A 144,179-nucleotide genomic window follows, 5' to 3' on the forward strand; every position below is an offset into this window, starting at 1 on the left:
TTTTTGGCTCGTCTTAAAATATTAGAAATTAATACATTTATGCCGCTGACCCTATGCGACGCATCCTTAATTTATGTATAGCAAATGAAAAAGTTTGTACGCTGTTGTCTGCTTGGTACCAAAAGATTCTGTAATCAATGTATTATTAAAATGTATAATCGATGAATTTTTGGCTCGTCTTAAAATATTAGAAATTGATACTTTTTTGACGCGGACCCTGTGCGACGCATCCTAATTTTATGTTTATCGTATTAAAAAATTTGTACGCTGGTGTCTGCATGGTACCAAAAGATTCTGTAATCAATGTATTATTAAAATGTATAATCGATGAATTTTTGGCTCGTCTTAAAATATTCGAAATTCATACTTTTTTGACGCGGACCCTGTGCGACGCATCTTTATTTTATGTTTATCGTATTAAAAAATTTGTACGCTGGTGTCTGCATGGTACCAAAAGATTCTGTAATCAATGTACTATTAAAATGTATAATCGATGAATTTTTGGCTCGTCTTAAAATATTAGAAATTAATATATTTATGCCGCTGACCCTATGCGACGCATCCTTAATTTATGTATAGCAAATGAAAAAGTTTGTACGCTGTTGTCTGCTTGGTACCAAAAGATTCTGTAATCAATGTACTATTAAAATGTATAATCGATGAATTTTTGGCTCGTCTTAAAATATTAGAAATTAATACATTTATGCCGCTGACCCTATGCGACGCATCCTTAATTTATGTATTGCAAATGAAAAAGTTTGTACGCTGTTGTCTGCTTAGTACCAAAAGATTCTGTAATCAATGTATTATTAAAATGTATAATCGATGAATTTTTGGCTCGTCTTAAAATATTCGAAATTGATACTTTTTTGACGCGGACCCTGTGCGACGCATCTTTATTTTATGTTTATCGTATTAAAATATTTGTACGCTGGTGTCTGCATTGTACCAAAAGATTCTGTAATAAATGTATTATTAAAATGTATAATCGATGAATTTTTGGCTCGTCATAAAATATTAGAAATCGATACTTTTTTACCGCTGACTCTATGCGACGCAACATTATTTTATGTATATCAAGTTAAAAAATTAGTACGCTGGTGTCTGTTTGGTACTAAATGATTCTATAATCAATGTACTATTACAATGTATAATCGATGAATTTTTGGCTCGTCTTAAAATATTAGAAATCGATACTTTTTTGACGCGGACCATGTGCGACGCAACCTTAATTTATGTATAGCAAATGAAAAAGTTTGTACGCTGTTGTCTGCTTGGTACCAAAAGATTCTGTAATCAATATATTATTAAAATGTATAATCGATGAATTTTTGGCTCGTCTTAAAATATTAGAAATTCATACTTTTTTGACGCGGACCCTGTGCGACGCATCTTTATTTTATGTTTAACGTAATAAAAAATTTGTACCCTGGTGTCTGCATGGTACCAAAAGATTCTGTAATAAATGTATTATTAAAATGTATAATCGATGAATTTTTGGCTCGTCTTAAAATATTAGAAATTGATATTTTTTTGACGCGGACCCTGTGCGACGCATCCTTATTAAATGTTTATCGTATTAAAAAATTTGTACGCTGGTGTCTGCTTGGTAACAAATAGTTCTGTAATCAGTGTATTATTTAAATGTATAATCGATGAATTTTTGGCTAGTCTTAAAATAGTAGAAATTGTTACTTTTTTGACAAGGAACCTGTGCGACGCAACCTTATTTTATGTTTATCGTATTAAAAAATTTGTACGCTGGTGTCTGCATGGTACCAAAAGATTCTGTAATCAATGTACTATTAAAATGTATAATCGATGAATTTTTGGCTCGTCTTAAAATATTAGAAATTAATACATTTATGCCGCTGACCCTATGCGACGCATCCTTAATTTATGTATAGCAAATGAAAAAGGTTGTACGCTGTTGTCTGCTTGGTACCAAAAGATTCTGTAATCAATGTACTATTAAAATGTATAATCGATGAATTTTTGGCTCGTCTTAAAATATTAGAAATTAATACATTTATGCCGCAGACTCTATGCGACGCATCCTTAATTTATGTATAGCAAATGAAAAAGTTTGTACGCTGTTGTCTGCTTGGTACCAAAAGATTCTGTAATCAATGTATTATTAAAATGTATAATCGATGAATTTTTGGCTCGTCTTAAAATATTAGAAATTGATACTTTTTTGACGCGGATCCTGTGCGACGCATCCTAATTTTATGTTTATCGTATTAAAAAATTTGTACGCTGATGTCTGCATGGTACCAAAAGATTCTGTAATCAATGTATTATTAAAATGTATAATCGATGAATTTTTGGCTCGTCTTAAAATATTAGAAATTGATACTTTTTTGACGCGGACCCTGTGCGACGCATATTTATTTTATGTTTATCGTATTAAAAAATTTGTACGCTGGTGTCTGCATTGTACCAAAAGATTCTGTAATCAATGTACTATTAAAATGTATAATCGATGAATTTTTGGCTAGTCTTAAAATATTAGAAATCGATACTTTTTTACCGCTGACCCTGTGCGACGCATCCTTATTTTATGCTTATCATATTAAAAAATTTGTACGCTGGTGTCTGCATGGTACCAAAAGATTCTGTAATCAATGTATTATTAAAATGTATAATCGATGAATTTTTGGCACGTCTTAAAATATTAGAAATTGATACTTTTTTGACGCGGACCCTGTGCGACGCATCTTTATTTTATGTTTAACGTATTAAAAAATTTGTACGCTGGTCTCTGCATTGTACCAAAAGATTCTGTAATCAATGTACTATTAAAATGTTTAATCGATGTATTTTTGGCTCGTCTTAAAATATTAGAAATCGATACTTTTTTACCGCTGACCCTATGCGACGCAACATTATTTTATGTATATCAAGTTAAAAAATTTGTACGCTGGTGTCTGTTTGGTACCAAATGCTTCTATAATCAATGTACTATTACAATGTACAATCGATGAATTTTTGGCTCGTCTTAAAATATTAGAAATCGATACTTTTTTGACGCGGACCCTGTGCGACGCATCCTTATTTTATGTTTATCGTATTAAAAAATTTGTACGCTGGTGTCTGCATGGTACCAAAAGATTCTGTAATCAATGTACTATTAAAATGTATAATCGATGAATTTTTGGCTCGTCTTAAAATATTAGAAATCGATATTTTTTTACCGCTGACCCTATGCGACGCAACATTATTTTATGTATATCAAGTTAAAAAATTTGTACGCTGGTGTCTGTTTGGTACCAAATGATTCTATAATCAATGTACTATTAAAATGTATAATCGATGTATTTTTGGCTCGTCTTAAAATATTAGAAATCGATACTTTATTAACGCGGAACCTGTGCGACGCATCCTTATTTTATGTTTATCGTATTAAAAAATTTGTACGCTGGTGTCTGCATGGTACCAAAAGATTCTGTAATAAAAGTATTATTAAAATGTATAATCGATGAATTTTTGGCTCGTTTTAAAATATTAGAAATTGATACTTTTTTGACGCGGACCCTGTGCGACGCATCCTTATTTTATGTTTATCGTATTAAAAAATTTGTACGCTGGTGTCTGCATGGTACCAAAAGATTCTGTAATCAATGTATTACTAAAATGTATAATCGATGAATTTTTGGCTCGTCTTAAAATATTAGAAATTGATACTTTTTTGACGCGGACCCTGTGCGACGCATCCTAATTTTATGTTTATCGTATTAAAAAATTTGTACGCTGGTGTCTGCATGGTACCAAAAGATTCTGTAATCAATGTACTATTAAAATGTATAATCGATGAATTTTTGGCTCGTCTTAAAATATTAGAAATTAATACATTTATGCCGCTGACCCTATGCGACGCATCCTTAATTTATGTATAGCAAATGAAAAAGTTTGTACGCTGTTGTCTGCTTGGTACCAAAAGATTCTGTAATCAATGTATTATTAAAATGTATAATCGATGAATTTTTGGCTCGTTTTAAAATATTAGAAATTGATACTTTTTTGACGCGGACCCTGTGCGACGCATCTTTATTTTATGTTTAAAGTAATAAAAAATTTGTACCCTGGTGTCTGCATGGTACCAAAAGATTCTGTAATAAATGTATTATTAAAATGTATAATCGATGAATTTTTGGCTCGTCTTAAAATATTAGAAATTGTTATTTTTTTGACGCGGACCCTGTGCGACGCATCCTTATTAAATGTTTATCGTATTAAAAAATTTGTACGCTGGTGTCTGCTTGGTAACAAATAATTCTGTAATCAGTGTACTATTTAAATGTATAATCGATGAATTTTTGGCTCGTCTTAAAATATTAGAAATTGATACTTTTTTGACGCGGACCCTGTGCGACGCATCCTAATTTTATGTTTATCGTATTAAAAAATTTGTACGCTGGTGTCTGCATGGTACCAAAAGATTCTGTAATCAATGTACTATTAAAATGTATAATCGATGAATTTTTGGCTCGTCTTAAAATATTAGAAATCGATACTTTTTTGAAGCGGAACCTGTGCGACGCATCCTTATTTTATGTTTATCGTATTAAAAAATTTGTACGCTGGTGTCTGCATGGTACCAAAAGATTCTGTAATAAATGTATTATTAAAATGTATAATCGATGAATTTTTGGCTCGTCATAAAATATTAGAAATCGATACTTTTTTACCGCTGACTCTATGCGACGCAACATTATTTTATGTATATCAAGTTAAAAAATTAGTACGCTGGTGTCTGTTTGGTACCAAATGATTCTATAATCAATGTACTATTACAATGTATAATCGATGAATTTTTGGCTCGTCTTAAAATATTAGAAATCGATACTTTTTTGACGCGGACCATGTGCGACGCAACCTTAATTTATGTATAGCAAATGAAAAAGTTTGTACGCTGTTGTCTGCTTGGTACCAAAATATTCTGTAATCAATGTATTATTAAAATGTATAATCGATGAATTTTTGGCTCGTCTTAAAATATTAGAAATTGATACTTTTTTGACGCGGACCCTGTGCGACGCATCCTAATTTTATGTTTATCGTATTAAAAAATTTGTACGCTGGTGTCTGCATGGTACCAAAAGATTCTGTAATCAATGTACTATTAAAATGTATAATCGATGAATTTTTGGCTCGTCTTAAAATATTAGAAATCGATACTTTTTTACCGCTGACCCAATGCGACGCAACATTATTTTATGTATATCAAGTTAAAAAATTTGTACGCTGGTGTCTGTTTGGTACCAAATGATTCTATAATCAATGTACTATTAAAATGTATAATCGATGAATTTTTGGCTCGTCTTAAAATATTAGAAATTGATACTTTTTTGACGCGGACCCTGTGCGACGCATACTTATTTTATGTTTATCGTATTAAAAAATTTGTACGCTGGTGTCTGCATGGTACCAAAAGATTCTGTAATAAAAGTATTATTAAAATGTATAATCGATGAATTTTTGGCTCGTCTTAAAATATTAGAAATTAATACTTTTTTTACGCGGACCCTGTGCGACGCATATTTATTTTATGTTTATCGTATTAAAAAATTTGTACGCTGGTGTCTGCATTGTACCAAAAGATTCTGTAATCAATGTACTATTAAAATGTATAATCGATGTATTTTTGGCTCGTCTTAAAATATTAGAAATCGATACTTTTTTGACGCGGACCCTGTGCGACGCAACATTATTTTATCTATATCAAGTTAAAAAATTTGTACGCTGGTCTCTGCATTGTACCAAAAGATTCTGTAATCAATGTACTATGAAAATGTATAATCGATGTATTTTTGGCTCGTCTTAAAATATTAGAAATTAATACATTTATGCCGCTGACCCTATGCGACGCATCCTTAATTTATGTATAGCAAATGAAAAAGTTTGTACTCTGTTGTCTGCTTGGTACCAAAAGATTCTGTAATAAATGTATTATTAAAATGTATAATCGATGAATTTTTGGCTCGTCTTTGAATATTAGAAATCGATACTTTTTTACCGCTGACCCTGTGCGACGCATCCTTTTTTTATGTTTATCGTATTAAAAAATTTGTACGCTGGTGTCTGCATTGTACCAAAAGATTCTGTAATCAATGTACTATTAAAATGTATAATCGATGTATTTTTGGCTCGTCTTAAAATATTAGAAATCGATACTTTTTTGACGCGGAACCTGTGCGACGCATCCTTATTTTATGTTTATCGTATTAAAAAATTTGTACGCTGGTGTCTGCATGGTACCAAAAGATTCTGTAATAAAAGTATTATTAAAATGTATAATCGATGAATTTTTGGCTCGTTTTAAAATATTAGAAATTGATACTTTTTTGACGCGGACCCTGTGCGACGCATCCTTATTTTATGTTTATCGTATTAAAAAATTTGTACGCTGGTGTCTGCATGGTACCAAAAGATTCTGTAATCAATGTATTACTAAAATGTATAATCGATGAATTTTTGGCTCGTCTTAAAATATTAGAAATTGATACTTTTTTGACGCGGACCCTGTGCGACGCATCCTAATTTTATGTTTATCGTATTAAAAAATTTGTACGCTGGTGTCTGCATGGTACCAAAAGATTCTGTAATCAATGTACTATTAAAATGTATAATCGATGAATTTTTGGCTCGTCTTAAAATATTAGAAATCGATACTTTTTTGAAGCGGACCCTGTGCGACGCATCCTTATTTTATGTTTATCGTATTAAAAAATTTGTACGCTGGTGTCTGCATGGTACCAAAAGATTCTGTAATAAATGTATTATTAAAATGTATAATCGATGAATTTTTGGCTCGTCATAAAATATTAGAAATCGATACTTTTTTACCGCTGACTCTATGCGACGCAACATTATTTTATGTATATCAAGTTAAAAAATTAGTACGCTGGTGTCTGTTTGGTACCAAATGATTCTATAATCAATGTACTATTACAATGTATAATCGATGAATTTTTGGCTCGTCTTAAAATATTAGAAATCGATACTTTTTTGACGCGGACCATGTGCGACGCAACCTTAATTTATGTATAGCAAATGAAAAAGTTTGTACGCTGTTGTCTGCTTGGTACCAAAAGATTCTGTAATCAATGTATTATTAAAATGTATAATCGATGAATTTTTGGCTCGTCTTAAAATAGTAGAAATTGTTACTTTTTTGACAAGGAACCTGTGCGACGCAACCTTATTTTATGTTTATCGTATTAAAAAATTTGTACGCTGGTGTCTGCATGGTACCAAAAGATTCTGTAATAAATGTACTATTAAAATGTATAATCGATGAATTTTTGGCTCGTCTTAAAATATTAGAAATTAATACATTTATGCCGCTGACCCTATGCGACGCATCCTTAATTTATGTATAGCAAATGAAAAAGTTTGTACGCTGTTGTCTGCTTGGTACCAAAAGATTCTGTAATCAATGTACTATTAAAATGTATAATCGATGACTTTTTGGCTCGTCTTAAAATATTAGAAATTAATACATTTATGCCGCTGACCCTATGCGACGCATCCTTAATTTATGTATAGCAAATGAAAAAGGTTGTACGCTGTTGTCTGCTTGGTACCAAAAGATTCTGTAATCAATGTATTATTAAAATGTATAATCGATGAATTTTTGGCTCGTCTTAAAATATTCGAAATTGATACTTTTTTGACGCGGACCCTGTGCGACGCATCTTTATTTTATGTTTATCGTATTAAAAAATTTGTACGCTGGTGTCTGCATTGTACCAAAAGATTCTGTAATCAATGTACTATTAAAATGTATAATCGATGAATTTTTGGCTCGTCTTAAAATATTAGAAATCGATACTTTTTTACCGCTGACCCTATGCGACGCAACATTATTTTATGTATATCAAGTTAAAAAATTTGTACGCTGGTCTCTGCATTGTAACAAAAGATTCTGTAATCAATGTACTATTAAAATGTATAATCGATGAATTTTTGGCTCGTCTTAAAATATTAGAAATTAATACATTTATGCCGCTGACCCTATGCGACGCATCCTTAATTTATGTATAGCAAATGAAAAAGGTTGTACGCTGTTGTCTGCTTGGTACCAAAAGATTCTGTAATCAATGTATTATTAAAATGTATAATCGATGAATTTTTGGCTCGTCTTAAAATATTCGAAATTGATACTTTTTTGACGCGGACCCTGTGCGACGCATCTTTATTTTATGTTTATCGTATTAAAAAATTTGTACGCTGGTGTCTGCATTGTACCAAAAGATTCTGTAATCAATGTACTATTAAAATGTATAATCGATGAATTTTTGGCTCGTCTTAAAATATTAGAAATCGATACTTTTTTACCGCTGACCCTATGCGACGCAACATTATTTTATGTATATCAAGTTAAAAAATTTGTACGCTGGTCTCTGCATTGTAACAAAAGATTCTGTAATCAATGTACTATTAAAATGTATAATCGATGAATTTTTGGCTCGTCTTAAAATATTAGAAATTAATACATTTATGCCGCTGACCCTATGCGACGCATCCTTAATTTATGTATAGCAAATGAAAAAGTTTGTACGCTGTTGTCTGCTTGGTACCAAAAGATTCTGTAATCAATGTATTATTAAAATGTATAATCGATGAATTTTTGGCTCGTCTTAAAATATTAGAAATTGATACTTTTTTGACGCGGACCCTGTGCGACGCATCCTAATTTTATGTTTATCGTATTAAAAAATTTGTACGCTGGTGTCTGCATGGTACCAAAAGATTCTGTAATCAATGTATTATTAAAATGTATAATCGATGAATTTTTGGCTCGTCTTAAAATATTCGAAATTGATACTTTTTTGACGCGGACCCTGTGCGACGCATCTTTATTTTATGTTTATCGTATTAAAAAATTTGTACGCTGGTGTCTGCATGGTACCAAAAGATTCTGTAATCAATGTACTATTAAAATGTATAATCGATGAATTTTTGGCTCGTCTTAAAATATTAGAAATTAATACATTTATGCCGCTGACCCTATGCGACGCATCCTTAATTTATGTATAGCAAATGAAAAAGTTTGTACGCTGTTGTCTGCTTGGTACCAAAAGATTCTGTAATCAATGTATTATTAAAATGTATAATCGATGAATTTTTGGCTCGTCTTAAAATATTAGAAATTGATACTTTTTTGACGCGGACCCTGTGCGACGCATCCTAATTTTATGTTTATCGTATTAAAAAATTTGTACGCTGGTGTCTGCATGGTACCAAAAGATTCTGTAATCAATGTATTATTAAAATGTATAATCGATGAATTTTTGGCTCGTCTTAAAATATTCGCAATTGATACTTTTTTGACGCGGACCCTGTGCGACGCATCTTTATTTTATGTTTATCGTATTAAAAAATTTTTGTACGCTGGTGTCTGCAATGTACCAAAAGATTCTGTAATCAATGTACTATTAAAATGTATAATCGATGAATTTTTGGCTCGTCTTAAAATATTAGAAATCGATACTTTTTTACCGCTGACCCAATGCGACGCAACATTATTTTATGTATATCAAGTTAAAAAATTTGTACGCTGGTGTCTGTTTGGTACCAAATGATTCTATAATCAATGTACTATTAAAATGTATAATCGATGAATTTTTGGCTCGTCTTAAAATATTAGAAATTGATACTTTTTTGACGCGGACCCTGTGCGACGCATACTTATTTTATGTTTATCGTATTAAAAAATTTGTACGCTGGTGTCTGCATGGTACCAAAAGATTCTGTAATTAAAGTATTATTAAAATATATAATCGATGAATTTTTGGCTCATCTTAAAATATTAGAAATTAATACTTTTTTTACGCGGACCCTGTGCGACGCATATTTATTTTATGTTTATCGTATTAAAAAATTTGTACGCTGGTGTCTGCATTGTACCAAAAGATTCTGTAATCAATGTACTATTAAAATGTATAATCGATGTATTTTTGGCTCGTCTTAAAATATTAGAAATCGATACTTTTTTGACGCGGACCCTGTGCGACGCAACATTATTTTATCTATATCAAGTTAAAAAATTTGTACGCTGGTCTCTGCATTGTACCAAAAGATTCTGTAATCAATGTACTATGAAAATGTATAATCGATGTATTTTTGGCTCGTCTTAAAATATTAGAAATTAATACATTTATGCCGCTGACCCTATGCGACGCATCCTTAATTTATGTATAGCAAATGAAAAAGTTTGTACTCTGTTGTCTGCTTGGTACCAAAAGATTCTGTAATAAATGTATTATTAAAATGTATAATCGATGAATTTTTGGCTCGTCTTTGAATATTAGAAATCGATACTTTTTTACCGCTGACCCTGTGCGACGCATCCTTATTTTATGTTTATCGTATTAAAAAATTTGTACGCTGGTGTCTGCATGGTACCAAAAGATTCTGTAATCAATGTACTATTAAAATGTATAATCGATGAATTTTTGGCTCGTCTTAAAATATTAGAAATCGATACTTTTTTACCGCTGACCCTATGCCACGCAACATCATTTTATGTATATCAAGTTAAAAAATTTGTACGCTGGTGTCTGTTTGGTACCAAATGATTCTATAATCAATGTACTATTACAATGTATAATCGATGAATTTTTGGCTCGTCTTAAAATATTAGAAATCGATACTTTTTTGACGCGGACCCTGTGCGACGCAACTTTATTTTATGTTTATCGTATTAAAAAATTTGTACGCTGGTGTCTGTTTGGTACCAAATGATTCTATAATCAATGTACTATTAAAATGTATAATCGATGAATTTTTGGCTCGTCTTAAAATATTAGAAATCGATACTTTTTTGACGCGGACCCTGTGCGACGCATCTTTATTTTATGTTTATCGTATTAAAAAATTTGTACGCTGGTGTCTGCATGGTACCAAAAGATTCTGTAATAAAAGTATTATTAAAATGTATAATCGATGAATTTTTGGCTCGTTTTAAAATATTAGAAATTGATACTTTTTTGACGCGGACCCTGTGCGACGCATCCTTATTTTATGTTTATCGTATTAAAAAATTTGTACGCTGGTGTCTGCATGGTACCAAAAGATTCTGTAATCAATGTATTACTAAAATGTATAATCGATGAATTTTTGGCTCGTCTTAAAATATTAGAAATTGATACTTTTTTGACGCGGACCCTGTGCGACGCATCCTAATTTTATGTTTATCGTATTAAAAAATTTGTACGCTGGTGTCTGCATGGTACCAAAAGATTCTGTAATCAATGTACTATTAAAATGTATAATCGATGAATTTTTGGCTCGTCTTAAAATATTAGAAATCGATACTTTTTTGAAGCGGACCCTGTGCGACGCATCCTTATTTTATGTTTATCGTATTAAAAAATTTGTACGCTGGTGTCTGCATGGTACCAAAAGATTCTGTAATAAATGTATTATTAAAATGTATAATCGATGAATTTTTGGCTCGTCATAAAATATTAGAAATCGATACTTTTTTACCGCTGACTCTATGCGACGCAACATTATTTTATGTATATCAAGTTAAAAAATTAGTACGCTGGTGTCTGTTTGGTACCAAATGATTCTATAATCAATGTACTATTACAATGTATAATCGATGAATTTTTGGCTCGTCTTAAAATATTAGAAATCGATACTTTTTTGACGCGGACCATGTGCGACGCAACCTTAATTTATGTATAGCAAATGAAAAAGTTTGTACGCTGTTGTCTGCTTGGTACCAAAAGATTCTGTAATCAATGTATTATTAAAATGTATAATCGATGAATTTTTGGCTCGTCTTAAAATAGTAGAAATTGTTACTTTTTTGACAAGGAACCTGTGCGACGCAACCTTATTTTATGTTTATCGTATTAAAAAATTTGTACGCTGGTGTCTGCATGGTACCAAAAGATTCTGTAATCAATGTACTATTAAAATGTATAATCGATGAATTTTTGGCTCGTCTTAAAATATTAGAAATTAATACATTTATGCCGCTGACCCTATGCGACGCATCCTTAATTTATGTATAGCAAATGAAAAAGTTTGTACGCTGTTGTCTGCTTGGTACCAAAAGATTCTGTAATCAATGTACTATTAAAATGTATAATCGATGACTTTTTGGCTCGTCTTAAAATATTAGAAATTAATACATTTATGCCGCTGACCCTATGCGACGCATCCTTAATTTATGTATAGCAAATGAAAAAGGTTGTACGCTGTTGTCTGCTTGGTACCAAAAGATTCTGTAATCAATGTATTATTAAAATGTATAATCGATGAATTTTTGGCTCGTCTTAAAATATTCGAAATTGATACTTTTTTGACGCGGACCCTGTGCGACGCATCTTTATTTTATGTTTATCGTATTAAAAAATTTGTACGCTGGTGTCTGCATTGTACCAAAAGATTCTGTAATCAATGTACTATTAAAATGTATAATCGATGAATTTTTGGCTCGTCTTAAAATATTAGAAATCGATACTTTTTTACCGCTGACCCTATGCGACGCAACATTATTTTATGTATATCAAGTTAAAAAATTTGTACGCTGGTCTCTGCATTGTAACAAAAGATTCTGTAATCAATGTACTATTAAAATGTATAATCGATGAATTTTTGGCTCGTCTTAAAATATTAGAAATTAATACATTTATGCCGCTGACCCTATGCGACGCATCCTTAATTTATGTATAGCAAATGAAAAAGGTTGTACGCTGTTGTCTGCTTGGTACCAAAAGATTCTGTAATCAATGTATTATTAAAATGTATAATCGATGAATTTTTGGCTCGTCTTAAAATATTCGAAATTGATACTTTTTTGACGCGGACCCTGTGCGACGCATCTTTATTTTATGTTTATCGTATTAAAAAATTTGTACGCTGGTGTCTGCATTGTACCAAAAGATTCTGTAATCAATGTACTATTAAAATGTATAATCGATGAATTTTTGGCTCGTCTTAAAATATTAGAAATCGATACTTTTTTACCGCTGACCCTATGCGACGCAACATTATTTTATGTATATCAAGTTAAAAAATTTGTACGCTGGTCTCTGCATTGTAACAAAAGATTCTGTAATCAATGTACTATTAAAATGTATAATCGATGAATTTTTGGCTCGTCTTAAAATATTAGAAATTAATACATTTATGCCGCTGACCCTATGCGACGCATCCTTAATTTATGTATAGCAAATGAAAAAGTTTGTACGCTGTTGTCTGCTTGGTACCAAAAGATTCTGTAATCAATGTATTATTAAAATGTATAATCGATGAATTTTTGGCTCGTCTTAAAATATTAGAAATTGATACTTTTTTGACGCGGACCCTGTGCGACGCATCCTAATTTTATGTTTATCGTATTAAAAAATTTGTACGCTGGTGTCTGCATGGTACCAAAAGATTCTGTAATCAATGTATTATTAAAATGTATAATCGATGAATTTTTGGCTCGTCTTAAAATATTCGAAATTGATACTTTTTTGACGCGGACCCTGTGCGACGCATCTTTATTTTATGTTTATCGTATTAAAAAATTTGTACGCTGGTGTCTGCATGGTACCAAAAGATTCTGTAATCAATGTACTATTAAAATGTATAATCGATGAATTTTTGGCTCGTCTTAAAATATTAGAAATTAATACATTTATGCCGCTGACCCTATGCGACGCATCCTTAATTTATGTATAGCAAATGAAAAAGTTTGTACGCTGTTGTCTGCTTGGTACCAAAAGATTCTGTAATCAATGTATTATTAAAATGTATAATCGATGAATTTTTGGCTCGTCTTAAAATATTAGAAATTGATACTTTTTTGACGCGGACCCTGTGCGACGCATCCTAATTTTATGTTTATCGTATTAAAAAATTTGTACGCTGGTGTCTGCATGGTACCAAAAGATTCTGTAATCAATGTATTATTAAAATGTATAATCGATGAATTTTTGGCTCGTCTTAAAATATTCGCAATTGATACTTTTTTGACGCGGACCCTGTGCGACGCATCTTTATTTTATGTTTATCGTATTAAAAAATTTTTGTACGCTGGTGTCTGCAATGTACCAAAAGATTCTGTAATCAATGTACTATTAAAATGTATAATCGATGAATTTTTGGCTCGTCTTAAAATATTAGAAATCGATACTTTTTTACCGCTGACCCAATGCGACGCAACATTATTTTATGTATATCAAGTTAAAAAATTTGTACGCTGGTGTCTGTTTGGTACCAAATGATTCTATAATCAATGTACTATTAAAATGTATAATCGATGAATTTTTGGCTCGTCTTAAAATATTAGAAATTGATACTTTTTTGACGCGGACCCTGTGCGACGCATACTTATTTTATGTTTATCGTATTAAAAAATTTGTACGCTGGTGTCTGCATGGTACCAAAAGATTCTGTAATTAAAGTATTATTAAAATATATAATCGATGAATTTTTGGCTCATCTTAAAATATTAGAAATTAATACTTTTTTTACGCGGACCCTGTGCGACGCATATTTATTTTATGTTTATCGTATTAAAAAATTTGTACGCTGGTGTCTGCATTGTACCAAAAGATTCTGTAATCAATGTACTATTAAAATGTATAATCGATGTATTTTTGGCTCGTCTTAAAATATTAGAAATCGATACTTTTTTGACGCGGACCCTGTGCGACGCAACATTATTTTATCTATATCAAGTTAAAAAATTTGTACGCTGGTCTCTGCATTGTACCAAAAGATTCTGTAATCAATGTACTATGAAAATGTATAATCGATGTATTTTTGGCTCGTCTTAAAATATTAGAAATTAATACATTTATGCCGCTGACCCTATGCGACGCATCCTTAATTTATGTATAGCAAATGAAAAAGTTTGTACTCTGTTGTCTGCTTGGTACCAAAAGATTCTGTAATAAATGTATTATTAAAATGTATAATCGATGAATTTTTGGCTCGTCTTTGAATATTAGAAATCGATACTTTTTTACCGCTGACCCTGTGCGACGCATCCTTATTTTATGTTTATCGTATTAAAAAATTTGTACGCTGGTGTCTGCATGGTACCAAAAGATTCTGTAATCAATGTACTATTAAAATGTATAATCGATGAATTTTTGGCTCGTCTTAAAATATTAGAAATCGATACTTTTTTACCGCTGACCCTATGCCACGCAACATCATTTTATGTATATCAAGTTAAAAAATTTGTACGCTGGTGTCTGTTTGGTACCAAATGATTCTATAATCAATGTACTATTACAATGTATAATCGATGAATTTTTGGCTCGTCTTAAAATATTAGAAATCGATACTTTTTTGACGCGGACCCTGTGCGACGCAACTTTATTTTATGTTTATCGTATTAAAAAATTTGTACGCTGGTGTCTGTTTGGTACCAAATGATTCTATAATCAATGTACTATTAAAATGTATAATCGATGAATTTTTGGCTCGTCTTAAAATATTAGAAATCGATACTTTTTTGACGCGGACCCTGTGCGACGCATCTTTATTTTATGTTTATCGTATTAAAAAATTTGTACGCTGGTGTCTGCATTGTACCAAAAGATTCTGTAATCAATGTACTATTTAAATGTATAATCGATGAATTTTTGGCTCGTCTTAAAATATTCGAAATTGATACTTTTTTGACGCGGACCCTGTGCGACGCATCTTTATTTTATGTTTATCGTATTAAAAAATTTGTACTCTGGTGTCTGCATTGTACCAAAAGATTCTGTAATCAATGTACTATTAAAATGTATAATCGATGAATTTTTGGCTCGTCTTAAACTATTAGAAATCGATATTTTTTTACCGCTGACCCTATGCGACGCAACATTATTTTATGTATATCAAGTTAAAAAATTTGTACGCTGGTGTCTGTTTGGTACCAAATGATTCTATAATCAATGTACTATTAAAATGTATAATCGATGTATTTTTGGCTCGTCTTAAAATATTAGAAATTAATACATTTATGCCGCTGACCCTATGCGACGCATCCTTAATTTATGTATAGCAAATGAAAAAGTTTGTACGCTGTTGTCTGCTTGGTACCAAAAGATTCTGTAATCAATGTATTATTAAAATGTATAATCGATGAATTTTTGGCTCGTCTTAAAATATTAGAAATTGATACTTTTTTGACGCGGACCCTGTGCGACGCATCCTAATTTTATGTTTATCGTATTAAAAAATTTGTACGCTGGTGTCTGCATGGTACCAAAAGATTCTGTAATCAATGTATTATTAAAATGTATAATCGATGAATTTTTGGCTCGTCTTAAAATATTCGAAATTCATACTTTTTTGACGCGGACCCTGTGCGACGCATCTTTATTTTATGTTTATCGTATTAAAAAATTTGTACGCTGGTGTCTGCATGGTACCAAAAGATTCTGTAATCAATGTACTATTAAAATGTATAATCGATGAATTTTTGGCTCGTCTTAAAATATTAGAAATTAATATATTTATGCCGCTGACCCTATGCGACGCATCCTTAATTTATGTATAGCAAATGAAAAAGTTTGTACGCTGTTGTCTGCTTGGTACCAAAAGATTCTGTAATCAATGTACTATTAAAATGTATAATCGATGAATTTTTGGCTCGTCTTAAAATATTAGAAATTAATACATTTATGCCGCTGACCCTATGCGACGCATCCTTAATTTATGTATAGCAAATGAAAAAGTTTGTACGCTGTTGTCTGCTTGGTACCAAAAGATTCTGTAATCAATGTATTATTAAAATGTATAATCGATGAATTTTTGGCTCGTCTTAAAATATTCGAAATTGATACTTTTTTGACGCGGACCCTGTGCGACGCATCTTTATTTTATGTTTATCGTATTAAAATATTTGTACGCTGGTGTCTGCATTGTACCAAAAGATTCTGTAATCAATGTACTATTAAAATGTATAATCGATGAATTTTTGGCTCGTCTTAAAATATTAGAAATCGATATTTTTTTACCGCTGACCCTTTGCGACGCAACATTATTTTATGTATATCAAGTTAAAAAATTTGTACGCTGGTGTCTGTTTGGTACCAAATGATTCTATAATCAATGTACTATTAAAATGTATAATCGATGTATTTTTGGCTCGTCTTAAAATATTAGAAATCGATACTTTTTTGACGCGGACCCTGTGCGACGCATCCTTTTTTTATGTTTATCGTATTAAAAAATTTGTACGCTGGTGTCTGCATGGTACCAAAAGATTCTGTAATAAAAGTATTATTAAAATGTATAATCGATGAATTTTTGGCTCGTCTTAAAATATTAGAAATCGATACTTTTTTACCGCTGACCCTATGCGACGCAACATTATTTTATGTATATCAAGTTAAAAAATTTGTACGCTGGTGTCTGTTTGGTACCAAATGATTCTATAATCAATGTATTATTAAAATGTATAATCGATGTATTTTTGGCTCGTCTTAAAATATTGAAAATTAAAATGTTTATACCGCGGACCCCATGCGGCTCACAATTATATTACGTGTATTATACCAAAAAGTTTGTACGCTGGTATGCTGATGGTACCATCATAATGTGCATATAATGTAGTGTTGAAATATATGAAAGATTAATGTTTGGCTCGTTTTAAAATATTGAAAATTAAAATTTTTACGTCGCTGGCCCCATTCGGCGCACAATAATATTACATGTACTAGGGTGGATCAATAAGTACCCGTGTTTGAAGACAAGGTGGTATTGCTGAGGGAAGTTCGCATTATCATCGTGTATTAACTTCTTTCAAACGACGCCATACCAAATTTCAGACTGATTCATAGATTAGTTTTGATTTGACAGCCATTTGTATTAAACGTGTTTGGTGTTTTTCGATACAATGGAAAAAGAGCAATATCGATCCGTATTCGCTTTTTATTTTTGAATGGAAAAACGACGAAGCTAGTAGTTATGGAAACCTGTTAATGAATAAAGTATCCCCTTAGACACTTATAATCATACGCTTGGTTAGCATTGCATCTATATGTAAGGATAATAACAAGCTACAACGAAGCAGATAAGACACCAGTAATAGATGCGATATCTGAACTATCGTGAAACTTCCGCACTTAATTCATTAAAATTAAATATTATGCAAGGCGTTAGCAGTTATCCGATTGTTAGGAAGTACTGTGTATGTCTTTTTGTTAAAGCAAATATATTTCCTCTGACTTTGCCATGATATTCGAGCCGTAATATACAAGCGAACATCTATTTATTACTGAAGTGAATTAACAGTATGAGATCATATCTTTCAACATAATAATGGAATATTATGGTTTTTGTTTGTATTAATTAATAAAATATTAAAAATGTTTTTAAATGAAATATTAATCATTATTTGTTTATATGGAATTGACATAATTTTGAATTGTATTGCAAATTTCTTACTTTAGTTATTAAAGAAGGTTTTCATTTTAATTTTTTACAAAAGTAACTAAATGTGTATGTTTTTGTAAATATTTAAAAAATTGAAGTTTGCTAAATATATGTAAAGATAAATTCAAAATTAGAAATTAAAAAATTTTATATTATTAAACAAAATTAAATGCAAACAAAGAGATCAATTTTTAAAATTTTAAACAGAACCGCGATGTTTGACTTTTTATTTGTATATTTTTAATAATATTTATGAAGATATAAAAAAAAGTTTTACTTACATTTATATATGTATATAGATTATAATTGTGAATTTTTGATCGTTAATTAATTTTAATTTTATACAATATAAATAGCGATGCTGCTAAATAAATATCGATCTATGTATGTATTAAAAATATTATATAATCAATTTTATACTAAACATTTTGAACTTTTAAGATAACTGACTCATTGTAGATTAGAACATATCAGCAAACGTTAATTTTATCGATAGATAGAAATGTATCGTAAGAAGCTCACATTTTACTTGTACGTAAAGATATTTATTTTTACAAGATAAATGCAACTCCAACAACATTACAAAGCACGACATTTGAATATTTGAAATAGAAAATAAATCTAAAAAAATGTTCTATTATTTTTCTATTTGTAACAATAATGATTTTTAATTCTAATAATAATTGTTAATAAATTATATTTTATAATTTTGATTTACTAAATAAAAGAAAAATATAAATAGTATATTTTTTATTAAATAGAATTTGCCATTAATAAATTAAAATATTGCAATTTAAAATTAAATGTATATCTATATTTTTATTTTACAAACTCTTTTATTTCTTCTATTTTATAAATTGTTTCTACTTATAGAATTTATGCGGGGCTATTCAAAAATGTGTTGTCAATTGAATATGATGATATGACAAAATAAATGCGAGGGCCTATATTTATAAACTTATTGTCGTACATTTTTTACCTTCACAGAGAATTTACGACTTCCCTCAAATCATCGGTTGCCTATGCTGTAATTCGTTGTAAAGCGCAATTAATTGTCATAAATTATTAAAAAGTTTCTAATTATATTTAATTATACAGTCGAACCTCGCTAATTCGAAAACCTCTATAAATCGAAACAATGTTCGTTTACCTTGAGAAAACCTCTATATATAAGTCGACAAAAAATATGAAATTAACTCGAAGTTTTTGGAGCGACATTTGACCTCTGTAATTCGAATTTTCGAAAACGAAGCTTCTGTAATTTGAATTTTCATAAACAAAGACTCTGTAATTCGAATTTTCAAAGACAAAGCCTCTGTAATTTGAAACAAACTGTTAATGTTTTGCATATTAAAAATGTTTGTTTGAACTTATCTGACATTATATACATTGTAAAAAATATCCTTAAATTTAATGTACTTTTAAAGTACATTTGCGATTATTTTTATAGATTAATTTTATATTGTAACTAAATAAACGAAATAGCTAAATCTCTATAATTCGAACTTTTTATACACCTCTGTAATTTAAAAAACTCTATAATTCAAAATCTATACAATTCGAAAAATTGTTTTCTTTCCTTCAATTTCAAATTAGCGAAGTTCGACTGTATTTAATTGTATCACATTTAATTTGTGCAACAAAATATTTAGCATTGGTAAAATCTTGACTTTATATTAACTTATTTTCTGTTCAAAAAGTAATCGTATTAATCATTAACAACTTTTATTAATGCAGAAATAAATTATCTCAAAAATATAGTTATTAAAAATTATTATACATTAAAAGACTATTTTTGATAATAAATATCGTTACCTGTAAGTTGTTTTCTCTTAACTGTGCACAGAATTGAATTGAATCAGTATATTCCATTGGAGATGTCATATGAAACACGTTCTTTATTAACTCGCCGACATTATTGTTTTGTTTTTATGCACTTATTAATATTATCCATTGTCGCAAATAGGAAAATAACAGCGTATTAATAAAAATTACGAAGAAGGAGCTTGTTTTTTTCAATATCCGAATGCTGTAAACACATGTTGGTAATGGTCTAGAACATATGGAGGACGAAAATATCCGTTGAAACTTCAGGTTGAATACATGTAATATCATAGCATTAATTTTTGTTGTACAGAATATTTTGGGTAACTAACGAGGCATTAAGCAGTGCATCAAAGAAATATTATATTGCAGGAAATGGCAGTTGAAGACGAAGTGGTGCAATCAATAGCGCATGAATTATTTATATGCTAGCGTTTAATTCCTCATGGTAATTAATAGTATCTAATCTTCCATGATTGTGGGAAATAAAGGTGAAATACGTGCGAGATATGGCACGCATAAATTTTTCGATAATTGCAATAAGTAGCCACATTGTTGTCGATCCACTTCTTGCTTCTCTACTACTCTGTAATGTTTATAATTTTATAATAGCAACATAGGCACATAGATCGCTATTATATTTATTGTTCTGTTTAATTATAAACTTAAAGTACTATTTAAATGTAGAACTGTAAATATTAAACTGTTCCATATATTAATTTATTGTTCATGTATAGTAACTTTGAAAAGTGTTTGAAAGATCGAGGATAAACGATTAATGATTTTTGTAGTAATAATTAAAATAATTGAAGAAAATATAATTATTACGAATTTTCACATTCTTTGGTAAATGATAATTATTATAAATTTTGTAATTTATTATGCATTTTATTTTAACATCTCTTATCTTTTTCTTCTATTTTATAGTTTTCCTTATCTACAAGACTTATGCGGCAATCACTACTCTTAGCGTCATAAAATATGACAAGACCGTGGTTACAAACTGCGAATATACATAATATAAATCTTGTGAAGTAATACATAAAAGTGTGTCCCAAGTAAGTACAAAAAATTGAAGAGAATATTCCTTGGCTTAATTTATGAAGAAAAGATATTCTATAAACACATATGTTCTCTAAGCATCAGTTTCGTTTTCAAAATACAAAATGTCAAAGTTGTGAAAAAATTATGAAAACCTATTATACTTTATATGAAAAACTATTATACCTTTTCTTCATTAAATAAGCCAAGGAATCTCTCCTTCAATTTTTTGTATTTATTTAGAAAGCATCCTGTATATTTTTAATTAAAAAAAAGTTTCTCACATTAGCATAATATTCTAGAGTAAGAGCGGGTAATAAACCACCCATAGATATTAAAAATGGTCGCTGACTTTTTTGAAGCATTATGAAAATGTCATTCTTCATTTTCTGCGTTTTACCAATCCATGACGTACCATATATTGACCAAGAAAGTCGCGTACTCTATAAATAAAACAGATCACAAATTATATTTTATTTTTTTATGTAATAAAATTATACGAGGTGTTCTATTTATTTGTACATTACAAATATCGTAAAAACTAAATATTGTAGAAATAAAATGTGTTAAAGAAAATTTATATGATTTCGAAGAAAAAATAGTTGATAATCTTGACTAAAAGAGAAAAATAATTGATAATTTTAATTAAGGTCATTTTTCAAAATTATTTAAAGATTTATATAATTTTTGAAATAAAACTATTCCATATTATATATATTACATATTGATACCTCGCATGAGTTATAAGGGTAAAATGTCCAAAAGAGAAAATAGTTCACAAGATATTTTAAAATTATGTCAAATTAGAGTATACAAATCATGCTTGCTTATATCATGCAGACTTATAGTTATTATTATTTTTTTTGTATTATACACATACATATATTTATGATTATATATAATTAAATTATAGTAAAACACATTTATATTTTTTTTAACTTACTTTATTTTATTTATGTTTTTAATCAAGTGTTGCATTTTATTATTTCTAACGGAAATAGTTTTAAGCTTAAGAACCCAAAATTGAAGAAATATAAAAAAAATTTGAAAATGTTAAATGTTAATATAGCTGAATATGATTATATAATAACATAACAGATGTGTGTTTATAAGATTTTTATTATAATTGTTTATTATTTAGTTAAAGAGCTTACGACTTCTTTTAAATCATCGGCTGTCCATGCTGTGATAAACAATCGTTGTAAAGCGCCTACTGCCATAGATATAAATTGAGGAATCAGAATACTAGATTGTAACTGCGTTTTCAAAATTAAAAGTTCTTAAATTATAAGTCTTAATACTTATATGCACTTATAGTTATATTATATCATAAAATGCTTACATATAATAAAGGAAAACCACCGCTAATTACAGTAAAGGCCATCGTGAAATTAGTTTTAAAAAGTATATATTTAATAGTTTGCTGTGTTTTTGTAGTAAATCTGTTCATATAAAGAAATGAGCAAATTAAAAAAAATAAAGTCACTATTATTATATTATTATAAAGTTACTAAATTTATGAAAAGTAGTAATAAAAAAGAAAATATGTGTAATGGCACATATGTAAAAGATTATTTTTTATTCACATATTTATTGGATAAAAGATAAAATTGGAGACTAAATTAATTCAAAATTTGCTTTAAAATTTGACTTATATAAAATAAAAATTTTAACACTAATTAAACTTTTTTAAATAACATTATTAGATATAATAAAACGCTTTCGGAATTTCCGAACCTGACAAAAAGTCATTTTTTGTCGACCAGTGTAATCGGTACACTATTCTGTAATGTTTTGAAAAATGTAAATATATTATTTCTATCTTACTTTATTATTTCCTGATGTTTCCTGATAGACGATATGACATGAGCTTCATCAGTAGCGTGCTCTATTTCAAATGCCAACATTTCCAATCTAGATGCTGAATAGAAAAAGAAAACGGCAATCATAATATCCGCATTAATAGACAAAGTAACGTGCATGCATGCAAAAATTTGTATGATGTAGACAATAAACTTTCGTAACAATGGTTCCGTCGAGAACGGATATCATACGCTTGAAGGAAAATCCTGAGGTGTAAATAAAGGAGCACAGAGGACAGCAATCCCTGCCATAGCGAAGGATATTGCAACAGTTGTTAAAAATGTAGCGTAACGATCTGTATACTTTTGCAAGATAACTCTTTCGCGATCCTTCGAAAACTTTATAAATTCTTCGATGTTTACCACTAGATTCTAGAACATATTGGAAACCATTTATATTTATAGTTCAATAGAAAAAGTTAAAAATAATTTATTTTTGAATGTATTGTTAACTTTTGCTGGTAGACCCTGGGTCATTTGGTCTCATTATTCTGTGCATAAAAATATTAATGTAAGATTACCAAAAACAGAATGTTTGATATTTTGTATTTTATGTCAAAATACTGTAAAAAATTTCAAAGATTATAATTCAAAAAGTATTGAATAAATAAATACTTTATTATAGTGTTTTAAAAGCTCTTGAGATAAAACTACATATAAGGATATGCAATAAAAAATGGGGGTTCCCATTTAAAAATTTCAAGGTGATCTTTACGTGATCTTGACAACGTTGTTCAATGTCAAATTGATATTACTATGTAATGCACACACGCACGCACACGCACCACATATATTTCTTAAATTAAATATGCACCCATAAATTAAAATATACACACACAAATGCATATGTGTTGTTATGAAATTATTGCATAGTATAAACCGATTGTAATAAATAAGAATAACAAATCCAAAAATAAAGAATTTGTTGTAAAATAATTTATTTATATATATACATATAATTATAATTAAAATTTACTGAAATATGTATATATATGTATATAAGATTTTTTCAATATTTTTATAATTACAAAACAATACATATATAAATAAAATTCTATTAAAAATAAAATAAAATAAAATTTTAAATTTTAATTTTTATAAATTAACAATCTAAGACATTTAATCAAAGAATCATGCGTAAAATTTTCAACTTTATTGCATTAAATTGCATTATAATCTACATGTATTCATTAGAAATATAATTGCATTTGTAAAATCTTCACTTTATATAAGTTTGTTCTTTAATTCGAAATTAATTATATTAATTACAATTACTAGCAATTTTAATTAGCTCAAAATAAATTATTGAAAAATAGTTATTAAATATTATTAGCATACATATGAAAGAATATTATCGATAAATATTACCTGTAACTGTCTTCTTTTAACTGTGCACAAAAATGAAGTGAGAATAGCTTCCGTAAAACATGTCAAATGTGATACGTTCTTCATTAACTCGCCGACATCATTGTTTCGATTTTTGTATGCACTTATTAACATTCCTATCCACGTCAATGCGAATATGAAGATACAAACGTAGTAATAAAAATTACGAAGAAGAAGCTTATTTTTTTCAATATCCGGATGCGGCGGCCACGTGTTGGTAATAGTCCCCAATACTCGGAGGAGGTAAAATATCTGTTGAAACTTCAGGTGAATAAATGCCATAACGTGTCATTGATTGCTATCTAGAATATTCTCAGTAACTACGAGGCATTAAGCAGCGCATCGCAGAAATATAGGAAAGGAAAGATAGAGTAGTTGGGGGCGAAATGGTGCAATCAATAGCGCATTAATTATTTGTCGGCTAGCGTTTGATCTCTCATGATAATTAGTATCTAACTAGTATATTTTCCTATGATCATGAGAAATAAAGTTGAAATACGTGCGATATATGGCACGCATAAACCCCTCGATAATTAAGATAAATATCTATACTGTTGTTGATCAGCTATTTGCTTTTACTACTCTATAAACTTCATAATTTTATAATTTTATAATACGCATAGATTGCTATTTCATTTATTGCTCCGATTATTAACTTATAGCACTATTTAAATGTAAAACCACAAAATTAGAAAATTGTTCTTAATTTATTTTGATATAGTAGCGACGCTGCAAGTGTTATAAGAAATATTTAATGATTTTGATAATTGAAATAATACGAGGAAATATAAGTAAAATAAGAAACATGTGCATGCATGCACGCAAAGTGCGTAATTAATCTTGGTAGAAGTGACTAAGCGTTTCCATGGCAGTGATCACATTTCACTCTAGAATTTAGCATGAAACGCTAATAAGCATTATCTGTGAGATTGTCATGTTTTGTTCTCAGTTTGCAAATGAAAAAAATTTCGACAGTACCGCATGGCGCAAGTGTGTACCGAAACAGAAGATCTGTCAAATTTAGACCTGCGTTTATTCAACTTTATAGTGAATGCCACGCCTTTTATATTGGCGCAAGAGTGATTCAGATGTGGAGCGTTCCAAATTTTTAGAATAAGGCTTGGGCGTGGCACTCTTATGTGACGCTGACAAATGTTGTGGAACCAGTAAGGCAATTTCTATATTTTAAAAATTTGGATTTATCAATAAATTAAAGAAAAATAAATAAAATAGTATGCTATTAAATATATATATATATATATATATATATATATTAGTTACCACTAATAAAACAAAGTAATTTAAAATCTAAATAAATATATCTAATGTATATCTATACTTTTATTTTAACAACTCTCTTTTCTTTCTTTTATTTTACAGTTTTCTTTATTTGTTGGACTTATTCAGCAATCATTACTCTCATCGCCATAAAATATGACAAGACCTTGGTTACAAACTGTGAACATATGCAAGTATTACGCCACAAATATAAAAGTAATAATATATATTTTTAATAAAAAAAAGTTTCTCACATTGGCATAATATTCTAGAGTAAGGGCGGGTAATAAATTACCCATAGATATCAATAGTGGTTGTTGACTTTTTTGAAGCATTATGAAAATATCACTCTTCATTTTTTGCGTTTTACCAATCCATGACGTACCATATACCGACCAAGAAAGTCGCGTACTCTATAAATAAAAAAACAGATCACAAATTATATTTTATGTAATAAAATTATACAAGGTGTTCTATTTATTTGCACATTACAAATATCGTAAAAACTAAATATTGTAGAAAAATATTTATTTGATTGTGAGGAAAAATAGATAATCTTGATTATAGTTGATAACTTTAATTATTTTTCAAAATTATTTAAAAGTTGTCCTAGTCTTTTAAATGGAACCACCTCAATTTTTTTTTATATAAATCGATATCTAGCAATTTTTTGCATAAAAAGTTATAAGGATAAAATGACTATAACTTAAAATACAATAGTTTACGAGATATTTTATAGTTTATGTATAATCTACTATAAGAAAAGTCGTGTGTACCGTGAAGTGCTCCAAGTCGAATATATCGCACGTATTGATGCCGTTTTTCCGCGTATGTGATTGGCTCTCTGTCGATTTACGTTGTGTGTTAAATTCGTAGCATCGAAAGACTGTCATCGCGAGAGTTAGCAGTTAGCAGATTGACAGTTAGTCCAAAATAAAATTTAATAAACTAATATGTTTTAATTAATATGTTATAATACTATAAATTTGTTTAATATTTTTGACATTCGGGTTGTGCGATATATTCCTAGCATGGAGAGGCTGTCATCCCGAGAATTAGCAGTTAGCAGTTTGACTGTTAGTCCAAAATAAAATTAAATAAAATAATAATATGTTTTAAATAATATGTTATAATACTTTAAACTTGATTAATATATTCGCGGAAAAGAGGCAACAATATTTGCGAGAATCAACTTAATATGTCTTTTTAAAATAGAACTAGAACAACATAAGCGCGCGCTACGCCATTCCTCGATTTTTATATAAAAAAGAATGATGTTTTTAAATAAAGTTTGTTTAAACTTGTCTAATATTTTTTGACAGAAATCAGATGATTATAGCATTACATTACTAATTAAATTTTAAAATCAAAATATGTTATAAAAATTAAAATAATAATTTTATAAATAATATGTTATAATGCTTTATCTGCAATTAATATATTTGACAGAAATCAGCTGATAGCTGTCATAAACATTAATCGAGTTTAAGGAAATATAATATACATTATTTAAACCATATTATTATTTTAAATGTTATAACATATATTCATATTTTAAAAATAATTACCAAATTAACGTTTTAATCAGCTGATTTCTGTAATAATACTAAAAGCTTGTAGGCTGGTATGCTGATAGTACCATCATAATGTGCACACAATGTACAGTTAAAATATATGAAAGATTAATTTTTCGCGCGTTTTAAAATATAGAATATTAAAAATTTTAAATCGCTGATCCCATACGGCGCACAATTATATTACGTATATTAAATCAAAAAATTTGTAGGCTGGTATGCTGAAGGTACCAATATAATGTACAGACAATGTACAGTTGAAATATATATACGATTAATAATTGGCTCGTTTTAAAATATTGAAAATTATAATTTTTAAACCGCTGACCCCTTATGGCGCGGATTTATTTTACGTATAATAGATCAAAAAGTTTGTAGGCTGGTAAGTTGATGATACCAATATAATGTGCAAACAATATACTGTTGAACAATATATACAATTAATTTTTGGCTCGTTTTAAAATATTGAAAATAAAAACTTTTAAGCCGCGATTCCCATACGGCGCACAATTACATTACGTATATTATATCAAAAAGTTTGTAGGCTGGTATTCTGATGGTACCTTGATAATGTGTAGACAATGTACTGTTGAAATATATATAAGATTAATTTTTGGCTCGTTTTAAAATATTGAAAATTAAAACTTTTAAGCCGCTGACCCCATAAGGCGCGAATTTATTTACGTATAATGGTTCAAAAATTTGTACGCTGGTATGCTTATGGTTCCATCATAATGTGCATATAATGTACTGTTAAAATATATAAAAGATTAATTTTTGGCTCGTTCTAAAATATTGAAAATTAAAACATTTAAGTCGCGATTCCCATACGGCGTACAATTATATTACGTATATTACATCAAAAAGTTTGTAGGCAGGTATTCTGATGGTACCTTCATAATGTGTCGACAATGTACTGTTAAAATATATGAAAGAATAATTTTTGGTGCGTTTTAAAATATTGAAAATTAATACTTTTAAACCGCGATTCCCATACGGCGCACAATTATATTACGTATATTACATCAAAAAGTTTGTAGGCTGGTATTCTAATGATACCTTCATAATGTATAGACAATGTACTGTTAAAGTATATGAAAGAATAATTATGGCTCGTTTTAAAATATTGAAAATTAAAACTTTTATGCTGTGATTCCCATACGGCGCACTATTATTTTACGTGTATTATACCAAAAAGTTTGTACGCTGGTATGCTGATGGTACCAACATAATGTACATATAATGTACTGTTGAAATATATATAAGATTAATTTTTGGCTCGTTTTAAAATATTGAAAATTAAAACTTTTAAGCCGCTGACCCCATAAGGCGCGGATTTATTTTACGTATAATGGTTCAAAAATATGTACGCTGGTATGCTGATGGTATCAACATAATATGCATATAATGTACTGTTAAAATATATAAAAGATTAATTTTTGGCTCGTTCTAAAATATTGAAAATTAAAACTTTTAAGTCGCGATTCCCATACGGCGCACAATTTTATTACGTATATTATATCAAAAAGTTTGTAGGCTGGTATTCTGATGGTACCTTCATAATGTGTAGACTATGTACTGTTAAAATATATGAAAGAATAATTTTTGGCGCGTTTTAAAATATTGAAAATTAAAATGTTTATACCGCGGACCCCATGCGGCTCACAATTATATTACGTGTATTATACCAAAAAGTTTGTACGCTGGTATGCTGATGGTACCATCATAATGTGCATATAATGTAGTGTGGAAATATATGAAAGATTAATGTTTGGCTCGTTTGAAAATATTGAAAATTAAAATTTTTACGTCGCTGGCCCCATTCGGCGCACAATAATATTACGTGTATTATACCAAAAAGTTTGTACGCTGGTATGCTGATGGTACCTTCATAATGTGTAGACAATGTACTGTTGAAATATATATAAGATTAATTTTTGGCTCGTTTTAAAATATTGAAAATCAAAACTTTTAAGCCGCTGACCCCATAAGGCGCGGATTTATTTTACGTATAATGGTTCAAAAATATGTACGCTGGTATGCTGATGGTACCAACATAATGTGCATATAATGTACTGTTAAAATATATAAAAGATTAATTTTTGGCTCGTTCTAAAATATTGAAAATTAAAACTTTTAAGTCGCGATTCCCATACGGCGCACAATTTTATTACGTATATTATATCAAAAAGTTTGTAGGCTGGTATTCTGATGGTACCTTCATAATGTGTAGACTATGTACTGTTAAAATATATGAAAGAATAATTTTTGGCGCGTTTTAAAATATTGAAAATTAAAATGTTTATACCGCGGACCCCATGCGGCTCACAATTATATTACGTGTATTATACCAAAAAGTTTGTACGCTGGTATGCTGATGGTACCATCATAATTTGCATATAATGTAGTGTTGAAATATATGAAAGATTAATGTTTGGCTCGTTTTAAAATATTGAAAATTAAAATTTTTACGTCACTGGCCCCATTCGGCGCACAATAATATTACGTGTATTATACCAAAAAGTTTGTACGCTGGTATGCTGATGGTACCTTCATAATGTGTAGACAATGTACTGTTAAAATATATGAAAGAATAATTTTTGGCACGTTTTAAAATATTGAAAATTAACATTTTTACGTCGCTGGCCCCATTCGGCGCACAATAATATTACGTGTATTATATCAAAAAGTTTGTACGCTGGTATGCTGATGGTACCATCAATATGTGCATATAATGTAGTGTTGAAATATATAAAAGATTAATTTTTGGCTCGTTTTGAAATATTAAAAATTAAAATGTTTAAACCGTGGACCCTATACGGCGCTGATTCATTTTACGTATAATGGATCAAAAAGTTTGTACGCTAGTATACTTATGGTACTAAAATAATCTGCAAACAATACACTGTTGAAATATATAAATGATTAATTTTTGGCTCTATTTTAAATATTAAAAATCTATACTTTTTTGCTGGGAACCCATTAGAACTCAGATTCATATTATGTGTATTAAATGAAAAAATTTGTAGGCTCGAATCTATTTTGTACAGAAATAATCTGCATATAATGTGCTATTAAAAAAAACTGTTATATAATTTTTGGCTTTCTTTAAAATATTAAAAATCGATACTTTATTAACGCTAAGTTTATATAACGAAGAATTATACTATGTGTATTTAACGAAAAAATTTGTACGCTCGAATTTGTTTGGTATAAAAGTAATCTGTATGAAATGTACTACTAAAAAGAACAATCGATTAATTTTTGGCTCTTATTAAAATATTAATAATCGATACTTTATAATCGCGGATTCTATATAAAGCAGAATTATATTATGTGTATTAAACGAAAAAATTTGTACGCTCGAATCTGTTTGGTATAAGAGAAATCTGCATAAAATGTACTATTAAAAAAAACATTCAATTAATTATTGGCTTTTCTTAGAATATTCAAAATCGATACTATATAACCGCGGACCTTATATAAAGCAGAATTGTATTATGTGTATTAAACAAAAAAATTTGTACGCTCGAATCTATTTGGTATAAGAGAAATCTGCATAAAATGTACTATTAAAAAAAACATTCGATTAATTTTTGGGTTTTTTTAGAATATTCCAAATCGATACTTTATAACCGCGGACCTTATATAAAGCAGAATTTTATTATGTGTATTAAACGAAAAAATGTGTAAGCTCGAATATATTTGGTATAAAAGTAATCTGCATAAAATGTACTATTAAAAAAAAACAAGTGATGAATTTTTGTCTCTTATTAAAATATTAAAAATCTATACTTTATTGCCGCGGATCTATAAAACTCAGACTTATATTATGTGTATTATATAAAAAAAACTTGTACGCTCGAATCTGTTTGGTATAAAAGTAATCTGCATACAATGTACTATTAACAAAAAACGAGCGATGAATTTTCTTCTTTTTTTAGTATATTTAGAGATGAAACTTTGTAGCCACGAACCCTAGACTAGGGTTAGCAGACTTATATTATGTATATTATATAAAATAATTTGCATGCTCGTATTTATTTAATATAAAGAACCAATATAATTTATCGCTTGTTTTTTTCAATAGTACGTTGTTTGCAGATTATTTTTATACCAAATAGATACAAGCGTGCAAATTCTTTTATTTGATATACATAATAAAAGTTATCGCCATATAGGATCCGCTGCTACAAAGTATCAATTTTTGATATTCGAAGAATAGCCAAAAATTTTATTGCTTGTATATTTCGATAGTACATTGTATTATATATATAAAAGTTTTCTGCAAACAATGAAATATATTATTCGAGTTTTAAGTAGTTAACATATTATTTGTGATATTATTTATAACATTTTTAATTTTTATAACATATTTTTATTTTAAAATTTAATTAGCAAATTAACGCTTTAATTATTTGATTTCTGTCAAAAAATGTTAATCAAATTTAAACAAACTTTATATAAAAATATCATTTTTATAATATCGTTCTTTTTAATATAAAATTGAAGAATGGCGCGCGCGTAGCACGCGCTTGTGTTGTTCTAGTTATGTAAAATTAGAATATATCAATTCCTGATTGCTTATATCATATAGACTTACAGTTATTATTATTTTTTAGTGTATTATATAATATATACATATATTTATAATATTATAATATTAAATAATTATATACATACAATTTTGTTTTATATTTCTTTGGCTTATTTTATTTTATTTTATTTTTTTTTAATCAAATGTTGTTGCATTTTATTATTTCTAATGTAACAGATGTAATTTTAAGCTTAAGTACAAAAATTAAAGAAATATAAAAAATTTTTTTACTACTGAATATGAATGTCATCTAAATATGTCACATAATGATAAAATAGATATGTGCTTATAAGAGTTTTATTATAATTATTTATTATCTTGTTAGAGAACTTACGACTTCCCTCAAATCATCTGCTGTCCATGCTGTGATAAATAGTCGTTGTAAAGCAGCCACTACTATAGATATAAATTGAGGAATCAGAATACTAGATTGTACCTGCGTTTCCAAAATTAAAAACTCATAAATTGTAAATCTTAATATTTGCGCACTTATTTACATTTATATTATGTCAGAAAATGCTTACATATAATATAGGAAAACCACCGCTGATTACTGTAAATCCCATCGTGAAATTAGTTTTAAAAAGTATATGTTGAAGAGTCTGCTGTGCTTTTGAAGTAAATCTGTTCATATAAAGAAATTAGCAAATTTAAAAATAAAGTCATTATTATGTATTATTAAAATTATTAAATTTATGAAAAGTAGTAATAAAAAAGGAAATATGTGTAATGACACATGTGTAAAAGATTTTCGTTTATTCACATATTTTTATGTTTGGATGAAAAATAAAATTGCAGACTAAAATAATTCTAAAAATTTACTTTAAATTAAATACTTAAAATAAAAGTTTTCAACACTAACTAAACATTTTTAAATTTATTCATTTGCTCCCTTTCTACAAGTGTGTTTGAAATTACATTAAAATTAGAATTTTTGCGTTCGCAAAATTTTTTTGTTAGTTCTTGTATAGAATATACAAAACCTATAAGATTTTGCAAATAAACTTATTGAGAATCGATTTTCTTAACTATACTCTTTTTTTATTCTTTCTTTTTTAGTACTGTTTTTATAAATATTGATATAAATATCTCGAAATATTATTCTTTTAATGTATAATTGTCAGTTTTAGAGCATCCAAATAAATAAATTGGGACAATTTTGATAAAAGAATTTTGTCCTATATATTTTTTTAAAATAACATTATTATAGATATAGACAATTTTTCGGTAAATATAACATAATGCAGTTTAATAAACTAATGAAACCATACTGACAAACAAGTGAACAATATTACCTTACATGTGCATACAAATAACACGACGCCTCAAAAATTGTGTTATATTAAAATGTAAATAGAAATAAACATGCTATTACAATACTCTTTAAACTTTGTAAACATTAAATATAACATTGCAACATATTATAATTAAATCAATGTATATATACATATATATATATTTTATATCTATAAATATATATTTATAAATTTTTCTGATATTTGTTATTATTACACGCATAAAATTATATTATAAATACATAAAAAATTCATAGTTTTTTGATTTCAAATAAAATTAAAATATATAATCTTATACAATAAATAGCTGTTTAATAAATTAAAAATGTATGCGTATTAAATTAAGCTTTACTTTTTCTTGCTCCTCGCAATAGACAAAAAAATTATTTATCATAAATATATGGCAGCTACGCATATATTTACGTATGTATGTACTGATTATTTAAACTTCTTCAAGTAAAACGGTAGTATACTATTCTGTATTGTTTTGAAAGGAAATATTATTTCTATCTTACTCTATTATTTCCTGATGTTTCTTGATAGTCGATACGATATGAGCTTCATTAGTAGCGTGCTCTATTTCAAATGCCAACATCTCCAATCTGGATGCTGAATAGAAAAAGAAAACGGCAATCATAATGTCCGTATTAATACAGAAAGCAGTGTGCAGGCATACAAAAATATGTATGACGTAGATAATAAACTTTTGTAACAATGGTTCCGTTGAGAACGGATACCATGCGTTCAAAGGAAAATCTTGATGTGTAAATAAAGGGGCACAAATGACAGTAATTCCTGCTATACTGAAGGATATTGCAACAGTTGTTATAAATGTAGCGTAACGATCTATATACTTTTGCAGGATAATTTTTTCGCGATCGTTCGAGAACTTCATAAATTCCTCCATGTTTACCACCAGATTCTAAGGCACATTAGAAATGATTTGTAATATAGTTCAATAAAAGAAGTTTAAAATAATTATTTTTTAAAGGTATTTGTTAGCTTTCGTTGGCAAATTCCTCGGGTCATTTATATGATCCATATCTTAAAAATGTTTTACAAAACTCATGCTATAGTTGAAATAAATATTTTATATTTATTTTATATATATTATACAAAGATTTCAATATTTGTGTATTTTTATAATACTTTCTTTATATTGTCATTAAAAGTAAAATATTTTAAAAAATTTATAATCCATTATAAAATATTAATTTATAATATGTACAAAAGAAATTATTTTATATTTTATTATAAGTCAAAATATACCTACACATACAGCCCCGCCTCTCTCTCTGACGACGTTTATTACTTGGGAATAAATACTCGATTTTGATCTCAGACTTGTATTATATTACAATTTTGTTGTGGGTAAATTATGTATGTATAACGTATATAAGTATATATACATACATTTAATTAAATTGTTCTTTAATCTCTATAGTTTTTTTATTACTTTAATCATTATTACTTATTATTAAAATTGCGAATATATATGCATATATATATATATACATATATATATATATATATATATAGATGTTAATTTTTAAAGTTTTCACCCTGTTTATTTTGTGAACAATATTTTCGCAAAAATTTGTCGTTCACAAAATAAATAGGATGGAAACTTTTAAAATGTACATTCTGTATTTATCTTATGTAAATTAAAATATAAACCCACAAACACATACTGTGCAATATTATGAAATTATTGCACAGTATAAACCGATTGTATTATAATAAACAAATCTAATAATAAGGAATTTGTTGTAAAACTATTTAATTATAGTTATATATAATTATAATTCAAATTTATTATAATATAACATTTTTTCAACATTTTTATAATTATATTTTTAAAGCGACACATATAGTAATAAAATTATATAAATAAAAATTCTATTAAAAATAAAATAAAATTTAATTTAAATATTACTTTTTATAAATTGCTTCAAAATATTTAATTAATAATTTTTTCTACGTATAATTTTCAATTTTATTGCATTAAACTGCATTACATTCTATTTTATAAAAATATAATTACCATTTGTAAAGCTTTCATTTCATATAAGCTTGTTCTTTTAATTAATCTTATTAATTACTAACAATTTTAATTAGCGCAAAATAAATTATTAAAAATTATTAGCATCGAAAAATAATTATTAAAAATTATTAGCATACATAAAGAAGAATATTATTGATAAATATCATTACCTGTAACTGTTTTCTCTTAACTGTGCACAGAATTGAATTGATAATAGCTTCCATAAAAGCTGTTAAATGAGATACGTCTTTCATTAACTCGCCGACATCATTGTTTTTATTCTTGTAAGTATGTATCAACATTCCTATCCACGTCAATATGTATATGAAGATAGAAACGTAGTAATAAAAATTACGAAGAAGAAGTTTATTTTTTCCAATATCCGGATGCGGCGGCCATGTGTTAGTAATGGTTCCAAACACTCGGAGGAGGTAAAATATCTGTTGAAACTTCAGGTGAATACATGCCATATCGTGGTATCAATTTTTATTGTATAGAATATTCTAGGTAACTACAAGACACACAATAAGCAACGCATCACAGAATTGCAGGAAAAGATAGGGCAGTTGGAGGCGAAATAGTACAATCAATAGCGCATTAATTATTTGTCGGCTAGCGTTTGATCTTTCATGGTAATTACTAGTATCTACTCTCACGATCGTGGAAAATAAAGTTGAAGTACGTGCGATATATGGCACGCATCTCCTCGATAATTATAGTAAGTATCTATACTGTTGTTGAGATCAGCCTTTTGCTTCTACTACTCTATAATTTTTATAATTTTATAGTACGTAGATTGTATAGTACGAGGTTGAGAGAGAAGTACGATAGATTTTATAGTACGTGTAGACTATTTCATTTAGTGCTCCGATTGATTACTAATTTAAAGCACCTTTTGAATGTAGAACTGCAAAATTAGTTGTAGTAAATTGTTCTATATTTTGCTTTATTGTTGATATAGCAGAAATTTTTAGGAAAGTAGTATAAATTGCGTAATTAGCTTTAGTAGAAATATTGACCTGGCACTTGCATGGCACTGATCACACTCTACTTCAGAAGCTAACATGACACGCTAAACATCATGTGCAAAATTGTCATGTTTTGTCCTCAGTTTGCAAATGAGAAAAATCTCGACAGTAGGTATTTGTTATGGCGTAAGTATAAAGCGCATCAGAAGCCCAGTCAAATTCAGACCTGCATCCGTTCAATTTTATAGTGAATGCCACGTCATTTATATTGGCGCAAAAGTGGATTCTGATGTGAATCTTTCTAAATTTTTAGGATAAAACTGTAACGGGATAAACTTGCATGACACTCTGACAAGTGTTGTGGGGCCAGTAAGGCAATTTCTATGTTCCATAAATTTGGATTTACCAATAAATTAAAGAAAAATATAAATAATATCTGATTAAATATCACTTGACACTTATAAAATAGGGTAACACAATTTAAATACTAATTGTAAGTAAATAAATCTCTATTTTTATTGTAACATTTTTTTACTCTTTCTCTTTTATTTTACAATTATCCTTATCTATAGAATTTAGGCCGCAATCACTGCTCTCATCAATATATAAATATTCTCGATTAAAATTTTTTGACAGAAATCAGCTGATAACTATCAAAAATATTAACCGAGTTTAAAGTAGCTAATTTCTATCAAAAAATATTAATAAATCTTTTCATCAATAAAATCGCGCAAGAATGACCGCAATAAGACTCTAAGACTAGCGGTGTCGCTAAGCACACCCCATACGTCCGCCACGCTGCGCGTTTTGCGCGAGACTGATCGTCAATCTCGCAATCGCAACGTCTTAAGAATCAGTCTCGCGCGAGACGCGCAGCGTGGCAGACGTATGGGTTGCGCTTGGCGATACCGCTGCTCGGAGTTGCGATTAGTTTCGCGCGAGACGTGCAGTGTGATGGATAAAGTATTATAACATATTATTTACAACATATTACTGTTTTAATTTTTATAACATTACTATAAAATTTAATTAGCAAATTAACGCTTTATTAATATATTTTGACAAAAATTAGCTGATTAAAGCGTTAATTTGATAATTAATTTAAATAATATAATATGTTATAAGAATTAAAATAATAATGTTATAAATAATATGTTGTAATACTTTAAACTCAAATAATATTTTTTGACAGAAATCAACTGACTAACTATTAAATATCTTATAAAAATATGTTATTAAATATTTTATAAAAATTGAAATAATAATGTTTTAAATAATATGTTATAATACTATAAATTTGATTAATATTTTTGACAGTTATCAGCTGATTTCTGTCAAAAAATATTAATTGCGGAAAAGATATTATAACATATTACTATTTTAATTTTTATAATACATTATTATTTTAAAATTTAATTAGCAAATTAATGCTTTAATTAGCTGATTTCTGCCGGAAATTATTAATAAAGCGTTAATTTGCTAATTAAATTTCATAGTAATAATATGTTATAAAAATTAAAACAATAATATGTTGTAAATAATATGTTATAATACTTTATTTACTCAGTTAACATATGCCTTTTTAGAAAGGGAAATAGAATATATTCTAAATAAAAAATCTTAAAAAAATACTCTATATACATATAAAATCCATCGATTTTGGTCTTATGTTAGAAATTTTTTAGAACATCACAAATTTGACGTTTGTAAAAAATTGTTTTAACGTAATTTATCATGCTACTGTATGTAACATATAATTACAATTTTGTTTTAAATTAATACAATAGTATTATATAAAAGAGTGCTTAAAACCAAATGTTAATAAAGCACAATTGATTTTTTATCTTTTATAAAAAATATCTCATAAATCTTTTCGGAAGTTCGTCCAGAGCAAGAGCAAGACGAGAATAAAAGCGAGTAAAGCATAAATAAAAAAAAATGTAAAAGAAGATATGAACAAATTACAGATATAATAAATATGGATTGGAAAATACTTTAATTACATAAATATGTACATACATATTTATATAATTAAAATTTAAATATATTGTAATATAAAATTATATCAATATTTTTATAATTATATTTAGAATGTATTATATTTAGCTTAATTATATTTAGAATGTAATACAAAATTATATAATGCGATATAAAAAAATTTTCATATAACTTAACACATAAAATTATATTAAAAAGTAAAATTTCATTAAAAATAAAACTATATTAAATTTAAATATTGTTAATTTTTACAAATTGGCGATCCAAAATATTTAGTCAAATAAATAATTATTCATTAGCAATATAATTAATATTTGTAAAGCTTGGACTTTATATAAACTTATTTTCTATTCAGAAATCAATTATATTATTAATTACTAACAATTTTTTAATCAGTAATTAATAAAAAATTATCGCAAAGATTATTAAACAAAGATTATTAAACATTATTAGCATAAATATATTAGGAAAATATATTCAATATATATATATATATATATATATATATATATATATATATTTTATATCATTACCTGTAGTTGTTTTCTCTTCATTGTGTATAGTGTATAAAATTGAAATGAAAATAGCTTCTATAAGAGTTGTTATATGAGACAAGTTCTTCATTATCTCACTGACATCTTTGTTTCAATTTTTGTATATATACATTAACATCGATATCCACACGTAAAAATAGCAATATAGTATTATAATGTACGAAAAAGAAACCTTTTTTTCCCAATATCCGGATGGCGGCCACGTGTTGGTGAAGGTCCCGACCACTCGGAGTAAATAAAGTACCCGTTCGAACTTCAGGTGAATGAATACCACATCCTGGTCGTGGCATTTATTAACGTGAAGTTCGAACAGGTACTTTTGTTATATAGAATTCTGGGTAAATACGAGGCATTAAGATATATATCAAAGAAATATGTATCAAAGGAAAAGAAATGGAAGTTGAAAGCAGAACGGTGCAATCAATAGTGCATTATTTATTTATTCGGCTAGCGTTTGATCCCTCATGGTAATTACTAGTTCTTTTTACTCCCATGATCGTGGAAAATAAAGCTGAAATACGTGCGATATATGGCACGTATTTTAAACCCCTCGATAATTTCAATAAGTTTCTACTATTGTTGTTCCGCTTTTTTGCTTCTACTACTCTGCAATTTTTATAATTTTAAAATAGTATAGCATAGATCGCTATTTTATTTATTGCTTCGTTTGATTGTAAACACGAAGCACTATTTGAATGTAGAACCGTAAAAAATAATAAACTCGCCAATCAAAAACAATAAAAAATTATACGAACTTTATAAATCGTAATTTTATTATGCGCAAAGTAAGAATTTAGATAGATTCAGTAATACGAGTCAACAATTTCTTACTATATTCAGTCTTTTCGTCGCGTAATTACTCTGACATGAGCATAAAATAATAAATACGAGTCAAAAATAATAAAACATAACACACAATTTATATATCATAATTTTATTATTCATAAAGTAAGAATATAGATAGATTAAGTAGTACAAGTCAACAATTTCTCACTACGTTTAGCCTTTTCGACGCGCAATTATTTAATCATTAACATAAAATCATAAATGCGAGTCAAAAACAATAAAAAATAACACGCACTTTATATATCATAATTTTATTATGCGCAAAGTAAGAATGTAGATAGATTAAGTAGTACGAGTCAACAATTTCTCACTACGGTTAGTCTTTTCGTCGCGCAATCACTTAATTATTAACATAAAATCGTTAATGCCAACCAAAAACAATAAAAAATTATACGCACTTTGTATATCATAATTTTATTGTGCGCAAAATAAGAATGTAGATAGATTAAGTAGTACGAGTCAACAATTTCTTACTATATTCAGCCTTTTCGTCGCGCAATTATTTAATCATTAACATAAAATCATAGATGCGAATCAAAAACAATAAAAAATTATATGCACTTTATATATCGTAATTTTATTATGGGCAAAGTAAGAATTTAGATAGATTAAGTAGTCAACAATTTCTTACTATATTCATCTTTTTCGTCGCGCAATCACTCAGCAATTAGTATAAAATCATTAATACAAATAAAAAAGAATAAAAAATTATACGCACTATATATATTGTAATTTTATTATGCGCAAAGTAAAAATTTTGATAGATTAAGTAGTACGAGTAAACAATTTCTTAATACGTTTAGCCTTTTCGTCGCGCAATCACTCAGCTATTAGTATAAAATCATTAATGCTAATCAAAAACAATAAAATATTATATGCACTTTATATATCATAATTTTATTATACGCAAAGTAAGAATCTAGATGGATTAAGTAGTACGAGTCAACAATTTCTCACTACGTTTAGCCTTTTCGTCGCGCAATCATTTCATCATTAACATAAAATCATAAATGCGAGTCAAAAACAATAAAAAATAACACGCACTTTATATATCACTAGACAATACAAGCGCGCGCTGCGCGCGCGCCATTTTATTCAAAGATTTTATTTAATTTTATTTAATTTTATTTTAAACAACTGTCAAAACTGTTAACTTTCGCAATGACAGCCGCTCGATGGTACATGGTACGAACATAACGCACAATAGCATTCGAGACATATATTTTTAATTTAATGTTTTTATATTTCTCGCAAAATAGCGCTTAGATCACTGCTTTATTCAGCAATTGCAGCTCTCATCGTCATAAAATAAGATGAAATCGTTTTTAGAAACTGTAAAAATAGAGTATTTATATTTTATAAAATACATGCATGAGACCAAAAAAATCAAATTTAATCTCTTAAAATAATAATTGTGCATTATTTCTATTATACAAAAAAAAATAATTAAAAATTATGTAATATATATATTTTCTCTGTTTCTTTCTCTCTCTTGTTTTTTTTCTGTAAAAATGCGAAAATTCAGTTGTGTAATAAATAAATATTTTAATATATTCATCTAAACAAATATATTGTTAAAAAAGATATTGTTAGTAATAAAAACTTTGACATGTTAAAAAATATTTAATTATATAATATAATAAATTATCTTACATTAGCATAATATTGTATTGACAGCACTGGCAACATACCGCCCATAGATATCAAAAGTGGTTTTTTGCTTCTTTGTATAAAGATAGATATATTAGTGATTGTTTCATGAGATTTCTCGTACCAGGGTATACTATATGCAGCCCAACCAATTTGTTGACTCTTAAGATATCATGGAGATAAGCAGATTTTTTAAATATATAATTATTACATATATCTTGAAAATTATTTTGCCAATTTTAACTTTTACATAAAATATTTAATATTAACGTACTCTATTATATTTTTCGTAGCATACTTTAAAAGTAATGGAAAATGAGGAGTGTATGTTAATAAAGTAAAGTTTAACTATTGCAATGTACAAACAACAGTGTAGTCAATACATAATTTTTTAATATAATATAAACAAAGACAAGAAATTTTTATTACGAAAATCTTAATAAATAAATCTTTTATTTTTTATTAATAATAATAATAACTTACAACTTGAGCTAAATCATCTGCTGGCCAAGCCGTAACATAAAGTCTCTCACATCCACCCAAAACCATGCAGATAAATTGTGCCGTTCCAGCTAGAGGTTGTTTCTAAATTACATATAATATATAATCATTTAAATTTATTCATTTTTTTTAGTACTTTACAATATAATTCATATTTCGCATGTGTTTATCAGTCATAAAACCGTTTAATAACATTTACAAAAGTTATGAAACAACAACTGCACACAGAATATAAAAATAGAAAAGCAATATAACATTAAATTTTGATCTTACGTTATCATAATACATTTTATTATCTATGCTATAAGAAACAGAGAAAAAAATTATATAATTTTTATATTATATATAATTAGTAGTATATTATTGAAATTCAGGTAATACATATAAATGGAAATACAATAAAAAATAAATTATATTAATATTAACTTAAATTATATTAACTTAAATATACATATAAAGTAAAAAAGAAAAAATTAAAATGAACAATAATAAAAAAAGTATTGTAGTTTTTTTTAAATTAAATTTTGTCTATTGTAATAATTGAATTTTTCGAGAACAGAAGCAAAAGATATAATAAATAAGTAATACTGCAATTACTTACATGAAGCAACGGAAAAGCTCCGCAAATTACAGCGCAGGCCATTGTAATATTTGATTTGCAAATTAAATATTGAACTGTATATTGAACTTCACCTACAAAACTGATATTGACATTAATTTCGACAATAAGTATATATAATTATCGTGCTGTATTGAGAACTTAGAAATAGATTTTTGTTGCATATTATAAAGTATACAATTTTAAATACGTATAATGTGTATTTTAATCTAGAGGATTAATTCTATGAGTATGCAGTTTGTATTTCATAAAAATAAATTGTATCTCATAAAATAATAATATGCTTTATTATGAAATAATAATTAGATAATTTAGGGAAACATTTTTTTATATAATTAATGCCTAATAGAATGCATAATAACATGATAAAATGCAATATGATATGAAAAGTTTGACGATATGGTTATGTATTCGAAAGAATTAATTTCTTACTTTATTATTTCTTGATGTTTTTGGATACACGTTTTCACATCACTTTCGTGTGTTATTTGTTGCAATTCCTGTCCCAGCATTTCCAGCCTCGCAGCGGAATACCAGAAGAACATTGCAATCATAAAATCCACCGTGATACAAAATCCAGTTTGCAAGATGGCGAATACTTGCATAATGTAAAGAATACTTCTAGTATAAGGAGTTTCAGTCGAGAATGGATACCATGCTGCTTCCATTGGAAGGTTTATAGGCAAGAACAAAGGACCACAGGAAAAAGTGATCGCTGCCAGGATATAGGATGCTCCAACAAAGGCATAGAAGCCCGAGTAACGATTTATATATTTCTGTATAATATGCCTCTCATGCAACTCGGAATGTTTAAGAAAATTTCTTACCTGTGCTAAAAGCTTCTGTATGCATGTGAAATATAAAAAACCATTTTAATTATAGTAATTAAAGTAATAATTTCATAATTTAATTTTGTCTCACATTATTTTTAGAAATAATATTTATTAGAAAGATTTCGGATTTTATTTGTAAAAAAATGTAATATTATTTTATATTATATGTATGTACATGTATATATGTATATATGTACATATATGATATATGTATATATATATAATTATTATTGTTTATTTTATATGTGCTCTGTTCTAATATGTATATTATATTTTTTTATTACATTTTTCACAAGAAGAATCAGTAATTTATCTTAACATAGCAAGTCTGTTTGCATAACATGTGGTTTTAATATTGTATGTACAGCCTTATTATTTAGGCTAATAGGATCAAACCTGTAATCGCGATCTTCCTGTTCTACACAGGATTAAATTGAACAGTACTTCCATCAGTGCTGTCAATTCAGACAGTGACTTCATCATTTGAATAATATCGTTTCCGGAATACCATGCACCAAGAATCAACGGTGGTAACGAGCTCAACACATTCAAAATTGCCAAAGTCCAACCGAGATCTCGAAGGAAGATTTCTCGCTTTCCGGCTGTAGATTCTGGCGGCCACGTGCTTGTGAGCGTTCCGCAAATTTCGAGTACGCGAAATACCTGATGAATACGGAGCACCATCATCTCAGATTACTGAGAATGACTCCTTATATTTGCGGATATATTCATATCGATCTATAGTATATATTCATATCATTCGGCTATATATCTTCTCTATTCTGCGCGAAATACAGCTACACATTATTGCCGCAGTAAATGATACTAACATAAATCGATGTTCCATTATTCATTCCGTACGTGCAAGGCGCATGATTAAGAAGAAAGTAATATATGGTTTACAAATGATAGAGGAAGTGAGATATGATACGAAAGGAAGTGAAAAGTGAGAAAATTACAAAGCTTTTAAACGTAGCTGATATTCAGCTTTCGTCAAATCTATATTTTATAGTTCCAGCGTCTCCATGCACTATATTGTTCCGCATTTACTCTACTATTTAACAAACCTTACAATTTGCATAGATTGTTTTGGAAGGAAAATGTCCGACGTATTAATGAAGTATATCAGTGTGAATGTAAAATGTGCACGATATATACGATATATAATGTACAGTAAGAAGATAACAAAAATTATGTAAAATTAACTAAAGAGTTTTTTGTAGTAATATATGTTTTGCTTCTTTGGTAAAATACAAAATTAATTGGCAATTCGAGCCTGGCGCAAATGGTCGAGCGCAAATATAAACAAAACGTAAAGGAGACACTCCTCCGTAGCAAATTATATTAAATAAAGTATAATGACTAAATCAAATTCCGCGGACGTTTCGAACCCATTTTTGGGTCATCTTCAGCGCAAATAACACAATTCGTAAAATCTTAAAATATAAATTAAAGAAGAAACAGTTACTGTGAGTTACATATCGAGATACTATGTTTCATCGTCCTGTCCGAGTAAGGTCGTATGTTCTTAAGTTAAAAGGTCATCAATTTCGGGTCTTTCGCCAAATCGTTCCGAGGTTCGTAAGCCATGAAACGACTCGTCAAAATCTTCGACAAGTCCATTCTATCCATGTGTGTTCGATATTAATATTCTACAAGTAGAGTTGTCCAAGTAGTCGAATAACACTTATTTATTTTTTGTTGTTACGTACCGTAGGACAGGTGATCGTATTGAACGCAGTTAGTTAGATGTCTAATCATTGTATATAAGTCAGTATAATAAACGGACGTAAGACTAACAAAGTGTTAAATTGTTCAGAGTTGTTTCTTCAAATTTCATCCGTTAACTGAGATCAGCTAATCGGATGCCAATTATAAATAACATAAATTCACAAAAAAAGTAAAAGGTTACAAGTTCAAATTTTAGGAAGATTATTAATAATATTTATCATTTTATCATCTAATGTGTCCGTGTCTGTCTGTGAATTCAAGCCATTGCTTTGTCTATTGATAAAAAACATTTCAGATATTAGGCGTTTATTATAAAACGGTTCAGGATGGAGAATTGTAACATTATCCCAGTCGAATTCATGTCCAAAATTTTTTCTATGTTCCGTAATGACTGAATGATTTTGCTTCTTTGATAAAATAATGAATATTAACGTATTTATATTGGTATTGTTTTGCCTTCTAATTAATATATATAAAAATGATTAATATATATATATATATATATATATATATATAATAGTAAAATAATTGATTAGAAAGTCTGATTAAAGTGTCATTTTTATTTCATTTAATTATTATTACACACAATAACATATTATAAATCAACAATAAAAAATAAAATTAAAATTTGTAAAACAGACTCTATTTAATATATAATTTATTATTTAATTATTTAGTAAATATAAAAACATTAAATTATTTTTATAAATTGTATATATATCTTTGTCTTCTCTTTTATATATATAACATACATATAACAGGATGATTCAGAAAGTATAATAAACTTGGATAAGTTTTTCCATTTGAGCAAGGTTATTTTGGTCAATTATAAATAATATTGTAGAAAGAATAACTACTTATATTATTAAATGTGTAACAGTAGTTTCTAGAATAATTTTTGCGAACAAAGCAAATTCTATAATAAATAACCTATACATATATATGTATATATTATATTGTTATATAAATTCCTAAGTTTTTATTAATATTGTTATATTAATTTTATATTGTTATATTATTATTTATATATTATATATATATATATATATATATATACACTATATATAATATGTAATATAATATAATATAATATAATAAATAATATATATATATATATATATTAAACTTATTGCATTAAACAATATTTAGATATATGTATATAGAATTAGATATCGATCATACTTTTCGTTGCCGTAAAATAAGAAAAAGTCTTTGTTAGAAACTGCAAGATAATAAGAATGTTAATAATTTATTTTTACATATATTACATATATAATAATATTTTTACGTGCATATGATAAATTTGTCTTACGTTTCCAAAATATTCTACAGAGAGAACGGGGAGAAAACTTGCCATCGATATTGTAAGAGGCTTTTGACTTCTCAGTGTTATGAACAAAATATCATTCACAGTTTCTGGTGTTATGTAGTCTTCGAACGAAGAGCTGTATGCTATCTTTCTGCTCTAAAATGTTTGCAAAGTAATTTAATTTGATAACTACAAGAATTAATTTTTTAATCAATATTTTTTAACAATATTATTGAGGAAACAACATAACATGATTAATATATTTAAATAATAATCAGATATTTAATAAATCATTTTTACCATCTCGCTCAAATCATTTGCTGACCAGGCGGTGACGTAAAATCTTTCGCACACAGAGAGAAATATAAACATACATTGACCTTTTACAGTCAAAGGTTGATTCTTTAAAATAAAATATAGTTTTTAATATTTTAAAGTGTGTAAAAGAAATAATTTTTTTTATTTTTAAGTGTTAATTTTAAATATATAATTTGAATAACAAATACATTAGTAATAACAATAACAATAACAAATATTAATAAATAAAGAAGAGCCTTAAATATGAGAATTTTGAATTGACAAACTTACAATAATTAGTGGAAAGAGGCTACAAACTGCAGCTGTGCCCATGGTAAGATTAAGTTTTAGAATTAAATATTGCACTGCAGTTTGGGTCAGTTCGACAAATCTAATATTTCGATAATAAATGAAAAGATACAAAAATAATTTAATTTAGAAAGATTATAATATTTTTTTTATTATATCGTATTATGTATGTAAGGCTATCGAAAATTCTTCGGATTTTCTCTATATAATTGTTGCGTTTTTAGAATGATGTGAGCATTGTCATGGCAAAGCAGTCAGTTACGGTTGTGCTACATTTCCGGTCTTTTGTGACAAACGTTCTCTCTCAGCCACTGCAAAACACAGTAAAAACGTAATAGAGTCTGCATTGATTGTCTGATTACTCGAGATAAATTCTTGATACACAATTTCTCTGATGTTGAAAAAACGATCAACATACTTGGCAATCAACAACATGCTGGTTGTCGTACAACTCCGTACTCACCCCTTGTAACTTCTTTTTATTTTCAAAATGAAATTGAAGGGGCTCAAGGAGCGATGTTTCTCTAAATAGTACAAGAGATCGCGAGATCGAATCGTAGAGATTGTTTTATATGCTATAGCAAAAAGTTCTCAGGGAGCGTTTGAAATGTGGCAGAAGCGCTAGGATCGCTGTATAAAGTCACAAGAAACCTTCGAAGAGGATGGAGGCAAATTGTAAATAAAGTAAGCCTAATATGTTTTTAGAGTAAGTCTGGAAAATTTTCGATAGCCTAACGTATATAAAATAGTACATTCTTTTTATTAAGACTTAATAGATAAATCTATCTTTAAGTTACGAGTGTTTTTTTATCTCTGCTAATGTATTCATATACACAAATGTATACAATGATGCATTGAAGTATGTTAACATTACATAACGTTTAAATATATGACGTTAAAATTTACGTTAAATACAGTAAATAGAAATATCTTTTTGTAAATTATTAACATTAAAATATATACTTACTTGATAATACTTTGATGCTCTTTAATACATGTACGTATAAAATTTTTGGTTTTTGTATTTTCCAAATTATGTTGTAATACTTCTAGTCTAGCGGTGGAATAACAAAAAAGCATGGCGATTGAGATATCAGTATTGAAAGACAGGACACATTCCATGCCGCCAAGAATTTGTGAAACATAGATTAAAAATGTTCTAAATGGTGTATCAAAAGAAAAGGGATACCACACGTTAACAGGAAAACGTTCTTTTGTGATTAAGGGGCGAACACAGATGATCAATCCAGAAATGCACAGCAATAAAATATTCGCTGCTAATATTAATGTATAACGATTCACATGTTTCTGTAGAATATTTATGTCATTCTTATCGGCAGTCTGTAGATAATTTTCAATTTCCTTTAAGAGATACTGTAAATGTTTTTAAAAATACACGCATATACTATCTTGCGTAATTTAATAAATAAAACAATTAAAGATATAAATTGTTTCATTTATCATAATAAATATTTTAAAGAAGTTTCTCGTTTTAGAATGATAAAAATAATGTACGAACGTATTTTTAATAATATCAAATAATATGAAAGAACGTATTTAAAATGCACATTGAAATTTGAATTAAGAAATAATATAAAATGCTGTGTGATTATTTATTTGTCATGTTCAAAAGTGCATTGAAATATCCAATTATTATTTTTAATATATATTATAATAAATATCAAAATTTCATAATTATTGCTTTTTTTAGTTTAATTTAATTTCTTTTTGTTTTTTTGTACTGAAAATCATGATAGCGCCCGCTATGATGCCATCGAATCAAAAGCATGTAATTCAGTTTTAAGAACAATAATAATTTCAGAATAATCTTGAGAAAAAACCTCGAGAGAAAACCTTGAGAGAAATGTTTTTTTATATTATCAAATTCGCTTACTTAAATATAATGCAATTTCTTTTTCAGAAATATATTTTTTATATCTCTAAAAACAAAATAGATATATCAAAATGTTTCTAATATAATAAGTATAAGATATTCTGTATATTTAAAGCAATCCAGTATATAGATTTTACTGAGGCAAATAAAAATATACAAGAGGTGATAGTTATTGATGACAGTTTTAAAAAATAAAAAATTAAATGTGATAATTAAATATATTAAACTTAAATATATACTTATAGCAAAAAATAAACACATTAAAATTTTCACATATTAGAACACATTAATTATTATTTACAAGATAAAAATCGTGTTTATGTTTTCAGAAAATTGTAGCATTTTCTAATTCTACTATCGTTGCACTTCATTAGACATATTTATTTTTTCAGATTTGATTTAAAATAATAGGAGTTACCTGAAGTTTATCTTTTTGAATGTAGCATATTATAAGATTTAGTACTCCATCAGTAACGCAAGCAATTACATATATAGTGTTCAGTATCATAATGATGTCATCTTGATTGTGATAAATATAGAGTATCTCGCCGATTAATTGAAATATCAAATTGCTCAAGGTGAGGAACCAAACAATATTTTGAAGAATGTTGTGAAATCTTCCCGATACCGGTTTTAACGATGTACTGGATAACACTCCACATATTTCAAGAATCCAAAGCAGTTCTTGAGGTTTTAAGCGAAAACGAACCATTTTTGCGTGCAGTTATTTCTCGAATACAATCCGAGCTATGTGTTCGACTTTTTACCATCAAACATTCAATATACGCGTTATTTTATTCCGAAAAACAATTGAGAGTATAGAAAATTGAAGTTCATTATAAGTTATAAATAATTAATATATAGATAGGGGTGTAGCTTAGTAGATAGCACATTTTGCTTTGTTTTCTAGAAGATACAAAGAAGCTTATAAGATAATTGTAAGATCAAATTATAGCTTCAAGAAATGATATGATTTATAAATTTTAAAGTACGGTAAAGTTGATAGAAAGTAGTATTTTCTTTAAGCGCTGTGTGAATTGCTATTGATAATTGATTAAGTTTTATTATAATAATGCTGAAGACATAGTATAGGATATACAAAATTTCGTTTATAGATAAAGTACAGACAGACATCATCATACTCCTCAAAAAAATCATTTTTCTTCAGCAAAATTTTCAGAAATATGTATAAAAGGAATATATGCAAAAATAGATTGCAGTTTATAGTATATAATCAATAGCTTATTTAATAGATTGTTTTTTTAAAACAACATTTGTGGTGCACTATTTTTATTGTTTATTCTTGAAATTATTTATGTAAGTAATTATTTACGTAAAGTTTGAGTATGTTTAAGTAAACATTTTTAAATTTTACAAAATAATATTATATAATAATATAATAATATAGAATATAATATAATAATATAATAATATGTATAATAATTTTACAAAAAAATTATATTTATTTTAGTGTATTAATTGTAAGATTACGTTGTCATAAATAATAAATGATCTTTATAATGTTTGTCTAATGATTTATAAAATCAACAATAAACAATGATTAAAATTTGTAAAATAGACACTATTAAATATATAACTCATTATTTAGTAAATATAAAAATATAAAATTATTTTTATAAATATGTATATCTCTCTCCTCTCTTTTATATACAAGATGTTGAAAAAAAGGTTAAAAAATATTTTAAGGGGATTTAATATATGCCCAAAAACAAGTCAAAAAATCTTAATAAACATGGATCCGCAAATAAATCATTTTTGAGATATTTTTATTTTTTATATATTTTTTTGTTTTTATAATTTTTATTTTTTACTTTAAATTTTTATTTTTATTATTATTATTATTTATATTTTTTTATTTTCTATTACTTTATTCATGTGAATTTAGATAAATTAAATTAAGTTATAGGTAAGTTAAGTTATATGAGATATTGCCAATATCTTAAAAATGGCTCATTTACGGACCCATGTTTATTAAGACTTTTTAACTTATTTTGAGGTATACTAAATGCTCTTAAAATATTTTACCTTTTTTTTCAACACCCTGTATATACATATTACAGAATGATTAAAAAGTATATCAAATTTTGATAGGTTTTTTTTTATTTGGTCGAGGTCATTCTGAATAAAAATGTCAACAAACTTAGGTTGTGTTTTCAATACTTACGTAGTTAAAAAAGTTTTAAAATTTTGCTGCTATCATAGTAAAATCACATGTTTCGTAAGAATTAAGTGAGACCTTTGAGAAATCAAAATAAAACACAAGAATATGCAAAGAAAAAGGTCTTTCAATAATTCTCTATATGTTTTATATTCTTGCACAATAAACATTTAATAATGTAAATATTTTACAAAACAAAATGTACATTTAGATTAATAAATTTAATTTTCAAATACTTGCCGTTTTAAAACAAAATATTAGTAGCCTTGGAAATTTTAAATTACACATTGCAGAATAATTACTTATATCTTATATTATTAAACGTGTACAGTAGTTTCTAAAATAATTTTTGCGAACAAAGTAAATTCTATAATAAATAAGAATTATATATATATATATATATATATATATATATATATATATAACTTATTGCATTAAACAATATTTAGATATATATATAGAATTAGATGTCGATCATACTTTTCATTGCCGTAAAATAAGAAAAAGCCTTTGTTATAAACTGCAAGATAATATGGATGTTAATAATTTATTTTTACTTATATTACATATATAATAATATTTTTACGTGCATATGATAATTTTTTTCTTACGTTTCCAAAATATTCTACAGAGAGAACGGGGAGAAAACTTGTCATCGATATTGTAAGAGGCTTTTGACTTCTCAGTATTATGAACAAAATATCATTCACAGTTTCTGGTGTCACATAGTCTTCGGACGAAGAGCTGTATGCTATCTTTCCGCTCTAAAATGTTTGCAAGGTAATTTAATTTGATAACTACAAAAATTATTTTTTATCAATATTTTTTAACAATATTATTGAGAAAACAACATAACATGATTAATATTTAAATAATAATCAGATATTTAATAAATTATTTTTACCATCTCGCTCAAATCATTTGCTGACCAGGCGCTGATGTAAAATCTTTCGCACGCACTGAGAAATGTAAACATAAATTGACCTTTTACAGCCAAAGGTTGATTCTTTGAAATAAAATATAGTTTTAATATTTTAAAGTGTGTAAAAGAAATAATTTTTTTTACTTTTAAATGTTAATTTTAAATATGTAATTTGAATAACAAATACATTAGTAATAACAAATGCATTAATAAATAAAGAAGAGCCTTAAATATAAGAATTTTGAATTGATAAACTTACAATAATTAGTGGAAAGAGGCTACAAACTGCAGCTGTGCCCATGGTAAGATTGAGTTTCAGAATTAAATATTGTACTGTAGTTTGGGTCAGTTCGACAAATCTAATATTTCGACAATTAAGTGAGAAGATACAAAAATAATTTACGTAATATCATAAACTTTATTATATTGTATTAAGTATATAAAGCTACCGAAAATTTTCCGGATTCACTCTATAAAATTATTTTTAGGATGATGTGAGCATTGTCATGGAGAAGCAGCCAGTTACGATTGTGCCACATTTCCGGTCTTTTGCGATGAACGTCCTTTCTTAGCCAATCTCAAAACGCAATAGAGTCTGTATTGACTGTCTGATCGCGCGAGACAAATTCTCAATGCACAATTTCTTTGATGTTGAAAAAAAAAATAATCAACGTATGGCAATCAACAACATGTCGGTTGTCGCAGTTTCCGTAATCTTCAGATTCGGCCCCTTGTAACTTCTTTTTATTCCCAAAAGGAAATTGAAAGGGCTCAAGAGGCGATGTTTCTCGAAATGGTACAAGAGATCTCGAGACCGAATCGCAAAGGGTGTTTTACATGCTACAGCAAAAAGATTTCCAGGGAGCATTTAAAGCATGGCAAAAGCGCCTGAGGGTTGCTGTATAAAGTCACAAAAAACCTTCAAAAGGGATGGAGAGGCAAATTGTAAATAAAGTAAGCCTAATGTTTTATAGAGTAAATCTGGAAAATTTTCGATAGTCTCACGTATATAAAATAGTACATTCTTTGTATTAAGAACTAATAGATAAAGCTATCTTTCTAATAGATAAATCTATTTATCTTTAAGTTAACATAATAGATGTGCTTTTCTAAATACCTCTGTCTGTGTGTATAAACATACACAAATGTACAGCATTGAATAACATTATATAACGTTTAACATATAACGTAATTTACGTTAAATACAGTAAAATAGAAATATCTTTTTATAAATTATTAACATTAAAATAAATACGCTACTCACTTGATGATATCTTGATGCTCTTTAATACATGCACGTATAGAATCTTTGGTTTTTGTACTTTCCAAATTATATTGTAATACTTCTAGTCTAGCGGTGGAATAGCAGAAAAGCATGGCGATTGAGATATCAGTATTGAAACACAGGACACATTCCATGCCGCAAAGAATTTGCAAAACATAGATTAAAAATGTTCTAAATGGTGTATCCAAAAAAAAGGGATACCACACGTCAACAGGAAAACGTTCTTTTGTGATGAAGGGGCGAATACAGATGATCAATCCAGCAGTGGACAGCAATAAAGTATTCGCTATTAATATTAATGTATAATGATTCACATGTTTCTGTAGAATATTTATGCCATTCTTATCGGCAGACTGTAGATAGTTTTCAACTTCCTCTAAGAGATACTGTAAATGTTTTTAAAAATACACGCATATGCTATCTCGCGCAAATTAATAAATAAAACAATTAAAAATATAAATTGTTACTTTTATCACAAATATCTTGAATATTTTTTTGTGTAAAAATATAAAAAAAATGTTGCAGGAAAGTATTTTTAATAATATAAAATAATATGAAAGAACGCATTATATATATATATATATTATGCGTTCTTTCATATTATTTTATATTATTAAAAATACTTTCCTGCAACATTTTTTTTATATATGTATATTTATATATATATATATATATATATATATATATATACATATATTAGAATGCATATTCTAATTTAAATTAAGAAAAAATAAAAAATGCTTTGTGATTATTTATTTGTCATGTTCAAAAGTGCATATCCAATTATTATTTTAAATATATATTATAAAATAAATATCAAAATTTTTTAATTATTGCTTCTTTTAGTTTATTTTATTTTCTTTTATTTTTTTGTACTGAAAATTATGATAACGCCCGCTATGATGCCATCGAATTAAAAGCATGTAATTCAATTTTAAGAACAACAAATGATTTCGGAATAATCTTGAGAGAAAATCTCGAAAGAAATATTTTTTTATATTATTTTTGCTTACTTGAATATAATTTTAATTAATTTGCAATTTCTTTCTCTTTTCCAGAAATAATTTTTTCACATCGCTAAAAACTGCAGATATATCAAAATATTTCTATATAATAGAATAACAATATAATAGAATATCTTGTATATTTAAAGCAATCCTATATATAGATTTTACTGAGGCAAACAATAAAATACAAGATGACAGTTATTAATGACAGTTTAACAAAATAAAATTAAATGTAATAACTAAATACATTAAATTTGAATACACTTACAGTAAAATTAATATATTAAAATTTTCACATATTAAAATTTTCACACATTATTTATTTACAAAATAATTATAAAAAATCTTGTTTATGTAAAAACTCTATTATTTTCAGAAAATTGTAGCATTTTATAACTCTGCCTATCTTTGCATTTTATTAAACATTTTTATTTTTTCAGATTTGATTTAAAATAATGGAAGCTTTCATACCTGAAGTTCATCTCTTTGAATGTAGCATATTATAAGATTTAGTACTCCATCAGTAACGCAAGCAGCCATTAATATAGTTTTCAGTACTATAATGATGTCATTTTGATTGTGATAAATGTAGAGTATCTCGCCGATTAATTGAAATATCATATTGCTGAAGGTGAAGCACCAAACAATACTTTGAATAATTTTATAAAATCTTCCGGATATCGGTTTTGGCGATGTACTGGATAACACTCCTAATACTTCAAGAATCCAAAGCAGTTCTTGAGGTTTTAAGCGAAAACGTACCATTTTTGCGTGCAGTTATTTCTCGAATACAATCCGAGCTATATGTTCGACTTTTTATCATTAAACAATCAATATACGCGCTATTTTATTTCGGAACGCAATTGAGAGTATAGAGAATTGAGGTTCATTATAAATTCATTATAAGTTATAAATAATTAATATATGGATAGAGGTGTAGCTTAGTAGATAGCACATTTTGCTTTGTTTTCTAGAAAATACAAAAATGCTTATAAGATAATTATAAGATTAAATTATAGAGAAGAAAGAAATGATCTTAGTTATAAATTTTAAAACACGGTAAAGTTGATAGAAAGTAGTATTTTCTGTAAGTGCTGTATGAATTGCTATTGATTATTTATTGATTCAGATTTATTATAACAATGCTATTATAATAATGCTGAAGACATAGTATAGAATATACAAAGTTTCGTTTATAGATAAAGTACCATAGAGATATAAGAATATTCTTATATCTCTATGTAAAGTACAGATAGATATCATACTTGTAAAAAAAAATCATTTTTTTTCAGTGAAATTTTCGGAAATATGCACATAAGGAATATATGCAAAAATAGATTGCAGTTTATATAATCAACAGCTTATTTAATAGATTGTTTTCTTAAAACAACATTTGTAACTATTTTTATTGTTTATCCTTGGAATTATTTATGTAAATGTAAGTAATTACTGTAATTATTTATGTAAAGTTTGAGTGTGTTTAAGTATAAACATTTTCTAATTTTACAAAATAATTATACAAAATAACATATTTATTTTAGTATACTAATAGTAAAATTATGTTGTCATGAATCGTAAGTGATCTTTATAATGATTGTCTAAAGATTTAAAAACGAAATCTATATCATTTAATTTCGAAATATTAGCATACTCTTTTTGTAAAATAAAAATACTTTACAAAAAAAACACATAATTTTTCTTTAACAATAATTAAAATTATTTTAATAATTACTTGTGCTATTTGATCAACAATTTGATTATACTATTTTACAATCTAGCATTAAGCAAACCATTAAACAAAGCCGTTTTAAAACAAAGTTGCTATTGCTAATTTTATATTAAATATTTGTTATACTTTTTTTGCGCAGAAAGAGAAAGACTGAACAACAGGCAAAAATTGCCTGCTCTAAAAATTACTTCAAGCAACTTTTGTCTGAAATATTTTTCTATAAAACTTACATTTCAGAATTTAGTTAGAATATTAATTTTTAGTTATTCCATATATACGTATAGAAAATTTAATATTTAATTACTAATTTATACATTACTAATTTATACATACCAGGTGTCCCATTTTAAAGGACCCACTCAAATATCTCATTGTCAGAAACACTGCGTTAAATCGAAAAATGTTTCCTACAAAAGTTGTAGGGTTTCGAGGGGGACATAACATAGTAATATTCATTTGACCTTGAGCGGCGTCTCCAAGGTTAGTGAAGATTAACCTTAAGTGAAGGTGAGAATGAATTTTAAAGAAAATAAAAAAATGCTTCAGATAAAAGTTGTTCAAATTAATTAGTAGAAAAAGATGTTATAATAAAAAATATGGGTTTCCATTTAAAAAATTTATTCTCACCTTCACTTGACCTTGGAGACGCCGCCCAAGGTCATATGAATATTACTATGTTATGTCCCCCTCGAAACCCTACAACTTTTGTAGGAAACATTTTTTGATTTAACACAGTGTTTCTGAGATATTTGAGTGGGTCCTTTAAAATGGGACACCCGGTATATATTACATATATTTATTTGCTCAAGCAATTGTTAAACAGATGTGAAAGATATGTAAATCGCCTTCTCTGATTCTATTCACCAATTATTGCTCTCATTGCTGTGAAATAAGATAACATCGTCATGAGATACTGTAAAAAAGCAAATTATATAATTTTTTATTTTTTTATCTTTTATTTTTATTGATTATGTTTAAAAATTATTATATAATATATAGTATATATTATTATTATAGTATATATTAATATATAGTATATATTATTATTATTATAAAAAGAATATAAAATATAATATATACCTTAGCGAAATATTCAAGGGATAATGTTGGTAGAAAACCTCTTATGCTGATCTCGAGCGGTATTTGACTTCTTTGAATCATAAAATATATATCCTTAGTGTTATATTGTGAGTTTCCAACCCATGGTATATTATATATTTCCATTGCAACTTGTTTACTCTGGAATCGTAACAGTATCAATACTAACTATATAATAATCATTAATTTTGTATTATTTTAATAAAACATTGATTAGTTTTATTGATAAAATAATTAAAATAACTCTCTTATGTTCATATCAAATATTATTTATAATTTATTATTAGTTTACTAAATAGAGAGAAATAGATGTTCAATTTTTATTAATTACGTTTTCCTTTAAATCGTTTGCTGTCCAAGCAGTAACGTATAATCTTTGATATACGCAGATCACCACAAAAATAAATTGGGATGATACCCATAACGATTGTTTCTATATTAAGTAATAAATTCAGTTTAGAATATAAGTTAAATAAATATTGCTTGAATGATTAATAAGAAATAATTAAACGTTAATAAGAATATAACATACACGAATAATTGGAAAAACACCAAAAATAATAGTTGGTGCCATCACAATGTTGGTTTTGTAAAGACTATAGTGCACAGTATAGTTTGTTTTATTTACGAATCTAATTGCAAAAAGTATATTATCATTTTATTATATACCATTTATTACGCTAAAATATGCTAAAATATATATAAAGTGTATATTATTATATTTACAATGTTTAAAGATATGTGAAAAAGATCTACAAATTTTACTACATTTTAAAAATTCTTTTATGATTATTTAAAGAATTCAAAAAAATTGTAATCACTTACTTGATTATTTCCTGATGGTCCTTAATACATAAATTTATCTGCCTTTTATTCTTCGCATTTTGTATTTTTAAACATAACATCTCTAATCTTGCAGATGAATACATAAAAAGCATGGCAAATGTATAGTTCACAATAAAATTAAACCCAGCTTTTATGATAATGTACACGTGTAAGATGTAAAGAATACATATCACAGTCGACGATTCAGTAGGAAATGGATACCATACTTCGATAGAAAACTTTGTCGAAAGAAAAATGGGACCGCAACAGAAGGCAATAATGACTGAGCAGTGGCATATTACAACAAATACGAAAAAGTAGAAATAACGATTTACATATTTCTGCAGAATGGATCTTTCATTGTCGTTAGAAGTCCCTTAATTCATTCAGAAGATTCTAAATTTAATTAATAAATTGGCTTTATTAACAAATTGAAAACATTTTCAACGCTGTAGCATAAATGATAAAGCTGAACAACATAATATTTTGTTTGAAATATTAGTAATGTTTGAATATTAGTATATATAATTAAAGCACTGATAGTTTCATGAGATTTTATTTATTGTATATCTGGACAAATTTTATTTACACATTCAAATATCACTGATGATCAAACATAATATGACATTGAATGTAATGGGCAAGTATACCACTATATACCAAATATACTTCGCTCCACGACAATTTACGAGAATAATAATTAATACAATGCACTGAGATACCTGCATATCGGTGTTTTTCAATTTGAATATGATAAGATTGAGTAGCATCTCCATCGTACCAAAAAATTATATAGAGCCTTCATCATCGTCGTTACATCGTCCCATTTATAAAGAATAGTACACATCAATGATATTTCTACGGCAGTTATGTTGAAGATACTAAAACTCCACTCAATTTGTCGCAGAATAAAAGTAAGTTTTCCCTCATTACGATCGCTCGGCCACGTATTCGTTATAATACTACCTATTTGTATAAAACGAAATATTTGATGAATCGTCGGACGTAATTGTGCCATCATCCGAAGGATTTATTCACCAAAGCGCAAGGATCAGAAGTGTTTAATAGTCTTTCTAGCATAGAATACTGCTGGTGAAATTATAAATAGGATAAATAAAATTATGTAAATTGATCGCTCATTTATTAACAAGACAATTTTTTATCGTGAACATCTTTAATGTCCTACAGTGGTAATTAATAAATTATTCTAACGAATACAATTTCGCCTTATTTATTTAAACGTAAAAATTAGCATTAATTGCAAACGAAGGAGACATTATTTAGGGATCAAATAAATATGATGAAAGAATTTCAGTAAACATGTACATTACAAAATTGCTGTTTCAAAATGTTATTGCTAAAAGATAAAAAATGTGTGTGTTCACATATATCTTGTCATTGAAATATTTAGATAAATTTATTTATAGATTGATTTATGAGAAAATAGATTAATAAAAACTAAAAATATAAAAAAAAACATAATGAAGTATATTATATATACAGTAATCAAAAATATATTAATTTGTTAAATTCAATAGACTGGCTTTTAGAGTCTTTCATTCAACAATTTTTGTAATTATTTTTTAAGATATAGAAAAACTGATTTGTTGCAAACTATAAACAAAGAAGAGAAGCCATTATTTTAAACAAAGAAGCTATCTCGGCATTTTTTATAGGACTCATCAAGTCTCATTAAGTATTATAATTTGTCTATACTTTTAAAGGCTATACAAAATTATTTAGCCACGTTTTTTGACACTTAAAATAGCTATTTGATGCGTGTTCGTACTCATAAATTATGGATGAGGAATATATATTTCATATATAGATTTAATACCTTTCATTAGCTGTGCATAATTTTTTCTATTCTAGCATTGTACTGTGAACATTAATAGGTCAACTTTAATATTCGTACCTAATGACCTTACAACATTGACATATGTGTATGTTGTCAAGATCATGATCCTGAAAATCTTCAAAAGATTTTTTAATATTAATCGTTCTCTTGTTTTTATTAAAGAATTATTAACAAACAAAAATTCATGCAAAGCAGATTTCGAAATTATCAGTCATATCAGTCTAAGAAAGAAGTAGTAAAAAATGAATAAAAGAGAAAAAAAACTCGAGCTGCATTCAGTGCTAAAAAGCTTTTAGCTAAACAATTAATAATAATATTTATTTAATCTAATTACATTTATTATTTGTAAAACTAATTCTGCTTTTAAACATTTTTATTGTCATAAAAATTTACTGTCAATGATCGATAATTAAAGGAACATTGAAAATAATTATGTAAATACTTATATACATATATATAATTATATAATATGTATATAGAATGATAATATATAATTATATTTATAAATATATGAGACGTGTCTCTGATCTGATTTATATATTAATATTTTTATATATAGTTAAGAGATATATAACTATTTACAGAGATATGTAACTGAAGATAAGAGGATATAAAATAAAGCAATTTTACCGGCTGTGTTGGAAAGTGGTTGTGTGACCGCATGCAGTTTCTCATAGTCTTTTAAATAAATGCAGATAGCGATACTTAACAAGGCTTGGTAAGCGGTCTTATGACAAACAATAGCATAGCTTTTAGGAGCCTCTTTGTTATTAGCTTTTTATTACCAGTTAATATACCTGATAATATGCCTGATATTATATAATTTACCATCACTTCAGAAGAAACGAATACATAAAATAATAAATAATTTACGATTGTCCAAGCCTCATAAAAATAGCTTTAATAATTTTATTATTAAAATTTTTATAATATTTTCCTACATATTTTTGCATCAAATGTTTATTATAATATCAACGATAGATAATATTAAACTTGCCGATACCTTATATTTCCGCTGTTGGTTTTTACAATTAAACGATTAAAATGAGTAAAATAAATGTTAGAATAATGCGAATTCGTGTAATAAGTAAAATTCGCAAATAATCAACTTTTGTAACATTTCATTCTCTTAATCCACAACTCACGATTGTCGACAAAAGCTTCGAAAACAGTTTTCTAAGTTTGTAATTTGGCAGTCAGCAGTTTGTATTAATGCAAATGTAAATTTTAACGCATATTCTTTCGACAACAAGATATTCCTAGCTTTCGTAACTACAGCTTTTATGACTTCTGTTAATTAGTGTGTCGTGTCGTCATCAAATATTATTCTGTTGCGATTTTATTTCGGGCTTCGTCGTCGCCGAAAAGCATAATGGATTTGTTTCGAAAAGTTACTCTTCATACGAGTATCCTTGAGATTTCTAAATAAACTCTTTTGTAAAACCCGACTGTGCTTCATGCCTTAAAGAAGCATTTCAAATTTGCAATGCACCGGCGAGAACGCGCGCATTTGCTTGTGCGTTTAGCGCACCGAGCAGTTCTGATCATAACCCGTGAAAGTGTGTGAGACTGTATTAAACTTTATATTATTATGTACACTGAGGGAAGAGCTTTATGCATATTTTCTCGCGTTTACGTTGACTGTTTCGTGTCCACGTTGCGACACAAATTTAAAGTGACATTATTTTGTCATACTCAGTGCGTGGAATTATTTTTTAAAGCAATCTTTGTTTTTATTTTTTTATTATTGGCTAAATAAAATTAAATAAAGATTTCTAATTTTGCTAATATTAAAATTATAATAAATTATAATAAATATACAAGAAAATTTATATGTTATATAATTTAGACATATTAAATATTGTATTTATGTTAACAATTTTTTGTGATTTTAATTATGCTGTTGTTGATTCTAATAAGTTCGAATAAGAATAGAGCAAATGGAATAAATATAAAAGTTTTTTTATTATATATAAATATACTTTGATAATTGAAATTTTTAGATATAGTTTACTTTTGTAAAAGAAGAGAAAGAAAGAGAGAAGGAAGATGAGCATTATATTACAAATATATTTAGAATCAAGAGTGTTCTAATTTATCTGTAAATTAAGGACAAAAAAAATTTCTTTAAATAATTGCACATAATTATTAAAACTGCTTTAAAATTATACATTAAAAATTTTAAACTGTTCAAGAAATAAATAACAAATAAATAAAGAAAAAATATGAAAGTTGAATTACAAGCTTTTATTTTTTTTAAATTAGCCATTTTTTTGTTCAGTAATTATCACTATAAAAATTCATAGTTTATTTTATTTATTAAAATTTTCAAAAATCGTCTAGAAGAAATTTTTTTAAGTAAAAAAATAAGAATACTTTTTAAATATGTCTAAATCGAACCTATTGAGGCGAGCATCCGTCAATTTACATATGTTGCGTATAACAATAAATGGAACATGTGCAGTCCTATTGTATCGCATTTTGCATTTCTTATTGCAACATGTGCATATATCGTACACTTTGTTGCGCCGCATTATTATTCCGCAATCGCGCGTTGACAAACACAACACGGTTATCCAAGTCGATAAAGTACTCTATTTGAGTGAAATTATCGAGACCGTCCGGTCGAACATAACGCGGGCGTAGTTTCATTATCGTTCAACGTCAGCGAATGTTTGAAGTTGAAATGCCAGTCACCCATGTTCGTACGTTTCGCAACTCGGACATTTTATCTTTTCTGATTTCGCGCTTATCGATTCGATATAATAGAATGAATTTTCAAAATATTGAAGATTGTACTTAAATAATTAATAATTTTTTCGCTAAATTAAAATTAAATTAATCTCAGATTTCATTTAAATTGTAAATAAAGTTCTTCTTTACTTTCAGTCAATACACTATTGATTTATCAATATACACAGTGTAATATTAATATATAATATATATATTACAAATATATAGATATAAGATATAACAAAATGAAAGAATACTAATTTAAGATTAAATAGAAAACTTAATTCTTAGTAAAAAAAATTTCAGTGAAAATATGTTTGGAAATATTTTTAACTGAAAACATTATTGCGAAAAGATTTTGTAGGCATTTCCTAGTAGATTTATTTCTTCAAATTTATTTATTTAAGCTTCACAGATTAGGCATATTTTAGAAAGTAATAACAAAAAAAAATAAATTTTAATAAACATAGATATATGTACAAATTCCTTATTTTCACGAACGAGGAATTATTTTAAATTTTAGTATAAATGTACATAGTTTATGTACTTTAGCACAGGAAATTATCAGATAAATAACAGATAGACAGAAAGAATGTAACAGAGATAATCAATCAAGATATTATCTATCAACAATTTTTCTGTATAGAATGATATTTCATTTTTTTAAATTTTATATAATCATGGCAGATTATTGCTACATTAAGCTTTACAAACAGCTTTATCTGGAATAGGAAAATTCTTTTGCTATTTGCTATAAACTTCAAAGTATGTTTATAAATCTTGTTTATATTCTTTTCAAATTACTTTATTTTTAAATACATAAACAATTATATAAAATAGCATTTCGTTAAACAAATGCCAAAATTATAGATCTAAATTATAGTTATATGTATAAACAAAGTTAATAATAAAATTAAATATTTATACAACAGCTTCATACATCGTTTTAGTATATAAAATAAGTGTAAGATGGCAGCATATACATATTCGTATAAAGAAAGTATAGCTAATAAAAGAGTTAAATTGTATAATAATTTAAGTTTACGTTTTTTTAAATCTTACTGTTACTACTTCATTTCTTTAATATCAGATAAGTGAATTAAATTGGATTGAATTCTATACCATCTATATGATCTTTTATATTATTTTATCAATAAAAATAAAAATTTATTTAATGTATAAAACATATGTTGTTCTATATAAAAATGAGTTTAAATAGTTCTAAGAATGTCATGTATAATCTATTTTGACTTTTAATTCACATAATACATTACTAGTCAAATACGAGAGTTTATAGAAAGTAGCTTTAATCATTTCCGGAAAGCGATTTAAACCCGCTTCAAAGTCAAAAATAAAAATTAATTAATAGGAATTAATTAATCGAACAATAGAAAAAAAGGAAATTTTGGAGGAAGACAAAACTCCTCGAAATTGATATTAAATAACATTTTATAAATAAAGAAACACAATTATACGCGCATAAATATTAATCATATAATGATTTTTTGTCATTGATAAAATATTAACATAACTATTATATTAGATATATGTAAATATATGTATACAGGGTGTCCGGTAATAGTCACGCCAACCGTCGTGTGCAGATTCCTGGGATCATTTGGAGACGATTTTTCCTCAGCAAAAATGTCGAGACACCAATAATTTTCGAGTTATAAGCGATTGAAAATAAAGGGTTTTTCGCAAACTAAGCCTTGTGGAAATAAAATAATAATAAATTCACATTCTTCAGTTAATTTTACTTTAATAGGTAAAGTTTACTTTAATAGAATTTTAATTTAAGGCTTAGTTACAAAGATACATGATGGCAAAAATTGAAAACATGCAAAAAATAATAACCTCCCTCGACATTTTCGCTGAGGAAAAATCGTCTCCAAATGATCCCAGGAATCTGCACACGACGGTTGGCGTGACTATTACCGGACACCCTGTATATGCAGCTGTTTTTAAACAAATAACACATGTTGTGTACACATTAAACATATTGAAAATAATTCATTACTTCGTGCGAGTTTACCAAACATTAACGCAAAAAATGTTACAAAACGCATCGGCATATTTCACATTTGATCAAATTGGAATTTAGCAGAGCAGTCTGTTTGCGCCGTTTCGTTAATAACGAGTTATAAAACCGGATCGACGAATTAATTATGAAATTCATACTAGTTCACGCGAACACCGTTGTTAATTTATGCATATTTATTGAATGAATATGCGGATTAACGGAGGCGTACGGTAGCTTTGTGATGAAAAGTTTGGTCATTTTCGATTCATTTTCAATCTTCATATGTAACAGAATGCTTATATCTATTTAATAATGCAATTTAGTTAGTAAAACAGATGATTGCAGTCTGCTATTACAATATTAATGATATTTTAATTGGTTGGCCATGGTTTTAGTTGGCCATTATTCATCAATCTCTTCCTTGGAGCGGTGCCTACTGTAAAAAATTATTTTTATAAATATTTTGCTGATATTTTTTATCTTATAAAATAATATATCTTCAAATAATACTAAGATTATAAATATAGGAATGTAATTTTATTTAAACAGATACTAGAGAATTATACATATAGGTATAAAATATTTAACACAAAACGATTTTATGGAATTTATCAAAATAATACTGTATATATTTTTACAATATGCAAAAAGATACTTACTAATACAATACCGTAGGAACTAGAACAATCAGGACGGTGAACATAGAGCAAACCATGACAGTCGATATGATCATCGAGTCGTCCATTGTACTTTTTATTTGGTTTGGCGTTGTTGTAATTTTCTGTTTAAAAAAATATAATATATAAATATTAAAAAAATAAAAAATAACATAAAACAAGTACATACGCATATGCAAAAATATATTGATTCGGGAAATAGCTACAACATGAGTGATAAATATTGTCTGTTTCAAGTATACAATTAATTGTATATATGAAAATGATCTATAGGTTTTCTGAAAATTTCATTATACTAGAATTTTGGTGGCTTTCTGAAGTTTTAAAATGTTCTATTTTAATTGTTTATAATTTAAAAATATCATTGTGTTGTTTAAAAATATTATATTAAGGAAAAATTGTCTTCAATTTGTCATTAATAATCTGATATTAAAATAAAATTTGTGAGTTTTTAAAAATATTTTATATAATATACATATATTTTATAATAATATATACAAGGTAGAATTTTATCGAAGCTTTTTAAATAAAAATAATTCATATACGTGATTCGGAAATGCGGTTAATTAGTTTGCCACTTCACTCAATTCTGCATCGATTTTGTGCAAATCAGTGCGACTGATTAGAATTCTCAACGGACGTTTCGCAAGAAGGCGTTAATCCTTTAAGCAGTGATAACACAATGAAACTTTATAATCTAGTTTTGGATGCGTGTTCCCTTGAGCGCGACCCTCCTCTTCTATACCTCTTGTTCCCTTTTCACTCTCTTTTGTAGCCCCATCATAAAGCCCACTCTTTGTTCTATTCAACTGAATACGGAAAAACTGATAAAACAAATAAAACTGAGAAATTTTGGTGATAATACTGCGAATATGATAAATAGCCAAAATATATAGAAGCGAATATTTCCCATGATATTATCTAAAGTATAAGAATTTATTGAAACACTATTGCAGAGAGTCTTTTATATAAACTTTGTTTTTCTTTTTCAGTTGAATATTCCGAAGACTCAGCGGGGAATTAATTAAAGAAAAGAAAGTTAAATCTTCTGCCGCCGAGTGTTTAAATGGTCGCTTGTTCTGGCAAATCCTTTAAGTTACAAGGAAGGAGATAGTAGACGGGAAAGGTGAAAAGCAGTTTCGTAAGTATTATAAACGAAATGAAAGATGAGATTGCTGAGCACCTATTATACCGGTGTTATTTAACTCTTATGTAACCATGATACAGTAATCGAGGATCTGTACTAAGAAATTAAATACATTTTTTTGTCACACAGGCTATATGTAAAATGGATAGCTTATTTCGAAATAAATTCTTTATGTTGCTCGTTATAAATCATTCTGCTTTTCTTTTGGAGATTAAGAGTTTGATTTTTTAAATTATATATCTGTAGAGCTAAATAAATAGTTGACTATGTTTTGCTGACTGGGATACACTGATGTTATAATAAATATTAATTTACTTATTTTATAAAAATAAAGATATTATTTGACTTTTGAAAGATATTATCTCGTGGTGATACAATGGAATAAACACAATAGTGTTGTAAATTAGTAAATTTACCCTGAAATACTGCATTTTTTATATTTATAAAGTTTAATTTGATACAGTTTTCTGTTTTTTAATAAATTTTTAGTAAAAATTTGAAGTTTTATCTTTCAAAGATAAAATGCCGCATTTTATCAATGTGTGTTTGAAATGTGAGTTTTCATACATTCAACCTATCACATCGAAACCTATAGATATTATCGTTCGCAGTTCAATAAACATTGATATATATATTTTTAATCATTTTCAATGTTATTGCATGGTATATATCATTTCAATTTTATATATAACAAGGTCATTTTCCTATTTTTAAAATGATTAATTATAATCAGTAATACGTTTATTTTATTTTTATAAAACAGACTTTATAAGTATTTGTAAAATACTTTGTAGTATTTGTAAAATAACTTTGTAACTTGCATCTTTTTTCTACATCCATATATTGATATTTTGTTACAAATATACCCACATACATAATATATGAAAAATATGTTGTTTTTATTATTATTATAATTATTACATAATATATTTCTATCAATATATATATTGTAAAGGTTTAATTTCATTTTTGCATACAAAATTTTAGCTAACAAATGTGAAATGTGTATATGACAGAATATTTATTCTTTACATAAAAATCTGTACATATAATTTTATCGATTGTATAAAAAATTAAAAATTTTTGCAGATCAAATTGATCTTAATTCAAAATTAATGAATCAGAATCTGAAAAGTTGATCCATACATATATAATCGTTTAAAATTGAAATTAATTAATGCTACACATTAAAGAAAACAATCGGAAATTAAATTTTTTTTTAAACTTTATCTATTTCCGTCTGTCTAATCTATACGCCTATTTAGTATAACTAATTGCCGACGCTTGAAATTCGCATCTAGTTGACTGAGGCAGAAGATCGAGGTTGTTCATGTCAGACAGGAAATCGAGCGACTTGTCTTTCGATCCTCATTAAAACTTTTGCCGACAGCATCGTCCTTCCGAGGAACTGCTTATTGTTTAACTTGGCTCGTTATCATTATTTGACCCGAAAATGCAATATCGGCCACGTGAAGGGGTTAATCGCGCGACGACCGCGCGCATCGACTTTGCATCACGCCTGTCGCTAAACTTTACGACCTAACGCGAGAGAGAATACTTATGCAGTCGATGAAAATGTACAAACTTCCCTCTTAAGCACACGCTCAATACCGAAAACTTAGACGAAATAACTACAAGCTCCCAATTTCGATCCTCCCTTGGAATCGCTAATCTCTCTTAACACCATCTGGTTATATGATTAATTAGTTTTAAATGGATTCAATTTACATCAGCGTAGGATAAATTTTAAAATATTGCAAATTAAAGTTTTTACATATACATATATATATATATATATATATATATATATATATATATAATACGATTTTTCCTATTGTTATCAAGAATTTATTCAAATATAACATAAATTGAAGATATAAAGTTAAATGAAAAAACTGATTTAATTTTAATATGCTATAATACACTAATAATAATGCATGAATTGAATTCTCTTAATTATGTTATTAATAATTTTTTACCTACACGTGATGTTTTTATTACACATAAAAGACTTTTTATGCAAGCTTAAATAGGATTAAATAACATTTTATATTTTCCGACATAAAATGGTCAAACATATTATCTTTCGTTGCATATTACAAGGAACATTATAATAATTTATAATATAAAATATGTGTGCATGACTATTCATAAAATTCACGGGATTTAATGGAAAAGGAGTTTTCCCGTATAGCGATAACCGAGTTTTATAGCTTGAATGTTAGAACTCGACGAGCACATACCTTTTCGCTTACTTGCGCATAGCAGTGGCAGTAAAGGATGCTGAAGAGCAGTATCAGCAGCAGACCTCGCGAAAACATTCTCGTTGTCAACGCTACGAATGACGGAGTATGGCGCATTTTTACCTGCGTAGTAGTATTATCTGCTTGAGCTGACTCATGGCAAAGATAACGTGTGCGATTGACGAATTGTTCGTCGGCCTTTATCGCTTGTATTACAACCCTGTAAGCTTATCTTATCCGCCACATTGAACGTGTAGTAACTACATACGTGTGCTCTAAGCACAGATATGACCAATTGTGGATATATACATATATGTATATTTTCGGAGATCTGTAACTCTAATACATCTCATTTTTTTCCAAAAACTTTTCTTTACAAAGTATAATAAAGTATTTATTTACTTATTATTAAATATATAAAAAGTAAATAATAATTTTAATATATTATAATAAAGCTAATAATTAACTTATTAATAATTACTATGTTGATAAAGTTTATGATAATTATTATTAACAAATTATTACACTATTATTGGTTTAAATAAATAATAAATTAGTAATATAATTTTTTTAGAAGACTTGTGTTAATTGTCTTTGTATTTTTTCTCTATTAATTTAAAAGATATGTACGTATGTGTGTATATTAAAAATATGTGTTTAAAATATATATATAATTTTATAATCAACTAAAAAAATTAGACAAAGAAAAAATTAGACAAAATATAATTAAGATAAATTAAAGCTTAAACTTCAATGGTTTATCGATAAATCTACTATTAGGCGCGAGTGCATAAATACGGTTGATACGCAATTTTATATGCGCGTAAAATTAATGCAAATTTTGTTAATCAAAGAATTTTACGTTATAATCTCAATCTTTGCAAATGTAATTTATATATTATAAATAATTCAAAATGTGTAAAAATATTGTGAAGAAATCAATTTATAAAGAGATCAATGAATAATAGTACGTTTTTAATTGAAAGATTTACGCGGACTTGATTGATGTTATATAAAATATCATTTAACGCTTAATCATGTAAGAATCAACCATCAAAGCAAATATTGATAGTGAGCTAGTAGTAAGAGATGCGAGACAACCGATATATTTGATAATCGATATTTGACGATAAACCAATGCATCGTTTACACCGCTTATCAAACGTACTGTCGATTAAACGCGTGTTTGATTCACGATCGTCATCACCATGCTCTCTCGTTTCTCGAAATAGACGTATTACTTTATTAAATGTGTTATAAAATAAATAACAATTAGCTGTAATGTATTTCATTGTAATATTAAATTTGTTTATCACGATTGTGTTAATAATAAAAATTTAAAATGAAAATAAAGCTAAATATTTGTATAGACAATATTTTATGTAATTGTTCATATTTATGCTTAATATATCTTTTGGACTTTTCTAAAGACGATTTGATATCAAAGATAAAACTAAATTATCGAAGAGGTAAGAAAGATAAATTTTATCAAAATCCTTAAACTGTGATATTCCGAATTTCTGGAATGTTGCAGGTGTGAATGGAACTTGCGGATTCAGTGGAAGAAAAATTACGTACAAGGCTCTTGCATCAAGCAATAATAAAGGATGATTCGCTAAAGGAGAAAAAAGATTTTCTCGCAATCCGCTTTGATCCCATAAAAAATGAATAGTTTTTCGTAAGATCACTCGATGTGCAGAAGAATAGAGATCTGAAAGTAACTATACAATAAATTGTATATATATAAAATATATAATTAAATTTAAGAAATTTAATTTAAAATCATATATTGATCCCTTTATAATAATAATTTATTTTTGTTATAAAAATACATATTCTTTTGAAGAAACAATAATTTGTTGTTTTAAACTAAATTTAAATTTTATTAATTAAAAGTTTTATGTTTATTCTTATATCTTCTTTTTGTTATTTTATACAAAGTATTATTTAATTTTATTATATATAATGTGATCTACTTATACTTGTATCTAATTGTAAGATATATATTTAATTAATCTTTCCTTTGCAAAAATGTAGACATGTCATATATTGTGTATATATAAATATAATGTATATTTTAATAAATAAAATATATGTATATGTATATATGTATATATATATATATAAAAATTCTTATTAATATTTATATATTATTAATATTTTAATAAATTAAATGTATCACGTGAATTGTGTGTGCGTCTTCTACAATTTTTTATTTCCTTTACTTTTATCTTGAAATATCAAAGATTTTTAATTATTTTATCTATTTTATTTATCTATTGTAGATTTTATTTCTGTGTAATAAGAGAGAATTCTTTTTAATTCAATTTATCAAACCAGCTTTAATTGATACTCGTTCAAGCCACGAGATTATCCGTTGAATATCGATTATATCGATGTTGCGCAAGCCCCTTTAGCTTTTGTAATCAATGCGGCGTTATACTGCAAGTGCCGCATCCTCGATGCACCATTAAGAGCCGATGGTACTGACGTGGTTTAACGCTAACCCAGTTCAACTAAATTTTCTTTCTCGGTCTATATTATAGAATAGCACTATAATCTAGAAAGAGGAGAGAGGAGAGAGGAGGAGGAACGCAACGAGTCGCTAACTTAGAGTTAGCTAACCCAGACTGTCGGCGTAACCGCGCCTAACAGTGTCTTTTAAGGTATTATGCATAGTTGATCGTATTAAGGGATGTTATATGGGCGCTGCGTTCACTCATGGTTCGTGAAGGGGTTTTAACGCAAAATGACTCTGTATCCTGTTTCTCTGTTTAGAGAAAGCACAGCGCCGCGAGAAGATAATGATTAATGATTTAAAATTTAATTCTTGCATGCTATTTTAATAATTTATTTCTCTTTCACAATCATATTGTAGTATTAAGTACGTAAATAACAAATTGCAGTATAGACGATATATAGATTTTGTGTAAGATTTAATTATAAATGCAGAATACTATAGAGGAAGTGTAAGAATCTAAAATTGTGCTATTTTGAATTCACAGAAAAACGTACTTGTAGATTTGCTATAGTAAAAAGTGTTACTTTAAGGATTTTTAGTTAATTTGTTATTACTCGCTGGGGAGGGGGGGAGGGGACAAAGTACATAATCTATGTTCTTATAATATTCTGTTTTATCTTGCTTCGTGCTTTATATTTAGTCCTAAAATAGTATTCCTGTGCGAGATTTACGAGAATCACTCTTTCTGCATGTTAATGTATAATTTTTTTATTCTTTTCCTGTATTTTCCAGCTAGTACATCAAAATTTTAGCAACATTTTAACACGTGCTTTATGTCTCTTCTCTTATTCTTAAAAATATTATGTAAAGTTGATTACCGAAAGTATTGAAATTTATGATTTTTAAAATCATTTTTTTCATATCAATTGGTTATCTCGATATGCGCTGTATATTTTTTCGTATCGATAAGAATTCATTATTGAGCGAAGATCCTATAACTTGACAACTCGAATATCGATATATCGAAGGACTTAATAGTGCGTAATTTTATTTGTTTGCTTTTAAAGATTGAAAAAAGTTGTTATACATTACCTTTCGAGTTTACAGTAATATTGAAAGGCTATCATTGCAGAAATAGCATATTTTGATAATGCTTTTTTAATAACAAGCATACAGCAGCCAAGTCCATTCGTGGATGTTGCTTTTGCCGTTGAGCGAGCAGTAGCCAAATTCCCTTGTGGTATATGTTACTTTCTGTCAACTACTAAAAATTAATTAAAACATTTAGTAAAACAGCTGAATACATATGAATGTTACGCATATAGGCATATAGCGCATGCTGTACGCTACTTTCATAAAATAATGGAGAATCAAGATCGAAGAATTGCATGTAAATAAATAAGTGACCCCGACGAGAAAAAGAAAAAGTAAAGACAATATGAAAGACTATTTCCCTATGGATCCCCGGAAGGCATTTGCACGAGTAAAAATTAAATTAAGACACACAGACATCCTAGGAAATTCTTTCTTTTCCTTTTTCTTCTTTTTCTCGTGATCTCGCCGGAAAATATTGTTATTTCGTGAAACGGATCGGGTCAGACCAGTGAAAAATACTGCAGTAAAATCGTAAAAAGCACATACGCATTTGCTCGCAGCAATAAAACTTCTCGAGTATTCTCGAAGGGAATTTATATATATTATCTTTAACTCTCTTTCAATTCATGAGACCTAGGAAATAATCGATTTCTGCATAGTATTTTTGCGTAGTTAAAATAGTATAAAAACAGAGAGAGCGCACTAATGTCAAATTATAGAAAAGTTCAAAATTTAGAATATCAATATCTATTAATTTCTTATTCATTTTCTACATCGTATTGTAAGCAGATAAAGAGAGATCTATATTTATTCTCTTACATATAATATTATTCTTCAAATTAAATATTTATTTTCTAAGATATATATACATATTATATATATATATATATATATATATACACATATATATATATATATTGCCCTGTTTTTATTTTATTCAAAGTAGTATTTAAATTGTAAAAAAATCAACTTCTGAAAAATTCTTTAAAGTTTTAACTGGATGTTAATTAAAATATTTAAATATCTGCACAATTAAAAGAAGATTGAAACTTAAAGCTGAGATATTTACAATGTGAATAGTTCATATATAAAAAAATCAATTAATGTTCTACTGTTTTGCTCTTTTTATTTTAATGTCAAATAATTACATTTGAGACTTTTATCAAAAAATCGACTAGATACTGAACGACGATTATATACATAAGCATAAATAAAAAATTTTATATTATTTACTATACAGTTAAATAAAAACTATGCAAAGAGTGTAATTTTTAATTTATATTTTGTCATAAAGATTTTGTTTACTTTAATTCCTATAATATTAAGATTTTTTTAAAGAAAAGTTTTAACAATATAATAATTACTTTCTCTCTTTCTCTTTCTCTCTTTTTCTCCTCCAAAGGAGTAATATTTTATTAACACGTTAGATGTAGCATGATATAAAATATATTAAAATATAGTTTTTTTTTATATACATAATTTATTATCTTAAGTTTCTAAAAATAATGTGTAACAAACCAGTCAAAGGCTAGCATTTGTTTTCAACATTAAAAATATTTCAGAAAAAATAATAACTTTTTTTTTAATATGAAAATATATTTTGTTTTATGTCGTTTAATGTCGAATTAATAAAGATCATCTTAGCCAGTTGGGTCGTTTTAATATTTCACCTTTTAAAAAATATTTTATTGAAATATTCAATAGGAGTACCTATTATTTAATAAGCTGATCAGTATGTCTTGAACATGGTAGAAATATTACGAATTTGCTATGTCAGTCACATATTGACTGTATAACCGCGAGTAATCAATGCGGTAAATTTCTCGAATGATTCGGTAATATTTCGAATAATTCGTGTCGGTCGATGCGAATACGAAATCAATAATTGCTTTAATCGCAGTTGCAAATGGAATGCAATACACCGTCGTTGCTTGTAGTTCTGAGAGGAAGGGCATTTTTAAAGGGAAGCAAGCACTATCAGGATCTAACTCAAATGAACGGATTTGCAAGTTTAAATAGCCCCTAGGACAGTTTAAGGCGCTTTAGGAATTAAAATCTGTCCGTAAAGTCTCTTTAAAATTCTAAATCCGTGTTTTCAAAGCTGTTCAGATCTCACTTAACATAACGTATTTTATATTGTTCAAGCCATTTTGTTTTCGTATTATGCATTACAATGTTTGCACAAATTTGCACGATATTTATTCCGATGTGTTAAATTATGTTCGTAATTGTAACATATATCCTTTTAACTGCCTTATAAACATGAAAGATAAACAGTTTAATTCGACTGTTATAAATATTTTGTTTGTTATTTATACAACTAAAGAATTTATATAATATAAAATTGTCCACAACTGCACGCGTATAACTGAATCATAATTGTATTTTTATACCTTAATAAATATGTTTTGTATATTAATAAAATTGACTTTAAATTGCTTTAAACTGATGTTAAAAGATCAAATAATAAAAATAATAGCTAATTTTTCATCGCATTTGGATCGATATCTCATTATTTTGTCTTTTTCTTAGTGTTAGTCTTTTATCCATCTAGATCATCTTATTCTTTAAAGATGAGACACATAAGAGATAAGACGAATTTCAGCTGTGCTTTTTAAGTAAGACGAGGACAAATCGTAAAGTCGACTTCTGTAACGTTATAGATCTTAACGCCAAAAAAGAAGCAAAATGTCAAGTTTTATGATATATAGTTTTCTGTTTAAAAGAAGACTAGTATACTTACAGTGAGGAACATTTTCTCTATCGCCATTCCCCTAATATTAATTTTTCAAAATACGTCACCTTATACCAATATACTCAAAAATTTCGAGATATATTTCTTCAGTTGATCTTTTTCACGATTTTTAAAAGATTGTTTTATTTGTATTTTCCATGTAATTACGTAATTAAAATAATTGTCCAATAAAATGAACTTTTGAATGTCTTTTAATATTTTATGTTTATTTAATATTGAATTATTATTATTTTTTTAATTCAGTAAAGCAATGTTTCCATAAACTTCGTCACCTTTCCATCACTTATTCTATATAAAAAAACTATCTCTCAACTATTACGGATTAGATATAAAGATTACTTTTGCTTATTAGTATCAAAGTCTGAAATTACGCGGTATTTAGTTTCTAATTTTTTTTCACATTGGAGATATTAGGATATTTCATGCTCACGAAAATAGATTTATTATTGTCGCGCAGAAGAGCCGAGAGAGAGCAATCAATTTTTGTCGATGCGACGCAACCAGAACTCATAGAAACTCGTTAATTCCTGGCGCATTACACTTCATCGATATTTCGTTTCCGTTCAGCGAGATTCTTCTCGCCGGAACCTTCGCGATTTCTCTTTCTTATCTCTGTGAGAAAATGAGCGATGTCCATTCGAGAGCTGTGCGGTTGAAAGCAACCAGTTTTCCTTTGGCCTGCAAATCGAACGGCGATCGTAGCTCGGCGGTCCTCTCAGACGCAGGATATTAAAGACAGATTAAGATCTTGGACTTCCGGTTCCGCCATCCATCGAATAATCGTCGCTGTCGTACAGCCAGATCTTTTAATGCATCGGAACATCTGCTTTCAACGGAAGCTGTCATATTGTAAGATAGATGTAACACGTTGAAGCATCTATGTTCAATTTCGTGAAGCTTATTAACATTGACACAGTTATGCTGAGATATGTATAAAGTGTCTATTTTGCGACGGACAGCTGCTATTATTTTCTAAACTGATAACTTATACATTTTTTTTGTTAATTTTGAAAATTTTCTTCAAAATCTGTTGGTGTGAGATATGATTATTAATTATATTTAATCTACTGATTAGATACTAAATCTAATATCAAATAAAAATGCTTATTTTGACATATATTAAAATCTTGTAACGGAATATTTAAAGTTATATAATTATAAAATAATGAATAAAAATTAAAATTTTTTATTATTTATATTAATTTTGATGCTCAATATCTTTTTTAATTTAATAAGAGACTTTAACATAGTTAATACAGATTATTTAAGAAAAAAACAATTCTGGAAAAATTCTGCTTTTCTGAAACCATTTTCTTATATCCCCCCATTTTATTATCTAATTTTAATTAAAAAAAATAATTTTTGTTAATTATAAGTGAAACTTGCAATTTTATTTGTTTCGTGAGAAAAGACAGAAAGTAAAAGAGCGCTGTCGTCGGATTTACGGTAAATTGTAATAAAATACATCAGCTTGACACATTCAACATGCGATAATACTACAAACAAAAGCGACGAACGATAAAATGCAAATTTCGTGACCGCGCAGAACGAAAACGCTGCCGTCGCCAAACATAAATAATTTAAATCGCCATTTTTATACGTCGGTGCATTTTAGTGCGCACGCGCTTTGCATATAGTGCCAAATTAAATCTTTCTTACTGCGATATAAATATTTTCGACAGTTAATAAGCCCGCAAAATCTCCGCGGGCAGTAGCGCGATTACGTTTACATAGCTAACTGATCATTTTATATTGTGTTTCTTAATCTTTCTACGATTTAAGAAGCATACCATTTAAAATAGTGCGTAGCAGTCTTTTTACTAATCAGTTTATAAACTTTAATTTAATGTGTATAGTTTTCATTCATTCCAGCAAACATTAAAACACGCCGAAAACTTTTAATTGCTTTTTGAGAAGGAAAAGGTTCCGGCTATGCCAGCTGTTGTAAACATAAGATAAAGTATTCTGTAATTAGGAGTTTTACGAGACTAGCAAATCGCCGGCGTTTATTGAACTAAGATAAAGAATGTATAATAAGTTGCTCGATTCTGGCTAATTTGCAATAAACATTTTATTATTCTTTGGGAAAAGTGTCCCGCGATAGTTAACAATTTATTCTGATGACGATAAGCAAGTATAATTATTTAGCATAAACTAACAATGAAGAAGTAATTACTCATAAAATTGCGAATATATGCAAGAACAACTTTAAAAGAAAAGAATTTAAAAAGAGAGAAGTAGCAGCTCACGTTTTATCAAAAATTCAAACTTTTTAGGTTTTAAATATTCTAATATTTCTGTTATATGTATAATATATTAATGTTATTTCTTAACATTATTTCTAGTTAAAGATTTCAGTGCAAAGATTTTATGTAAAGACTTAACATAATTTTAATATGTGCCAAATTTAAATTCAATTGAATACAATGCATCTTTGTGATTAAATAACAATTTGATTAAATATACATATAGATTAGTACATAAATATAAATAAATATACATACATATATATGTATATATACACACATGAATACAAGATAATAAACTATTTTATTTTGATAATTAAATATGTTTTGATTTTGATAATTTGTCTGTTGTACTTATTTGCAAATTTTTACGATTTTCTTCTGAAAAATTCTTTCTGAAATATTCCTTCTGAAATAAACAATGGAGAAAATAGGGAGGTCAAATCAAAAAAAGTTGGTAAGGACTCTGTCCCTTTTACGGCGACATTAGAGGAAAAATCAACAGCTATGTTAGCACGCCTGGCCTTCTTCACGGCGATTTGTTTCACTTTGCGGGCTGGCTTCCACTTTCGTTCTACTTCCGAGTCTCTTTCGGTCTTCGTTTAATCTTCTCGAGTCAAGTCGGATCCCACCATTAGTTCGCATAGTCTATGTACTTTTCATTCGGATCCACATTTTGCTGTTGACCCGATACGGAGTTCGAGCCGAAAGGATAAATGATCGACCAAGTTTTTTATGATAGACGACGAAACTATTTTGTGTAATGTCCAAAATTGTATTTATTGCTTTCCTTAATGTTTGGCAAAAACTATGAGGAAAAAAAATCGACATATTATTATTATTAAACTCTTCAACTCTTAAGACATGTTCCTTCTCAATAATTAAATAAATTATGATTTCTATTTTCTATTTCTATTTTCTTTCGTATTTTATAAATAGATTTTATTTTATATACAATACAATATATTATATAAATGGATTTTAATTATATTTTATAAGTAGATTTCTTCGGCAAAAAAGAAGGAACTTAAACTAAGGGCTTGACAAGTTTTTCTATAAAATATTATAAATAGACATCGCATATATATGTATATATATATATATATATATTGCTTAATTCAAATTCTGTAGGAAACTTATTATTTTCATAGTTGGCGTAAATTCATTGTTGTTTCGTGATTAAGAAGTTCAATGAAACTTCAAATTGAAAATTAAATCTTAGGTATAATCGTTTTCGGAAAAGTGCAACCCCATAGATACAAATCAGACTTATAAATGTCTGAAGAAGTTTCGTACAATATTTATGCGTGGATATATTTATATGATGTAATTGATCGCGAAGGATTGGAGCGCCTGTGAGCACACACACGCACATATATCAGTCTGTCGCGTAAACAATTCCAGTCAACAATCCTTACGCTCCAAAAGTAATTTTCGAAAGTGGAGTTTCTTCCTGTTCTCGCGCTGTATTTCCTTTGCGTAAACGTCGCTGAAGAATACAATTCATCGACGATGCAATATCGGCGATGAATAAATTTCGTCTTAATGTCAACTTTCGCGCATTTTGACCTACAAATTAATCCATTTGTAAGGTTGAGGTGAATTTCAAAACTTCTTTCCGAGTAATTTAAAAGCACGTTCATTATTTATCATAACATATTGAAATAAACTAATAAGTTATCGAATTTTATATATTATACATATAATGCAAATTACGTTTACACGTTTTATCGCCGGAACATATATATTACTTAATCAATTAAATTAATTTATAAATATTCACAGAGAAAGCAAATGAAAGAGAATGAAAACTAATAATTTTGAAAATGTCAAGCAGCAATGTTATAAATAATACCACATATCGGAAAGTGAAATGGAGTGTTGAATACTATCTTCTCTGTATTTGTGTATAATATGTTAATTTAAAATGATCGGGAATATATAAAATATTGATTTTCATTTAAAGCTATTATAATTAATGTCTCTACATAATGTAGAAACATGTCATTATACGTAACTGTAATGTTTTATTTGTAAATTAATAATATAAAGTGGGTAAAGAGATTTTTGCGGACATTTCTATCAAATGTGTAAATTTTAATTATTTTGGTTGAATTTTTCATTTCGCTGAGATAATGTACAAGCTATACATTGATAATATAAAAAGTATTCGTTGCATTTGTTTATACCCATGTGTTCAGCAATGATGCGCTTTTAGACTATAAGATCAAAATATTGAAAATAACTGTCATTTTGCATCTTATTAATATATTTCATGTTTTCAAAAATTATCTTTGGTAAAAACTACCAAAGAATATATATTATCCGACGTATCTCGGATAAATAATTGACTAAAAAGACAATTTGCGAATATGCGGCTTTATTTTATTTAAAATCTTTTTTAATACTATAATAATTTATTAATAATATAAAATTTTTACTCTAATATTAGTATTAAAAAAATATGAAAATATTAGTTTACATTAAATTTATGATTTAATGTAAACTATTTTAATAAGAAAAATAATTTAATAATAATAAGCGTTAACTATCAACAAATTTGTTTAATGTTCGCTTTCATAAGAAATTTTGTTCTATCTTCTTCAGCAAGAATATCAACACGAAAGAATAGATGAGGGGAAAGTAAACTGAGATAGTTTCTTTCGCAGTGATGTAAAGACAGTTAAGATAACATTTAAAATACCTGTGCAACATTTTCTTGGGGCGGCGCATCGCGAAAACTTTAAATAAAGATTTATCTTCCGTATAGTCGACCAGCCTCGAAGCGAAAAAGGACTTGAAGAACGCAGTAGCGTAGAAGTTCTGGCGCGCGGAAACTTCCCGTTCGCACGGGAATTTCGTTTACTAACGTAATTTGCGGCTACTAGTGAAGAGGCCCGTGACTTTCGGTCGTTTGCGCTTATGTGTAATGCGATCACGATTCGAGAATGCGATGGTATTCGAGAAAGAAGAGGGGAGTATAATTGATACATACCGGGAATGCATCTTAGCGTGACTTTTACGGTAAAGCATGAAGGTAGAGAGCCGACACTTTACGTAAGTCAGTATTTATATACGTCGGGTTTTTCCATTCATTCTCTGACAAAGCATCGAAATTACAAATAAGTTTTTCTCTGACACTTTCTTTGTCCGGACTGGAATATTTCATAAGAATGGCAAATTAACAATGCGTTAGTTTGTAGCATATTAAATAACTGACGCAAGTCATATCTCGTTATTCCGAGTCAAGATAAAAATAGTATATAATAGTATTTATAATACAATAGTTTATAATAGTATTTTCTGATACTAAATAACAAATATTATAACAGTGTTTATAATTTGTTGTCGCTTTCATATACGTAAAAATCATTATAATTTATTATATAATTAAACAGTATAATGATTAATTCTTTTTATACTTTTTTGATTGAATTTCACACTAAGATTGCCGATTTTTCTTGCATTCTCCTTCTTTTATAGTTACGTTCTATGCTAGAAAACAGTTCTTATTAGAAAAGATAAATAAAAACAGCATAATTAAAAAATTTTTTAAATTTTATTATATAAGTGAATTTTATATTTAAAAACGACTTACATAATGGCATTTACTAATCGTCATTTTATGTTTCTCATACATTTAGCAAGAGTATTGACTTACAAAATGACCAAAATGTAAGCGCAAGTGCGTTTTCATAAACGACTATTACAAGAATTGTTCTTAAAATTCACTATTACAAGAATTGTTCTTAAAATTCAATAAAAACTTATAATATTTTTGAAAATTATATTTTTATTTGACGTTTCTCTCTGAAAATGTCATTTATACTTTATACTATAATATCGCACACGAGAGTATAAATATTACATATAATATTTCGGATACCTTACGTTATTTTGGGGAAAGAAAAGGGATTGTGAATATTTTATATTTTGTACTGAAAAAGAGCCGATGATCTTCAAACTTCTTCGATAAAATGTTTCTTTCGTCATATTATCCCTTTTCTTTCCCCTACAACGTGCAGTAACATTGTTATTTTTTATAGCTCCGGATCTTGTAACCTCGCTATAACTCAACTCTGGAAACATCATAAAGCAGGTAAGAGTTACTCTTCGTAACCGTCGCGATGCTCGTCGCGTTGAATAACGCCATTTAACTTTCGCGATTCAGTAATCGGACGGAGACGCATTTATGAATATAAAACGTGCGCGTGTACTTTCTCTCCAAGGGACTGGAAATTACACAGCTTTTCTACAGCGCGAACGAGTTTTCGGATTTAAATACCTATTACATAGAAACTTGCAAACGGCAAAATTTATAAAAAAAATACTGAATAAGTAGCTTTGCTAGTTTTATCGAGTTTTTAAACGTTATACTAATCAAGGTTAATTATGAAAGTAATACTGCTATTGCGATGCAGCTACTGTTATAGTATTAAACATCTAATCTCTGTATTTTTAACGCACCTGTTATTATTGTACCTTCTTTTCTCTTCTAACACACACTTTCATATTCTTGACACTTTGTATTTTTAATTTTTTTTCAACACGTTTACTGATTATACTGTTCTATACACACTGAGACCATGCGGTCTATCCATAGGTCGCGAGTATTCAAGTTTCTAAAGCCGTGTGATTCATCAGTGAATCACGTTGCAAAGCTATTATTTTAATTAATACAAACCGAACACATTTCCAAGTAATGGAATAGTCAACTACTGAATTTCTACATAGAAGTTGACGTGTTAATTTTCATATTGTTGACATATTCTTTCGTTCTCCGTTACTTTCACATTACTCATATTTGCCATTTAATCACGTGCACGTTAAAACAATATTTATACTCTGCGTATGTGCATTGAAATAAGAACGAGAGAAAAAATATTAAAAATAATTAAAAAATAAATATTAAAATATTAAAAATAAAGGAAGATGATGTAAAAACTAAACAAATTATAAATATAAAAATTTAATTGTAATATTGACACAAGTGTTCATTTGTACTATTGATCCAGCGCTTTGGAAGTAGTAGAGAGGTTTAGGTCATTCTGATTGTAGGGTGCGATAAGGAATCTCGATATAAAGAGTCGCGATAAAAAAGTTTTTCCGTTAATCTTATTGCTGCGCAGTCACACTTTGCATTATTTTGTTAATTAAATAATTCTGAATAATCAAGTATCTCCCTGAAGATTTCATATAGTAATCTTTTTTTTTTTTAAACTATTCTGTGTTTAATAATAATAATAATCGACGCAATTGCAAGTGATAGATGAAAATAGCTCATCGTACGTTTGTCAGGAAATTATTGTACGTCCATTGACATACGCAATGGAGATATATAAGCCGGATACAGACTATTGTATCGAAATGCAATTAAGCTTGTCTCACTAGCTCGGAATTCAATTTATGATGTTTAACACAGGATACCGTCAATTAACGAGATATATGCGTCAAGCTTAGCAAGTTTACTATTTTCTATGATATTGTACATACATGTTATGGAAAGTGCGTTATCAGGTGTTTATCATATGACTCTTCCCAGTCGTGTTTAGTGATTTATCGTTCGAGCGGTCATGTGCGTCGAATGTAAATTACATGTGGAGACATCGAAAATGGAATATCGACATGTACGAACCTTTATTGTATTTTGAAAAGATGCGATCCACAAGCTTTATATATGCGAGATAAAATTATGCAAGACACAATATATACGTAATGTATTTTCCCAAACACAGCACATATATTCGTGTATATACGCTATATCTTTAAAGATGTTTTGATATATCTTTGCATATTGTATAAGCAATTTTCGAGAATATTTCTTAATATTCTGCGGATATAATTTTATGCGAAAAAGAAGAGGATGGTTAATAAATATAAGATAATAACATTTGTGAGATGTGCTTTATTTCTTAAATAAAAGACATTATATTTTAATTAATTAATAGAGTTCTGAAATTTAGAAACAGCAGCTCAAAAGCAGATTGTTTCTTTAAAAAAACATTGTATTTTTTGTAACTTTTGGCTATTTTCGCATTTTTATTGCAGCTATGAATTTCCAAGAATAGAAAGTAATTTGGAGCAAACAATATGTAGTCTGTATAAGCCATGTTATAAATTCAATTTCGAGTATTATGTCTATTTGCCGAATGCCTATGCGATATGCTTTCATTGTGGTATGTTGTAATCATTTATGAGTAATGCTCGAGTTATATGAGCGTTGAAACAAGTGAGCCGAAAATGGCTGCATCTCTCAAAGTTTCTACCTGTTCCATTAAATTAATAATGTTTTCAATTTTTTAAATATATGTTTAATGATGATACTTGTTAAAAAAATAATTATTTGTCTATTATGTTAATTTGCATGTATATTTGTATTCTTTATTACTGACAAATTATTTATTTCAGAAAAGGCAATATGTGTACCGAAAGGATGAGATATAGTAATAGAATTTTTGATTTTCTATAAACTTGAGATTTTTATTACTTATATAATTAAAGACTTTTATAATTTAATATAGTTAATTCTATCAAAAAAGTATTATATATCGTAAGTATTACATATCGTTTTAATCAAACATTCTGTAACAGTAATGTAGAGCTCAGGTTATAATCAGAGAGAATTTAATATAGAATATTACAAATACAGGAAATAAATTATGCATTTTTGCAAAATTGTTTCTTTTGAAAACTTTAAACAATCTTATCTGGAAATTGAATAATAATAATAAAAACTCAATATTGTCGGTTACAATTGGCTAAATTTCTTTGAAAGAAATAATTATTTCTTCCAAAGAAGAATTCAGTCCGATAATTGTGCGACTGATCAGCTTTCGCAACAGCTTCAAAGCGATATTGAATGGCAATTTATGACAATGACTCTATCGTAAAAATAGTCGTAAATCTTCGTTAAAAAGATGGAAACAAAAAATTAAGATTCTTAATTATTCTTTTAATAAGTGTAATATATAAATGTGAGATGTTTATATTAACGATTATTAAATCAATGAATATAAAACAATTAAGTACATAATTAAGTTTACTCAGAATAAAATAAAGTTTGGCAGATAGTATTCAACCACGCGGGCTAATGATGATCGTGATCATGATGATCGCTTCGATGGCTATTGTGCACTTGAGCGTGAAATCCGTCCTCACCCGCCTGATACTTCACTGTTCTGATATTGCCATCTGGTTCTTTCACAGTATATTCCCCGAACACTTCTGTGCCTGCAAAACGTCGACGTACGAGTTATTTGTCTCGCGCTTCACGCGAAGTTGGTAGATTTGAGACACGCGTTATCGTTCTTTTTTATGGAGACGAATTGAGATTTATGCGAGTACAATACGGAATATAGAACATTTCTTATACACGCTTTTCAAAAATCCATAATTACATCTTGCTGATATGTTTTTCACACGATTATATAAAGAAACTTAAAATATTTTCACTTGTAAGAAAATAAAGAGATCTTACAGAGAAAAAAAGAGGGAAAAAGTGAAACGATGATCTGGATAAATTTATTATTAAAAAGTGCAAAAAGTATTAATAATATATTTCAAAATTATTTCTTTAAATATTTTATTTTTTATTTTATTAAAAAAGTTAATAATAATAATGATTTTGTGCTTGTATACAGTATATTCTATTTGTTGACTATATGCATTTGAAATCAATTTTGACAAATGCAGAAAGTTAGAAAAGTGCTATACAAATAATTAAGAATGTAGTTATATTATATAAATAATTTTGTTTATAATTAATAACAATATTTATATTTTTCTTCTTTTTCTGATTCTTTTTCTTTTATTTTGTGTTTTATTTGTTTTATTTTATGTAAATATTATATTTTTAATACAATCAATATATGTATAAATGTATAGAAATGTATATCTGTTTCATAAAGTATTAAAGAAATATAATTATTTAAACAAAGTTTATTTATAAAGTGTAATAATTGATAAATCACAATTTAATGTATTTATGTTCGTTTAACCACCATCGAATTGCGGATTTCTATTCCATCAAAATATTAATTTTTTATAATCTATTATGTGATACTTGCAGCAAATTTCAATACACATTTATTAAACTTGAATTAAAATTTTGGTTTGATAAAATGTAATTGATTTTAGTTATTTTAATGAACTTAATATTTCTGCGAGAGAGAGAGTGGGAATAGTGCATTCTCTCGCGATTGCTCAGAGACCCTACTATCAATAGCTGCTATCTAAGCTTTATATGGTTATAAACTTTTCAGCCGGTGCGCGTCTGCCTTTGAAGACAGGAATACTAAAGCGTGGTTTTTTAGCAGCACTTTTATCGTTCCTAACTTTTCTCTCGACGCGTTGATACGAAATCTCTCGCTCCATTTAAAACTTGACGACGCTCGATGATCTCGTTTTGTATAAAAAAGAGCCGCGCTTTGTAGAAATATTATTACAAAATTATATCAGTGGAAAACTGAATCACTCAAAATGATATTTGCTTTGGCATTATGAAAATTTTTGTTTTATCTTGACAAAATTTATTCATAAAGTAATATATTCATATTGCGATTATTATAATGAGGCATACGGATTAAGATAAGATAAAGGAGAGGAAATTAAAATTGACTTTTAAATATTTATCAATAAATGCGGTTTAAATAAATTTTAAAAATTAGAAAATAATTTGCCTAAGTAACTTTTAGATTTTAATTTAAATACATATTAAATACGTATTTGCAAGAAGAATTTATATAATACTTTTTTTATTTGAAACACAAAATTGAAATAAAAAATATAATAAAATCATATTTCAAGAACAATTTCATAACTTTTATATTTTAAAATCGGAATATTGAAATTTTTAGTTAAAATAAAACCACGTCCAAGTATTTTTATTCTTTTAAAAAATCGTTTCTAAAATTGCGTACATTACTAATAAAATATTGTTAACATCGCTCGACGAGTGATAAAGCGTACGTCAGTCAAGTTAAAAGAATTACCGTGTCGCGGCTTTCCATTGAGTATTCTAAGAGCAACATTATAAAATTGCTCAAGCAAAGGTCACGTTGCCACTTTTATTCGCACAATCAGTCTGCCCTACGTTCACCTCGGTACATTTGTCAGCTTTTTCTCCCTCGGAGCATGGCATCGCGATTCCGCGTACGTAAGTAGGTTATTCTTATTCTTCCCGTTCGCGATACATACGAGAAGACGAGAAGGATCCTCCTAAAGCACAGGAGATTAATCTCCATTCAAATTGCGTATCTTACCGTCCCTATGCTCCTTTTGACCGTGATAATCGCCTGTATGGTGGTCCTCTACCCCATACGAAAAGGCATAATGGGGATGAGCGACATAATCCTCATGGTGATGTCCGTGATCGTCGTTCCAGCTGACTTCGTGCTCGTCGCCCATCACTGGTCCGTGAAAATGTTGGAAAGAGTGTGCGTATCCGTCCGGTTTTGCATTAATCAAAAGCAAGGTCGAAAGCACCAATACAGATAGAACGAGCTTGAAGAAATACGTTAATTAAATTAATAAAATTCTCTTTAACTAACCAAATATTAGCGTTGAAATATAGAATAAACAAAGTGTTAGAGTATAAGAATACATTAAAATAACAAAAAAGTTAAAAGAAAAAATTAAGCAATTTAAATAAAATTTAAAAAAATGGAAAACTATAGTAAGATTTAGTTATGAAAATGTAATAGAATGTGGTGTTGGCTGACACAGAAGATAGAATACAAAAATTATTGAAATGACAAAAAAATAAAACAGTGAAATAATAAATCTACAACTTTAACAATAAGAAAAAAAAAATTAGATAAATTATTAGGCTACAATAAAAAAGAAATAGACTTTAGATAAAAAGGAGATTAAAAAATTTTTAAATTGTCTTATTTAAATAAACACCATGAAAACAATTAAAATTTAATGAAAATAGTTTTCAAATTTAGGAAAACCTATTCTTAGAACATTTACATTTATTTTCGACTTTATATTTTATTTTTCTATAAATTTTTAAAATTTTATTTAAGAGCATCTTCTTTTTTAAAAAATCAAACACTCTTAAGAGAACTTTATTTTTACATATTACAATTCGTATGCATAATTATATTTTTTTTAGATTTTATTTTCTCTCGAAATTGTTTATTTAGTTGTATCAAATAACTTTGCAATTATATCTTCCATCCAAAATAAAAAAAAAAAAAGTGAAGTGTAAAATTTCTCTGATAGCATTTTAGACATCGCAAAATTAAAAAGATAAAAATTGCATATTTTAACTTAATCGGACGATCAAAATACTAATATAGGCAATTTCAACGCTTCTCTACAAAGTCGTGTTAAAGTTGACGAGTGGTTCAGGATTGATCGGGGTATGACACGCGATATACACTCACTTCGGAAATCATGGCGTTAATTAGCGTTCGTGTCCTCCTTTGCGCAAAGGCTTAATCGATCCGCGTGACCCGCGATCGTCCCAAAAACTGCGCGATTCGCCCGGTGCCATTGTTCCTTTTATAGGTTTGCTTTTCACAAGTTTCCTCTTTGCTTAATTCTTCTTTGGATTCATGCCCGAGGGAGTTCAGTTAAGCGCTCCCGCGGACGTTGCAAAACACAATTATTCAACCGGTCCAGCCGGCACAAAAAGTGTCGCGATGCTCGTTCGAGCGCATTAGCCAATCTCGGACTAATGGAGCCCGCTCGTTGCGGAAGGAGAAGCGAAAAAATGGATCGCCGGACCCGCTCGTTTCTTTCGTTCTCTACGACACGCGCGTATCGATCAGGATGGCCGCGATCCATGGCATCGAACGCCGTCACGCCATGCGACAACGCTCGCGTCACGATGCTGGCTTTTCTTCCGGCGCACCGAAAAACATTACCTCCCACGGTCCATTTCTCTTAATGCGTCCTTCCTTACGCAAGTTTCTCGTTTGATATATCCGGGAGTCAAATTCGACAGAGATGATGTAGGGGCAGAAAAAACCGGGACAAAGAAATCGAGCAGACATCACTTTCATGTCAGACCGATTGAAAGAACCGCTTGTTGTATTTTGACAGCACGAATTATATATCTACGTCAACAATATAAATAAATGTTAATGATGGTGTTTTAACGTACTATAGATAATATTTCAGAACATCGAATAATAATTAATGTTTGACTAAATTATATTTCAAAGTAGAAGTGAAATGTAGTTGCATATAAGCAAATCCATTTAGTATATCTTTAATACGATTATAGTTTGACAAAAAGAATCCTAAGGAAAATAATAATCGTTCTTTTGTAATTTCTTTATGCAATTTTAATATTACAAATGCTTTATCGCGTTACAATCTTGAGAAATTTGAAATTTAATGTAATTAATTATGCTACAGTAATAGTAATTAAATCTTATTCAATATTGAGTAAATTGAATTCCTCTTTATCGGAAAATTCGAACGTTGAAGAAAATTTTCAGCGCAGTACTTTATCGTGCGGATAAAATAGAGATATGCTAAAAAAATTTGCCCAACTCTTGATACTAACTCGAGTGGTTCTCGCGCACATTAACAAAAAAACGGAAGACTTCATTTGCTCTTTCCATGCTATAGGAAAGAGTGGGTAAAATGTTAGAAGGAGATGGGATAGGTGAAAGAGAGGTGGGTCGGAGGAGGGACGACGAGAGGAGCAGATTCTGGCACACGATGTGCTGGAGCGGCGGAAGTGCTCGAAGAGGCGCTCAGGTTTTGAATTATGACACTTTTTGAGTCGAGAAGTCGCATTGTGAATGGCGCATCCGGGTCCGGTGTAATATCCCACCTCGATCTCGGTGCCGAGCCGGCGATAAATCTGCCTTAAATAAGATTTGCCGGCGACACTCCGGCGAAATAAAAGGAACGGAGCGCGGATGACGGCGCGGGATCCCGGCTTGTTACTTCTTCGACTTTAGCTCGACTCGACTGATGCGCTTCGCTCGCCAGTTCATGCCGGAGTTAATGAGTAGCCTGAAGTCTTCGCCTTCGTCCTAATTGCGAGCGCGCTGCAATACAGCAGCAGCAACGGCAGCTTCTTCGTCCTCAATTTCTCGTCTACCATGATGACTCTTACAGCCCGTATAAAGGAAATGACGAAGTGCACTGACGAGTTCCCTTTTTACGAACCTTTACACTCCAAGTTTATTTTCTACCTCTGGAGTACATTATACACATAAATAACTGATATAAATCGTATTAAGAATGCTATCATTATCATAATTGTAATGAAATATATTTCTATCAAATATGTATTAAAAGTGTATTTTTTCACAATCGTTTTCTTTTCAAAATACAGTTAATAATAATTATGTATGTACAATATATTTAAAAAGTTTTGTATATATTTTAATATACTTTTTATATATATTAGTGTTAATATTGCACATTTTTTTATATATGTATATAAATATATATAAAATAATTATTTTTATTATAATACTATATTATTAGCATATTAGTTAAAAGGTTAGTTATTGACGCAACTTTTATAAATTATAATTTTATATATTGCTTGCTATTTATGTACCTGAATAATTTGTACATGATGTGCTAACTAGATTATTAATTATTATTATTATAGTGTATATTGCATTATAATATAAATCCATTATCTGTATATCATATATACATTTATATTGGATATTGCATTATATGTATTTCTTGTACAAATATTTGATACATGCGGTACAAGTGTTTGTTTATTTCTACTACATTATATTTTATAATAACAATTTTTATTAAAGAAAATGCCAAGGGAAATCATTTTCGGTTTTGAAGCAGTTTACTTAACCGAGCAATATGATTTTGTTATCTATTATTTTCTCATTGAGTTTAATTCACTGGAAATCTCTTATTTTCAATAACTAATTATTTTATTCTATATACATATAGCTTTACTGTATATATAGCTATGTTCGTATATTATATATTTTTCTTAAGAAAAAAGTTAATTGAGATGAAACAATCTTTAAAGAATAAGGCTGTTGAAAGAAAAATGAGACGCCTGTTTACATATGTACATATATATATATGTATATATGTGTGTGTATACAATACATATATATGTATGTATATGTATATGACACTGGCGGATCCTGGAAGGGTTAAAACCCCCCCTTGCAAATTAAAAGAAACAGTTTTGCTGAATTTGTTTAAAAAATATAAATAAAGAAAAACAAACATTAAAGAGCTATCGACGTCAGGATCCGCTAGTGTATATATATAAGTATAAGATACACTGTAAATTATACTCATTACGCATTCAAGGAGTTAAGTTTAGATTAAGTCAGACATAGGACGAAATGATGAGATAATTTCGTTGCACGAAAATAATTAGGCGAAATTCTTTATATCTATATAATATATACAATATGTATGTATAAGATACACTGGGAATTATACTCATTACGCATTCAAGGAGTTAAGTTTAGATTAAGTCAGACATAGGACGAAATGATGAGATAATTTCGTTGCACGAAAATAATTAGGCGAAATTCTTTATATCTATATAATATATACAATATGTATGTATAAGATACACTGGGAATTATACTCATTACGCATTCAAGGAGTTAAGTACAGATTAAGTCAGACATAGGACGAAATAATGAGATAATTTCGTTGCACGAAAATAATTAGGCGAAATTCTTTATATCTATATAATATATATATATATATATATATATATATATATACACTGGCGGATCCTGGGGAGGGGGGAGGGGGTTAAACCCCCTTCCTTGCAAATTAAAAGAAACAGTTTTGCTGAATTTGTTTAAAAAATATAAATAAAGAAAAACAAACATTAAAGAGCTATCGACGTCGTTAATCCTGGAATAAAAGCTAATCATAAAACCAAAAATATTAAATAAAATAATTTTGCGAAACCCCCCCCCCCCATTATCGACGTCAGGATCCGCTAGTGTGTATATGTATATATCTGTTATTTTTTCCAATATATTTGTAACAAATGTATTACAATAAATTAAATAAGAGTTTATTTCTGAATAATTAATGCTTGCTAAGTAAAGTAATTTACATCAGATGCATAAAACGAGAAGTTATTATAAAATTATCCAAGTAAATGTTTCAGAACAAAAACGATGGCAATTTTGCGATTGCGAATTATATGTATAATTCTTGAGTTTTATAGTTTCTTGGAATTATAAAGTTGCATTGCAAAGTGACGGCAATAAATCAGGCTCAAGATTAAATTGTAGAAAATATGATTTGTTACTGACATGAAATAGGAAGCACGCGAAAGAAAAAGTCCACTAGTTTATCTTTGAATTTAAATTGATATATGTATGTCTTTTTTCGAATAATACGACAGATGAATAATTATCTTAATTTTTTTCATATTTTTTTTTAATCTACAAATAACAGAATTAGAAAATTACTTAAATTTAAGTTTTAATTATAATATTTCTAAATAATTATGCTTTTCTTATCTCTATTGTCAATATTTGATATTATATTAAAAAATTTGTTTCTGCTATAGTTAATAAAATATTGTAAAGTATTGAATTACACACAGAAAAAATAAATAATCAGATTATAAGAGAAGAATAAATCAATATATATTTGTGTGTTAAAATATTGTACTAAAATAATAATCACATTTATTATCATAGAAAGCTTTGCTACCAATTTATTTCAACAGAAAGTAAAACTAAACTAATATTTCACTTTTAAGCAAAATGTATTAACGGTGTCATTTGGTGCGATTTCATGGTATCGTACAAACAGGAAGGTCTTGTCTATCGATCCCGATAATTGTCATATCATTTGGCGGACAATTATTGGCGTATCTTCGGTGCAGACACGTCAGCCACACACTCACGTGTCTGCAATGCGCAGACATATTTTGTAATTCCATTGCACGAGCAGATCGCGTGGACCATGCAATCCGTGTTTTCTGCATCCTGCGGGATAGGTTCTCACGACAGGAGGCAGTTCACGCGTGGAAGCGGAACAAATTGGCGCGCGCGTGTACGTTAGACGATAAATCACCATATTTTATTTTATTTTACCTCTTTCCCCCTCCGAAAAAATATATTGCTCGTGCTCCCGCATTTTCAGCTGTATATTTTATTTCGGCTTTTTTGTTTTTCCCTAATATTGCAACAAGTTTGTCTGCGTATGTGTCACACTCACAATGGCCACTCTTCTATGCAACTCGTTTAATAAACCGTCCTTTTATCTGCTCACAATATTCAATTTTATAATATCTTTTAATAAACTACGGACTGTTATTGACAGAATTATTAATGACCATCGCCGTGCTTTTGTTGTGTATTTTTGCGCGGAATCTAAAGTACCAGGTGTTTTAATGAATATGTACTCGTTAAAATTTTCAAGAAATAATGATACTCTTAGTGGAATCGATTCAAATGACTTGCGCGCGTAACTATCCGTATTATGAAGTGGATAAAAATTGTGCGCTAACTATTAAAAATATAATTATTATAATACGTATTAAATATATATATATATATAATATTAAAGTATTAACATTTTTATAGAAAATAATATTATACTATTATGTATATATATTTACATGTTTAATAAATTCATATATTTGCTGCGTGTGAGAGACATAACTTTTTATTCTAGAAGATTTTGTTGTCTTATCGAATTTTTGCCAAACTTTTTTAATATTTAATATGGTCATGTCTTTTAATAAATTTTAGTTTTTCAAGCTTACAGTGTGTTATTATCACTGCGATTTTCAATATTTCCATTCAAAATTTTCTTACCTATACGACTGGAAATGAAATCTTTTGCTCGTCAGACAACAGCTTTTCGACTAAGCTGTCTACATCTTCCTCATATCAAATGCACGCATTCTTGAGAAGGCCAAACGACAAAGAAGTTACAGAGGCCGATGAATTCGTGGCAACACGAACCCGTAAGAAACTTCCCCGGGATAAATCCCGGAGATTACACGACACTGAGATTCTTCCTTTTATATCCGCGGTTGCGCACGCGCTAAGGCATCGTAACTATTCCGCACGCCGGTGTAACTGCAGTTGAGTGTCTCCGGGATAAATTCCAAGGAAATTGTTCCGCCCAGAGAAAGACGAATAGTTCTGTTTGTCCACGAATTTCGAGTCGTTCTCTCCACCAGCGACCCTCTCCATACGTCGTCATCTCTGTCGCGCTTTCGAGGACGCTCATCCATTTATAGGTCAGGATCTTGCCTCGATATCAGGAAATGTAACGCGATGCAGCGTCGTGGTTCGACTCGGCTCAGGACACCTCCTTGACCCCTATTTGCAGCTCGGAATCCCAAAACAACTCAAGCATCCTTGTGCGCGCCGCAGAGTTGCCGGCAGATATTCGTCCCCGAAAGTTTTCGCGTAATTGCGCGGAGATAGAAACGCGCCAAGAGCAGGAGGAAAGGAAGAGGGTGAGATGGGAGGCTGAGCGCCGTATCGTACATACAGATGCGGGTGGATGCTTGGAAACACGAGAAGAGACGCGAAAATTCGATAGAAATATCATGGGAAGACGTTACGGATTCGCGCAGAGTGAACTGCTGAATATCTCTCCGCGCGCGAATCAAAGGCTTCGCGTAAATTGCCTGCGTGTTTCATAACTAGATGTTTGCATATTTCGCGACGACTCTATTCGTCTCTATCTGCGTTAACGAATGCTGCAAGTAGGAAATATTATCATCAATTCGTGTTGGAAAAAACTATTTCTTAGAAATGTTAATAAATTTTCAACTTGATATTAAAAAATATAGTCTCTGACAATAATTTGTAATTAATTTCAAAATTGCAATTGATCGGTCAATTATTTATAAAGAAATAGATCGGATCTTGTTAGTTTTAAAACTCTGTAGTCGTCGTACTCAATCAATCGAATCACACCGATAATTATAATTTTATAAGGATATTGATTTGGCAGAAAGCGACCATGTAACTTCAAGTTTGAGGCTCGTACAAAGGAGAAAGAATTAATTCAGTATAGAACTCCCTCCCTTGATCGAAATTCGAAGATTTCCATGTAAAGTTGCTTTAACATTATTTCCAGAAAGTTTACCTTCAAGTATACTTCGAGTGTACTTGGGGGTAGAGTCTCACGATGTCTGTAGTGAGACGCTTCCGCTAATGACCAAGAACATTTTCCGGGACCTTGCTAATTTTCCAAGTGTCCCGATTACGGTAGTGATGACACGGCCGGGGTCACACCGGGCCCGTCGGGTTAATTGGTTTTCACAGCGACGCTAAAGTTAATGTAGGTTTAGGAATACCCGTCGCGAGGATTACCATCCGTTGTGTAAGCAGCACTCTCGGTGCGATTCGATGGCGAAAGGTTAATGCCTGGTGTTGACGATCCAACCGGCGTTGAGTTGCATCGGCGCTCCTCCTCGAAAGCATTATACCTAAACTGTAGCCGTTATCTGATTCACATCGTCCCGTCTTAATTGCGGCTCGTTTGCCGCTTAAACGTTATCTCTGCCTGTTTCTTATATTAATTACTCTCAGAAGAGTAACGCGCATAAGGAGGGACGAGGTGGCAAGTGCATGATTGATCGAGCATACTGCGAGGTGCCACTGCAAGCATTGCTAGAACAAATTTGCATTTTCTTTCGTTATATAGCGGCGGGATTGAATTTATAATTTACTTACGTGCAGCAGAGATAAGGACGTCGTGATTATTTTAATTTACACTTTGCGACTTTATTTATTACTTGTGCCGTTAACACCATAATCTTAAACGCTACAAGCTTGAATATTTAATAAAACGAAATAAGAAATGAGGCGCACACACACAAATTTTTAGTATATTCGAAAAACAGATTGAGAAATTTATTATGCTTCGTGACCTAATTTCTTAAAATACAAATGTACACAATATATGATATAAATATTTGAAAAAATACGGAGATTTAAGAATTTAGCTAGTTTTTAGTTCGTAAAAATTTTTTTTATTTTTACCTTACTCTTCTAGCTTATAGACTGTCAACTTCATCAACTTTAAATAACGAAATTGTGATCACCGATGTTATTATTCCGTTCGTTTTGTAATAATTTTCCTGTGGCACCTTTACTCCCGCCGAAACCTGAATAGTAAATTAAACATTGTAAATCCATCCCGCGCGCTACCGTAATTCACTGAATCTCGAAATCCGGCGGGACGAGGAAGTCCCTGCGACGCTACTGTAATAACTGTCCGGATTTCTCAGGCATTATACAACCGTATCAGAATAATGAATGACGAAGTTCCCGTCGGATCCACCCGCGACGCTACGTCTCTCAAAACAATTATGTATCGTTTTTAAAGTGCAAGTCGAAGAGACTCCGACTGAGATTCCCCAAAACTGCCAAAAGTACACAGAATTTGCAGCCTGCGGCAACTATATTTATCCATCAGCTTCCGACCGTAGCAGCAAAGCTACCCCCGAATATAGTATATGCATATCCAACAAGATTCCAGGAAGTTTCGTGTGTTTGGAGATCGGTTACACTTGGGAGCAATTAGCATTCCTTTTAAACAAGTAACTGCAAGAATGAAACTAATTTCCCTCCGACTTCTACGTATGCAATGCATTCCCGAAGCGGTATTTCATTGTTCGCTGATCTCCCCATTCTTTGGTAAAGTGTGTGAATTTAACGCAGATAGCGTGATTAAAACGACAGAGCGAAGGCATTCGAGCTAATTTGTTGACAAGTGTATTTATTAATCAAAAAAGCGAATATTTTTAATTCAATGTCTATTTCAAAATATTATCACATGTTTCTGCAAAGAAATAAAAGAAGACTTATTTTATACCTTCTTTCAATATTTTGTAAAAAAATGTAATACAAAAATGTATAAATATTTATATTAAACATTTATTCTATATAAAATATCGTGAATTTAGTACGAAATTATAATATAAAATTTGTACGCAATTATATACAAGAATGAAAGTATTCGGATATGTAATCGATAGATGAGTTAATTTTAAACTTTAACCTTTACTGTGAACTACTGAAATATTGAGCCTGTATCGAGAAATTATTAATATAAAATTAATTAGATTATATTATATATAACTTTCAGCATAAAATTTGTAGAATCTTCTTGAAGAAGTATAAATTTCAAATAGAATTTTTCTCTTTCTCTTTTGATATAAATGAACTTTAGAATAAAATAGAATAAAAATATTCTCTTTTCATTTTTTTATCCTCGTTTTATTAGATAGCACGTTTTATTATATATTATAATTGCGATAATTTATTGATTTCTCAGCGAGAAATATAATGTACTGAAATTATCGATCAACATGTCTAATACCATATGTCTTCTGCGTTGACAACGGAATTATGCCGATAGAACGCATTGCTCCCATTTCGAATGAAGAAACATTTATCGAATTCCATGTTGTTCTAATTGTCGCGGATACGTTGCGGGGCAATATTAGTCGCGACTGACGTAGGTATACATGTCAGTGCGATGAAATCGATCGGAGAGTCTGCGTGTCTCAGCCGAGTTACTATCAGGGTTACTCCTGCGGTCCACGTCTCCGTAACGTGTAATTGGTTTATGCTCGCAAAATCGCAAACACCCCGGATCCTCCGCGCACTCCATATATCCTAAATAAACCTACGTTATGCCCTGAAGGAGAATCGTTCAACCGAAAGAGAGAGAGCATCCAAGATGCAATTTCATGACGGTTCTCGGTGTAGACGGAATCGTAATTGCGTCTTGATTAACCGAGCGTATATAATTTAAAGACGTCGTAATAGTGTCGTGCGTATAAAATGGAAATGGAATACACGAGTTTCATGTGACTTCGATTTTAGATTCAATTCCAATAAAAATTTTAAGTAGAGAAAAGATATATATATACGTAGCAATATCGATGTAGGTCTCATAAATCAACATATATATTCTCAACACGCAGTATTTTGTCAAAATTGGTAAGACTTTATATGTATATTTGTTCGTTTAGATAAGTTTACAATAAAATTTATTCAATTTTGTTTCTACATTTGGCTACATATTAAATCAGCTTATATTGAAAGTTTTTGAAGTATTAGAATTTTTTTCTTTAATGACTTTCTTCAACTAATTACATACGTTAAATAATAACAAAGTATCTTTATTAATCATAAGGACTAATTATTAATTATAAGATTATTATTAAATAAGCTATTATTAAAATTAATTATTTATTAATTATAAAAATTATATAGGTATCCTGCTATAAAGTGTTGAAAATAGATTCATATCATAAATTTTAAATTCAAAGTATCTGCCAAACAAAAGAAATAAAAATAAATTTCAGTTCAAGTATAAGTTTCTATTATAAATTATATAATAAAAGAATTACGCGATAAGAGGAAGAAGGCTTGCTTAAATGAATTTATGATCTCAACCACTAGCGGATCCTGATGTCGATAATGGGGGGGGGGGTTGCAAAATTATTTTATTTAATATTTTTGGTTTCATGATTAGCTTTTATTCCAGGATCAACGACGTCGATAGCTCTTTAATGTTTGTTTTTCTTTATTTATATTTTTTTAAACAAATTCAGCAAAACTGTTTCTTTTAATTTGCAAGGAGGGGTTTGAATCCCCCCCCCCCCCCCAGGATTCATCAGTGATCTCAACTAATTTTCTCACAATCAAAACTAGGTAAGTAACTCACTTAGCTGCAATTGCGAAATTCCTTTCTTGGTTGATACGTTTGATATTATCATCTGGTTCCTCAAATCCCAGAACTATTACAGATTGAGATTTTGAACTGAGATCGCCCATCTGTTGATTTAAATAATTTCCATCGCCGTTATTGCTTTCGAAAAATTTAGCATATCGACAAAGTAAATTATTATTTTGAAAACAGTGTCATATACATAATGTAAATTCTATTTTGTTTTATTAAATTGGTCGCTTTTCTAAAATTTTCATAATTTTTTAATATGGTTCGATCAATGTCAATTTTAGTGAAAAGGTTCGATCCTAAACTTTAATACCTTTTTTTCTTAAGTAAGAGATCTCATACACACAATATACATATGAAAAATAAATTAATTAAGAGAAATATAAAGAAATTCAATTATATAAAATTGTATATTTAATTTTCAAATTCAACAATTTTGTTGTTAAATGCGTTGGACGTTTATCGTATACTCAGATTGTTATTTCCAAAGATAAGTGTACCTAGGTTGAACGTCGAACGTCAAGCGAATATCCAGTCATCTAACCGACGTCCTCGGGGTAATTCGAACTATCCAGTAGCCGAGCCTGTTAACCACCTGGTCGTATGCGTCCACCTTCGTCGGCCGGAGATGCTAGGAGCTACAGGACCCAGCGTCGTCGACCTGCAGGGACTCCGCGTCAATTCATATGCAAATGCGAAAGCTCCCGCGGCCTGCTCGGCATTGTTCGCCCACCGGAGTTTCAGTGTCCCCGGGCTTGACTTACTACGTGAATTTCCGGAAAACTCTAACGCGAGGTACTCGTGTAATTGATACTCATCCTCTCGCTGCCGGCGAGCCGGTCAACGGGTCTCACCCCTTTGCTCTTGGCTCAACTCCGACAGGAAAATAAAAAAAGGTAAGAAACAGAAAAAGAAGAAGAACGGAAACTTCAAGTTGCGGTTTTTTGTTAATCTGCTTGTCAATTTGTCTGACAATTTTACCATAAAATATATAATGTTAAATTATTAATTATTTACCTTATTGTATTCCTCATTTTATTTTTAATCTGAATGTTTTATTAAATTAAATACTCTCACTCTCTCTCCCTCTCTTCCTTTCTCTATCGTTTTTTTCTATTTTCTCTCTTTCTCCATTTTCTTCATAAATTTATTGTAATAGCTAATTTATCTAATACTAACTTTTGTACAGAGTGTAGTTTCGTATAATATATTACTAATTTTGCAGCAAGAACACAAAATGGAACAATATTAATAATAGAGACAAATTTTTTTATAGTTTGGATTTATCTTATTTTATATTTTTTATATAAGTAATATTTCAGTGCTTGACTTCAGAAGAAGGAATAGAAGATCCGTTGTTTATGTTTATATTTTTGTAAATTATTTTTATTAAACTTTCTTTTATTTCAAACTTTTATTTTAAAATTAACGAGCTGTAAAAAAAGCATTTTACTTACACTTAAATATTTCAGTTACTCGGTGAAAACAGATAATACTTTTTACATAAAATATCCTGCATATATACAGTAGTGTGTATCAAAATTATTTTCAATTATTATTCGTGACATATCGAATAATTTTATAAGAAATATAAAAATCTAGTAAAAAAAATTAATCCTCTTGAAACGAAATCTTGGACTCTATTTTTCTATCGAAAAATCTTACAGCTTGCATGTTCCCATTATTGTCGCCTCGAAGAAAGATAAAAAAAAAAAAAAAAAAAAAATAAGAAGGAACGACGAACTGATGGAAGGAGTGACGGAGGAAGAACGCGTGCGACCACCTTTGTCGTTTCGGTACGGCTATTGTCGCCTCTTTGCATCGGTTAATGGTTCTCCGGATTCCTTTGAGTGGGTTGGTCGTCGCTTTACGACGATCGGATGCAGCGGAAAGGATGGAAAAAGCGCCCAAGGGGACGGTGGTTTGTCGATCTGGGACGACGATGCCGGCATGTATCGATCAGAGTTGGCGCTTTTCAAGAGAGTGCCGGTATATATGTATATACACAATATTTACTGGCACTTTAAAGTTAAAACGTAAACTTTAATGACGCTTATAAACCCTGATAAAATTACCTTGCAAATTTATCAACGACAGTTCTTAGTAAGCATATTTTCGAGAATTTGCCGTACAATTTAAAAGATACTTTTAATTTTATTTTATGAAGATTTTACACAGCTGCAAGAAAATAGATATTAAATAATTATCATGGACCGATAAAAATCTTAGTATGGAGGACAGTGCACAATAGTTGTTTTTTAGAAATTCCAGAAATTGAATTCTGTGATTAGCAATCTTTTTGCAAATGAAAGATCCTGCTTCAATCCTCGATATTTTTCTCGCTTCATTTTCTCCCTTTCTGAACTCTCTTGGGATTAGTTTGGGATGGGGTAATTAGAACTTTTACATTAAAGATTCACAATTTCTGTCAAATAGTCGACCAAAAAAAAGTTTGCTATGCATACAATTAATTGCAGAATTAATTATCTGGAAGAAAACTATTATGCACTATCATCCTGTGCTTCTCGCCATTCATTGACTTATAATTATCATTTAATAGCTAGCATATTACAACCTTTATCTTTAATTAAAGAGAGATATGTTTAGCATTAAATTTGTATGCATTTCCTTTATTTATATATGATAAAAGTTTCCTTATAAATTTTAATTACGTTTATATTATATATATAGTAATTATCTTACATTTATTTTATATTTTTTAAATTATTTTTCTACAGAGAGAAAAGAATAATGTAATCTTGATAGAATAGAAATTTATAATTCACAGGGAAGCACAATTACCAGTTATCTTTTTTAGGAATAAATAAGACATTATACAAAGATCTCAAAGTTTCTCGGAGAGAACACTGGCTTTACCGGATCAGCTTTTTAAGATCTCTTACTTTTAAAGCTTGAGCCTTTTATTACGTTACATGATAAAGCTCGACATGCTTAAATTTTCAGTATGTATTAGAGAGGCTTTGCGGTATGTTATATGAATATTAATCCGCATTAACATAAAATTATATAATCTTCGCTATAGACCAACAATAAGTCGATAAATTACGCTATCACGTTTCCACGTATAATTTAAAGTAAGTTAATATTAGTAAGTTATATTTTTATCACTGATAATATTATATTTAAAAATAATTAATTAATTAATACGCATTGCCTTTTTAACGCATACTTAATTATTCCTATCATAATATTTAATTTATTATATTAATATTTAATTAAATTGATATTTAACTTTAGTAAAAATTAATTTAGAATCATACTTTTTTTCTCTATCCATTTATTTTGTTGAAATGTGCATAGAAGATCACGGAATAAGCTGAGTTGTTTTCAATCTTAATAATGCGACGACATTTTTTAATTATATAATGCCAAGCTTATCCCTCACTGTCCACATTTCTGCTTGTGTTGTCCTGTCAAGCGCGATATGACATGCGTATATAGACATAGTCAGTATAAATGATAATAAAAACGAGGATTCTGCGCGGAATGAACAAAACCACTCTGCGACTGAAAAATATGTAACGTGACACATTCTGCGCTTTCAGAGCTAACGTGCACTCGCACATCACAGAAAAGCTTTTTACGCAATTTACGGGGCTGTAATTCGGATTACGTCGCGATCATTCTGTCACTAGGGTTAATGCAAATCACATATTTAACATTTTGTTTTCTTCTGTAAATACGATTTTTTGATATCATCGCGTGATAAAAAGAAATAAATTCATATATATGTAACATTAAGCACTTTAATACGATAGTTATGACGAAACAAGCTAATTTTATAGTTATTTGCATATTTGTTATGCGAATTTATGGAGATGTAATGTAAATCAGCATTTGCATTAGCCGGCAACACGAAGAACTTGCATAATGTTTTCAATACTAATACCGTCGAGCCAAGATGCACATTAAAGTACAAGTTTGTAATTTTCACTGATAGATTCGTAAGAGGTTTTTTTTCTTCTTGAACAAACTCGAAGAATATTAACATTAAACAATTTTTACATAAAAGAAACCGCACGCGCAAGCGACATTTTAACTTTATAAAGTAGATAATTATTAAAACACTTTATTATTATTTATTATTATTCATTAAGATAGCTCTATCATTAACTCTGTTTTAAAAAATGATAAAAAGAGAGAGTTAAAGGTAATATAAAAAATGATATACAATAATTTCGTAATATACGCAATATTGATAGCATTTACTGTAGACTAATATATGTTGCCTTTTCATTAACGGAAGATATTTAGTTACATTAATTGTCAGTGTTTAGTTTCAATCGTATTTCATGCGCACATGGGAACATGTGTATATTTTTATTTGACACATCTAAATTACAAGTTGTCGGATCGCAAGAATATAATTATTGATTAACACAATAAATGTATTCTATTTTCCTGCATTAAATGCAATAGGCGTAATTAATAGGCGTCAAATATTTTTAATATATTGCAGATTTAATGATTTTTCGTGATAAGAGCAAATAATTCATTTGTAGATAGCATAAAGATTCCGGTGGAGACTATTTTATTCTTTATGTAGTTTATGTCTAAGGAAAACAATTTAACATCGTCATATCTTTGTCACGACAAAAGTTAAATTTAATCAGTTTGAAATACTAATTTATTAAGTATTATTAAAATTCAGTTCCGATACAAAGTATACAAATACACTACAAATTAGCTTTTTGTGTAATATTAATTAAGATTAATAATAAAGTTTTTATATATACAAAAAAATTAATGCATTTCAGTTAATTTAATTAAAAATTAATGCCGCGATTTATTTCTTACTATAGAAAATTTTAAGAATATAATTGGAAATTATTCTATATGTAAATTAACAATGCATAAATTTATGCAACTTTCAATTTAAAAACAAAACGAAGCATATTTCAAAACTAAATTATTTATCCCATGATTATAGTTCGTTGATTTCAAGATTTAATTTTTTTGAGATATCACACTGAGAGAATTTTCTTTTAGAATTTACCCTGAATATCATGGTAATCGTGGGACAATATGATATGAAAAGAATTTTATGAGAATTTCTCTGATTAATATTTATCATAATAAAAATAATAATATCTATCACAATAAAATATGAAACATGTTTGATTAATTTTACTAAACTGCATAGTAAAATTAATCAAACATATTTTTTATATTTATATTTTATTGTGATAGATATTATTTTTATTGTGATAAATATTAATCAGAGAAATTCTCATAAAATTCTTTCCATACCATATTGTCCCACGATTACCATGATTTTCATGGTAAATTCTAGGGAGAGAAAATTCTCTCTCTCTCTCTGTGCAGAAAAATGTGCGTCTGACATTCTAAAAGTATTATGAAGGAATAGCAAAGGAAAAGTTTCAATGGTGGGACAATTTTGAACGAATTCGACTCGAATCGATTTTGGATGAAAAAAACACGCGACAACGGAAAAGTTTTATGAACGGCGAAGATTATTTCTGCCGGTTCGCCGTGCCGGTAACAGCTTCATCATACGCGAAATAATTGCGTTGCGACGGTGTATAATTAGAGCGTATTCTGCCCTGCGAATATACATATATGCTGCGTGGCTTTTGTCGGAAACGTTTCACCTGCTTCACTCTCGTACAATTCACCGTGAAAACTCGACGTTCGGCTATAAACTCCGTTAATTCTCTAGCAACGTATTATCACGGACACATGAGAGGTGTATCTAAGATTTATAGCCAGTGCGATAAATTAATTCCTCTCACAGAGCTTTTTCTATTGAACGCGGTCGCGATCTCAAAGGTGATGTTTTTGTCGTTATTTTTATTATCGGTTCACCTATAACCTATCAGTTTAGCGAATTAAATTTATCGAGGTAAATTACGATATGCAGATAAATCCAATTACTTTAATCTTCCGTAAAATTGGCCCGTTTCTGCGCGAATGTTTACGGTATTGGAATTTTACTTAGCACATCGAAATCCGTGCTAAATGCACACATTGCTAGTAATCTTCTCTCGTTCTGAAGAAGATCTTTGTGTCCAGTGCGGTAAAGTTTGCAATTTGTGTAAGCAAGTTTACAGACTGCTTGTGCGCAAAGTTGAGTGATATGCGGATAAGAGGAAGTCAAGCGACGCTCAAGTGACGCTTGTGTCCGCTTGCGCAAAATACCAAGCGTTATTTGCGTAACCTATGATCCCTCCGTCGACGGGAAAATATCGTAAGTTTGTTCGCTCTGCCTCAGGGGATACTTAAGGAGGATCGGATACTCGCGTTTTCTTTCCTGCCATCGAGATCCGCGGGGAGATTCCCGCGCGATCAAAGGGACTACGAACTCTGGTAAGAATATCCCCGCGAGCATCTCCTGTTTTCTTTGCCGCGGTTCTCCTATAGAACTATTACTTTATCGGGGATCTTCGTATATTTGTCCCGCGAAGTTTTACAGATCCGAAAATCCAAGCCAAATCCAAGTGTCCAGGCATACAAGATTCATTGTCACGTGTGCGTTTAATGTGCTTGTATATCTGAATACACTGAAATAATTAGTTTTCATCCGTTTATGACAGAGATTAGTTGAAGAACTTGGAATTGATCTTTCTCGAACAAAATTGTAATATTATATTCAATTGTGTAGCTATTTTTGAATATATACATATATATTTTTTATGGGACTTTGAAACAAAAAACAAATAAAGAGAAAATTCTTAACAATTGCTTTCGAATGTGGCAACTTCAATTGCAGCAAAAATATTATTCGAAATCTAATGTCTGACATAATTGAGGACGTAAAATCGCGCAAAAATATCTGATAATTCGTTCAGATCTTCTTAACATTAAAAATCAATTTCAATTTTATTAATAAATATATTATTAACGTATAAATTTTAGAGATTATCGCAAATTTAATTATTATCGGAAAATGTATTAAATTTAAATATTATATTATCTCCAATATATATATATACAGTATGTGGAATTATCTTCTCTTTCTTTTGCTTCGTAAATCACTTTTATCAGTATCAGTCGTTTTCAATACTATTTTTCGCGCGGAAAAGAGGAATTTACCCGAAAAGGGAAAATTAAATAGACCATGGCGGGTTAGCAGCCGTCAAAAATCGTAATTTAAATTCAGTGTTCCTCGACCGCGGAAATTATACCGCAAAAGTGTAAAAATGATGTCGTCTATCGCGAGTGTGAGTAAATCAAGAATATATCAGGATCAATTCTTGAGTTTTACGATTCGCCCATACAAATACCAATCAGTATATAAGATTGAAAAATAACGCGCTGATGTAACACACTTTTCCCCAAACACCTTCCCCCTTCGGAGCGCTCGGTTTTATGCGAGTTATTAAAATAATGGCAAGCACGGTTTTTAATTATCTGCATTCACAAATATCAGGCTACCTCCGTAGCAGTAATTAAATTACGTTCGCCGGCGCAAAAACATGCCGGAGAGATTTCACATTTTCAGTGCAAAATAAAACATTGCCGAGTTCGTTCCATGAACATCGCATATAAGAATTGTGTATCTGGTTTTTTAGCTTATTTGAACGCGGCTGCCATTCGGATATCCCGAGAGCGCGAATTTAACGGAAATGAATGTAATGACGTACTCTTAAAACCCTAGAACGGCATTTTAATTATTAAAGATTCGGAAAATCTAATTTAACTAATTATAGATATAAAAAAATAAAAAATATAGACATTTCAGAAAAAAAACTGTATTGCAATTTTTGATTATTTGCCTATACAGTTGCCTCCAATTTTTATACACTTTGTCTATAATTTTACAAGCAATTTTACAAAATATTAAAACAAGTAATATTTAATACATTTGCAGTTTTGCATATAATTCTTTGTAATTATATTTTTGATTGCTTGGACATTGATATTAGTCTTTGAAATCGAAGATCTTACTGAACGCATGTCGTCACTTTTTTTATTTATTTAATTTGTAAATTTTACTATATTACTCTCTTATTATACACTTGCGCAATACGTAAATGCAAATCTCTTTTTAGATACATGTAATAAGAAATCATGCCATAATGTATGGATGTATAAATTAGTCGTACACGGCGAATTTTCTCGATGAAACGTTTGCGAAAAGCGAATTTATCGCTAGCAGTCAACGAAAAGTTTAATTGCAATGGACTTCGGTAATTTCATTCTCGGGCTATAGCGAGTAAATTCAAGAAAAAAACGCGAGAGATTCTTACTCTTCCGTCGAATGTACCTTACTGGGGTTTTCTCTACTGTTCGGTGGATCACGATAGAAAGAGAGAGAGAGGAGATTGTTACCCACCATTTTTCTTCTGATCTTTTTAACGTGGCCGGGACTTTTCCACAAAAAGGACGGATAAAAGGAGAGAAAGACAGCCCGGCATCATTGCTCATTCGCTCGCGTTCATTCACGACCATTGAAAATCATACGCATGCATCACGCATTCGTAGTGGAAAGGATGGATGCGCGAATGAAAAGTATCGCAAAGGGGTATTGCACGCGGGGTGAATTTGCATAAGGCGAGCTTAAAACGACGGCATAAGGACGGAGGAAGGAAGGAAATGCCGATCGATCTTCCGCAACCGACGTTATTTTCGCGGACAGTTCTGAATATTCATAAAACAATGATTTGTGGTTTATTGCCGACGCCGACGCTGCCATACCGCTTGGTCACGTTTCCCTGTCCGATTCATTTTCTCTTTCGGCTAGTTTTTATCCCCCCCGCGGTATACCCTTTCGCGATATTCGTTAACGATCAATTCGGTTCTCTCGCAAACGCATCGCGTTGAATTATGCGCTGTCGATGTAGAATACATTTGTTTGACTGTTATATTATGTAAACCAATTAAATCGTCGTGCGACAATGTGATTCTGACATATATTATCTAGTTCTTTCACTTATTTATGTAAAATAAAGAAAAAACTTTCTTAAACTTCTCCAAAATTAAAATAGATATTTTGGTCAAAAATATGCGCAAATATTTTTTTATATAATTTTTTTTTAGCATATTATTTATATTTTGCATGTTTTAAACAAGATTTATTTTTCTTTTTCTTTATGAATTAAATAGATATATTATAAAAATCAACAGAAATAAAAATTGTTATTTTAGCTTTTTGCCGCTATGCAATATATAATACGGATTATCTAGATTTATTCAATTTGATCAAGATATTTCTCATAATTTTAATATAAAAAAATATTTTAATTAAAACGTACACATTTTTGCAACTAATAAATAGGATTAATTAATTTGTTTTTTTTTAATGAAATTAAATAGATAAAAATATATTTTTTTTATTCATAGCAAGCTGAGGCATTTTTAGAATCAATTATAACTTATATAATATTAATCATTTAATTAAAACCTCGCTAAAAAGCGGTTTTCTACTTATGTGCAACTTTTTCATATAAATTCACGTATGACATGGCAGGATCGTGCCCAACAATGTGCATTGCGAGCATGAAAGCAGCCCAAAGGTTGTTATTTCCACCGTGTTGCTCTGCATGTCATCTCATGCAGCTTCTTATACCGCACTTGACACGCTTGGTTTTATTTAGCGACCAAGAGAAAAGGTGTCTTGCGCCTGTCTTAGCTATATTCTGTGTGGATCTATTTAAGCTCAAGTGCTCAGCGCAAAAAGACGCAATAAATATTATATGTGACAGCATCAAATATTTACTTCAATTGTTTCGTTTGCATTCGTCAAGTGTTACATACGGATAATTCGTGCCCGACTTTTTGCGAGAACATATATCTACATGCGGAATTTTATATTGGACAAATTTGCATGCGTATGATATATATCTACTTTGAACAAAGCTTTACATAGTTTAATATTCTTTTGGTAATTTATGACTTACGCGTGTAATTGCCTTTTATACTTTCATATATATTACAATGACCTACATAATATAACAGAATTAAATTTAAAACTGTGTTTTGTATTTTTAAACTAATACTAAATTAACAAGCTTAATATAGTTAACGTTAATACTAATAAAATTTTTAATGAAATAAAATATCCTTTGTGAGAAATTATGATAAACGAGATATATTAAGAAAATAAGATTACATATATGTATGTATTAATATTGTTAATATTATTTTGTATGCAATATTTGTTTTTTCAAAAATAGATGCATATCGCAAATGTTTATATTCGTATATAAACTATCGTTATAAAAAATATTGATAAATTAAATAAAATTATTTGATTGGTTATCATTTATCATTTTTTGTCACTTATTTCTATAATCACTTTTTATACGTATATGATATATTCTTAAACGCATAATTAATCAAAGCATTGATTATTGAATTATTATCGACGCATTTTAACTTGTGTAAAGAGATGAGAAATGGTAATGATAAATGATTGTATGCCCATTGCGACCGTAGCGCATTATAAGATCGAACATTTTCCACCTTTCAGTGGGATTTAATTTTCAGCTATCCATAGAACTCGGCGGTAAAACTTTCGTTACTCCGCTCCGTGATTTCTCTGAATAAGTTTCCAACGGTTCATATCCTTTCGCTCGATTGTCGTCGAGGTTCCTTTCGTTTTATTCTCGAAAGGTCTTATCCATAGTCGGCTCGTTTTTCTATTCAAGAGTCAAGATAGTATTTCGCATCGAAGTAGCCAGATCGTTTTTAATTTTTATTTTACAAAATCTCACGTAATTTTTAACATATTATAAAGGAATAATACATGATGCAACAACTCTGGTACTGATTATTCGCTTGTCAGTCAATAAACGGTTTTGCAGTAATTATCTTTCGATTATTTCAGCAAATACAGTTAGGCACACAAAAAAAAATTAATATAAAATATTAACAAACTATTATATGCAATAAATCAATATTATCTAATATTATTTAATAGAATTAAATTATTATTTAATATTTAATATTTTTTACTTAATAGAATTAATTTGTATTTACTTATACATGTGTAATTTTATTATACAATATATAGACACATGCTGAAAATACAAGTATATTATCAGACACAATAATACAGTATTAAAGAGAACTGTTTTGTAATTCCGTGCTGGGATAATAATAACAAACTAACTAGATTAAAATAAGCACCTATTTGATTCAAAATTTAGCATATAAATTATTTATCAACAAACATATTCAGAATCGATTGCAGAGTGTTTCAATAGAAAATAAATGGTTGTGAGAAGAGAGAGAAACCACACATAAATTACAGATACTTATAATCATAAAAGCTATATGTCACATATGTAACGGACTCATGTGTAACAATTATGATTGCATCACCGCAATTTCCGTGATACAAGGGAGATTTTCTGGATAGCATATATAAATGCGTTTAGATTGATATCTGCGATTCAGTGAGCAAGCTGTATTCATGGGCAACGTATAGGTAGATAAGGCTTGGCCGCAAATTTGCTGATTACAAGCGATCGTTACTACCCTTCAGCTCACGATAACTTTGCGTTTACCCGTACGAGCTATGAGATGTAAATGACGAAGAACTAATCCTGCATACCGCTATCATAAACACACCGCAAAGGTAGCCGCAGAGTAATGCCGCTGGTAATTACTCTCTGTATGTACGCGTAGATTACTTCATTATTTACCTAGTGTGTGAATCACACAGACTGCTCATTGCTGGAATTTCGGTGATTAAATTAGAAGCGATAATCATGTTGACAAGTAATCATTACTTAATCTGTTTTTATCTATTAAAAATAGTTATTGAAATTCTTAGCTATTTATTAATTTAATCTTTTCTTACAATCTCTTAATTTAACTTTCTGATTACGTATCAAAATTTTTATATATTAAAACGATTTTATTAAATTTCTTCTATTACATATTAGAATAGTCTCATTAAGCGAAACATGCAATAAGCACTCGTGATTTTCACTTACTATTCAATTTACTGCTTCTTAATAAAATGTAATAGCTAAATAAAAGAACAGCTTTTTATTTTTATTTAAGAATAGGATTTTTCTCTTATAATTTGCATCATCAAAATAAACTTAAGAATTTAACATGCTTCATAATTATAATTAAAAAATAATCGAAATTTTTTGTTCCAGTCCATAATAAAAGCAATTCCATTCTGCCGACTTGAAAATATGCTGAAGCTCAGTTTGATTTTTTGGTTCGGTTTTTCGATATGGCGTTTTCTCCCGGATAGCATCTCGACAATGCTTAAGGAGGCACGATGAGAACGTAAGGAGATCGGCTGAAAGGTCCAAGGGTCTCTGAGAGAAGTACTCGAAATCTTCGGGTCTTTGCCGCTGCCGCTGTAGTGGAAAATACCGAGCTCAAGATACTATCTTATGGAGAATGCAGCGGGACGGATGTATACCGAAATACGGAATGACTGTCGAGACGAGCAAAAGATCAGCTCTTATTTGTTATTCGCTGCCCGGACAAATCCACAATGAACGTATACACGAATTCGCCACCCCACGTTATTCGCGAAGACGAGAAACGTCCGTCCTGGGTTAAGGAAAATGTAGTCACGAGCATGCACGGCGATGTTCTCGAAAACGTGTTGAGGGGCGGTTGCATATACTGTTCCCGAGAGCGATCTGTTTTGTTCCGGTACGGAAGTTGGATCTCTGTCTGTAGATTTCCACGGAGATTAAAGAGCCGCTTATGCATCGTATTTTGTCAAAAATATTAAAAAGTTCATTAATCAGAGCGGGATTATACCGTCGCATTTGCATAACGCACACAGATACTGCTTTCTCTTCAATTGAATTTTTTGCGAATACAAATGAAACTGGATGTCAAAATAAAAGCTATTAAACTTGCCTTGTGTGTGTGTGAGCATTTCCTAACGTGAAATATTTATGTGTCTTGATATGATTCTATCTTGCTCTTAATACAGTTTATTTAGAAACAAATAAAATAAAAACTAGTTATCGATTTTACAACATAAAATTCTTTTAAATAAGAAGTAAAAAAAAAACGTAAGAAAGTTATAAAACAAAATAATATAAATTAATATGATACAATATAATTTTTTGAAAATATAAATTACATAAGATTTCTTATATATATTTCTACATGTTTAAATATTAAATATATAAAAAAATCAATATTATTAATAGATAATTAATATCTGGAAAAATAATTGATTCTACTATACATTTTTTTTGTTTATCACAAATCTTTGATATTATAAAACGTCTATAGATAAAACGGTCATAATTAAAATTTCTCTGCATAATAAAGCTCGATAATAAGCTCGATATAAAGCTTAGCAAAAATTAATTAAAAAAAAGTAAATAGCTTTTTACATCAAAGTTTTTGAGCTCTTGTTGTTATTTCGCATATAAGTTATTATATTTATATTTTATATTTTTTACATTTTTATTTTCCATTACTGTTTACAAATAAATAATATTAAATTTCAAAGATCGCCTATTGCATTACATTTTTATTATTGGCAAAACATGCGTTATCGATACCATCAACAGATATCATCAAAGCTCTGCGAGATTAATATTTGATGAGATATACGTAGATTGACAAGATTTAATTACATAGGTGAACGCGGTGCACGCGGAGTATTTGCGAGATAGATTCATCATTAGCAAACTCACGGGTAAAAACGCCGCATAAAGGAATGAAATGTTTATTGACAAAATAAATCCTAAGATTTATCTCTGAGCAATGTTGACAGAAAAAGTGATTTGTATGCTGGTGTAATGTGTTAATGGATATTTCACACTTTTTTAATATACTGATGCAATATGTGTAAAATGTAAAAAACCTGCTGAATTAAGATTTTATTGAATTATAAATATTTCCTTGTTTCTCTCTCTCTCTCTCTCTCTCTCTCTCTCTCTCTCTCTCTCTCTCTCTCTCTCTCTCTCTCTCTCTCTCTCTCTCTCTCTCTCTCTCTCTCTCTCTCTCTCTCTCTCTCTCTCTCTCTCTCTCTCTCTCTCTCTCTCTCTCTCTCTCTCTCTCTCTCTCTCTCTCTCTCTCTCTCTCTCTCTCTCTCTCTCTCTCTCTATCTGTATAATAGTTATATTTTACATTCGCAAAATGTTTTGCTATTTGTCGAAATCCAAATATAACTGCATTTGAGATGTCAATCTTTAATGAAACGATAGTTGAAACGACAAAGGGAAGGCTGAACATTTGCCGCGATGAAACATGACGAGCAAAACGAGCACTTAGTGAAATTGCACATTTTAATCTATCGTTTTTTCTCGCTTTTGTGGTCTACATGCAAATTGCATTCGTAAAGAAGGCAATAAATCTTTATTACAACTGATCGAAGTGCAATAAAAATAGAGTAAACATACTATGCCGTCTTGTTGTCTGAATAGAGTTAAGCACTAAAGATTCACTATCATAGTATATATTATTAAAGTTTTCACAATGCATAAAGGTAAAGGCAAGTTTTCTGAGATAACTAATTTAAAAATCACATAAGCATGTAAATATTATTTAAGCATAGCTTTTATACAATGTTTGCATGTTTTAGTTTGTATGTATTAGAAATTACAATAACAGTTAATAAGAAAACATCATGCATTTAAAATTCTAATCGACGGTCTTATTTTTCTCGTTGACAGCTAACATATTAATTAAGTTAAAATATTTCAACTTTACAAACTGTAATGAGTTTTTTAGTAAGTTATTGAACAAATGTGCTAATTACTATTGAAAATACGACGTGAAAACTCTATTTAAAAATGCATACAATTTGCAATAATTAAGTCATTAAAAAATGTTCTGAGAAATTGGAAAATGATTATTATTTAATATTATTATACTTGAATATGTTTAAAATTGTATTATAAAATATGAATAAAATAACGTCTTTAATTTCTTTTTCTTTCTCCCTTTTCTTCTCTTCCTCTCTCTTCAAGACTAATCCGAATTTTTAAATATAATTTAATATATGAGATAGAAATTTAAAGAATATTATACAATACGCTTTTTAATCAATGATATAAAGGTAGAAGCGGTGAGCAGAAGTATAAATTGATTGTTTTCTGTTGTTATAATCTCGCTTTTATTGGAAACTTGAAAGATTGGAGAAGAAGACAGAGTACCATTACAGTAGAAAACAGTAGTCAAAGATATTACTAGATCGTTATTATGATATAACAAACATTAGATAGTAGCCCGATTAAATGGCTTGTATTGAAACGCGAATAGAAAAATGGACGAAAAAGTAGAAGAAAAAGAATTCACAAATTTATCAATCGACAAGGAAAAAACTTTTCGTATTACATCATTAAAACAAATTAAGAACATTCTGATGTGCATGTGAATATGTGATCTCTATCACTTTATTATATCTTAATATACATTTTTTAAATGTAAACAATATTAGCTGACAATGATGTTATTAGCATTCGATTTTGATTTCTAAAAATAACAACTGATACTTTGCCTAATATATACAAATTGTATATAATTATACGTATACGTTGAAAAGATTTTTTGTACAATCTTACGAACTTTTATGCTTTATAAAATCATTGTAAGTATACTATTATTATGTATTACTTATTCATTATACGTATACTTACTGAATAGAAAAATGATTATTTCTCTATATATATAGTAATTCAAGTGTTATAATTGATTACCAATTTCCATTGAATCTCTATAAAGCTCTTTCATAAGCTTTATAAAGCCTTTAGGCTTCACTAAATATTTTAACAGTGATTCTTCAATGTAACTTTAATTTTATTATATTAAATTATATTCGCATACAGCTAATTAATCTTCCACTTTGATTATCTGTTATACTTTATACATAAACCGACATACATTGCAGCATAGCCATTGCAATAATAATTACGTAAGCGTATTTATAACCGCCTACATACACATATTTGAAATGTCACATGGGAGATTCCTGGGCGCTGAAACTGGGATCCCAATATTAATTTATTTATTATACTTGTACGAGAACGCTAACTTAAGCCCCTGTCTGTCGACAATCAAACAATGCAACTTTTATAATCTTTCGCGTTTATTGATGTATATTTCATTCTTGCATTTTGCTCTTATTGTTTTATACCTAAATATCAACTAAATTTTATATGCTTCGTATTATTAAATTCAGTTTTTGTTTTGTCAGAAAATATAATCAATATATTGTAAAAATAATATGATTTCTTTATCATATTTTAGAGAGGAGAAATTAGAGAAGATATATATTGTTCAAAAGGTCAAAGGCCCGACATGGTCGTCTATAGCTCTGTAAACTAATACCGATGGGGTGCAATGCAATTAGATGCTGAGTGCAAGACGACACCTATGGCTGATGCTGTGCTGCAATTATTAAAAGGGGAGCGTGAAGTTAGATGTCAGTTTCACCGAAGCCTCGGTGAAACGCGACTATCGTCAGCCTAAATTTCCTTCGGGTCTTTGTAACAACGACGCCCCTTTATGGATAGTAATTATCATCGTCTACCGTTTCCTATATATAGCTTTTTAATTAGATATATTCGTTTTACAAATAATGAACATAATCAGTTAGAATTTTGTAATATGTAATACATAAAAAATATTTTATTCTTTTTTTGGAAAATAAATATATTTTTATAGATATAATTTTTTATATTACACTTATCAAGAAGTGCTTTAATATTTAAATATTATATGTAAAGAGAGAAAGAAAGAGAGAGAGCTCATAAATGTTATACAAACAATTAATAAATATTGTGTTGGAAAATATCTTTGTTTTTTACATTATAAACACGTACACGTGTGTATTATAACTGAAATTAATGTAATAAAATTTAAAATTCTGCCTAACAAAAAAAAATATTATTTTTCGCCTACAAAAACACAAATATTACTTTTATAAACATTATTTCTATACAACTTTTTCTCTTTTTTCTGTAATATTTTTATATCATAAAATAAACATGTATATATATAATATTAATAATAATTTGCCATCAAGTAATAATAAGTAATTGATGTATGAAATATGAAATTAATATTAATATTGACTTATTATTTACATTTCATTTTTTCATATTTTTATCATATTTTTGCCTAGCACTTTTGCGAGAAATCTAATATACGCTTGTACATGTGAGAGTATATTCGGAGTTTAAAAACCTTAATCTACATTAAGATACCAGATGCTTTTCTATCCATCTATTCTGCACAGTGAGAAAGCTAAAAACGATTATAAGTTTGCGTGGAACTGGTTTCAATAGAAGTCGCGCGCCATTGCGAAACGCAGAATAAATACTTTGTCAGGCAGGATGGGGTTAAAAAGGGGCAGCGCTCTCAGCCTTCTGCTACCAACAGATAATAACTTTAAATCCCCAACGAGACCCCTTCCTCGCTTCAAGATGCCCGGCTGCCCTCCGTCGAAGTTCAAACTTCTGGAGAACTTCGTCCACCGAGCTTCAGTCAACTAGCTAGCTAGGTAGGTATATCCAGAACTTGGAAAAGATGCAAGAGTAAAAGGGCAAATCCCGAGTCTCCTTTAGAAATTCGAGAAATCCAATCCTGAATTCCTTATTGTCAATCCTTTCGAATTCTTGTACATCCCAATCATTTGCAAAAAAATTCGCTTTGATTTGTATACAAGGCAAAATATTAATATACAATGTAATGTTATAATAGAAAATGTATACAACAGTACATACATATGTACATACACATACAGAATGTCCCGTAATTGAATATTAATATTTAATATAAAGAGATGCAATATTCTATTTGATAAAAAAATTAAAATAATTTAATAGAAAGAACGCTATATACCTTTTTATATTTTAGCCAGCATATTTTATTGATTACTGCAATATATTTCATCTATATTTTAATATTGAGATAATAGTTCTTGAAAAAATAATTTATTAAAAAAAGAGACAAAATAAAATGATATATTATTTTAAAGTTCTAAACTAAAATACACATTCGAAGATGTATTAGAGAGATATTCTTAATATTGTTTGTGAAATATTTCTTTCTCAATTCATCACTAAAATATGTACATAAATAATCATTCTCGATCAATGGCAGATCCTGGGGGGGGGGGAGTTTTGGGGTTAACCCTCCCCCTGCAAATTAAAAGAAACAGTTTTGCTGAATTTGTTTAAAAAATAAGAATAAAGAAAAACAAAGTCAGGATCCGCTAGTGTATATACATATATAAGTATAAGATACACTGGGAATTATACTCATTACGCATTCAAGGAGTTAAGTTTAGATTAAGTCAGACATAGGACGAAAAGATGAGATAATTTTATTGCACGAAAATAATTAGGTGCAATTCTTTATATCTATATAATATCTATATAATATATATTATAAAGATGCAAAGAATTTCACCTAATTATTTTCGTACAACAAAATTATCTCATCATTTCGTCCTATGTCTGACTTAATCTATACTTAATTCCTTGAATGCGTAATGAGTATAATTTACAGTGTATTTTATACATACATATTGTATATATTATATAGATATAAAGAATTTTGCCTAATTATTTTCGTGCAACGAAATTATCTCATCATTTCGTCCTATGTCTGACTTAATCTAAACTTAACTCCTTGAATGCGTAATGAGTATAATTTACAGTGTATCTTATACATACATATTGTATATATTATATATATATATATAAAAAATTTTGCCTAATTATTTTCGTACAACAAAATTATTTCATCATTTTGTCCTATGTCTGACTTAATCTATACTTAATTCCTTGAATGCATAATGAGTATAATTTACAGTGTATCTTATACATACATATTGTATATATATTATATAGATATAAAGAATTTTGCCTAATTATTTTCGTGCAACGAAATTATCTCATCATTTTGTCGTATGTCTGACTTAATCTAAACTTAACTCCTTGAATGCGTAATGAGTATAATTTCCAGTGTATCTTATACATACATATTGTATATATATTATATAGATATAAAGAATTTCGCCTAATTATTTTCGTGCATGAAATTATCTCATCATTTCATCCTATGTCTGACTTAATCTAAACTTAACTCCTTGAATGCGTAATGAATATTATTTACAGTGTATCTTATACATACATATTGTATATATTATATAGATATAAAGAATTTTGCCTAATTATTTTCGTGCAACGAAATGATCTCATCATTTTGTCGTATGTCTGACTTAATCTAAACTTGACTCCTTGAATGCGTAATGAGTATAATTTCCAGTGTATCTTATACATACATATTGTATATATTATATAGATATAAAGAATTTCGCCTAATTATTTTCGTGCATGAAATTATTTCATCATTTCATCCTATGTCTGACTTAATCTAAACTTAACTCCTTGAATACGTAATGAATATTATTTACAGTGTATCTTATACATACATATTGTATATATTATATAGATATAAAGAATTTTGCCTAATTATTTTCGTGCAACGAAATGATCTCATCATTTTGTCGTATGTCTGACTTAATCTAAACTTAACTCCTTGAATGCGTAATGAGTATAATTTCCAGTGTATCTTATACATACATATTATATATATTATATAGATATAAAGAATTTCGCCTAATTATTTTCGTGCATGAAATTATCTCATCATTTCATCCTATGTCTGACTTAATCTAAACTTAACTCCTTGAATGCATAATTAGTATTATTTATAGTATCTTATACTTTTATATAAATATATATATTTTATATATATATATTATATATATATATACTATATATAAAAGTATAAGATACACTGTAAATTATACTCATTACGCATTCAAGGAATTAAGTTTAGATTAAGTCAGACATATGACGAAATGAAGATAATTTCGTTGCATGAAAATAATTAGGCAAAATTCTTTATATCTATATAATATATATATATATATATATATATATATATATATATATATGAGTATCAGATACACTGGAAATTATACTCATTACGCATTCAAGGAGTTAAGTTTAGATTAAGTCAGACATACGACGAAATGATGAGATAATTTCATTGCACGAAAATAATTAGGCGAAATTCTTTATATCTATATAATATATATACAATATGTATGTATAAGATACACAGGAAATTATACTCATTACGCATTCAAGGAGTTAAGTACAGATTAAGTCAGACATAGGACGAAATAATGAGATAATTTCGTTGCACGAAAATAATTAGGCGAGAAATTCTTTATATCTATATATAATATATATATACACTGGCGGATCCGGGAGGGGGGGGGGGTAACCCCCTTGCAAATTAAAAGAAACAGTTTTGCTGAATTTGTTTAAAAAATATAAATAAAGAAAAACAAACATTGAAGAGCTATCGACGTCGTTGATACTGGATTAAAAGCTAATCATGAAACCAAAAATATTAAATAAAATAATTTTGCGAAACCCTCCCATTATCGACGTCAGGATCCGCTAGTGTTCTCGATATGAAGTCATGTCTTTAATTCCGGCTTACTAACTTCCGAAACTAACTCATGGCATGTGATATACAGTTTGTTAAGAGAGATTTCGCCATCGAAAGATTCTGAAGCGGTAAATCCTCTTAGTCACGTGTCAAATCCTTATCTCTGCGGCTTACCGTCTATATCTTTTGGATACGAGGCATAACTTGAAATGCGGAAAATTATATATATCGATTCTTCTCCGAACATAAGCGCGATATTATACGATATTATGTTAATGATGATTGCTTAGCTTAATTGATAACTAAGCACCACACATTTATTTAATAAAGTGTATCGATGAGTAATGGCAATTTTTTTGCGTTTATATGTACGTACAAAATTGAAGTAGTTGCAATTGCGAACCATTAAAACTTAAGGAATTGTTGGAAGAACGGATATAACTCCGGCAATCGTAGACAATATCGCTTCGAAACTAGATCGACATAACGTATCGTGCCGAAGGAATCGCGTCGTTGCAGTCAGTCAACTTAAACGATAGGATCAAGGATAGAAGTTGCGATCTGATAAATATTCTAGGTTCTTATATCGCTATATATCGTTTAAATTTATTGAAGAAGTTTATATAATTTGTTTTTTTGACATAATTATTATCAATATCAATCTAAAGAAGAAAACATTTTTTTTAAACTTCATATTATATAACGAACGAAATAGCGATGTGATTTCAATGATAATCATCACGTATAATTAAAAAAATATATAAAATTCTATATTATTACATCATATAATGCAACATATGTATTTGACAACTTTTTATGTTCTCTTCACGTCAAAGTTATGTGACAACCGAGTTCTGTAAAAACATTAAATAATGCATGGTATATCTAATTTTAGCAATGCACTGTAAAAGTGCATTTCACGTTAATAATATAATTTCAATTAAATACGAGACAAACAAGCGCGAGGAGACCGGAAAGCTTACTCTCATCGTTACCGCATCGCGACGCATGGTCGTCGTCGACGATTTAAAACGCATTTAATGCGATTATAATGCGTATAATAAGCTGATGAAAAGCGCGAGATGAGAGCCGAGAGATGATATTTATCGTTCGGCCTCTCTGAATTTTCATGCGGGCGGAATTCGCGCGCACATTAAAAGGCGTTTAACGGAATGTGATGCGCGTAGGAAAGCGGGCGCTAACGATCGTCGGACGGATATGAAGCATCAGGCGGCGACGTGCATTTTAACGATTTAAAACGCAACAACAATAACAAGCGTCGAAACGCGTCATTACGAACGCCGAATAATAATCGCGAGCGCGCGAATCGCGATCGAACGCGAGATGAAACGCGTCGCGAATCCTTTTGACGCTGGGTTTGATTTATGGGTGGCCGCTCTTATCGAAAAACGCTGTAACTTCTAGAGAATTCGCGAATCGGAAAGCCGTGTTTTCGCGGCCGCAGAAAATGGTTACTCTTCTCTCTCTCTGCCTTCGATCCGGGGGGAAGGGTGGTTGGGGGTTGGAAGAGGGCTAGAAACGGGGGAGAGTGATGTCGACTTTATTCAAGCGACCGAACTTTTTGCATTTTTGGCGGGGCGCCAATTTCGCGAGAGAAATTAACGCCAGATTTACGAGGTGTTACAAGAATAGGATTTACGTATTTGTTAACCCGCCACCGTCGTTGTCGCTATTACGCCCCTTCGGCGCGATATTTCACCCCGGTTTGCGATCGGTAACATTTTCGCCGCTCTTCCTTCTCGTAGATAGAGCGTATGAAATATTGGTTTTAGAGTCCGCCGCAATTACCGCGGGAGTGTAATTATCTCGAGGTACATTATCCGTGGCATGGGACTTGTGCCCTAAGTACACATTTAAGCAAACGTCGCCAGAGTTGTAATTAGTAGAATTGCCACGGTTATTACTCGCCGTGAAATAGAACGGGCTTAATCGTCGAATCGGGAAAGATACGATTGAACCTAATTTCACGTTCATTATATTCGAAATACTAGCTATGTGTGACGTATTCGTTAATCGCCTCTTACTATTTTGGCATTCATGTAACTGCGATCGTGTTGAAATGATTGCTATTTCTTAAACACTCGATTTCACCGACTAATATCTGTTTGCCGGATCTCTATTTGTCCACGTTGACGCACTATCGGCACTGACAAGGCTAAATTTCATGCTGTACGTTATCGATCGAAGGGCCCTTCATAATATGGAGTAGCCGCAATACCGCAGCAAACGCAAACGCAAACGTCAGATGTATTGTTGGAATATGATTTAACATCGCGACGTCTGATCGGAACTGAAACATGACTTTCTCTCTGTCTCAAAAGTTAAAGATGGATTCAACACTGATTCCTTCTCTCCTTTTGTGAGAAATGAGAGATGATCATTGAATTTTTATCGCAACGCGTTATTTATGTTTTTCTTATTCTTCCAACGTATAACTCGATTCGAAAGATATCGGAATGTTTTATTCAAAGCGTTACTTCACAAGAAGATGAAGTTTCTGTAATACATCATCGTCTACGTAAGACTATAGCAGGAGCAATGTTAGAACGGAATATTCAAAACTCAACCATATGCTTTCAGGATTATTTGGAATTGAAGAGTTCAAGTAAACTCAATTACTTCTCGATAGATTGATTAAAACAACTAGATATTCTAAAATTTTTGATAGAAGAAACGCACTGAAATTAAGAGTTAAAAATTACTTAATTAAAAAATGTTGTGTTTTCTTATTTATTATTATATTTAAAAATCTCTAGTATTTAAGTCAATTTAAATAATCTCTAGTTAATTAGTATATTTAAATAAATATTTTTTAAAATAATATAATAAAATATAATACGTTTCGCTAAAAAATAATCAAAGCAACGATTGCAACAAAATTATCGATGTAAAATTAAGTTGTAAACAGTCTACGAATCATTGCCGTACGGAAACGGCCGCACTCTTCGAGATTTGTACGCTTATTGTTAGACCGACATTCATAGTCAGTAGGAAACGGTCGTCGCGGTACACCGGAAGTACATCCGTGTTTGCACGTCCGCCGACCGCACGGCAGTCCGCCCGTTGATTACACAGTTTTGCGCTTGGTGCATCGCGCCTCCGATGGAAATCTCGCTAATGCATTATGAAAATTATGCCCTGTTGCTACAGGAATAGCTCTCTCTCTCTCTCATACACGGTTAAGCGGCTAATTTCTGTGATAAAGCGATAACTATATAATATCATCGAGGCGGACATCTTTTTTCTTTTTATATAGAGCGCCAGTCCTTTATAATTTTTATTTTTGAAAATAAATATAGGTACTCATACATATATGCGATGATTCCATAACCGATTAAAAAATTTAGACAATACTGCAAATATGTCGTGACCGGGATTTGAGAATTTGTGTCAAATGAAATATGTATGTGATTGTAAATAATCTTTTTCTAAAAAAGATATATAAAGTCGATACTCGCATATATCGAAGTTTATTGTTGTCGCCTTTCCGCAATGCTTGGCTGTCAAGATTCGCGTTGTGCGTTATATTCGTAGCATCGAAAGACTGTCATCGCGAGGGTTAGCAGTTTGACAGTTTATTCAAAATAAAATTAAATAAAATAATAATGTTTTTTAAATAATATGTTATAATACTTTAAGCTCGATTATAATATTTTTGACAGTTATCAGCTGATTTCTGTCAAAAAATATATTAATCGCGGATAAAGTATTATAACATATTATTTAAAAAACATATTATTTTATTTAATTTAATTTTGAACAAACTGTTAAACTGCTAACCCTCGCGATGACAGCCTCTCGATGCTACGAATATAATGCACAATGCGAATCGAAACAGTCAATCAGCATCGCGGAAAAGATGCAACAATACGCGAGAATCGACTTAACATGCCTTTTTTTAGAAAGAAAATGTTATAATATTTTAAATTCGATTAATATTTTTGACAATTATCAGCTGATTTTTGTCAAAAAATATTAATCGCGGATATAAGATATTATAACATATTATATAAAATATATTAATATTTTAATATTTTCATACATATATTATATACATCCCTATTACCACTATAGAAATGTTATAAAATAAATAATTTCTCACTCACCGACACGTGCAATAGCGGAGCAGTACACAGCACATTGATCTGAAAACAAAATATTTAAATTATGTATATACATATGTGTGTGTCGAATATCTCATAAACAATGCAGTTTAGAAAATGTTTTTATTTCGCATACCTCACAGTTGATCCGCTGTCGCCCGAAGCCTCCCCGGGCCTCCTCCTCCTCTCTTCGACTGTCATTGCTCCTTCGTAGCACTCACGACACTCGCGAAAATACGAATAATTACGATTATCCGACACTTTACACGGCACTTCCGACACGATGTGTGAATCGCACTGTGTATCGCAATGCTACCTGTAACAAATAAAATACATACCTTATTAGAATATTAGAATAATCTTATTATTTCGCATTCTAATATACATAATATAAATATAAATATGTAAGCTAGAATATTTAATTAGCAAATTTTCGCTTTATTAAGCTTCATTAAGTTTTGCTTTATTGACAGTTATCAGCTGATTTCTGTCAAAAATATTAATCAAGAATAAGATATTATAATATATTATTTATATTATATTACTATTTTAATTTTTTAACATATTATTTTAAAATTTAATTAGCAAATTAACACTTTAATTGGCTAATTTTTGTGAAAAAATATTAATCAAGTTTAAACAAACTTTATATTATTTTTTTTTATATATTATTTTTTAACATAAAACTGACGAATGGCGCGCGTAGCGTGCGCTTGTGTTGTTCTAGTTTACAAAAATATAAAGATAAATAGTATTCATAATAAGAAATAATTAGAAATAATAAGAAATAGGATAATACATGATTTAACAAAAAAAGAAATAATAATTATTTCTAGTTTTTTTGACACTTGATGTAATTTTGAATTCACAGTCAGAAATTCTCTATTACGTTATTTTGAGAAAACTGAGAAGAAAATAGAAGAAGAAATATTTTAAAGTATTTTATTATGCGCTATTAACAACTGCTAAAATAGATATTGATTTTGCTATTTTAAATTAATCTTGACATCAGATTAGTATTCAACGCCCTAAAAATTTTAGTTTGAATGAATAATTGGAAGAGATAGTCTAGATTAATAGACTAATATTTAATTACAGAAATCTTATTAATCTTAATTTTTACAATTAAAATTTTTTTTGAAGATTGAAAGTTCTAATAATATACATCCTCAATTTTTAACTAGTTAGAATAAAACTTTTTTAATGTTGTGACGTAACAGAGTATTTTAAAGATCGGAATTGTATCCAGCATAAAAAATTACACAAAAATTGATCTCTCTTTCTTTATATATAGTTGAGTAAAGATTATTTCTTATTAAACTGCAATATATTGTAAGATAGTTGAAAAGAAAGAGAGCTTTTAACTTGTTTTTTTTCTGTCATTTCCAATTATAATGTCTAACAATAAGATTTATTATATGATTCTCCTTAAGCGTCTCCCTCGATGCTATAATGGGAGAATAGATTATCTTATTGCTCAAACGATCGGTCTCGATGGCATTCTATTATAAATCGATTTCCCGGACATACTCAAGCGGCCATCATTCACCGTTGGAAATTGATCCTCCATAGCCCCGTTGATCGCGAAGACACTGTGTACCCAATGCGTTGACAGGATGTATTCTGTCCTCATGTCCGATACGGAGCTAGTGCGTCACGTACGTGTGCAGATACGAGCAAATTGGACCTACTTCCGCTCGTCGTATATATTCTACCTATTCAGGAATTCATTACGGTCTATTCTACATTCGCGTAAGATTTGCCGGATATAGAGGCCGTCTCGTAGCGCTGCCGAGTATCAGGCATTTCGACCTCGTTGAAAACGAGCTGAATTTACGCTTCGATGGTGAAGCGCGTATACGGACAGATAACAGAGGGGGAGTTAAAGGTCTGGACCGATTATTGACAGAGAGATCACAGATCTCTGCACTTCTCATTTCGCAGAAATTCTTTTTTCCTTGCTAGTTAAATTGAGATCGTGCGTAAATTGATTCCATTTCTTTTCCATTTTCTTTTTTCCATTTCCGATTTAATATACAGGAGTGAGATAAAATCATCGGCAAATTACGAGAAATAATAAGTCGCATAGATTATTATAAATTTATTCATCATCTATGTTTTCTTGCTTAATTTAAATGCTTATTTTAATTTATATTTAAATAATATATACATATTGATTTTTTCTTTAAATATATATAATTTCTTAAGCATATTTACTTTATATGTGCGGTAAATTTGCGATACGCGCACATACATATGCAATGTATTTTTTGAATATAATTAAAGAAACATAATAATACGTTGTATATATGATAAAAATTAATAGGGACGTATACATAGATATAAAAATATGTATTAATGCTCGAACGAATATGCATGGAAAATCGAATTTCCGCAAATAAAATAAGGCAGAGGGAAAGAAGGCAGAGTGCGATTCTCTCTGGTGAATGATTATTCGAATTCCACATAAATTGCGGATTAAGCCGGCGTCCAAATTCTCGTCTGACGTTTGGCTGATGTCTGCGAGTTATATTTGCGTGGCTGTAGAATCGGGCTTAATGAATTCCTGAATAGAAGGAATGCGCGGCTTGCAGGTACGGTCATAGCGAGGAGGAAGTACGAGATTCGCGCCTGCTATACAGGATGTGCTAACAATCACGTACACCTCAGTTATAGACCCTTTCGCAAATGCGAAATCGTGCTTTTCTTATTGAAAACTTGATTGAAGACCAATGTAGGTCATGACGTTGTAATTTTCAACATTAAACAACTTGGCTATTAAAACTTGAATTAAAGTTTCGTTAAAGTCGATTTGGAATTAAGTAAAGGAGAATATTATTTTCATTTTTTTCAATAATAATCATTCTCAATCTATGATTTCTATATATATTTTATGTAACGTGTCTAATAGGGTAATTTTCTTAAACGTTATATGTAACGCACGCAGAAAAAACTACGGAGAACTAATAATAAACATAACTTATATAGTTTTTATGCGTATTATTGAACAGTAAAACGTTAAATTTTTTTCTATCTTTTTGTTTAATATTGACATGTCGCTTTTGAATCAAAAATATATACCTATTTCATATTAAGAAAACGGTTCTAATACAAACGGTTCTAATACAAACTAATGTATTAAATTGTAGAATATTTAAAATAAAAATTACAATGTAAATAAAAATTAATTCATATAAAATGATAATATAAATGCATTTTAGCATTAGATATACTAAATTCATTAATATAATCTTCAAAACAGGAGTATTATAGTAATTATCACTGCTATCTTCGATTTAAAATAATTTGATTTAATTCGTAGAAATTACTTGCAAAACAAAAAATATTTTTATTGTTATTATTATTTATATATTATTCTGCTGAAAATTCCGATTAGACCTATATATACTTTAATTTAATACACACCACATAATACGATGAGATTTCGTTTTATCGATTGCTAAACATGGTTCTTTGCTTACTGGCCTCAGAGATTTGATTTTTCTCTTTCTGTTCCTTCAACAACTTTTCCCAGCTACGAGGCAACCCTTGTATTACGACGTAGTGTGCAGAAAGTTTGAGAATAGGTATTTAACATATGAATCGTCTTCCGGAAACTCGTTTGGTCTGAAGCTTTTTTTCTCAAGAATAATCATGAGACATACATTCTCCTTTCTTATTACCGTCATTTTACGTACCACGATTTTAACAAAAGGCAATAATTTGTTTTTACTAGTTGCGTGTTATTACTTTTTCTTCTTTTCTATTTAAATTTCATTTTACGCTTTCATGTTTTATTATATAAGCATCATATTTTTACTTATACTTTTATCAATTTCTAGAAATGTTCTTAGATCTAACAGGTAAGAATATAAACACAATTATTTTAAAGAGAAAATCAATACAATTTTATAACCCATGACTTTTATCGGTGATGAACAAATTCATAAAACACGTGACATTATGCGCGTAATGTTCATTATTTATTTTGTCGACGAGCTGCATCAGAATTTCTTCGCGCAAGAGTTGTTCGTATTGACGAAACTATTAAAATCGTAAAACACAGTGCGAAATTTATAAGAGTGAGAAGACTGTTTCAGCAAAAGCAGTTAAATCTGACTTAACGTACTGCTTCTTCGTGTGGAAATTGTTGTACATAAAACTATCGTATACATGCAAACTAGTCGTGTCGCGTCGCTTGACCGACGGTGATTCGACGACACCCTATATAACCGAGCATGAAAAGGCGGTAAATCTTCCACAACCCCATAACCCTGTCAGAATAAATCTGATGATACGAAAGCGATTCTCTGATTTTCCAACTTGGCTTGCAGGCCGTAAAGTCGCGCGCTTGTGCGATATCTATAATCATTGTAAGAATACTCTATGCTATCGCACGCAAGAGAACTTACTTGTTGTTACAAATATACAGGGTGTCCCAGAATGATGGGGATTAAATTCGTGTGCAGATTCCTGAGATCGCATTTGGAGACGATTTTTCCTCAGCAAAAATGTCGAGACACCAATAATTTTCGAGTTATAAGCGATTGAAAATAAAGGGTTTTTCGCAAACTAAGCCTTGTGGAAATAAAATAATAATAAATTCACATTTTTCAGTTAATTTCAGATAGAGTTTACTTTAATAGAATTTTAATTTAAGGCTTAGTTACAAAGATACATGATGCAAAAATTGGAAACATGCAAAAAATAATGACCTCCCTCGACATTTTCGCTGAGGAAAAATCGTCTCCAAATGATCCCAGGAATCTGCACACGAATTTAGTCCCCATCATTCTGGGACACCCTGTATTTCTACTTAAAAATGCCAATGAGAAATGACGAATATTTAAAGTTTGTATATGCAGTTTTATCGCGTGGATTACTTATCGTATTTTAATCAAATACGCAGTTTCTGAAAAGAGTACTTATTTCTTTCTTTTTATAATCGCATTTCTTAAAATGTGTAATAAAATATTAATCTCAGAAAGTATACAAGTATAATTTATTCAATTCAATTAACAAATTACACAATTTAATAATTTTAGAATTAGAATAAGTTTATTTTAATTTTTTTCAAAAATGTCCTGATTTATATAATAGAAATAGATAGAACCGTATTGTTTAAAAATGTATAGTCAAAAATTTAGGAATTTAACTAAAATTTTAAAGAGAAATATATATAGATTTTTTTCATAAACTCAAATAGCAACACACCTAATTATATTAATGTAATACAATGTAATATAATTCAATACAATGTAACAGAATAAAAAAAGGAAATAAAAAATTTGAATATATTCTATAAAAAATTTGATATATTTCCAAAGCATGATTAATTTCAAATCAAATTTGTAGATATTTTGATTTTATTAATTTCTTACATTTGATAATATTTTTAAGAATTATAACTGCTTATGCAAATTTGCCACAAAAATAATTCAATTGTAAAAATATATAAATCGGGATTTGTATAATGAGAAATCCGTTTTTATAATTAATTTGACCAGTTATCTCATATACGTATTGGATTATTTACCTAAATAATTGGAAAATTATTTATGTAATAGCATTATTACAAATAGTTATAAACACATATATATACGTATAAATAATTACAATGTTTGTAATTATTGTGTAATTATTGTAAGTAGATTAAAGACTTTCATTAATATAAGCCCAGTTTTCATATAATATTGTATGTGTTTCATATCAAGAGACGTAACAGCGTCATATTTGAATAAATACGCAATAACAATAACAATATTTTCTCGCAGATTTAGAATAAAATTTATGTTTTTACGTCTTTCTAATATTATACAAATCGAATAATAAACTATATATATTTCGTCGCTTTCATTGAAATATTTTTAAAGTAGATGTGTTTTCAAAGATATATCTGTTTTCACACTGTATATTTTTCAATAAAATTATCGTATTTGGTTGTTTTCATGTATTTAATATATATTTTTTAATATTTTTTATTTTTAAAAGATTATTTCTCAGTTTTTATGTAGAAGCATTTGATTCTTTTCATACAAAAGCGATCCAGTCGCCATTGTGTATATTGCGCAACGAGTGGAAGTATCTCTGAGCGAGCTCGACATTAGAAGCCGTATAACGTCACGACCTTTTTCTTCGATCGTTAAGAAAACCGGTCGTTAAAGTCGATAAAAATTCCGTTTGATTGAGAGCACATTGAGGTCTCTCCTTCCTTCCCTCTTCACATTGGATTTCCTTGCCATCGTCTGATGCCATCCGTCATTAAATTCTTTTTCGATTGACGTCGTCGCGGAGCGCACGGTATACTTAAGTTAGCACCTGCCAAAATGTTTAATCGATCATATTCAATTAAATTACAGCGGGGGATAAAAGTATCGTCTTTTGAAGATGGAATCGTCGTTTTAACTAATCAATATCAATGGTAGCGGCAATATCTCTGTATTAGCGGCACAAATAAAATAATGTCTCCTTTTTATTTAGCAAAAAAATTTCTTCTACGAAATTATTATCAATATCTGTATTAAATCGATATAAAGCAAAACAAAAATCTATTTATAAGATTTAAAATAGTATTTCTTCATAATCAGCGATCAAAAAGATATAATGATATTCTCGTCGTCAAAAATTGTGAAAAAATTAATTGCATGAAAATGTAAAAAATCGAGAAATTAAACGGCAACAATTCCACAGGACACTGAGTTTTTCACGTCGTGTCAAGTTGCTAGTGCATAAAGCATGAGACAATTAATAGCAAACGCGCTCGTCCGGCGAATGCGGACACGTAAGGATCGAGTCACATTATGCGTAATGTAACGTCACGCAAGTAACCGCCGTCGTGTATTTTGCGGTTGATGTGCAGCTCCACGTAACGTCATAATAATAATGTGAATTAATCTTAACGCGGTAATGCGAATTACCTCTCATTTGGTATATCGTCGAGATGTCACGTGTCCGCGCGAAGTGCGTGCGAGTTCGCTTTACTTTTGTATCTAGCTGCCGAATAATTTAATTAGATTTTACGAGTCGGAATCGCGCGGCGCACAAAATAGTACGTCACGCTGTCGCTCCGCTAATCTCGACTAATTAGATACGCGGCAGGCGGTAGGATTGGTCCTTCGGCAACTTTGGCTTGCATAAAACTTCTACACGCTGGCGCGGACTGATTCGATTATTCGTTTGTCGTAGCCTGCGTTCCCGGCCGTTCCCGACGAATGCGAGCAAACTTTATTTTCGAGACATTTGAATACGCTAGTGTAAACTGATTGAGAGAGGTGAGCAAAAATATAGCACATATTTGAAAATAAAAAAAAAGCATTTACAAAAACTACTTTTTTATTGCATTTTACTTTATTGGTAAAATAATAATTTGTTTATATATAATTATTTGAAATATATAATCAATATTACATAAATAAGAAATAAATATTTTAAATGTCTTTATATTTCTCGTTAAAAAATATTATCAATTAAAATAAATATTTCTCTCGTTATATGTGTAGACAGTATAGAATATTAAAATATCATGAGTTTGTTATTTATATTATATTTACATTTCTTTCGCAATTCACATCTCTTGGATCAGTTTTTGTTAATGTTTCGTTAAATATTAGTTATTCTTGTAAATTATAACATTTAACTAATTAAGTAAATATTGATTACTTTTTAAATAAATGTATATTTTTGTTTTACTTATTTAATTATCTTTTCCACAACATTTGAAATAATATTTGTTATGGTTAATATTTGTAATGGTTAAAATTAAAAACTTTTATTATTTTTAAAAAATTGAAAGTTCGGTGATATAATTGGTTAAAAACCTATTATTTTAATTAATATATAAATTTCAATTATCGCGCGTACGTTTCAAATTAATATTTCCTGTGCCACATATTTGTAACTTATTATTTTTACGGAAAAGAAATTTCTAAATTATATTTTAAGTAAACTTATGTATAGAAAATGTATGTATTTAAAAGATTATTTTTAATAGTTTGAATTTTAAATATATATTTATCGCTGTCGATTGGTGATCAGACACAAATGAAAAAGGATTCTCTCGAGTTTCGATATGAAAAACTCTCTCTCTCTCTTTCTTAGAAGTTTATCTAAAGCGTCGTTTGACTTAATTTACAGTCGACGTGATCCTTGTCTTAACGGTCACGTTACTTGTAGACGTTACTTTGTCACGTATTTCAATACTACATGGTTGTTAGAATGAGTAGAAAAAGTATATTTTTTCATTGAGAATGACTTTACATTTAGACAAGAAAAATTGTTGAGAAAAAAACATTTGTCGTTTATATTGACAAATTATATATAAATAAAGTCAATATTTTAATGAAATAAATAAGGCAATTTTATAAATCGTGAAGGCACATTATTTTTACCCTCGCCCAACGTGTTTTTACAATAGAATTAGAGTAAGCAGAAACAATGTACACATTCGAACGTCGCGCAATGGGAGTCGTAACGATTGCCCTATATCGGACTCTCGGCGACGGTCAATGGGTCCGGCACCGACGTTCCATTTCATTAGCGGTTCGTTAATTGTTAATGGATTATAATGCACCGCTAGAATGGGATCGCGTACGCGTGTACGTACCCAGCAATGCGCGACGACTCAGCGCTCGTTAATCGCGTCACATTGCACAACTCAACGGGCACAAAAGCCTCGCCGTGCTTACTGCAGCTATGAATTTGCAATGCAAACGTAAAAATTGCGAACAACGCAAGCATCGTTACGAAGCGTCGCAGCTGCGCTTGTTTGCGCTTATCGTAAACGGCGAGGCGTGGAATAATATGTATACACATCCGAGAATGGAGGGTAGGTGCAACAATAAATGTCCATTGTTTTTCTTTTTCATCTTTTTGTGGTCAAGTTGTTATAGTTTTATACATATATGTACACACACACACACCCCTTGTAATCGGAGTAATCAAGTTCTATCTTTTTATGACCTAGTAATAAATTGATATGAATATATAATTCTAGATATGTTTCTAGAATTGACAATTATAACACTCAACCTCAACTTGTGATTATTATGTTAATAATTATTATAGTGCACTTATACTGGGGTGTGCTAACGAAGTTTAAACTTTACGATGATGTTAAATTTCAAGATGTTAAATTAGCACATAGATATGTACAGACAAATATAGTTTTCTGAACTAACGTAATATTTCCTCAGTTTCTACTCAACTTAAAAAAAAGTTTATATACGTACACACACACATATATAGGTATATTAATGTTTTTTTATTAAAATATATTATAATAATTTAGGACATATAATTAATAATTAATCTTAATTATAATTTTTATATACCTTCCGAAGATATAATTTAAATATATTTTATGTCAAAGTTGTTAATAAATAAATAAATTTTAATTATATTTAATCGAATATTTTCACAAAAATATTAATTTATCTCTGCAAATATTAGCAATATCTTTAAAAAGTAAATTTTGATCATAGATTATTATATAACAGATTATAACTGTGAATTGTAAAGCAATCAAACACTTAACGTAATTTTTATTTATTTAATGTAATGTTATTTATTAGTATAATCTTATCATTTTAATATTCTTCCTTTTCTGCTATTATCTTAAATGTTATAATACGCTTTTCATGTAATATAATTCATTAATTTCACTTAACTGTATTATATATGTATATATAATAAATTGCATATATTGGTTCTTAAAATTGTCTATACATAATAAAATTGATAAAAATGCGATTAAAATCACGAGAAGCGGATACTAGATTTAAGCGCTGAAGTAAATTTTATGATAAAATCCTCTATTTTCAGATTTGATTTTTGTGAAACCATATAGATAATCTCAAATATATCACGTTACAAATAATTGATACGTTTCTGTTAGCGTAATGCGATTATTTTTGAAAGAATTAATATATAATACGCTCTCTTGGAAAATGCTCAGCTCTTTTTCAACTTTAATCGCGTACTGGATTGAACGGTAAATCCGATCGTGGTTTTAACGACAAGCGCGCCCATTGAAATGACAGGCGAGATTTTCACATGCTGTTCTCAGTCGATAGTACATAATGTCCGAACTGACAATAGTTATAATAAGTTTTGATAGGAATATTTTTCTGCGTATTATTTAAAAATTTGTCAATGTTATATCGTCTAAAACACGTGATGTTTGTAACCTCTAAACACAATATTTTATCAAGCACTTATAAAATATATAAATGTATGACAAATTTTATTTTGGTGTCTAAATTTATTTATTAATACTTTTTTCCGGCTATTGCATAAATACTTCTGTCCAGATCAATTAATCAGCTGCAGAAAGGTGCTTTTTCGAAAATTTGCATTGACACAAATCGTCATCAAAAGTCGAGATTTAATGCAATGCATATCTGAGGAGAATGTCTGACCATATCGTGGTTGAATCTACTTGAGCGGTCGCGAACAAAATTCCGAGGAGAGAGACGCGTCGAAATAAAACCGCGGTTACGAAATAAACTCTTCGCAACCTGGCCGACAGATATATTATTGGATTTCAATTATCTTGCGCGTGATAGGCGCACTCAGAGTATGTATGAGAGAACATTCTGAATAATGTACGCGCGGCGCGAGCGACAGAAAGACGGTGGAGACGTTCTCGGTTTTATTACGGCCATTTTTTGCGCTCGATATCAATATTACCATAACTTTACATTCGTAATTGGTTGGCATCGAGCCAGCCTGGCATAGCCACGTTCCCTTCTCTTTCTCCGCTTTCTTTCCTTTCCTTTTCTCCTTTCGGTCTTTCTTCGGACTCATTTTTTCTTCAGAGTTTGCTTTCCTTTTCTATTGTTTTTCTTCTCTTCCTTTTTATCGCTTTCTCTCTCTCTTTCTTTCTTTCTCTTTGTCTATCTATGTATTATCGTCATTCTTTATCACGACACTTTTCCTTCCCCTCTTTGCAGTTACCCCTTCGCAGCCTTACGTACAATCTCACACAATGTTAGCTCGTTTTTCGTCATTGTTCGCAACCCCAGCTATTGTTCCTTGAACAATTGTCGCGTCCGATTTTAAGTGTCCAATGACGATCAGCGACCGCTAAAATACGTGAGACGGATGCTTAAGTGGTTCCGTTCGAGCTTACGTGGATTGTGAAGAACCGAAAGCATCCCGTGGACCGAGATGATCCTTAAAAGGCCCTCACATCTTCAAGAAGAATAATGATCTTTTTCTTGTATGTGAGACAAGGAAGTGCCTCTATGAAGTACTTCCATTCGATTATATGATATACATATTTCCTAACAACTTTAATGGGTGTCCTTATTGATACAAGAATGTTAATAATTGTGGTTATTTTATATATTGAAGCAGCTTTTTGCAAGTTGTCTGTTTTTTTATCTAATGTACAAGATTTGAAAAAATGACATGCCCTATTATTTTAAGATGTAAAGAAGATACATTTGTTGGAAACAGCATTAAACATAATATTAGCATATGCTTTAATTTTTAAATTTTCTTTTACCTGTAATTTGCTGAAATAATCTGTTTCTTATAAATAATAATTATGTTCTATGTTACAGGGTTTTATCGTTTAACACGATGATCACAATAATCAATATGCAATGTATTATTACTATAGAAAATGGAAATTGATGAATCTTTTTAGTCAAGTAATTTGAAATATTTTGAAATATATAAATCACTTATTTGGACGATGCAAATAAATTAAAGAACAGTTTACTATTTATAATAAACTTATCAAACCTTTTCACTGGTTTTGGCAAAACATTTTGATTTTGATTATTCAATATTTCTATTATACAACGTGATATTTAACATTATTAGTAAATTCCATAATACCATCTCCTATTATTGAAAATATAATAGTCGGAAATTCCTGTTTCCGATCGCAAATGCCCTTACGATAAGTCTCCCTGGACCGTCTTAACGTATAAGTACCGCCCGCTTGGAAAGGCTCACTGCGAAACCTTACGAACTTCCGCACCCTAATTACATATTGCATACTCTACACTCTATAGTACCTGCGTCTAACATGCTGAGTATAGTGTCTCTCTTATTGTTTATCGAAACATCTTTTATATATATTATAAGAATGCTCTTCTATAAATTTATGCTTATATATATATATAACATAAATGTGAGAAAATAATTCATATAGTTATAAAACAATCAAAGGTTAAATAATTTATTTTAATATTATTAAATATTATTTTAATATTTAATAACAAATTTTATCTGTAAATAATATATGTAAATAAAATTAAAGAAAGAGAATTGTTTGAATTTTTGATATAGAAATGTAAATATATATTAAAATCTTTTTTTGTTTAATTTCAAGTAATGATTTTAACAAACTTTAAAAAATTAGTTGAAAGGGGATTATATTAATTGTAATTTATATTTTATGACAAAAAATTGAGAATCTATAAGTAATAACCTTCTTCAGAATTATTATTAAATCGATCCTAATAAATTAGTTAAGTAAGAGATGATTTGTTAGACATTGTATATGTTATCATTTATATATTGTCTATTTAAATTGATAACAAACAAAATAGGCAAACTATTTTGTGCTAATTAATACAAATTATCATTATATATAATTATATGTATTGCGCGCTTACTGCAATCCAACATATTTTATATCTTAATATACTAACGTAGATAGCATCCCGAAAAAACTCCAATATATGTACGTAACTCATGAATCTTGCACAGCAAAAATTCACCAAGCGATGAATTGGTTATCGGAGGCACCCACGTTGATATCGCAAGTATTACAAATGTAACGTGTAAATATTTACATGACCATAACCGCGTGCAATTTACTGCGCCGGTCGCAGGCCAAGGAACGCCAACTGTTAAATGTGGAATGCAAAAGACTGCATAAAATTATTACAAACGACCGTAATTAGCTGTTGTTTACACGCTGCTGTTTTGAGAGGAGAAATAGGGAAAGGAGAGGGAGTTGACACGAATTTACTCTGACTCACGAATGGATCACTGCACCATATGTACACCGAGCGCATGCAAACACAAAATCCAAATATAGATTTTGCAAACGGTAATTTCCGCCAGGCGGTTAATTTATTGATCCTCATTTCAAATCGATAAATAGAAGATCTCTATAAAACGGCGATATTAAAGGCTTTATTAATAAGGAGACTATTTTTGAATATTATATACTATTGCAAAGGCAGATCCTAAAATTTCTTTTCAGATTACTTAAATAAAAGTTTAATACATAATTATAAACTTAAAAGTTTATATTGCAAAATTTTGTTTCACATTTCTTTAAATAATATATAATTGAAATGTTTTATAAATTTAATAAATATTGTTTATAGGAATATATTACATCACACAAAGATCAATGACATTATACTTAATAAGGTAATTATCTATAATAATATTGAATTATGCATTTTTTAAATACAAAATATCTTGCGTAAGTTTTAGCTTTATAGTTATATTCAAAGTACATAAAAATAATTTAGTTGCATCTCCAACAGAAAAATTTTTGAGGAATTTAAAGATATAACAAACATAATGATAAGTTATAAATAACGGAACATTAAATTTAATAATATATATATATATATATAATATTTAAGTCTCACAGAAAATATTTTTTATATTTTCTGTGAGACTTAAATATTGCGACACACACATACATAAAAATATAATTGATTTGCGATTGATTTACACATAGTGATCATTTAGGTGTGCACTAATTTTCTGAAATCTGCAAGCTGAAAGCGAGAATCGTTCTGCTTGTTTCACACGCAATAGAGTACACTCGATAAAGTCGTTTCAGACTCAATCCATCTTGGTCCGTTTACAATTTTCTCGCGTGCCTATGCCTTTATATACCACTTCGAGAAAGTAAACCGCGTAAAAGTCGGGCGAGATTATACGATTCCGTAGTCGGACTCTCGGCAATCTCTATCCCTTTCAATCCCAGTCGTCCACGCGACTCAGCTATTTCGCTGGAGGAAGAAGATCGTTCCCTCTCTTCCTAGCCTCTCTTATGGATTCGCATGTTCAATGACACCGAACAGAACAATTTGTCAATGCCGCACGCAACGTTTGTCGCCGTCGTTTACACAATCCTATACATACATGCATGCGTAATACACGTGTGCGTACATGTGACACACATAGGCATATATTTATGCGTTACGAAGAGCCAAGTATTGTGACACCCTTCCTGCGTTTGGAACTGAACATAATAGATCTTACGACAATGACAACTTCGATCAAATGACGACTCATCTGTAAAGGGTTTGATGCTCTTTGTTATGCTATGATGTATAATAGATATCACTTTTCGACGTGTAGATCCGGAAATTAATAACAGATCTTAATATCTCAAAGAGATCGATTAGATGAAGAGAAAATAGAGTAAAATATTATGTGAAATATGATATATTTGTACATGTGAAAAGAGGCAGGATAAAATATATTTTTTTATTTATTATTGTACGAGAAAAAATATACAGAGAGAAAGATAGAATCTTATATTATTTAATAACAATTATAAATATAATTATAATTCTGGGTCTATTTTATTAGTTAAAATATTAATAATTGTTTATTTCTCGCTCTCTTTTTCTCTGTCTCTCTTTTTTTCAAAATTATTTTTTGTCTGAAATTTAATAGTTCTCACTAAATTATATTTTAATTTTCAAAGATCTACATATTTGAACAGTTTACAGATTAAAATTTATCTAAAATTATCTTTGCAATTCTCATAGATGTATAGATTTAGGTTCAGATTAATCAATTCAGATTGATTAAACTATAGCAGAGACGCGGTAAATTGATGTGGCCGATGAACCAAAGCTATTGCCAAATTAAGTGATGTAATCCGATTTATAGTTTTCCACATATTTGACACTCATTGATAACGTTAATCCGTCATGTATTATAAAAGAACGTCATGCTAAATAATTGATAATAATTAATTGATTTATATATGTATAGTTTATACTGATATTGCTATGATGCACGCAAACTTATAACAATTTTTCACTAATCTTAAGAAAAGCAGGTAAAAATATCGTCACTAACTTGTATAAAAAAAGATCTTCATATTAATAAAATACATAGAATTAAAATTTTGCATATGCATATGTTACTAAAAATCATAGTAAAAAATCACGATAAAAAAATCACAGTAAGACCATAAATATAAAATGCAATAATGTGTGTACGTGTATCCATTACAAGAACTTTTCCATTTTTAATCATTAATTTTTTCCAAAAAATAGCATATATAAAATTTTTTACATAAAATGTAAATTCTGCATTTTTATTCATAAATTCTGTATCTGTGATGGTTAAATAACAGCAAAGACATCTCTTGTTAAATAAACATCTTCGGCAAATTTGAAGAAATTTAGGTTTCTCTTTCAAATTTAGAAGTCCATAACGATTAAAAGGTTTTCGCTAGGTTTATACATAGCCGCAAAATGTTTACGAATAACATAAGCCATCAAGCCTGAGGCTAGCTGTACGGGTAGTGGGTTCGTTAGTTTGCGCCAATTCAAATATCTTCTACTGCTGCACTTGCCAAACGTAGTCTGTGCATGGCCTGAGGCTCTCTCTCGCTCTCTCTCTCTTTCTCTCATTCACCAATCATGGTTCGGTGCACCCTTTTTAATCTACCTTTTATTTCTTTTCTTCCGCTTCATATACGTGTGCATTTCACTATTTTTTGTTTAAGTATATTACCGTTTTGTAAAGTACATTATATCTCTAATCGTTCCATTCTTATGATTTCCTGTTTTTTTATTCGAGTTTCATTATTCTTACATGTAATTTTGCAAAAAAAAAACGTTATATTTAGACAAAATTAGCAAATTATTAAGAAAACGCTAAAAGCAACCACTTTCGTCAGACAGAGTTAAATTTACTTTACACAATAAATGTTTATTCTAAAAAGTAAACTTCACGTGAAATGTACATATACATACAGATATATATATGCATAAGTAATACATAATTTTAATTGTTATAAAAAATAATTTTTTGTTCTTATATATGTTACATTTCTTGAGATTTTATGGTAAAAAAAACTGTAAAATATATTACAACAGAATTATATAATAGTTTTCAAGTATTTCAGTAGTAAGTGTCAATGATTTATCAGACAATATCTGTAATCATTATCATTGCGCAGATAACAAAAACAAAGTGTTAATAACAATTTTATAAAAATTTTCGATTGTTTTGAATTTTATTTTGCTTTCGAATATTAATATTGCTTTTTTTATTATTATTATAATATGTAAAACTTTTTTATATTAAAACATAAATTGCAAAAAAATATTAATAAAATAACTAAAATTAGAAACCAGTAAAAATGTATGTAACAAATATTGGAACATAAAATTGTTATTTCATAATAAATAAAAATTATATGACAAAATAAAAATTATATTTGCAAAATTACCTCTTTATAAATCTTATTGATCGTAAATTCAAACGAAAAAAGTAAACATTTTTTGCTTTGTTTACTACTCAGCATCGATATTTAAATCGGGTTGTAATATATCGCTTTATTTTCAAGTTGTATATCAGTTTTATAACAATTTGCAGCGCAAAAAAGAAAATTAAAACCGATTGTGCGTAGCAGCTGAAAGTACATTATTATCGATTTTTATGCTTTAGAAATTTATATATAATATATGACAATACAATTATAAAAAGATATATAAAATTACAAAGATTTATTTTTATTATTACTTGACCTGATTATTACTTACTAACGAAAGTCTTTGATTTTGTAGAAGAAAGGGGAAGAAAAATATGTTATATATGCGCTTGAAGATGTCTCTTTTGAGCTTGAGTGAGCTTCGTTTCTACGAAACACTTATGCAAACGGTGTTATGCAGTGTGGCTACTCATCAGTGCATGGTCGACGTGTTATTAGTGTACGCGAGCGTACGTCTCGAGGGAGAGAGGCAGGCCGCTCGGATAAGCATATAAGCATGGCCGTTAAGGTAATTAATAGCTGGGTTCACCGAAGTTATTGCTCGGCTTTATATGTTGTTGACCGAGCACAGACAATATGTCGTCCCGATGTATGTATTTAATAACACAAAGCTATGAATTGTTAAACTAAATATCATCTTTTCTCTCTTTCCTCTTTTCGTTTCTGTCGATGCATGAACAGAACAATAATTTATTTCTTTTTTCGTGATCATTATTGCGGCTTTACAAACGCAACTCGCTGTTTTGTACCCTTTATGAGAAAGCCGGTGATCGAGCATACGTACAATTTCTCTCGCAAAGGGAAATGCATTTTATTGATTACTGCGTTTGTCATCTCTTGTCGACGTTATTCATCCTGATCAATTTTAAAGGCTCGAAGTGGACAAGCAATACGTGAATAATTATTCAGTTTTTCCTAGTAAAATTAAAGCATATAGAAATATTGTTCTTGACAAAATATTAATATAATGCAAAACAATATTTTATTTATTTATATTAATAATATAAGATATTTTCTTTGAAAATGTGCGCTTCTCTAATATTTATTATTGTAAATATTAATTTCGCTAGATCTCAAGATCCGTTCATCACTCACTATATACGTGTATATATTATATGATATAAAAAATATCAGTAATTAGAACATATATATATATATATATATATATATATATGTATATATATATATATATACAATATTATTAAAATAATATTTATTTATTAAATAATATATATTATATTACATCTAAAAAAAGATATTATATCTGTATTTATAAAAAAATCCTTGAGAATAAGTCTAAAAGTGTAAGTTTTTTAATTGTCCGATATACAATTTTTCTGCAATATTAAAGATATTTAAAATTTGTAGAAAAGTCATTGACAATCATTTTAATTTAATATTTATACTTTCTACTTATTACTTCTAAAGTAGCGTCATTAAGTATTAAGTGGAAATGTGTGTGTATATGTATATATTATCAAAGTATGTATATTTCATATACATATAAAAGGTATTAATATTTTTAAAATATCAAAACATAAATCATCTCTACATAAGATTGCATCTTCCATGCAAATACATTCTTACGTGTAGTTTTGTATGTAATTTCCACATATTTGCTGATGCTATAACACAATCTCATTAACATTTCTAATCTGTAAAATTTTATAAAATTTCACGATGTTTACTAAAATTAAATGTGGTCGCATTAATTAATTTAATTTTGTGATTTCGCGTTCCTTGTTTCATTTAAATTTTATTTTAATTTTATCAAAATTGTTTTCGTTTTTTATGTAATGTACGTATTTAATATGCTCAAATAAATCAACGTGTAAATATCAGGAAAATATTTGAAATGAATACTTTAGTGTGGTCCAAAAAATTTAATCATATAAATATTTAAAAGCTATTTTTATTCTTAAAATAAATAAATAAATATATAAATGCTATTCATTGATATAAAGTTTGTGGTTCTAGTTGCAAATAAAGAAATTTATTCTGTAATACAAATCTCACGTAATTGAATGACACTTAACGTGAATTTACAACAACGTGTTATAAATTTTATCTTATCTTTATACCTAACAAAAATTATAAATATTTTACTGTGGAAATTGTTTATATAATGAGCAAAATCTTATATAAAATCTATTTTAGCTTATATTTCTAATTATATATGTTATAGCTTATTTTTACTACTTATAACAATAAAAGGTGTTTTACAAAAAAAAATCAATGCAACAACTAATCATATATGCAAATTTTATATTGTTTTTATTAAATTCAATATATTCTAATAATAATTATTCTTAATAAATCATTTATCATTTCTTTTAAAAAGACTATTATGTATCATTTACAAGAATGATCGTTAAAAGATATTTCTATGTAATATAAATAATGAATTAGATAACTTGTTCCTCGTTCCTTGTTTCTCAAACAAAAAAAAGAAAAAAAAATTAATCGACCGAGGTTGGCAAGGAAAGAATGGACCGATTAAAAGGGTTAAGGACATACTTCGAGGCGCGGAGTGCGCGCTTTGTTCGTCGATCAGTAGTAAAGAAGACCATACTGTCAGACAATGTACCCTATTCCGGGGACGGCTTTCTTCTCACGACGATAACGCCGATCATTTCGGGACCTTCCAAGAGAACGGCGGGATACACCGCTCATTTTCTACCGACGGATCGTTACGTCCTTCTCCTTGTTTTCTCCTTATTGCCGGGCGCTAACTTTCAATGGCAGTTTCCCCGAGTTGAAACGATCGTGCAGCGTCTGTTGCTGAGACCGTAAGAGACACAGCGGACTTTGTTGGTGGAGTTTGTGCACGCGAGCGATGAAAGAACATAGGGGAAAAGGAGGGGAGAGAGGGTGTTTAAAACGGGGAGTACGAGAGGAGCGGGATAAGAAGATTATCCGTCAGGGGCAGAGTGATAAACAGGGGATGAGAGCGCGGATGGAGCAGCAAACTCATTGGAATTGTGCGGAGACATAGGAGACGAAAAACGTCCTTAAACCGCGGGGGCCTGTCGTCGTTACGATGTGGAGGATATCAGAACGTTATTTATCACGAACATTTCTGCGCGTGTTTTCCGTTTTTCAAGGTGTTTCGTAAAGTAGGTTAGACGTCAGCTAAATTTTGTCTCCTGATATTTATAACCAGAGAAAGCGAAACTATTTTCGATGCTCCATATATTATAGCCGTTCTTCTGCTTTGTTTGTTTTTGACGAATGGCTCGGGTTTTCCGATTTGTATATGTTTGTATTTGCTGGTTTGTGTATGTTACAGCATCATTAATTACAAATAGCACCGATATAAAACTCATCTTTGTCATTAATATTATACGTTACATGTCATCGTTATATAATATCTTTATCGAGGACAATATATTGTTTATTAAATAACAATGGATAAAATTTTCATGCTGTTTTTATTCTATTGAAATTTTATATCTAAGAATATAAAAATTTATCCATATGCATCATTATTCATCATAATTATATTATTATGCTTAATATATTTCTATATTTCTATATTTAATCTTGATAATAATTTTAAAAATAACGCTCAAAGTTCTATTTGCGTTATTTGCGACGCTTCAGATATTATGATTCTGTTTGCCAGCATTATGTTTTCCTTAACGTATGAAGAAAAGTACGTCAGAAACGTTCGTACGCGAAGCGATCCTCCGTCCGTTCTCGCGACACGTTACAGATGACAGATATGGCGTCGACGATCCTCCAAGATCTCCCCCTGTCCTCGAAAAAACATCCCCTCGAGACAACCCCGAACATCATCACGGTTCTCCGGTGGAAAGGCGAAAGACTGCGCGGTTGCTGCCAGCCATCTAGCTACCGATTCCCTTTTTTCGCGTCTCTTCTAGTCGTTACCGGCGAGCGTTTACTTCCGTATAATATCAGAAACTGAGGCATTTCTTCTAACTTCCCTCTCAGTTTTCTTTCCCTCCCTCTTTCCCCTTTCTCTCTTTCTCTTTCTCCAATTTTTCCCTCTTCTCTAAATCCACCGCGCGGCCCGCGCTTTTCTCGCGTCGCCTCGAACGCGGGCGACACAATTTATCAGCATGACCCGTATCCGTGGGCACGGCTGTGAACGCGGATTTATCGCAATTATACTCTAGACAAAGAGAGAGAAGAGGGAGAGAAAGGGGAACGTGCTCACTCGCTACACGGCGTCATTTATTCCTCACGATTTCGCCGTAAAATCCGTGCTACGCCCATCGTCTAACGACTACTGGCTCTATATAGCGAAACTGTCAAAGACACTTTTTCAGAGTCCGCTTTGAAATCGAACGCCGCCCGCTCGTAGCCCGAGAATCGAGAGACCCCCTGTGTGAATTTTCGCCTTATACCTCTCGCTCGTTCCTTTCAATCACCTGATATCGGCTCCGCCCGCTTTTCTCGGGCGCATACTGAATACCGGAGCAAGCATCAATCTTGCATCTACATTGATACCTTGTATGTTCGTTACATCTCGATATTGTTCGGCAAAATATAGGATTTTGTATCCGGCTTTAGCTTCCCGTGTAACTTCACTATGCTCCATGAGTTGTAATGTAGGCGAGAACTTGTGTAAACTCTTGATGGTCGAAACAGACTGGTCTTAACGTAGCTACTGATCGTTCTGGCAAAGTTTTGCTTCGAAATAATTTTGTTTATAAGAATCTCACTTTATGTTAATAATTTATATGCTTTCTCAGTTGTATTATAAATTATTATCAATTAAACTTTTTAATGCTAAAGCTTATTTTTTCTTCATATTAATCTATACTACAGTTTATTTTATTTTTATTAATATGTATGTTTCTTGAAGTTAAACAATTTGTATATTTTCTTAGGCTTGCTTTATTTTATAATGTAAATCTTTCTTATCCTATTATTTTATTCATTATATTACCATTTTCAACAGCATTTGCGCTGCTCTCTCATCTATTTCACATTTGCTATTTGTCCACGCATAGAATAAAAATGCCATTGTGCGCATAATCGAGAAATAACATTTTTATTCTGCTATTAGAACAGAGATTTACTTAAAAGCATTATAAAATAGAAAATTTGATCTCTCAAAATATTTACTAAAAATTTTAATATTAGAAATTCGATTCGTTATTGGCCAATTGTTTTTATATGCAAATTCTTTCATAGCGATTTAACAAACTGCGCAGCTATTTGAGATCTTTTGATACTTTTCTATACTGTTGAATCAAATGCACGCGTGTAAAAAGTTTCTGGCGCATTGATGAGCTAGAGCGAGGATATGCATTCGGAAATGATCAAAACTTTTTTCCCTATAGAAATAAAGGAACTTCTAACTTTATTTAAACTGAACTTTAGTCGGGATTGGTCTAACAAAATTAACTACATTCTACCTTCG

At 29.2% G+C, this 144,179-nt stretch overlaps 5 protein-coding genes, 1 long non-coding RNA gene and 2 pseudogenes across 7 annotated transcripts; all 8 read right to left on the reverse strand.

Moving 5' to 3' along the window:
- Window positions 1-21,169: 21,169 nt before the first annotated feature.
- Window positions 21,170-24,794, reverse strand: LOC145932938 (uncharacterized; annotated as a pseudogene).
- A 1,117-nt stretch (window positions 24,795-25,911) lies between these two features.
- Window positions 25,912-34,178, reverse strand: LOC145932940 (odorant receptor 10-like). Its single transcript, XM_083032165.1, has 5 exons — window positions 33,772-34,178; window positions 32,486-32,585; window positions 32,296-32,397; window positions 26,045-26,203; window positions 25,912-25,968 (listed from the first exon to the last, which is right to left on the reverse strand). The coding sequence occupies exons 1-5, from the start codon at window positions 34,161-34,163 to the stop codon at window positions 25,912-25,914; spliced, it is 810 nt and encodes a 269-aa protein (XP_082888291.1). The 5' UTR covers window positions 34,164-34,178.
- Window positions 34,179-40,941: 6,763 nt separating this feature from the next.
- Window positions 40,942-43,984, reverse strand: LOC145932941 (odorant receptor 10-like). Its single transcript, XM_083032166.1, has 6 exons — window positions 43,666-43,984; window positions 42,869-43,278; window positions 42,419-42,518; window positions 41,800-41,901; window positions 41,320-41,478; window positions 40,942-40,998 (listed from the first exon to the last, which is right to left on the reverse strand). The coding sequence occupies exons 1-6, from the start codon at window positions 43,954-43,956 to the stop codon at window positions 40,942-40,944; spliced, it is 1,119 nt and encodes a 372-aa protein (XP_082888292.1). The 5' UTR covers window positions 43,957-43,984.
- Window positions 43,985-46,165: 2,181 nt separating this feature from the next.
- On the reverse strand, window positions 46,166-49,521 carry LOC145932942 (odorant receptor 30a-like). Its single transcript, XM_083032167.1, has 6 exons — window positions 49,228-49,521; window positions 47,883-48,289; window positions 46,898-46,997; window positions 46,610-46,711; window positions 46,313-46,465; window positions 46,166-46,222 (listed from the first exon to the last, which is right to left on the reverse strand). Exons 1-6 carry the CDS (start codon window positions 49,519-49,521, stop codon window positions 46,166-46,168), a joined length of 1,113 nt encoding a protein of 370 aa, XP_082888293.1.
- Window positions 49,522-51,426: 1,905 nt separating this feature from the next.
- Window positions 51,427-54,967, reverse strand: LOC145932584 (odorant receptor 30a-like). The gene is made up of 6 exons (XM_083031621.1): window positions 54,674-54,967; window positions 53,175-53,581; window positions 52,170-52,269; window positions 51,893-51,994; window positions 51,600-51,752; window positions 51,427-51,508 (listed from the first exon to the last, which is right to left on the reverse strand). Exons 1-6 carry the CDS (start codon window positions 54,965-54,967, stop codon window positions 51,452-51,454), a joined length of 1,113 nt encoding a protein of 370 aa, XP_082887747.1. The 3' UTR covers window positions 51,427-51,451.
- Window positions 54,968-56,787: 1,820 nt separating this feature from the next.
- LOC145932943 (odorant receptor 10-like) lies at window positions 56,788-58,630 on the reverse strand. The gene is made up of 6 exons (XM_083032168.1): window positions 58,577-58,630; window positions 57,855-58,093; window positions 57,562-57,661; window positions 57,361-57,462; window positions 57,012-57,170; window positions 56,788-56,844 (listed from the first exon to the last, which is right to left on the reverse strand). The coding sequence occupies exons 1-6, from the start codon at window positions 58,628-58,630 to the stop codon at window positions 56,788-56,790; spliced, it is 711 nt and encodes a 236-aa protein (XP_082888294.1).
- A 5,246-nt stretch (window positions 58,631-63,876) lies between these two features.
- On the reverse strand, window positions 63,877-68,694 carry LOC145932566 (uncharacterized). The gene is made up of 3 exons (XR_014424736.1): window positions 68,536-68,694; window positions 65,128-65,249; window positions 63,877-64,904 (listed from the first exon to the last, which is right to left on the reverse strand). It is a non-coding gene; the product is annotated as an uncharacterized LOC145932566 (long non-coding RNA).
- A 15,446-nt stretch (window positions 68,695-84,140) lies between these two features.
- Window positions 84,141-87,593, reverse strand: LOC145948572 (uncharacterized; annotated as a pseudogene). Its single transcript, XR_014427394.1, has 3 exons — window positions 87,484-87,593; window positions 86,353-86,593; window positions 84,141-84,322 (listed from the first exon to the last, which is right to left on the reverse strand). The product of XR_014427394.1 is annotated as an uncharacterized LOC145948572 (transcript).
- Between the last annotated feature and the right edge of the window lie 56,586 nt (window positions 87,594-144,179).

Source organism: Prenolepis imparis, unplaced genomic scaffold, assembly GCF_030444845.1.
Source record: "Prenolepis imparis isolate NDT839.2.m4 unplaced genomic scaffold, iyPreImpa1.0 SCAF_2, whole genome shotgun sequence".
Classification (NCBI taxonomy): Eukaryota; Metazoa; Arthropoda; class Insecta; order Hymenoptera; family Formicidae; genus Prenolepis; species Prenolepis imparis.

Coding starts and splice junctions, on each gene's coding strand:
- LOC145932942 (XM_083032167.1), bottom strand. CDS start 49,521: ATGGTTCGTTTTCGCTTAAAACCTCAAGAACTGCTTTGGATTCTTGAA. Junction 48,290..49,227: donor TTCAAAAAGATAAACTTCAG/GTAACTCCTATT, acceptor AAACATTTACAG/TATCTCTTAAAGGAAATTGA. Junction 46,223..46,312: donor CTGTAGAATATTTTGGAAAC/GTAAGACAAATT, acceptor ATTATCTTGCAG/TTTCTAACAAAGACTTTTTC.
- LOC145932941 (XM_083032166.1), bottom strand. CDS start 43,956: ATGATGGTGCTCCGTATTCATCAGGTATTTCGCGTACTCGAAATTTGC. Junction 41,902..42,418: donor GAGCTTTTCCGTTGCTTCAT/GTAAGTAATTGC, acceptor TATGTAATTTAG/AAACAACCTCTAGCTGGAAC. Junction 40,999..41,319: donor CAATACAATATTATGCTAAT/GTAAGATAATTT, acceptor CTATTTTTACAG/TTTCTAAAAACGATTTCATC.
- LOC145932943 (XM_083032168.1), bottom strand. CDS start 58,630: ATGGAGATGCTACTCAATCTTATCATATTCAAATTGAAAAACACCGAT. Junction 58,094..58,576: donor TGAAAAACACCGATATGCAG/GTATCTCAGTGC, acceptor CTTTCGACAAAG/TTTTCTATCGAAGTATGGTA. Junction 56,845..57,011: donor CCCTTGAATATTTCGCTAAG/GTATATATTATA, acceptor GCTTTTTTACAG/TATCTCATGACGATGTTATC.
- LOC145932584 (XM_083031621.1), bottom strand. CDS start 54,967: ATGGTACGTTTTCGCTTAAAACCTCAAGAACTGCTTTGGATTCTTGAA. Junction 53,582..54,673: donor TTCAAAGAGATGAACTTCAG/GTATGAAAGCTT, acceptor AAACATTTACAG/TATCTCTTAGAGGAAGTTGA. Junction 51,995..52,169: donor GCCTCTTTCCACTAATTATT/GTAAGTTTATCA, acceptor TTTATTTCAAAG/AATCAACCTTTGGCTGTAAA.
- LOC145932940 (XM_083032165.1), bottom strand. CDS start 34,163: ATGGAGGAATTTATGAAGTTCTCGAACGATCGCGAAAAAATTATCCTG. Junction 32,586..33,771: donor AAACATCAGGAAATAATAGA/GTAAGATAGAAA, acceptor TTATATGAACAG/ATTTACTTCAAAAGCACAGC. Junction 26,204..32,295: donor CAGATGATTTGAGGGAAGTC/GTAAGTTCTCTA, acceptor TTTTATTTATAG/AGTACGCGACTTTCTTGGTC.